This window comes from Hyla sarda, chromosome 7 (assembly GCF_029499605.1).
Source record: "Hyla sarda isolate aHylSar1 chromosome 7, aHylSar1.hap1, whole genome shotgun sequence".
Classification (NCBI taxonomy): Eukaryota; Metazoa; Chordata; class Amphibia; order Anura; family Hylidae; genus Hyla; species Hyla sarda.
In genome coordinates this window covers 163,359,283-163,503,325 of record NC_079195.1, presented here as the reverse complement: position 1 = coordinate 163,503,325, position 144,043 = coordinate 163,359,283, and the positions used below count along the sequence as shown (strand labels likewise).

The 144,043-nt window shown below is 43.0% G+C and overlaps 1 protein-coding gene across 1 annotated transcript; it reads left to right on the top strand.

Moving 5' to 3' along the window:
* Positions 1-28,625: 28,625 nt before the first annotated feature.
* On the top strand, positions 28,626-97,743 carry DTX4 (deltex E3 ubiquitin ligase 4). The gene is made up of 9 exons (XM_056531174.1): positions 28,626-29,404; positions 65,277-67,014; positions 77,504-77,568; positions 77,666-77,818; positions 78,056-78,117; positions 89,577-89,678; positions 90,441-90,602; positions 91,540-91,629; positions 94,427-97,743. Exons 1-9 carry the CDS (start codon positions 29,197-29,199, stop codon positions 94,637-94,639), a joined length of 2,793 nt encoding a protein of 930 aa, XP_056387149.1. The 5' UTR covers positions 28,626-29,196; the 3' UTR covers positions 94,640-97,743.
* The last annotated feature ends 46,300 nt before the right edge of the window (positions 97,744-144,043 follow it).

Here is a 144,043-nt window from a genome sequence, read left to right as displayed (position 1 = left end):
CCTGGGAAAATAGTAGGATGGGTAAAGGGCGGAACAAACAAACAAACAAAAAAAAGGAGCCGCCCCAAACCAGCAAGACATGTGGCATGCTGGGATTTGTAGTTTTTAGCATAGAAAGAAACAGGAAATAGAAGCAAAGATAGGAAAACAAAGTGGGGGATAAAAAGACAACAAAGAACGGAAATAGAGTAGCTTAAACAACAAGAATAGAAATGAAACAAAACAAATAGGGTAAGTCAAAAACGGAAAAACACGTTGACCACCGGAGTACCCCTTTAACTTTCATTATACTAGTGCAGTTTAAAAAATGAAAGCTGAGCTCTGATTGGTTGCTATGGGCAAAAACAAATTTTTCCTATAAACCCTTTTAATACATTCTCCCCATTGGGCCTCATTTACTAAGAGTGTCGGGTTTTTAACAGTCGGAAATGTTGTTTCAGACTTGCAGGATTCCACCTTATTTACTATGGGGATCACAGATTTACAAGTAGGGAACATTTTCTGGCCAGCTTTTTCTTTGCAACAGACCATGCCCCTTTTTTGCCTTTTCACAGTGCAATGTCGGGTTTGTCGGATTTTCCTGGCGCACACTGTGGCAGACACTGGCCCGCATTTACTTTTGCAAACCCAACATGTTTTCATGGGCACTCTGTGCCAGAATTTGCACCAAAATTTGCGCCAGAATTGAAAAAGAACTCGACTAACTCTCCATTTTACTGAGAAAACCTGAAAAAGGGGCGTGGCTGTTGGGAGAAGAGGTGTGGTCACTGAAAATTGGTGTGCTTTCGACATTTTCACAAAAACTCAACATATTTACTAAGGTTTCCAAAGAAAATGTGGTGGATTTCAGCTGAGGAAAACCCCACAGATCAGAACATGTGTAAATAAAAAAGCAAAATGTAGGGAAACCTTAGTAAATACCTTGGGAAAAATTGTAGGGAATTAAAACCCACAAAGAAACCTACACAACACTCTTAGTAAATTAGGGCCACTGTCTTTTATATTATCAGTGTATTGTGCCAATGTAAAATACATTTTCTCTGGTTTACTAATAGCAATCAATTACAGCTGAGCTTTAATTTCTCAAATTGCTCTGGTAAAACAAAAGCTGAGCTATGATTGGTTGCTGTTAGGAAACCAGACAGTTTTTGTTTCAGACAGGTTAATAAACATGGGCCATTGCATATAGTGTTAATAAATGGTTAACGATGCAGAATATTTATATTAAAATTGTAGACATGATAAACAACTAATGATTTCACAATGACCATAAAGATACCAAGGAATCTTACATCTTTCTTGTCTGTTTGTACTTAAAGGGGTACTCCGGTGAAAAACTTTTTTTTTAAATCAACTGGTGCCAGAAAGTTAAACAGATTTGTAAATTGCTTCTATTAAAGAATCTCAATCCTTCCTGTACTTATTAGCTGCTGAATACTACAGTGGAAATTATTTTCCGTTTGAAACACAAAGCTGTCTGCTGACATCACGAGCACAGTGCTCTCTGCAGACATCTCTGTCCATTTTAGGAACTGTCCAGAGTAAAAGGAAATCCCCATAGCAAACATATGCTTTTCTGGACAGTTCCTAAAATGGACAGAGATGTCAGCAGAGAGCATGTGCTCATGATGTCAGCAGACAGCTCTGTGTTTCAAATAGAAAAGAATTTCCGCTGTAGTATTCAGCAGCTAATAAGTACAGGAAGGATTAAGATTTTTTAATAGAAGTAATTTACAAATGTGTTTAACTTTCTGGCACCAGTTGATTTAAAAAAAAAAAGTTTTTCACAGGAGTACCCCTTTAAGAATGAATAGGGTGTGTACCCTTGACCAAGGATCCATACAGAAGAGGCTGTTAATCCATGCGTAGGATAAGAAATAGTATTTAATAGAAATCATTCTAAATAAAATTGTGATTGTTCTCTTAGGGTTATGTAGTGACCAGAAAATGTAATATGGGTATAATAGGCTTTTGGTTGCCAAAGGAAACATAGTCAATAATACTTGAATTGCTTGCATTCTTGGACTTTGCCCTAAATCTCAGTAATCGTCTCACATTCAATATTTGTTGCTGTAGTTTAATGAATATACGAATATGTACAGTATATTACTCATGCAAACCTTTGCCTCACACAATATTATTACCTTTTTTCCCCAGTCTGTGTCTAAGTAGAAAGAAAACTGTAAACAGTATCAGTAAGAACATGAGCTAATTTCTTTATAGAGTACTTGTCACCAAACTAAACTTTAAATATATTGTTCCTTGTGTAATTAAAAGACACTTTGCTGTATACTTGCTGTTAAAATTCTCAACCTTTATATGTTTTTAATGTGATTGAAAAAACTGCCACTAGGTGGCTCTGTTTCCTGCCACAAGTCAAACAGTTAGTTTGGCCTCCACCCGAACTTGCAGAAGTCGAAACTCAGGAAGTGCGTGCGGGGCATGGCAAGGCACAGCTCTCGCAGGCTTCAGTGACGCCGCACCTGCTGGGGAACATCTACTTTCTCCTGCCGGGAGCTCAGACAACGTGAGCAAGGTGAAAGTCACGATACAGAGCTTTTTAAAGCTCGGAAAAATTTTTTAAGGGCAGGGGAAGTGTTGGGAGTAGTTAGGGAATATAACCTTAGTTGGTTTAGAAAATATGGTTTGATGACGGGTACTCTTTAAGGGTAGGGTCACACGTGCCATATATTGCTGCATACTTACTGCTGTGTATTTTTATACCCATCAATGAGTAGCAAAATATACAGCTAATTTTGCTACCCATTGATTTCAATGGGTAGGAAAATACGCAGCAGCAAATAGGCAGCAAAATATGGCACGTGTGACCCTACCCTAAAGGGGTATTCCCATTCTATCATGTTAACATCATCTAACTTGTAGAACTGATTTATAGAACAGAGGTAAATTGCACCGCAGAATAAAGGGAGCATGCTGCGTGTGTATGGCCAGCTCTCAATTTATTTTCTGGGTGCCTTTTTAACATTGCAGAGCAATGAGATATGTCTTATATTGCAGTTCAGCTCCATTACATATAACATGAGCTGCATCTTAGATCATTGGAATTGCCTATGGCAAAAAAAAAAAAAAAAATATGGACAACCCCTATAAACTGATCCTCTACCTTGGATTCACAGTATTATAAAATTTAAATATAATTTTTTTCATTGCCTTGGCTTTTTTCGTGGTTTCAGTTGTGAGTCGGTTTTACTACTCAGAAACCATTAACAAGCTGCTGTTAAGTGATATATTTTTATGTATTTTTATTTAGTACTTTGAGTAAAAACTATTTCAAATGGACTGTGGGTCTAAATGGGTCATTAAAAGTACAAAGCCTTGTAGCGCAATGTATTTTAAATTCCTGTGTTATCTACCGTAATTAATTAATCAACTGTGTTGTTGCTTTTGTGATAATAAACATCATAAATAAATGTGTTATTGTACTGAACTGTCCTGGTTAATCAAGTAGACAATAAAATAAATAAGATCTGTCAACAGTTAGTTCTGAATGTTGACTGTTAGCTATATACGTTTACTACACACTAAGTAAACATTTTTAAAAATATTAATGGGGTTATATAACAAATGTTGGATTTTATATGTTTGTTGTTAGAAATAGGGATTTGCCCAATTTTAATTATATGTCAAGTTAAAAAGCTTTATCAAAAATTAAACTTTGAAAAAAATCAGAGGCGTAACCTTTAAAAAACAAATTCCAATCAGATTGGGCATGAATGATTTTTTCATTTTTCCTTTGGATTTTTGATCAAACAATATTTATTTTTGCATTGTTTTCCTGTCCTGTCCAGGAATGGAGATGACTAAGCCCTGTTCTCTGTGCTGATAAACTGCTGTCTTCCACTATCTGTAAAACTGCCACATGTTCTCTGTAGTTGAGAGAACTACTATGCTTCTTTATTAAAGTGTATCACACCAAATTTGCACGTGCTAAAATCACATCCATGTACACATATTAAACATTTTTGTCTTTGGTGATAGATCTTCTTTAAAGTTTAGTACAGCAGACCATCAATGCAATGGAAGAAGTCATTGAGGAAGTTGATGACTAATTCCAGATTTTTATTTTTGTAAAACTATTCATGATCAAAACTATATCAGGTATCTTCTGTTGTGGACATTTTTTTTTATTATTCCTGAACTGTGTATTTGTTCAATTTTATGTTATAAAGTTGCAACATATTGCTAGGATATGCCTTAACATTCTGATTGGGGCAGTACACATCTTGGGCCTCTACGGATCGGAGAAAATTAAAGGACAGATGTCCCTTTGACATTTATTTTGCTCAGTGGCATTTATAGCTGCCTGCTGTGTAAGAAACTGAAACACAACTCCAGTCAAGAGAATGAGGCTTGGCCTGGAACATTGCTGTACAAGAAAACACTGGTGTGATGATTGGAGGGGGTCATCCCTAGTGATATGCCATTTCTCACTATGGTGAGAAAACCACTACTGTAGGTCAGGGTCATGTTGTTACAAGAAAACAAATACATTTGAACTTGATATTTCCATCATGCTTATCAGAACAAACTTAAATGTAGTACAGTAAATGAATTACCCATACCTCCATAATTGTCAGCAAGACAAAGTGTTTATGAGTAGAAATGTATTGTTATTTACAGTTAAATATTATTTATGCTGATATCACTTGTGTATAATACATTACCTGATCATGTGTTGTGATGGTGTTTAAATAAAGATGACTGTAAGTATTTGTTTTAACAAGTCTTGTATTTTTTAGTTAACACCTTCCTTCTTTGCACCATAATAATATACAATGTAGTTTGTATTGAGGAGACCGGGGGGGCTGGTGGAATTGTTATTGAGGAGACCGAGGATGGAGAGTGGGGGGTGGGCTGGGTCTGGATGGGTGAGGGGCTCACTTAAGGTGATAAGGAGACCAAGCACTGGGAAGGGGGGATGTGTATATTTGTGTATGATAGATGTGTATATGACTGGTGTATGTATGATTGATGTGGGTATGTATGATTATTGTGTGTAAGTATGATAGATGTATGTATAATTGATGTGAATATGTATCATTAATGTATGTATAATAGATGTGTGTATGTATGATTGATATGTATGCATGTATGATAAATGTGTAAATGTACAATGGATGTGTGTATGTATGACAGATGTGTAAATGTACGATAGATGTGTTTATGTATGATTAATGTTTATACAAGTCATGGCTGTCAATGTTGACACCCCTGAAATTTTTCTAGAAAATGAAGTATTTCTCACAGAAAAGGATTGCAGTAACACATGTTTTGCTATACACATGTTTATTTCCTTTGTGTGTATTGGAACTAAACCAAAAAAGAGAGGAAAAAAGCAAATTGGACATAATGTCACGCCAAACTCCAAAAATGGGCTGGACAAAATTATTGGCACCCTTAACTTAACCTATTGGGGATGCAGGGCATATACATACGCCCTGCATCCCTGATCCTTAAGGACTCAGGGCGTACCTGTACACCCTGAGCCTTTCCGGACCCGCCGCTCACCGGGTGGGGACCAGACCGGGATGCCTGCTGATATCTATCAGCAGGCACCCCGTACAAACCCCTGGGGGGGTCCTGAAACCCCCTCCATGTCAATTCAGACCGGCCATTTGCGGCTATTCCGGGTCAATCGGGTCTCTGGTGACCCGGTGACCCGGACAAAAAAGGGTGAATAGGGCTGTCCGAAACAGCCCCATTCACCCTTACCCAGCAGGAGTGAGGTGGCACAGGTGCCACCTCACGATCACGTGATTGATCGGTCGGAACGACCGACCAATCACGACCCTGCTGGGCGGCGATCGGGAGAGTGAAAATGATGGCGATCAGGGCCAGCGGGGGTCTCTTACCTTGCCCTGGTCCAGTGGGGGTCCCCTCAGAATCAGTGATGGTGACAGGAGCAGCTGTTGCATAACTACAACTCCCAACATACACAGACTACCAAAGGGCATGCTGGGAGTTGTAGCAGTGTGCATCCAGCTGTTGCAAAACTAGAACTATCAGCATGCCCTTTGACTGTCAATGCATGCTGATTGTTACAGTTTTGCTACAGCTGGAGACACATTGGTTGTGAAACTGAGTTTGTTACTTAACTAAGTGTTTTGCAACCAGTGTGCCTCCAGCTGTTGCAAAAATACAACTCCCAGCATGCACTGAGAGACTGTACATACTGGGAGTTCTAGTTTTGCAACAGCTGGAGGCACACTGGTTTCGAAAAACACTGAGTTAAGTACAGGGTACATTCACACGGGTACGTTTACAGCAAGTTTTCTGCTGCAAGTTTGAGATGCAGCAAATTTTCCGCCGCAGCTCAACCTCCCAGCGAGAAACTCATTGTAAACCCGCCCATGTGAATGTACCCTAAAAACACTACACTACACCTACACTAAATAAAAAGTAAAACACTACATATACACATACCCCTACACAGTCCCCCCACCCCCAATAAAAATAAAAACAATGTCTTGTACAGCACTGTTTCCAAAACGGAGCCTCCAGCTGTTGAAAAACAACAACTCCCAGTATTGCCGGACAGCCACTGACTGTCGTGGCATGCTGGGAGTTTTGCAACAGCTGGGGACACCCTGTTTGGGAAACACTGCCGTAGGGTATTTTTGTGGTGGATTAAAATCCCCAATTTAGACCTCAAATGGGCATGGCGCTCTCTCACTTCAGAGCCCTGTCGTATTTCAAGGAAACAGTTTAGGGCCATATATGGGGTATCTCCGTACTCGGGAGAAATTGTGTTACAAAGTTTGGGGGTCTTTTTCTCCTTTTACTCCTTATGAAAAGGTAAAGTTGGGGTCTACACCAGCATTAGAGATGAGCGAACTTTTCAAAAATTTGATTCGGCCAATTCGCCGAATTTTCCCCCAAAATTTGTTTCGAACCAAATTTATTTGCGGCGAAACTATATGAAAAATGGCTATTTCTGGCATACAGAGAGCCTCAATAGGGGTATAGAACACTTTGCTGTTTTCTAACATGCATATGGAGTCTGCTGGGGTAGTGAAATAATACTGTTATTCAGAATAACATGCAGATTACCGGCATCGCTTTTAGAATCACTGCCGCAGAGCGGCACAATGACAGAGCCTGGAGGTGGCATCAGTATGAGGAGACCATATAGTGGCAGAATGACACAGCATGTAGATTTTGGCAGCATGAGGAGACCATATAGTGGCTGAATGACACAGCGTGGAGGTTTTGGTAGCATGAGGAGACCATATAGTGGCTGAATGACACACAGCGTGGAGGTGTTGGCAGCTTGAGGAGACCATATAGTGGCTGAATGACAGCTTGGATGAGGCTGAAGCATGAAGAGACCATATAGTGGCTGAATGACACAGCGTGGAGGTGTTGGCAGCATGAGGAGACCATATAGTGGCTGAATGACACAGCTAGGATGAGGCTGAAGCATGAGGAGACCATATAGTGGCTGAATGACACAGCGTGGAGGTGTTGGCAGCATGAGGAGACCATATAGTGGCTGAATGACACGGCTTGGATGAGGCTGAAGCATGAGGAGACCATGTAGTGGCTGAATGACACAGCGTGGAGGAGGTGGTTGCAGCATGAGGAGACCATGTAGTGGCGGAATGACACAGCATGGAGGTGTTGGCAGCATGAGAAGACCATATAGTGGCTGAATGGCACAGGCAGGAGTTCGCACCAACAAGAGTAGACACTAGGGCTTCACAATCCCTAAGATTAAAAGATGAATTCAGAAATTTAAACCGAAGATCTTGGGATAGCTAGTGCTACCTACCATAACAAAATTTTTATTCCCAGACCTAGGCCCAGCAGCGGTATCAGTAAACCATATATTGCCTGAATGACACAGCCTGGAGTTGACTGAAGCATGAGGAGACCCCAGGGCTTCACAATCCCCCCCCCCCCCCCAAAAAAAAAAAAACACAAGAATTTTTGAAATTTAAAATGAAGAATTTGGATAGCTAGTGCTATCTAACATAACAACATTTTTATTCCCAGACCCAGGCCCAGCAGCGGTGACAGTAAACCAAATATTGCCTGAATGACACAGCCTGGAGTTGAATAAAGCATGATGAGACCCCAGGGCTTCACAATCCCCCCAAAAAACACAAGAATTTTTGATAGCTAGTGCTACCTACCATAACAAAATTTTTATTCCCAGGCCCAGCAGTGGTATCAGTTGTCACGTACCTGGATGTGGATGTCATGGAGCAGTTAGTGGATCCTCTACCTGTGTGACTGATGACTCGGACCATATCAGGGAGCGGAGTCTAAGGTGCCGCTGGTCTTCACCAGAGCCTGCCGCAAGGCAAGATGGATTTGCTGCGGCAGGCTACACTCAGGTCGCTACCCCCAATACGGCTCGACCACACAGGTACTGGGCTAGGCGAAGTACAGGAGGATAAGACAGAGGCGAAGTCAACGTAGCAGAAGGTCAAGGCAGGCGGCAAAGGTTCGTAGTCAGAAAACGTAGCAAGTAAGTCTGGTAACACGGGTAGGCAAAACAGGCAATGGGAATGTTTTCTCTTAGGCAAAGCGCACTGAAGATCCGGCAGGGAAGTGTGGGAGGTGCAGGGACTTTATTAGCTAGTGTCAGGTGCATACAGTAATTAAGCGCGTACTGGCCCTTTAAATCTCAGAGCTCCGCCGCGCGCGTGCCCTAGGAGATGGGGGCGCGAGCGACGGGGCCGAGACACAGGAGCGGAAGCAGCAGCAGAACTGGGTGAGTGACGGGCCGGGATTCGCATGCGGGCGCGTCCCGCGATGCGCATCCCGGCCCCGCCGGGAGTAGGAACAATGTGCTCACGGCCATCATGTGCGGCCGGAGCGCAGGCAGTAACATCAGTAAACTGTATATTGCCTGAATGACACAGCCTGGAGTTGACTGAAGCATGAGGAGACCCCAAGGCTTCACAATCCCCCCCCCCCCCCCCCCCAAAAAAAAAACCACAAGAATTTTTGAATTTTAAACTGAAGAATTTGGATAGGTAGTGCTACCTACCATAACAAAGTTTTTATTCCCAGACTCAGGCCCAGCAGCGGTATCAGAAAACCATATATTGCCTGAATGACACAGCCTGGAGTTGACTGAAGCATGAGGAGACCCCAGGGCTTCACAATCCCCCCCAAAAAACACAAGAATTTTTGAATTTTAAAATGAAGAATTTGGATAGGTAGTGCTACCTACCATAACAACATTTTTATTCCCAGACCCAGGCCCAGCAGCGGTATCAGTAAACCATATATTGCCTGAATGACACAGCTTGGAGTTGACTGAAGCATGAGGAGGGCTTCACAATCCCCCTGAAAAAACACAAGAATTTTTGAATTTTAAAATGAAGAATTTGGATAGCTAGCGCTACCTACCATAACAAAATTTTTATACCCAGGCCCAGTAGCGGTATCAGTAAACCATATATTGCCTGAATGAGACAGCCTGGAGTTGACTGAAGCATGAGGAGACCCCAGGGCTTCACAATCCCCCCAAAAAAACACAAGAATTTTTGACATTTAAAATGAAGAATTTGGACAGCTAGTGCTACCTACCATAACAACATTTTTATTCCCAGACCCAGGCCCAGCAGCGGTATCAGTAAACCATATATTGCTTAAATGACACAGCCTGAAGCATGAGGAGACCATTGAAATGTATGATTTTTTTAATTTAAATTTAAGAATTTGAAATTTAATGATTCTGAAATTTAACTTTTAACTCCAGAGTTTTAGTGTCCCGGAACCCGGTGTGTGGGTACAAAGGGCCAAATCTAACAAGCCCCCACAGGGCTCATGTGGCCGTGAGATGTAGGCACAATGTCTCCATTGCCCTGACCAGCCATTGTTTCCAACACTTTTCGCCATGGCAAACCATGTGAAGAACAGCGTGACACCGCCATGCCCTGTACACATGGTATGCTGAAGGGCCACTGAGAGTCTGAGACTTGTCCGGGCAGTGGAGGCTGAGGACATGGTGGAGGATGAGGAGGTGGAGTCAAACACTGTCACAGGACCAACGGGCTGACAGAGTGGAGCAGGAAGCAGCATGCGTACACAAAAGGGGTTCACAACCAATAAAAGTAAAAGGTGAATGTTGAAATCTCTATTGAAGATGCATGTTAGGTAGTGCTACCATCCAAAAATGTAAGGCCCAAGCCCAGAAGCATCAGTAAGCCAAGTGTTACGCCTAGCGCTCCGGGTCCCCGCTCCTCCCCGGAGCGCTCACGGCGTCTTTCTCCCTGCAGCGCCCCGGTCAGTCCCGCTGACCGGGAGCGCTGCACTGTCATGGCCGTCGGGGATGCGATTCGCACAGCGGGACGCGCCCGCTCGCGAATCGCATCCCAGGTCACTTACCCGTCCCGGTCCCCTGCTGTCATGTGCTGGCGCGCGCGGCTCCGCTCTCTAGGGCGCGCGCGCGCCAGCTCTCTGAGACTTAAAGGGCCAGTGCACCAATGATTGGTGCCTGGCCCAATTAGCTTAATTGGCTTCCACCTGCTCCCTGGCTATATCTGATCTCCTCCCTTGCACTCCCTTGCCGGATCTTGTTGCCTTGTGCCAGTGAAAGCGTTTAGTGTGTCCAAAGCCTGTGTTACCTGAACTTCTGCTATCCATCCTGACTACGAACCTTGCCGCCTGCCCCCGACCTTCTGCTACGTCTGACCTTACCTCTGCCTAGTCCTTCTGTCCCACGCCTTCTCAGCAGTCAGCGAGGTAGAGTCGTTGCTAGTGGATACGACCTGGTTGCTACTGCCGCAGCAAGACCATCCCGCTTTGCGGCGGGCTCTGGTGAAAACCAGTAGCCTCTTAGAACCGGTCCACTAGCACGGTCCACGTCAATCCCTCGCTGACACAGCGGATCCACAACCCGTAGCCGAATCGTGACACCAAGTAGTTACTGAAGGACACAGTCAGGAAAAGGCATTAGCAGAACACAAGAGGATTTCATAACCCCTAAGCTTGAAAGATCAATGTTGAAATCTCAATTAAGCATGTATGTAAGCTAATGCAAAACATCCATAAATTTAAGGCCCAAGTCCTGAAGCATCAGTAAGCCAAGTAGTTCCTGAAAGACAGGAGCAGTCAGGAGGAGGCATCAGAAGTACCTAAGAGGGTTTCATAACCTATTACATTGAAATATCAACGTTGAAATTTCTATCAAGCATGTATTTAGCTCGTGCTAAACATCCAAAAATTTAAGGCTAGAGATGAGCGAATCGAAGCTGACGAACCCGAATATCGCCGCGATTCGATCGCGTGAATCACTTCATTAAACTTAATTTTACAGCGTTCCATGCTATTGGAGACCTAAAATGGCGGACCCACGTGTGAGTATATGGGGCAGGGGATTGTGGGAGGGCAGGAAACAGAGGCGGAAATGAAGATAGGCGGGATGACCCTGAATCACATGTGAAATGCAGCCTATCAGTATTCATTGACCCCTGTGATGTCACAGCCCTATATAATCGGCAGCCATCTTGTCTCTGCGTTACACTGCAACTGCTAGTCACATCAGCATTGGGGAAAGACAGGAGTGCAGAGTGCTTTGCTGTTGTCACTGAGAAGGATCATTAATAGCTAAACCTCCTATTCACGTTATTGAGCATTGCAGCAGAGAGGGGCAGATAGCTGTTAGCTGCCTCATACAGATCAACAAGCTGCATGAACTTTATCAACCATCTTATCACCTAATTTTTCAGCGCAATTCAGTGGTTTTTTTTTGCTCCACAAATCATCTGCTGCTCAGAATTGTGTGACAGGGTGCAATTTAGGGTTTAATCCCTGTATTTTTTTATTTGTGGTGCTGCACTGTTGGGTCCTGCTGCTGTTCACAAATACATTATTTTTCAGCGGACTGTAGTGCATTTGTCTGCCCTCATACGTGCATAACACATGACTACATCAAAGCAGTCTACTATTCTGTATCTGTAACAAGTTTGACTCCTGGCAAAAGTAATCACCTGCTGGTGTTTTTAAAAAATACTTATATTTTCTGCGTATAGTTGCGCATATTATTGCCCTCATCAGTGCATACCGCATAGGTACATCCAAGTATTGTACAAAAAAGAAAGTTGCAACAGCACTCTAGGTAAAAAAATGGAGGCTCTCAGCGCACTTTTTGATCAAAATGTGTCCCCCCCATCCACCACGCGGAGGTACATGTTATTGCCCTCATCAGTGCATACCGCATAGGTACATCCAAGTATTGTACCATTTTGTACCTGTTAATCTTTCAAGGGGCTACATACTGTCAAAGTCCAAACAATAGTATTCACCGGCTGGTGTTTTTCAAAAATACAGAGTTTTTTCTGCATATAGTTGCGCATATTACTGCCCTCATCAGTGCATACCGCATATGTACATCCAAGTATTGTACCATTTTGTACCTGTTAATCTGTCAAGGGGCTACATACTTTCAAAGTCCAAACAATAACATTCACCGGCTGTTGTTTTACAAAAATACAGAGTTTTTTCTGCGTATTGTTGCGCATATTTCTGCCCTCATCAGTGCATACCGCATACGTACATTCAAGTAGTGTACCATTTTGTACCTGTTAATCTATCAAGGTCCTACATACTGTGAAAGGACAGCCATAAGTAATCACCTGCTGCTGTTCTAAACAAATACTGTTTAAAGAGTAGTGTAGCGTATTGTAATACCCTCATATACGCGAGTGTGTCAGGCAGAGAAGTGCCAGGACGGGTACAGAGGACTGGCAGAGGCCTAAATACTTCAGGCAGAGTTGGCAGCAGACTAGGGGCGAGTGGCAGCAGGAGTCGCACCGTTATCAGCCAGCGGTGGTGTCTCAACCAGCAAACCATCTGCCGTCGTCGATTGGTTAACACGTTCATCCACATCATCACAAGTGACATCTGACACCCCCAGTCAACAGTCGGTGGGTACCTCAGACACAACCCTCAGTTGGCATGGCCCGGGAGCAGTCCCTGTCCCATTGCCTTTGTCCTATGCTGTTCCCTCTCCTAGAGAAGTATCTTACGCTGTGGGTTCAGCTACACTATTCACTGAGGACGATCTAATAGGGGACAGTCAGCAGCTACTGCCCAGCCAAGAAGGGGAGAAGACATGTGCCGCTAGCTCTGCTAGGCGGCCAAGTTGTGATGTGGAGAGTGACATGGGAGGCGGTGTTGCAAGGGTTCAGGGTCCAGAAGCAGACACTGTTGGGGAACCTGAGGAGGACATCAGTGATGTGCACACACCTGTTGATGATGATGAAGCCGACCGCAATTGGGAGCCGGGTGCAGAAGGGGCTGCATCATCATCAGGAGAAGAGAGTTGCAGGTTGCCCTTGAGGCAGCAAGGCGGTAGAACGGTCGGCAGTCAGTGTGGTGGCAGAAGTGGAAATTCTGGAGCCAAACGTGCCACCTCCTTCGCGGCAGCCTACCTTTCCGGGAGGTGGTGGAACAGGGGTTCCTGGAGACGGCGCCAGTAGCAGTCAATTTGTGCGGACTGTAGGTGGGAAAATCAGCTACTCGGCAGTGTGGCAGTTTTTCATCAAGCATTCAGAGGAGGTTCACGTAGCCACATGCAAGAACTGTCGGCAGAAGATGTAGCGTGGCCAGGGTCCCAATGTGGGGCACCACTGCCCTGCGTCAACACATGCTTGGCCACCATAAAGTGGCCTGGGAGAACCGTGGCTCCAATGTAGTGGTCCAGCCTGCTGCATCACCCAGTGGCCATCCGCTCCCTCCTTCATCCAGCCAAGGCTCCCCTACCTCAGCCGAAGGGAGCTGTGTGTCAAACCCTCCTTCTGTCGCTCCAGATGCTCCTGCTTCTCCCGCTTTTAGTCAGCCATTCCTCCAACAATCCATCGGCGAAGCCATGTCCAAGAGACAACAGTATAACGGGAAGAACATCGTGTCCGCGCTGCGGCAAGGAAGTGTGAAACATGCGCCCTGCATGGCACACGTATTGAATATGGTTGTCAAGCACTTCCTCAAGTCTTCACCCCATTTGCAAAACATCCTGAAAATGGCAAGGAAACTGTGCATGCACTTCAGCCACACGTACACCGCCAAGTACACCTTCCTTGAGCTGCAGCGTCAGAACGGTATCCCACAACATAGTCTTATTTGTGACGTTGCCACACATTGGAATTCCACCCTCCATATGTTGGACAGACTATACGAACAAAGAAAAGCCATCACCGATTTCTTGATGATCCAAGCAGATAGGACTACTCCCCTGTGTAACTTCAATATGAACCAGTGGCAGCTCATACGTGACACCTGCCGTTTGCTGAGGCCCTTTGCGGAAACCACATTAGTTGTATGTCGCCTGGATTACATCATGAATGACGTAATTCCACTCCTACATTTCCTACAACAAATGATTGAAAGATGGCTGGTCACGGCAATGGAGAAGTTGCGCCTACATCTCAAGGCTTCATGAGCCCTGTGGGGGTTGAACTGGAGGAGGAGGATGAGGGGCAGAGTGGAGCACAGTTTAGGTTGGATGAGATGGCCGGTGTTTCTAGTCATCGGACAGGAGAGGAGGAGCAGGAGCAGCCAGAGGAGCTGGAGGGTTATGAGGAACGCGAGACAGAGGACCCAGACACACCGTGGCAGTATGCAGCAGAGATGGAGGTACATCCAAGTATTGTACAAAAAAGAAAGTTGCAACAGCACTCTAGGTAAAAAAATGGAGGCTCTCAGCACACTTTTTGATCAAAATGTGTCCCCCCCATCCACCACGCGGAGGTACATGTTATTGCCCTCATCAGTGCATACCGCATAGGTACATCCAAGTATTGTACCATTTTGTACCTGTTAATCTTTCAAGGGGCTACATACTGTCAAAGTCCAAACAATAGTATTTACCGGCTGGTGTTTTTCAAAAATACAGATTTTTTTCTGCATATAGTTGCGCATATTACTGCCCTCATCAGTGCATACCGCATATGTACATCCAAGTATTGTACCATTTTGTACCTGTTAATCTGTCAAGGGGCTACATACTTTCAAAGTCCAAACAATAACATTCACCGGCTGTTGTTTTACAAAAATACAGAGTTTTTTCTGCGTATTGTTGCGCATATTTCTGCCCTCATCAGTGCATACCGCATACGTACATTCAAGTAGTGTACCATTTTGTACCTGTTAATCTATCAAGGTCCTACATACTGTGAAAGGACAGCCATAAGTAATCACCTGCTGCTGTTCTAAACAAATACTGTTTAAAGAGTAGTGTAGCGTATTGTAATACCCTCATATACGCGAGTGTGTCAGGCAGAGAAGTGCCAGGACGGGTACAGAGGACTGGCAGAGGCCTAAATACTTCAGGCAGAGTTGGCAGCAGACTAGGGGCGAGTGGCAGCAGGAGTCGCACCGTTATCAGCCAGCGGTGGTGTCTCAACCAGCAAACCATCTGCCGTCGTCGATTGGTTAACACGTTCATCCACATCATCACAAGTGACATCTGACACCCCCAGTCAACAGTCGGTGGGTACCTCAGACACAACCCTCAGTTGGCATGGCCCGGGAGCAGTCCCTGTCCCATTGCCTTTGTCCTATGCTGTTCCCTCTCCTAGAGAAGTATCTTACGCTGTGGGTTCAGCTACACTATTCACTGAGGACGATCTAATAGGGGACAGTCAGCAGCTACTGCCCAGCCAAGAAGCGGAGAAGACATGTGCCGCTAGCTCTGCTAGGCGGCCAAGTTGTGATGTGGAGAGTGACGTGGGAGGCGGTGTTGCAAGGGTTCAGGGTCCAGAAGCAGACACTGTTGGGGAACCTGAGGAGGACATCAGTGATGTGCACACACCTGTTGATGATGATGAAGCCGACCGCAATTGGGAGCCGGGTGCAGAAGGGGCTGCATCATCATCAGGAGAAGAGAGTTGCAGGTTGCCCTTGAGGCAGCAAGGCGGTAGAACGGTCGGCAGTCAGTGTGGTGGCAGAAGTGGAAATTCTGGAGCCAAACGTGCCACCTCCTTCGCGGCAGCCTACCTTTCCGGGAGGTGGTGGAATAGGGGTTCCTGGAGACGGCGCCAGTAGCAGTCAATTTGTGCGGACTGTAGGTGGGAAAATCAGCTACTCGGCAGTGTGGCAGTTTTTCATCAAGCATTCAGAGGAGGTTCACGTAGCCACATGCAAGAACTGTCGGCAGAAGATGTAGCGTGGCCAGGGTCCCAATGTGGGGCACCACTGCCCTGCGTCAACACATGCTTGGCCACCATAAAGTGGCCTGGGAGAACCGTGGCTCCAATGTAGTGGTCCAGCCTGCTGCATCACCCAGTGGCCATCCGCTCCCTCCTTCATCCAGCCAAGGCTTCCCTACCTCAGCCGAAGGGAGCTGTGTGTCAAACCCTCCTTCTGTCGCTCCAGATGCTCCTGCTTCTCCCGCTTTTAGTCAGCCATTTCTCCAACAATCCATCGGCGAAGCCATGTCCAAGAGACAACAGTATAACGGGAAGAACATCGTGTCCGCGCTGCGGCAAGGAAGTGTGAAACATGCGCCCTGCATGGCACACGTATTGAATATGGTTGTCAAGCACTTCCTCAAGTCTTCACCCCATTTGCAAAACATCCTGAAAATGGCAAGGAAACTGTGCATGCACTTCAGCCACACGTACACCGCCAAGTACACCTTCCTTGAGCTGCAGCGTCAGAACGGTATCCCACAACATAGTCTTATTTGTGACGTTGCCACACATTGGAATTCCACCCTCCATATGTTGGACAGACTATACGAACAAAGAAAAGCCATCACCGATTTCTTGATGATCCAAGCAGATAGGACTACTCCCCTGTGTAACTTCAATATGAACCAGTGGCAGCTCATACGTGACACCTGCCGTTTGCTGAGGCCCTTTGCGGAAACCACATTAGTTGTATGTCGCCTGGATTACATCATGAATGACGTAATTCCACTCCTACATTTCCTACAACAAATGATTGAAAGATGGCTGGTCACGGCAATGGAGAAGTTGCGCCTACATCTCAAGGCTTCATGAGCCCTGTGGGGGTTGAACTGGAGGAGGAGGATGAGGGGCAGAGTGGAGCACAGTTTAGGTTGGATGAGATGGCCGGTGTTTCTAGTCAGGAGGAGGAGCAGGAGCAGCCAGAGGAGCTGGAGGGTTATGAGGAACGCGAGACAGAGGACCCAGACACACCGTGGCAGTATGCAGCAGAGATGGAGGCAGGTAGTTCCTCCGAGTCACTGGCACAAATGGCACAATGCATGCTCAGTTGCTTGCGTAGTGACCCCCGAATTGTAAAAATTTGTCAGCGGGATGACTTCTGGATCACCACCTTTTTGGACCCTCGCTACCGTCCCAGAATGGGGGCCTTTTTTACACCCACTCAGAGGAAGGACAAACTGACCTACTACAGAGAGATCCTACGTAGTCAGTTGGCCGATGCCTATTGGCGACATGGCCAATCCACTCGCAGGTCTGACTCTGGGGGGCCCTCTGCGCTCACCTTCCACTGCCATGGCTGCTGGGGAGGGGAGGGGTGGCAGAAGCAGTACCAGCTCAATCAGCAGCAGCCTGAGTCTACAGTCGCTGATGAGTAGCTTTCTTCACCCGCATAGTGAAGCAACTCATCAGCAGCAGGTAGACATGGAGCAGGACCTGAACCAGCAGGTGGTGGCATACCTTAACATGGCCATGCCAACAAATATTGAAGATCCGCTGGACTTCTGGGCAGCCAAACTTGAATTATGGCCACAACTAGCAGAATTTGCCCTGGAAAAGCTTTCCTGCCTAGTGTTGCTCGCGAATATTCGCAATTCGAATTTTATTCGCGAATATCACATATTCGCGAATTCGCGAATATTCGCGAATATAGCGCTATATATTCGTAATTACAAATATTAGTTTATTTTTTTTTTTTTTTTTTCTTCACAGTAAAAATCACAGTGATCATCCCTCTCTGCTTCCAGCTTATGTGGTGTAAAGAAGACTCTAATACTACTGTGTGAGACTGGTGTGCGAATTTTCGCATATGCGAAAATTTGCATATGCTAATTTCACATATGCAAATTTCGCTTATGCTAATTTTTGTATATGGAAATTTTCGCATATGTTAATTTTCACACACGCGAAGATTTGCATATGCGAAAATAAAACGAGAATATTACGAATATGCGAATATTCGCGAATATGACGAATATTCGTCCATATATTCGCGAATATTCGCAAATTCGAATATGGCCTATGCCGCTCAACACTAGTCCTGCCCGGCCAAAAGTGTGCCATCAGAGCGGGTGTTTAGTGTGGCCGGGGCCATAGTCACCCCAAGGCGAACTCGTCTGTCCACTAAAAATGTGGAGAGACTGACGTTTGTCAAGATGAATCAGCCAGGATTTCCAGCCACCAATGCCAGATTCCTCAGAGTAGATTGACCATGCTGCTACACCAACACTTCCCAATTATGGTTATGAAACCGTCTTGGGTTATCAATTAGGGTTATGAAATCCTCTTTGGTACTGCGAATGCCTGCTCCTGGCTCACCCTGTGTCTTTCAGGAACTACTTGCCTCACAGATGCTTCGAGCCTTGGCCCTTTAATTTTTGGATGTTTAGCCGTAGCTTAATACATGCTTAAAGGGGTACTCTGGTGAAAAACTTTTAGTTTTTTTAAATCAACTGGTGCCAGAAAGTTAAACAGATTTGTAAATTACTTCTATTAAAAAATCTTAATCCTTCCTGTACTTATTAGCTGCTGAATACTACAGTGGAAATTCTTTTCTTTTTGGAACACAGAATTGTCTGCTGACATCACGAGCACAGTGCTCTCTGCTGACATCTATGTCCATTTTATGAACTGTCCAGAACAGCATATGTTTGCTATGGGGATTTCCTTTTACCCTGGACAGTTCCTAAAATGGACAGAGATGTTAGCAGAGAGCACTGTGCTCGTGATGTCAGCAGACAGCTCTGTGTTTCAAACGGAAAATAATTTCCAATGTTGTATTCAGCAGCCAATAAGTACAGGAAGAATTAAGATTTTTTAACAGAAGTAATTTACAAATCTGTTTAACTTTCTGGCACCAGTTGATTTAAAAAAAAAGAAAAAAACATTTTTTCACCGGAGTACCCCTTTAATGCAAATTTCAACATTGATCTTTAAATGTAAGGGGTTATGAAACTCTCTTCGGTATTGCGAATGCCTGCTCCTGGCTCATCCTGTGTCTTTCCGGAACTACTTGCCTCATAGATACTTCGGGCCTTGGCCCTTTCATTTTTGGATGTTTAGCAGTAGCTAAATACATGCTTAATGCAAATTTCAACATTGATCTTTATATGTAAGGGGTTAGGAAACCCTCTTGGGTACTGCGAATGCCTGCTCCTGACTCATCCTGTGTCTTTCAGGAACTACTTGCCTCACTGATTCTTCTGGCCTTGGGCCTTTAATTTTTGGAAGTTTAGCAGTAGCTAATAAATGCTTAATGCTAAATTCAATAATGATCTTTAAATTCTCGGTGCTCTGCCAGGCTCGTCGCCTACCCCGCCGGGGCCAATCCGAGCACTTCACTAAAACATCCAATCGGTAGTGGAGACAAGGACTTAATGAACCCGAGCATATGACCCGCACTTAGTTGGAATTCTTCTTTCATGGCAAATAATTGCAATCCCCGATCCCTATCATGAACGGGGTTGAGCGGGTTACCCGCACTTGTCGGTGAAGGATAGACACGCGCTGGTCCGTTCAGTGTAGCGCGCGTGCAGTCCCGGAAATCTGAGGGCATCACACACCTGTTATTGCTCGATCTCGCAATTGATCGTGCAGTGTAAGGGGTTATGAAAGCCTCTTGGATAAGGCTAATGCCTACTCCTGACTGCTCCTGTATCTTTCAGGAACTACTTGCCTTCATGATGCTTCTGGGCTTGGGCCTTTAATTTTACGATCGGTGAAATAGAAACATACATGCTTAATTAAAATTTCAACATTTATGGTGCAATGTATGGGGTTATTAAACCCTCTTGGGTACAGTTTTTTTCAAAGTTTATGATAATTTTTTCAGTAATAAACTTGAATGATAACCATTACACCATTGAACGCTTGTTGTGTGTGATTTTTTTAATTAAAATTGTCAAAAATAATACGGAGATGGATGAACTCTGCTTGTTTATTTCAGAAAACATTACTTTAGAGAAGAATGTCTTTTTGTGGTCCACCGTCCTGCATTATAGAGTCTTCTGGACTCTTGGTTATGCCGCAAAACAGTGAAGTAGAAAAAGACGGCAGCTCACCATGGAATTCAATGCAAGCTTCTTTATTGACCAGCGTGTGCAGGTTACAAAACTTGAAGTGCAGGTGCTCTACCCCAAAACCGCACAAACAACGTCCGTTTCGCACTGACTGTGCTTCCTCCGGAGGAAGCACAGTCAGTGCTAAACGGACGTTGTTCGTGCGGTTTTGGGGTAGAGCACCTGCACTTCAAGTTTTGTAACCTGCACACGCTGGTCAATAAAGAAGCTTGCATTGAATTCCATGGTGAGCTGCCGTCTTTTTCTACTTCACTGTTTTGCGACATATGGACACTTGAACTCTGCACAGTCTGTGCACCACCAGTTTCTCAAGCGGCAGCAGGTGACTGTGCCTTTACGACTACGTTGGGCAGAGGAAGATTAAGGTGAGGGGTGTATCCGGGAAGGAAGCAGTGCCAGCTGACATTTCTACATTGTATACATTGGACTCTTGGATATGCGCTTGTTCTTAACCTGTTCAGGACCCAAGACATATGCATACGCCTCGGGACCCTGGTACTTAAGGACCCAGGACGTATGCATACGTCCTGAGTCATTCTGGTCTCCGCCGCTCGCCGGGCGGAGATCGGAAGCGGATGCCTGCTGAAATCGTTCAGCAGGCATCCAGGGCAAACGCCGATGGAAATCGCCCCTGCGATCTGCGGCGATACCGGGCTGATCGGGTCTCTGGGACCCGACCGCCCGGTAATTTTGCATGATCCCGGTTGTCACAGACAGCCAGAACCATAATGAAGTATAGGAGCGAGGTGGCAAGCACCTCCTCCTATCCCCTGCGATTCCTCGGTTAGCTAACCGACCAATCGCAGGGGGGGGAGGTGGTTACTTCCTCCCGCCCTGCCCGGCCCCTGAAAGTCCGGAGAGAATGGGAGAAAGACCGGAGGACGCGGCGGGGGAGTGCTGGGGCCCGACCCCGGTACTTACCTCGTCCCTGAAGACCCGGATCCCGGCGGCGGAGATGGCGGTGGTGGCGACAGGTGAGTGGATCTTCGGCGGCATCGCAGGACCTTTGCAGCAGTCCAGACCGCCGTAAAGCGATCTGGACTGCTCCATCTGGTCCCCTTACACTACAACTCCCAGCATGCCCAGACAGCCCTTGGCGCCCGGGCATGCTGGGAGTTGCAGTTTTGCAACATCTGGAGGTCCACAGTTTGGAGACCACTGTGCCCTTCCAGATGTTGCAAAACTACACATCCTCAGCATGCCCTTACTGTCCAGGCATGCTGGGAGTTTTAGTTCTGTAACATCTGGCCCTTCAGATGTTGCAGAACTACAACTCCCAGCATGCCTGGACAGTTTTGGCATACTGGGAGTTGTAGTTTTGCAACATCTAAAAGGGCACAGATTGGGAACCACTGTATTAGTGGTCTGCAAACTGTAGTCCTCCAGATGTTGCAAAACTACAAATCCAAGCATGCTGGGAGTTGTAGTTCGGCAACATCTGGCTCTAAAGATGTTGCCGAACTACTACTTCCAGCATGCCTGAGAATGTTTGGGAGTAGTGGTTTTGCAACGACTGGAGGCACACTGGTTGGGAAACATTGTCTGTTTCCTTACTCAGTGTTTCCCAACCCGTGTGCCGCTGCTGGGTCTGGGAATTTCACATTTTCTCTTAGATAGCAACCACTATGCGACATCTTTTTCATAAATTTCAAAAATTGTCGTGTTTTTTTTTTTGGGGGGGGGGGGGATTGTGAAGCCCTGCTCTGTACTCATGCATCAGCCAACTCCAGGCTGTGTCATTCAGGCAATATAGGGTTTATTGATGCCGCTGCTGGGCCTGGGTCTGGGAATTTCAAATTTTCTCATAGGTAGCACCCGCTATCCTAAATCTTTTTCAAACATTTCTAAAATGTTTGTGTTTTTTGGGAGGGATTGTTAAGCCCTGCTGTGTACTCGTGCATCAGCCAACTCCAGGCTGTGTCATTCAGGCAATATATGGTTTACTGATGCCACTGCTGGGTCTGGGAATTTCAAATTTTCTCTTAGATAGCAACCGCTATGCAAAATCTTCTTCATAAATTTCAAAAATTGTTGTGTTTTTTGGGGGGGATTGTGAAGTCCTGGTGTGTACTCATGCATCAGCCAACTCCAGGCTGTGTCATTCAGGAAATATATGGTTTACTGATGCTGCTGCTGGGCCTGGGTCTGATAATTTCAAATTTTCTCATAGGTAGCACCCGCTATCCAAAATCTTTTTCAAAAATTTCTAAAATGTTTGAGTTTTTTGGGGGGGATTGTGAAGCCCTGCTGTGTACTCGTGCATCAGCCAACTCCAGGCTGTGTCATTCAGGCAATATATGGTTTACTGATGCCACTGTGGGGGCTTGTGAGATTCGGTCCTTCATACCCACACACTGGGGTCCGGGACACTCAAAGTTTGATTTAAATTTCAAATAAAAAATTCTGACATTTCAATGGTCTCCTCATGCATCAGCCAACTCCAGGCTGTGTCATTCAGGCAATATATGGTTTACTGATGGCGCTGCTGGGCCTGGGAATTTCAAATTTTCTCATAGGTAGCACCCGCTATCCAAAATCTTTTAAAAAAAAATCTAAAATTGTTGTGTTTTTTTGGGGGAGGGATTGTGAAGCCCTGGTGTATACTCATGCATCAGCCAATTCCAGGCTGTGTCATTCAGGCAATACAGTAACCCCCCGACCTACGATGGCCCCGACATATGATAAAATCGACATACGATGGCCTCTCAGAGGCCATCGCATGTCGATGTCAGCATCGACATACGATGCTTTTATATATCGGGGCCATCGCATAAACTGCTATCCGACAGCGCAAAATGCTTAAGCTGCTGTCGGATAGCAGTTTAAGCATCCCTGGCAGGTTCGCTTACCTATTCCCGCTGCTCCGGGTCCACTTCGCGATCCTCCGGTGTCTTGCGCATCTTCTCCAGGGTCCGGGCCTCGCTTTCCGGCGTCATTATTACGTCACTACGCAAGCCGCGCAGGCGCAGCAGCGTAATAACGTCACCAGAAAGCGAGGCCCGGACCCTGCAGAAGATGCGCAAGACACCGGAGGATCGCGAAGAAGACACCGGAGCAGCGGGACAGCATCGGGAGCCCCTGGGACAGCATCGGAAGCGGTGAGGACCTGGTCCGGAGCGACGGGGACAGGTGAGTACAGCTTCCTATACTTTACATTGCACGGATCCCTCAACATACGATGGATTCGACAAACGATGGGTCGTTTGGAACGAATTACCATCGTATGTTGAGGGACCACTGTATATGGTTTACTGATGCCGCTGCTGGGCCTGGGTCTGGGAAAATCAAATTTTATCATAGGTAGCACCCGCTATCCAAAATCTTCGGTTTAAATTTCTGAATTCATCTTTTAATCTTAGGGATTGTGAAGGCCTAGTGCCTACTCATGCTGCTGGCAACTCCGGGCTGTGCCATTCATCCACTACGTGGTCTCCTCATGCTGCCAACACCTCCACGCTGTGTCATTCAGCCACTATATAGTGTCCTCATGCTTCAGCCTCATCCAAGCTGTGTCATTCAGCCACTATATGGTGTCCTCATTCTGCCAACACCTCCACACTGTGCCATTCAGCCACTATATGGTATCCTCATGCTGCCAACACCTCCACGCTGTGTCATTCAGTCACTATATGGTCTCCTGACACTAATGCCACCACCAGGCTCTGTCATTGTGCTGCTGTGCGGCAGTGATTCTAAAAGCGATGCCGGTAATCTGCATGTTATTCTGAATAACAGTATTATTTCACTCCATATGAGCACACTCCATATGAGTTTTAGAACACAGCAAAGTGTTCTATACCCCTATTGAGGCTGTATGTAGGCTAGAAATAGCCTTTTTAAATATAGATTCGCCGCAAAAAATTTGGATCGAAATGAACTTTTTCGGAAAATTTGGCGAATCGGCCGAATCGAATTTTTTAAAAGTTCGCTCATCTCTACTTTCAATGTAAGGGGTTATGAAACCCTCTTGGGTACTGCTGATGCCTGCTCCTGACTGCTCCTGTATCTTTCAGGGATTACTTGGCTTATTGATGCTTCTGGGCTTGGGCTTAACATTTTTGGATGTTAAGCATGAGCTAAATACATGCTTGATAGAAATTTCAACATTGATCTTTCAATGTAAGGGGTTATGAAACCCTCTTTGGTACTGCTGATGCCTGCTCCTGACTGCTCCTGTGTCTTTCAGGAATCACTTGGCTTACTGATGCTTCTGGGCTTGGGCCTTAAATTTTTGGATGTTTAGCCTGAGCTAAATACATGCTTAAAGGGTACCTTTCATGAAAAAAACGTTTAATATATTATAGATTAATGTATGCAGAATAACTTTCCAATAGCATGTTATTAAAAAATATGCTTCCTTCTATTTAATTTTTCCACTTTGAAAAAATGACCTCTAGGGGTCTCCCTACCAGTCCTTTTTCATAGATTTCAGACTCATGCTGGAGTCCTAAATCTCAGACTGCAGCCAGAACACAGACAAACTCAGCACTGCTCACTGCCAGGGAGCAGTGTTGAGCTTGTCTGTGTCCCGGCTGCAGTCTGGGATTTAGGACTCCAGCATGAGCCTGAAATCTATAAAAAAGGACTGGTAGGGAGACCCCTAGTGGTCATTTTTTCAAAGTGGAAAATTAAATAGAAAGAAGCATATTTTTTAATAACATGCTATTGGAAAGTTATTCTGCATACATTAATCTATAATATATTAAAAAGTTTTTTTCATGATAGGTACCTTTAATAGAAATTTCAACATTGATCTTTCAAAGTGAGAGGTTATGATGCCTGCTCCTGACTGCTCCTGTGGCTTTCAGGAATTTCTTGGCTTACTGATGCTTCTGGGCTTGGGCCTTAAATTTTTGGATGTTTAGCATGAGCTAAATACATGCTTAATAGAAATTTCAACATTGATCTTTCAATGTAAGGGGTTATGAAACCCTTTTGGGTACTGCTGATGCCTGCTCCTGACTGCGTGTTTCAGGAACTACTTGGCTTATTGATGCTTTTGGGCTTGGGCCTTATATTTTTGGATGTTTTGCACTAGCTTACATACATGCTTAATTGAGATTTTAACATTGATCTTTCAATCTTAGGGGCTATGGAATCCTGTTGTTTACTGCTGATGCATTATCCTGACTGTGTCTTTCAGGAACTACTTGGCTTACTAATGCTTCTGGGCATGGGCCTTAAATTAACATGCATCTTCAATTGAGATATCAATATTAACCTTTTAATTTTAGGAGTTGTGAACCCCTCTTGTGTACTCATGCTGCTTCCTACTCCACTCTGTCCGCCCATTGGTCATGTGACAGTGTGCGACTCCGCCTCCTCATCCTCCATTGTGTCCTCAGCCTACACTGCCCGGACAAGTCTCAGTGGCCCTTCAGCATACCATGTGTGCAGGGCACGGCGGTGTCACGCTGTTCGTCACATAATTTGCCTTGGCAAAAAGTGTTGGAAACAATAGCTGGTCAGGGCAATGGAGAAGTTGCACCTACATCTCACGGCCACATGAGCCCTGCGGGGGCTTGTTAGATTTGGTGCTCTGTACCCACACGCCGGGGTCCGGGACACTAAAACTTGGTTAAAAGTTAAAAAGTTCAATTTCAAAATCATTGATTTAAATTTCAAAATCTTAAATTTAAATAAGAAAATCATATATTTCAATGGTCGCCTCATGCTTCAGCCAACTCCAGGCTGTGTCATTCAGGCAATATATGGTTTACTGATACTGCTGCTGGGCCTGGGTCTGGGATGGAAAATTTTGTTATGGTAGGTAGCACCAGCTATCCAAAATCTCCATTTTAAATTCTTGTGTTTTTTCTTGGGGATTGTGAAGCCCTGGTGTGCACTCCTGCTTCAGCCAACTCCAGTTTGTGTCATTCAGGCAATATATGGTTTACTGAAACCGCTGCTGGGCCTGAGTATGGGAATAAAAATTGTGTTATGGTAGGTAGCACCAGCTATCCAAAATCTTCGGTTAAAATTTCTGAATTAATCTTTTAATCTTAGGGATTGTGACGGCCTTGTGTCTACTCATGCTGCTACCAACTCCTGACTGTGTCATTCAGCCACTATATGGTCTCCTCATGCTGCCAACACCTCCATGCTGTGTCATTCAGCCACTATATGGTCTCCTCATGCTTCAGCCTCATCCAAGCTGTGTCATTCAGCCACTATATGGTCTCCTCATGCTGCCAACACCTCCACACTGTGTCATTCAGCCACTATATGGTCTCCTCATGCTGCCAACACCTCCACCCTGTGTCATTCAGTCACTATATGGTCTCCTCATGCTGCCAAAACCTCCACGCTGTGTAATTTAGCCACTATATGGTCTCCTCATGCTGCCAACACCTCCACGCTGTGTCATTCAGCCACTTTATGGTCTCCTCATGCTGCCAACACCTCCACGCTGTGTCATTCAGCCACTATATGGTCTCCTCATGTTGCCAACACCTTCACGCTGTCATTCAGCCACTATATGGTCTCCTCATGCTTCAGCCTCATCCAGGCTGTGTCATTCAGCCACTATATGGTCTCCTCATGCTGTCAACACCTCCATGCTGTGTCATTCAGCCACTATATGGTCTCCTCATGCTGCCAACACCTCCACGCTGTGTCATTCAGCCACTATATTGTCTCCTCATGTAGCCAACACCTTCACGCTGTCATTAAGCCACTATATGGTCTCCTCATGCTTCAGCCTCATCCAGGCTGTGTCATTCAGCGACTATATGGTCTCCTCATGCTGCCAACACCTCCATGCTGTGTCATTCAGCCACTATATGGTCTCCTCATGCTGCCAACACCTCCATGCTGTGTCATTTAGCCACTAAATGGTCTCCTCATGCTTCAGCTTCATCCAAGCTGTGTCATTCAGCCACTTTATGGTCCCCTCATGCAGCCAACACCTCCACGCTGTGTCATTCAGCCACTATATGGTCTCCTCATGCTGCCAACACCTCCATGCTGTGTCATTCAGCCAACTATATGGTCTCCTCATGCTGCCAAAACCTCCACACTGTGCCATTCAGCCACTATATGGCCTTCTCATACTGATGCAACCTCCAGGCTCTGTCATTGTGCTGCTCTGTGGCAGTGATTCTAAAAGCGATGCCGGTAATCTGCATGTTATTCTGAATAACAGTATTATTTCACTAACCCAGCAAACTCCATATTCATGTTAGAACACAGCAAAGTGTTCTATGCCCCCTATTGAGGCTCTCTGTAGCCCAGAAATATCCGTTTTTAATATAGACTTGAATCAAATTTTTTAAAAGTTCGCTCATCTCTAGTATTAATCTGTCTGATTTTTCCCCTAGCAACCAGCTAGGCTAGGCTCTGCTTTTATCTTACAAGAGCTTGTTAAGATTTGAACTTTGAGCAGTGATTGGTTGTTATGGATGTTTGAGGGGGTCTGGCAGCTCCTATACACATTAGGTCATGCATGGATACTGAACAATATAAAAGGATTAACCAACCAATAATTATTTTAGTAGGCGGCTCATACCTTGAGATTATATAATTTCACACATACATACATCAATGATGTGCATGGCCAGCTTTTGCTAAATACTTCTGAATAGACTTCTCATAGCAAATAAATATTACAATATTATTACAATAAGTGTGTGTGTGTGTATATATATATATATATATATATATATATATATATATATATATATATATATGATTATTACATACATTTTTTGCAATGTTTCTATTTTCCTGTTCTGCAGTGTTTGCTAAAAACAAAACACCAGACCATGAGAACATTTGAATAAATCTTCTTATATACCGGTAAATCACCGCAACCAGTTATGATCGGATTAATGTAGTATCATACAGGCACTGTCTCAAACAATTCCCTTTCCCTATTTATTAAAACTTGCATCATCCATTGTAGTTCCAGAAGAAAGGCATCCTAGTGGATCTTTGCTTCTTTCCCAAGGTTTTTGTAATGAGGGATGTATTTGTCAGGGCAGACAGACTGAGAATAATCACAATAACAAAATGAGGGAGGTAAGAGACATAAGGGGGCTACTTGGGCTATTGTAGCATGGGCCTGGGATCCCAGCTCCAAATAGCAGGTCAGACAGCCCACTAGCTCATTAAGGATTTGCAGCTTTCTTTCCAATGCCTCTAAAAACTGAATGGAGAGGGGGAGGGAGAGACCGAAAGAAAGGAGAGAGCATGGGGAACAGGAGACAAAGTACAAGAGAGACAGAAAAAAAGCTTGGGAGTGTGTGAAAGGCTGAATGTTTATGGGTGTGTATACAGATTGCATGTAAGAAACAGTGAACCTAAAAAAGAAAACATTTAAGAAAAAAACTGGAAGCTTGGTTGTGAAGACACATATAAGTTAGGTGAATGGGGCAAACACTGGGAGGGTTGATTGATCATTAATAGCACACAAAGGAACCCATAGGCTTGAAAGATTTGTCCTCAGGGGAGGAGGAGGGGTACTGAGATAAGTGTTTTGCAAGAAGACTGAACAACCCCTCTATTCTCATCCCCCCTCCTCCTTCTTTCCTTGGAGATTCCGCCCAACACCCAGCTGCAAGGGATACACAGCTCAGGGGACTATTACTAGGAATTGGCCCAGGACTGTGAGAAGGAGGGTGCTACGCAGAGAAAGGGTGAACTGAAGGTGAGCTAAAGTTTTTTGAAACAGACAGAAAGAGGCTTGATTAGAATGTAAAAGGACAGAAAGAGAGAAGGATAAGAAAGTGTTGTTAGAAAGAAGGATATTTGGAACTGCAACTAAAAGATAGGTGTCTAAAAGATGGAAGTTCGTGCTGTGGAAGATGTATCCCTCACCTGTGTTCTTAATGGTCAGAATATGACTAAGAAGAAGCAACTGTGAATTTCAATAAAGGACCCTCAAATTGGAACTCACTGGGAAATTTGTAAAGCAAAGTTTCACTAAAAATAGCCCCACTACAACAAGGATAATGCTGGACAGAGGAGCAGTGCTGGTCTGGGAATGGCAGGACAAGGATTCTCTCTGGAAGCCCTACAGCCCACAGGTGGCTCATTACATTGAACAAGTGATTAGGAACAACCCAAAGGCGTCTTCAGTGAGTCTAGGGGAAGCAGATGCCAGCCTGACCCCTTACATCCTGGATCTCATCTCAATGAACCAGTTCCGCCTAGATACTGGTGAGTGATCAACAACTGTAATATGATTGCATGCTTTATATGCTTAAACAGGTGCTAACCTGACAGGTGCATTAAGGAAAGTGGTGTTCTGTAGATCATTTAGACTGTTTTGTCATGTAGCTGAATCACAATTAATTTCTTGCCTGCATCAGTTACTACTAAAGAAAACTCCTGTTTTTTTTGCCTAAAATATATAAACAAGCTTCCAACATTAAAAAATGAGGGTGCTGTTACACTTATCACTAGCGTTTACAGCTAGTGCATGTGATTTTAATTATTCCAGACGAGATCTAAATTGCAGCTTCAATACTGGCAATATACTTCAGTTATTGGTGCAAGTATTAGCCATGGTCACGAATGCTTGCGATTCACTAATAATTGTGGGTTGCACCTAGACTTTTCACTGTTTAAAGAAGCAAGTCCAGGTCCCACCTGCAGTTATCAGAATTACCAATGAGAAGGTTTGGGTTTCCTGTTTATGACCAATATAATGATATGTATAAGATTTCTGATTTTGGTGATTTTTTTTATTCATCTTGACCTTTCTATGATTATTTTAAAGTCATATTCATATTGGATATGTATAATGAACAACAAGCAAATTAATGTAGGCCTATATTTTCATAAGCCTGTACTGTCATTATGCTTCACAATCAATATTAACATTTAAAGTATGTGTTATAGTTTCTCTGATATGCCAAGTTCTGCATATAAATTTACTAATCAGAGCTTAAAGAGAAATCCAAATCCCTTAAAGGGGTACTCCACTGGAAAACATTTTTTTTAATCAACTGGTGCCAGAAAGTTAAACAGATTTGTAAATTACTTCTATGCCAAAGGGTACTCCGTTGCTCAGCACTTCCAGTACTTATCAGCTGTTGTATGCTCCACAGGAAGTTCTTTTCTTTTTGAATTTATTTTCTGTCATACTACAGTGCTCTCTGCTGACACCTCTGTCCATGTCAGGAACTGTCCAGAGCAGGTAGGTTTTCTATGGGAATTTACACCACAGTTCCTAAAACGGACAGTGGTGTCAGTAGAGAGCACTTTGGCAACCAAGCACTGCACCCAGTGTTAAGACTCTATTGTTTTGGACATTGATGAGCTTTCACATATTAATATCCCACATATAATAAGCCAAAAAGAAATATGAAAAACAACAATTATGTATAAAATTTGTTTTTATTGAAACATAAAGCTACATCCAACAGTTACCCATAAAAACCATGGAGAATTAAAAAATATTTTTGGATGGGGGGGCACAGTGCATGAAAAGTTATTTTTAACAAAAATTCATGAAAAGTTCTTTTTGACAAAAAATAATGAAATAGGAAAATTGGGAAAATTCATAACAAAACTAAAGTTAATGTAAGACCTCTTACAGGATTAATGTCAAAATATCTAGCAGCATATATAATGTAAACATATATACTATTGTACCATAAATAATGTACATCTAAGGGCTGTGCAAATAAAAGCTGTAAACATAAAATGTATTGCACTAATGAAAACATACACTATATTGCACTGTAAATCTCTGTTCATCTATTTCAAGCTAAAATAATTTATCTAGATTAGCTAGCTGGTGTATAGCACTATATCCTTCATTTATGTTATTTGAAAGGTCCTGGACCTCATTAATACTATTTCAGAAATATGTTGGTGACAAAAACAAACAAAAAAAAGAAAGAAAACCAAACACAAAAGTGCAAAAAAACTAATCAAGTAAATTAAAATGTTGCTGTGCTGTTAGGGTCCTGGTTGTTTGGTGACAGAGATGACACTTTATCAAGAAGATATTATCGTTAACTGCTAATAGGTGTGAAACTAGCAACAACACAAAGACTTGAATAAACACAAATCTCCCCTGAAATGTGGGACATTTCTCAGCTGCATGTTAAAGATTTGCATTTTGCCCCTCCTTAAACCACCAGCAGATGGGCCAACTATTAAGGAATACTGGAGAAATTGCTGTACTTCCTGCTATATTCACATTGTCTACTGATGAATTTTGTACTGTTCTGAATTAGACATGCTGACGTGGACCACAAGCAATGATAGTGAGGAAATTGTTCTGGATAACCTATTTTTGGACAGATGGAACATTAAGTGATTTTGGTGGAAACAATGTGACAGTGTCCTGCTGATGTTTACAGTAAGGCATTAGAGGGGAACTAAACAAGAGACTATTAACTACTTTCCCTCTATTAAAAGTGTGTGTCATTTCAAGCATTAGTGTAATTATTTCCTTACATAGAACAAGTATGGCCAAATATGATCACTTACACCATAGACTGCACAAGCCATGCACCACAGAATTTGCACTTGTGTCTTTTGGAAGTACTTGAGTCTCAACATTGATAACTAACTGTGCGCATTTAGTACACAAAGCACCCTTCAGATAATACAGCAATGCCTATACTGTACAGTCCAGTAGAAACAAGGATGAGATGACCCTAAAGTCAGGAGTTTGTCCGGCGCAGGAAGGAACCGTCAGGATGCAGGATAAAATCAAGGGATTTATTGAATGCAATGCGTTTCACTGCGCATGCGCAGCGAAACGCGTTGCATTCAATAAATCCCTTGATTTTATCCTGCATCCTGACGGTTCCTTCCTGCGCCGGACAAACTCCTGACTTTATGGTCATCTCATCCTTGTTTCTACTCTACTAAGGAGGGCTGCAGTGAACCGATTTATACACTTCACGCTAGACCTTGTTGTGTGTGGGCGCACAACCAACTTTAGTAAGTGGCTTGGGATTACCTCCCTTCCTCCCACTCACAAGATCTGCTGATCCCGCACATGAGGCGCCTTCTTCCCTCTCTCTAGATATACAGTCCAGTGACCAGCTATATACATTGCAAAGAAAGAAGAATGAATGCAGCACTCACCAAACAATGTCTCATTTGCAGTTGTAGCTTATTAAAACACCATAACAGATAGAAACCGGCACAGGGCAGCAGCTGTTTCGTAGGCACATGCTTTCTTTCCCTGGCTTCCAGGAAAGGGCTAAGTCCCAGGGTAATTTAAAGGGGTATTCCAGGCAAAACCTTTTTTTATATATATATATCAACTGGCTCCGGAAAGTTAAACAGATTTGTAAATTACTTCTATTAAAAAATCTTAATCCTTCCAATAGTTATTAGCTTCTGAAGTTTTCTGTCTAACTGCTCAATGATGATGACACGTCCCGGGAGCTGTGCATGATGGGAGAATATGAATATGCACAGCTTCCGGGACGTGAGTCATCAGAGAGCAGTTAGACAGAAAACAACAACTCAACTTCAGAAGCTAATAACTATTGGAAGGATTAAGATTTTTTAATAGAAGTAATTTACAAATCTGTTTAACTTTCCGGAGCCAGTTGATATATAAAAAAAAGTTTTGGGCTGGAATACCCCTTTAAATGTATTCAACTGCATTAGCTAACATGTAAAAGACCTAAAATTTAAAAAAAAATTATAAAGAAAAAAACATTCAGATTGGCGATACCAATAAACTGCAGTCTTCAGCTAAATTTGCCCTGACTATAAACTACTGTAATGTTGCCAAGATCTTTAGTTAGTGTAGCTTGTAAAGAATGGGCAGCAACATAAATGTTATAATTCTGAATCTTTCCAGTTAGTACATTCAAATAGAATAGCTTTTGAAATGGTGCATTAGTGATAGTGCATTTATATTGATAAGCACATATCTCCAAAGTATACCAGAATTGTAATATCATGATGCCTCTAAAGTTTGACCTAGCAGTCAAGCAACCTGTTATTATTGGAAATTACATATGTATTATTTTGGCCTGCTTAGGAACAAATTATAAACTCTTCTTTATTACTCTTCCAAGGCTTGTATCAAGGCACTCCTTGTCAAGTTTATTATAGGGATTCATAACTGTCTGTGCGCCCAAGATATTCACCAGATTTTATGACTTATCAACATGCCATCATCTTTAGAAAATCTATAATACATTTTATTGTCCAATTATATGCCTGCAGTTTATAGCATGCAGATAGGTTGACAGATAGATACTCCACCCCTAGACATGTTATAACATGTCTGATCGTGAGGAGTCTTGCCCCTGGGATCCCCAAGCTGGCACTGTGGCGTTCATGAACACAAACGCCTGGGGCGTCCGTGTTTGTGATGTTACACCAGGCCCCCTCCATTCATGTCTATGAGAAGGGGCATGACGGCTGTGTACTACCCATCACGCTCCCTTCCATAGACATGAATGGAGGGGGCATGGCGTGACGTGATGAATGGAGGGTCCGGCCGCTGGATAGGATAGGGGATAACATGTCTAGGGGCAGAGAACCCCTTTAAGGGTGCTGGGAGTAAATGTATTCCCTTCATTCGCTTCCGGTCTTGAGTTTGCTTCATAGCCGGGAAGTTGTAAAATGACTTTTTTGTTATGTTGCCCCACAAATAATTTTTTTTTGGTAAAATGAGTAATGTCATTACAAAGTACAATTGGTGGCACAGCAAACAAGTCCTCATATGGATGTATAGGTAGAAAATGTATAGTCTTATGGGCATTAAAAAGCAAGAAAAGAAAAAGAAAAGTGCAAAAATAAAAAAAATAAAAAATATATATGTTCGTAAGCAACAAAAGTTAATGTGCCATTAATGACTCATTTTATGTTAAACACATTTTTTTTTTTATAATAAAAAAAATATATATTTGGTCTTTTTTTTTTTCCATCATTTGTTTTCCATTTTTCTCCATGTATTATAAAATGATTCTGCAATCTTGCAGTTTTCTTTCTGGTCACTAAGCTAAATAATAAGCTGACACTTCCTGTTCTGCAGAGAAAACTTTTGAACAGTCTCCTGCTTATCATAGATAAGATGAGATCAGGTCATTCCCAAAAGATAATGCTCAGAACTCACCCCCCTTCAGTACCTGCACAATGACCCCTGCACAAGTCACAGAAAACTGACCCATAGATTCCAGTAAAGTAGAGTCCCTTCCAGTCTATTGTTCCTATGACCATGGGGGTTGCTGTTAAACCTATTTCAAAATGCTTCAGAAAACAGAAGCAGGTCCATAGGTCATGTGATATCTTGAAGACATATATACTTCCAACATATTCCATGACGTTGACGTTAAAATGTCATAAAATGTATAGATAAAAAGGTATTGGTAGAACTAATTACAGTTGTTTTGTTTTCTTGCAGATTGTACTTGCAGGATAGTTGCATATGAGTGTAGAAAGAGTATTCACATGCAGTGTTTTTTATGCATAATAGTTTTTTTCTCAGTGCAGGTAATTTGCAGTTTTTATTACTAAATCTGATCAAAATTAGTTGGACTAGCGCAAACAAAATTGTACCATGCAGCTTGCTTCTGAATATATGAGCATACATGTGTGTGTATATTATTTCTATACCTCCAGCATAACAAGTCTTATTGTAGATTATGGTATCCAGCTCACCTACCCCCTCCTCTAGGAATCATCTGTTTAACGCATTAGAGAGATTAATCTCCTTCCCTGTAGAGAATCTCAGATTTCACCCAGATAGTGAAACTTTCACACAACATGACACCCATTCTGGTTTTAGAATCCAGAGGCCCATTACTGTGGAAAGATGCTTTGCAGGTTTCTGTCTATTGGGGGAAATTGGGTGAAATGTTCAGATGTATGGATATAGTGTTGTTCATTTTAATTGTGGTAGAATTTGGGGAAATGAAAGGAGGAGCAGCCAAAGATCTCAGCAGGATGTCCTTGTGTTTCTGGCATTATCTGTCTCTTTCTATGTATGGGGTCAGGTCGGGGGTCTCAGACAGAACAGCTGTGCCTTTGTTAAGCAATAGTCCTCAAATTCTAAGCTCCCAGAGCAACATGCTGTGTATTATTGATCACGCTACAACACAGCCATAAATATAACCTGAAAACTACCTTTTTCTTTTGTCTCTATAGAACACAATTAAAGTTCATGTTTCCTAACGTAACTAGATACATTTGACTACATAACATTTACTCTGTTCTTAAAAATTGCTAACACAATAAGCATCGTGTTACAATTTATTCACAGGGAAAGTTTGCCTACGTATTGTTGAGAAAAAGAAATGCCAAAGGCAAAAAAATATTGAGTATGGTTGAATTTACAGTTGGTTAGTATAAAAACCAAAAGTGAAAGAAATAAAAGCAGCTTATTAGCTGTCCCCTAAACTTGTCCAAGAACTGCCTATTTTCTTGACCCTGTATATTAAAAACGAGCAGTTCTATTGACTGGGAGCACTTAATACCACATAACAATTCTAACATATTTAAGAGTCTCCTGGAATTTAATAGGGTAGAGCCATAACTAGATTTTCCTTCACTTTGGGCAAAACATCTGTTTTCCCCATGTCTTAGTTTTCTTATCAAGACTTGTTGGCACCACCGTCCCCAGCTGTTCCACTGAATTGAAAGAAAAGTGCAAAATATGTAGAGACAGATTTTCTTGGACTATTTTGATGGTGCTGGTAAGATATCTGACTGTATATGACATTTGATATTTCTTGACAGATCACATCAATTTCAGCGGATTCTACCGGTATAATATCTATATATTTTAACCTCTTATCATATGTACTGCCCCCTGAAATTAACGGCAATCTAACATAAACAAATAAATAAATAAAAATAATAATTATGTAATGGCCAAACTTGCCATGCTACATTTTCTGGCATAATTTCATTGTCTCCCCAGATAAACTATACTAGAGGTTTCTGCCCTCCTGCCTCAGTAAAATTAGCATACACCATTGGCTAGGCCAAAACTACATGTTAGTTGATGATTAAGATATCTAAAGCTGGCCATACATATTTGACTTTTGGCTGCTTAATCCACTAATTTCTGCAGAGCCTGTTTTTTCCCCAATGAATGATATTAGTAACATAGTAATATAGTAACGTAGTTCATAAGGTTAAAAAAAAGACCAGAGTCCATCAAGTTCAAACTATAATCCTAATGAGTCCCTATAGAGTTGATCCAGAGGAAGGCAAAAAAAAGCCTCATACTAGAGGTAAAAATTCCTTCCCGACTCCAAGTATGGCATCAGAATAAATCCCTGGATCAACCTTCTGTCCCTATAAATCTAGGATATATAACCAGCAATCTTAGTATTCTGCAAAAATGCATCCAGACCCCTTTTGAACTCTTTTACAGAGTTCACCATGACCACCTCCTCAAGCAGAGAATTCCACAGTCTCACTGCTCTTACAGTAAAGAACCCCCGTCTGTGCTGGTGTAGAAACCTTCTTTCCTCTAAACGTAGAGGATGCCCCCTTATTATAGATACAGTCCTGGGTATAAATAGATCATCGGAGAGATCTCTGTATGGTCCCCTGATATATTTACACATAGTTATTAGGTTGCCCTTTAGCCTTCTTTTTCTAAACTAAATAACCCTAATTCTGATAATATTTCTGTGTACTGTGTTTTTGAACCCTCTCCAGTTGCACTATATCTTTCTTGTACACTTGTGCCCAGTACTGTACACAGTATTCTATGTGTGGTCTTACTAGTGATTTGTACAGAGGTAGAATTATTTTCTTGTCATGGGCATCTATGCCCCTATTGATGAACCCCATGATTTTATTTGCCATGGCAGCAGCTGCCCGACACTGGTCACTACAGCTAAATTTACTATTAACTTAGACCCCTAAGTCCTTTTCTACATCAGTTGTCCTAAGTGTGCTCCTATTTAATACATAATCCCAGCCCGTATTTCTCCGCCCCGTGTGCATAACCTTACATTTATCAGTGTTGAACCTCATCTGCCACTTCCCAGCCCAAACCTCCAACCTATCCAGATCCATTTGTGCACTGTCCTCTATAGTGTTTACCGCTTTACATAGTTTAGTATCATCTGCAAAGATTGCTACTTTATTATTCAACCACTTTACAAGTTCATTAATGAATATGTTAAATAGAACAGGACCCAAGGCTGACCCCTGTGATACCCCACTAGTAACAGTCACCCAATCAGAATAAGTACCATTAATAACCACCCTCTGTTTCCTATCACAGAGCCAGTTACTTACCCACTTACACACATTCTCCCCCAGCCCAATTCTTCTCATTTTATGCCCCAATCTTTTATGTGGCACCGTATTAAATGTTTTTGAAAAATCCAGATATACGACATCCAGCAATTCACCCTGGTCCAGTCTGGAGCTCACCTCCTCATAAAAGCTGATCAGGTTAGTTTGACAGAACCGATCCCTCATAAATCCATGCTGATATGGAGTCATACATTTATTTTTATTAAGAAACACCAAAATAGCATCCCTTAGAGAACCCTCAAACAATTTACATACAATAGAGATTAAACTAACAGATCTATAATTCCCGGGGTCACCTTTTGTCCCCTTTTTGAATATTGACACCACATGACCTGTACTGGGGAGTTTACCTTATCTCACTGTATTTCACCTGGCATTTCATTTTTCTCGGTGAAAACAGTGGAGAAGAATTTGTTTAATATATTAGCTTTTTCCTAACTCCCATTTTATAATTTCTTCCTCATAATGTTTTAAAGGGCCAACACTTTTATTTTTGACCTTTTTGCTATTTATATAGTTAAAGAACATTTTGGGGTTAGTTTTTCTCGCTTTGGCAATGAGTCTTTCTGTCTATTTTTGCGGCTTTTATCTGTTGTTTACATATTTAACTTTTTTTCTCTATAGCTTTTTAATGCTTCTTCACTGTCATCCTCTTTTAGTAGTTTAAATGCTTTATTTTTGCCATTTATTGCCCCATTAACGTTTTTATCCATTTATATTGATTTTCTTTTATTTCTGACCCTTTTATTCCCATAAGGTATATACATGTTACAGTGAGAATTTAAGATATTTTTAAAAGTCTCCCATTTAGTGTCAGTATTCTTGTTTTGAGGACATTATCCCATTTTATATTGTTTAGGCTAAGTTTCCACTTGTTTTTTTTCTGCTGCATGGCGTTTTTTGGTCAAAAAACGCTGCGGCCAGATGTTAGCTGTAAGTCAATGGGAAATCGCAAATTTCGAATTCCACTTTGCGTTTTTTCACTTTGGCGTTTTTTAATCCTTTTGGCGTTTTTCACTTTTTCTGAGTTTTTTTCCGCTCTTTGGCGTTTTGAAAAAAACGCTGTTGTTCCCTCAAACCGGCGTTTTTTGTCAAAATCGTGGCGTTTTGCTCCAATAGAAATCTATGGGAGTGAGAAAATGCCAAGAAAAACGCTATGTGGATTTTAACTTTGGTGTTTTTGCAGGCGGTTTTTAATCTTTTTTGGACTTTAGCGATCCAAAAAAAGTGATGTAGATAGCTGTTTTTAATAAAATTTCATAGGGTACCATTAACATTTTTTTTTTCAAAAAATATACAGTAGTGAATGAAAAAATAGTATCTAACGAAATGTATATTATTGAAAAAAAAATTATTAATTTTTAAACAGGGATGAATTTATGTGTGCGGGGAAATAAAAATGTAGCCGACAATTATAAAAATGTATTGTGTGTGTGTTTGTTACGCCGATGTCATGATTCGGCTGGCTGGAGGTGGATCCTCTGTGCCAGAGAGGGATTGGCGTGGACCGTGTCGGTGGACCGGTTCTAAGTTGCTACTGGTATTCACCAGAGCCCGCCGCAAAGCGGGATGGTCTTGCAGCGGTGGTAGCAACTAGGTTGTATCCACCGGCAACGACTCAACCTCTCTGACTGCTGAGATAAGCGCGGTAAAAGGGAGTAGACAAGAGCAAGGTCGGACGTAGCAGAAGGTCGGGGCAGGCGGCAAGGTTCGTAGCCAATGTGGATAGCAGAAGATCTGGAAACACAGGCTTTGGACAACACTAACGCTTTCACTGGCACAAGGCAACAAGATCCGGCAAGGAAGTGCAGGGGAAGTGAGGTAATATAGCCAGGGAGCAGGTGGAAGCTAATTAGGCTAATTGGGCTAGGCACCAATCATTGGTGCACTGGCCCTTTACATCTTAGAGAGCTGGCGCGCGCGCCCTGAGGAGCAGAGCCCCGCGCGCCAGGACATGACAGCCGGGGGCCGGGACAGGTAAGTGACTTGGGATGCGATTCGCGATCGGGCGCGTCCCGCTATGCGAATCGCATCGCCGCCGGCAATGTCAGTGCAGCGCTCCCGGTCAGCGGGTCTGACCGGGGCGCTGCAGAGAGAGGAACGCCGTGAGCGCTCCGGGGAGGAGCAGGGACCCGGAGCGCTCGGCGTAACAGTACCCCCCCCCTTAGGTCTCCCCCTTTTTTTGTCCGGCAATTGCTTCACATGGGACGAGGACACTGGGAGCAATTGTAGGGTTTCCTCAAAGGCAGGCAGTACAGCAGGAGTGGGAATGGGGAGGGAGGGCAGAGGGTGAAGCTTGGCACGGGGCAGGGTGTTACCAGGACGGGGGCTATGAGGAGGCACGGCACAGTCTTGATAGGCCTTGGGGAGAACAGGCACAGGAGGAGACACTGAGGCCCGACAGACGGGACTGGGAGCAGAGGTGAGGCATTTCTTACGGCAAGCAGAACCCCAATTCTTGATCTCCCCGGTGGTCCAGTCAAGGGTGGGAGAATGATGCTGGAGCCATGGCAGACCGAGGAGGACTTCAGAGGTACAGTTGGGAAGGACAAACAATTCGATCTTTTCGTGATGGGGTCCAATGCACATTAAGAGGGGTTCTGTGCGGTAACGCACAGTACAGTCCAACTTCACTCCGTTGACCAAAGAAATGTAGAGCAGCTTGACGAGACGGGTCACCGGGATGCAGAACTTATTCACCAAAAAGTCCAAAATAAAATTTCCAGAAGCACCAGAGTCCAAGCAGGCCACGGCTGAGAGGGAGGAGTTGGCAGAAAGAGAAATCCGCACGGGCACAGTGAGACGAGGAGAAGCAGACTTCGTAACAAGGGACGCCACACCCACGTGAGCTGGGTGCGTGCGTGCGTTTCCTAGACGTGGAGGACGAATAGGGCAGTCCACCAAGAAATGTTCAGTACTAGCGCAGTACAGACATAGATTTTTTTCCCTACGGTGAGTCCTCTCTTCATGGGTCAGGCGAGACCGATCCACTTGCATAGCCTCCTCGGCGGGAGGCACAGGCGTAGATTGCAAAGGATACTGTGGGAGAGGTGCCCAGAGATCAAGGTCTTTTTCCTGGCGGAGCTCCTGGTGTCTCTCAGAAAAACGCATGTCAATGCGGGTGGCCAAATGGATAAGTTCTTGCAGGTTGGCAGGAATCTCTTGTGCGGCCAGCACATCCTTGATGTTACTAGAGAGCCTCGTTATTCCAAGATAATTCGGAAGCGAGAGTAGGAAATTGGATGGCGTACTCTCCTACTGAAGAATTACCCTGGACCAGGTTCAGCAGGGCAGTCTCGGCAGAAGAAGCTCGGGCTGGTTCCTCGAAGACACTACGGACTTCAGCGAAGAAGGACTGGACTGTGGCTGTGGCAGGATCATTGCGGTCCCAGAGCGGTGTGGCCCAAGACAAGGCCTTTCCAGAAAGAAGGCTCACTACGAACGCCACCTTAGACCGTTCTGTAGGAAATTGGTCCGACAACATCTCCATATGTAGGGAACATTGAGACAAAAATCCACGGCAGAGTCTAGAGTCCCCATCAAATTTGTCTGGCAGGGACAAGCGGAGGCTAGGAGCGGCCAGTCGCTGCGAAGGAGGTGCAGGAGCTGGCGGAGGAGATGGTTGCTGCTGTAGGAGTGGCAGAAGTTGCTGTAACGTGGCGGTCAACTGCGACAGCTGCTGTCCTTGTTGGGCAATTTGCTGCGATTGCTGAGCGACCACCGTGGGTAGGTCAGCAAGACTTGGCAGTGGCACCTCAGCGGGATCCATGGCCGGATCTACTGTCACGATTCGGCTGGCTGGAGGTGGATCCTCTGTGTCAGAGAGGGATTGGCGTGGACCGTGTCGGTGGACCGGTTCTAAGTTGCTACTGGTATTCACCAGAGCCCGCCGCAAAGCGGGATGGTCTTGCAGCGGCGGTAGCAACCAGGTCGTATCCACCGGCAACGGCTCAACCTCTCTGACTGCTGAGATAAGCACGGTACAAGGGAGTAGACAAGAGCAAGGTCGGACATAGCAGAAGGTCGGGGCAGGCGGCAAGGTTCGGAGTCAATGTGGATAGCAGAAGATCTGGAAACACAGGCTTTGGACAACACTAACGCTTTCACTGGCACAAGGCAACAAGATCCGGCAAGGAAGTGCAGGGAAAGTGAGGTAATATAGCCAGGGAGCAGGTGGAAGCTAATTAGGTTAATTGGGCCAGGCACCAATCATTGGTGCACTGGCCCTTTAAATCTTAGAGAGCTGGCGCGCACGCCCTAAGGAGCGGAGCCGCGCGCGACAGGACATGACAGCCGGGGGCCGGGACAGGTAAGTGACTTGGGATGCGATTCGCGAGCGGGCGCGTCCCGCTATGCGAATCGCATCCCCGCCGGCGATGTCAGTGCAGCGCTCCCGGTCAGCGGGTCTGACCGGGGCGCTGCAGAGAGAGGAATGCCGCGAGCGCTCCGGGGAGTCGCAGGGACCCGGAGCGCTCGGCGTAACCGAGCGCTCCGGGTCCCTGCTCCTCCCCAGAGCGCTCGCGGCGTTCGTCTGTGTACAGCGCCCCGGTCAGACTCGCTGACCGGGAGCGCTGCTCTATTACCGGCGGGGATGCGATTCGCGTGGCGGGACGCGCCAGCCCGCGGATCGCATCCCAATCTACTCACCAGCCCCGTCCTCCTGCTGTCCGGTCTCGGCGCGCGAGGCCCCGCTCTCTTGGGCGCGAACGCGCCGACTCTTTGAAATTTAAAGGGCCAGTGCACCATTAATTGGTGCATGGCCCAATCAGTTCTATCACTTCCCACAATATATAAAACCCCCTTCCCCTTCCTGTCCTTGCCGGATCTTGTTGCCTTGTGCCCTGTGAAAGCATTATAGTGTGTTCCCTAGCCTGTGTTTCCAGACCTTCTGCTGTTGCCCCTGACTATGAACCTTGCCGCCTGCCCTGACCTTCTGCTACGTCTGACCTCGCCTCTGTCTAGTCCTTGTGTACTACGCCTATCTCAGCTGTAAGTGTGGTTGAGTCGCTATCGGGGGATACGACCTGGGAGTTACCGCCGCAGCAAGTCCATCCCGCTTTGCGGCGGGCTCTGGTGAAAACCAGTAACTTCTTAGAACCGGTCCCCTGGTACGGCCCAGGTCATCACCTCACTAACACAAAGGATCCACTACCTGCATACTAGTCCAGTTCCTTACAGTGTTTTTCACTTTTTTGCTTTATTTTTTTTTATTTTTTTTAGTTAGTACTACTACTCCCAGCATGGAACACACTGTTCCATGATGGGAGTAGTACTACCTCTACTAATAGACAGATCGCCTGCTGCGATCTTTCTGTATAATATATAGATGCGGTGGCCGCTCTTCTATGGTCCCCTGCCCTGACATATATTTACACTTATTTCCCACAGAGCTGTGATTGGCAGCTCTCTGTGAGAAATAGGAACATGTGTATATATACGGCTGTATAGAGGACCATAGGAAAGCGGCAGCTGCATCTATACATTATACAGGAGGATCACAGCGGCTGTCAGAAGTGATACCCGCTGTGATCTTTCCATAACTGCAGCTACTACTACTCCCAACATGGAGCACACTCTGCCTCATGCTGGGAGCTGTAGTACCTGCATTAATAGACAGATCGCAGCGGGTGTCAGAAGGTACACTTGCTGCAATCTGTCTATTAATACAGGTACTACAGCTCCCAGCATGGAGCAGAGTGTGCTCCATGTTGGGAGTAGTAGTGCCTGCTTAAGGACACATCACAGTAGATGTCACTACTGACACCCTCTGTGATCGTCCTGTCTATAGCAGAGATGGAGCGACTGTATACATCACTCACATCCCTGCTCTGCACTATACTCCGGGCCGGCCACTCATTCAAACATCTTTTCCTCAGAGCTGTGATTGGCTGCAACCATCCGGCCAATCACAGCTCTGGGTGGGAAATATGTTTCTGTTGACATCAGTGGCCGGAGTATAGTGCAGAGAGGCGAGCTATGTATAGACCCGCTCGATTCTCTGCTATATTATGGACGATCGCATTGGGTGTCAGGACTGACACCCGGGGCGATATGTCTATAGTACAGGTACTATCACTCCCAGCATGGAACAGTCTGTTCCATGCTGGGAGTAGTAGTACTACATAAAAACTTTTAAAAATTTATAAAAAAAAAAGTGAAACACACACTTTATTAAAAAATAATAAAAATTGGGTTATAAAATATATACATTGTGTTTAATAAAAAAATGTTCCATCACTGCTGCATCCTTTTTTTTTTTTTTTTTTGGTACCCAAGAAATTTTGGGTACCAAAAAAAAAAAACGCCAAGGTGCAATTTTCACACAAATAAAAAAAAACACCGGAAAAAACGCAAGAAAAAACGCATGATGACGTCACTTGCACTGGCGATTTTTCAGGCGTTTTTTTAATCCCTAAAAACGCAGTGGAGGGCTAAGGGCTTCTCTGAGTTGATCAAATTTTGCCTTCCTAACGTTCATTGTTTTTGTGGCCCCTCCCTTAGGGAGATTCCCTTATTGAAGAACAAGCTATAATGTATTATATTATGATCACTATTTAGTAGGTGTCTTCCTACTTGCACATAGTTACTCTGTCAGGTCTGTTGGTTAATATTAAGTCTAGTAGGGCACCCCCTCTGGTCGGGCCCTGCACCATTTGGGACAGATAATTGTCTTTAGCTATAGTCAGAAACCTTTATGAGATTCACAGGTCTCAGTCTCCCAGTTTATATCAGGATAGTTAAAGTCCCCCATTATTATCACATCATTTTGATTTGCTGCCTTGTTTATTTGTCTCAGTAATTGATCTTCTGGCTCTTCCATTATGTTTGGTGGCTTATAGCAAAACCCTATCAGAATTTTTTTTTAATCTCCATATATTTATACCCATAATGATTCCACATTATTGTTTCCCTCCCATATATCCTCCTGCAGTGCGGCCTTCAGACTGGACTTTACATAAAGACAAACTCCTCCCCCTTTCCATTTTTTCCGATCCTTCCTGAATAGACTATAACCCTGTATGTTGACCGCTCAGTCACAGCTACACTATCTTTCCCCTCTATGTTGTAGGTTCCCTCCCCCAGTCCCTAGTTTAAACACTCCTCCACCCTTCTAGCCATCTTTTCCCCAAGCACAGCTGCACCCTCCCCATTAAGGTGCAGCCCGTCCTTATGGTAGAGCCTGAAACCAAAGTCGAAGTCAGCCCAGTTCTCCATGAACCCAAACCCCTCCTTCCTACACCAGCTTCTGAGACACTTGTTTACCTCCCTAATCTCCGACTGCCTCTCTGGTGTGGCTCGTGGTACAGTTAATATTTCAGAAAATATTACCTTGGAGGTCCTTGCCTTAAGCTTGCAGATTAAGTCTCTGAAATAATTTTTAAGGACAATCCACCTACCTCTTACTTTGTCATTGGTGCCAACATGTACCATGACCGCTGGGTCTTCTCCAGCCCCACCCAGCAACATGTCAACCTGATCCGCGATGTGCCAAACTCGAGCACCAGGAAGACAACACACTGTTCGGTGATCCCGGTCTTTGTGACAGATCGCCCTGTCTGTCCCCCTAATAATTGAGTCCCCCACTACCAGTACCTGTCTGGCCTGCCCTACACTCCTCCCTCCTTACTGGAGCAGACACCCCCCCCCCCCCCTGGCGGTCAGAGGCAGTATCTTGCTGCAGTACTGCTAGCTCTGAAATGGCATCCCCCTCATCTGCCAACTGGGCAAACTTGTTGGGGTGTGCCAGTTCAGGACTAGCCTCCCTGACACTTTTCCCTCTACCCCGTTTTCTATCTGTAACCCAGCTAACTGCCTGACTGTCCTGCACCTCCGTCCCACTATCCTCCCCCACCTCTACCCCAGAGAGTACTTGCTCAGTGAGCAGGAGACTCCTCTCCAAGTTGTCAATGGGTCTCAGTGTTGCCAGTTGCTCCTCTAGATCCAGGATCTGGGCTTCCAAATGAACAACTCGCACACATCTCGCACAACAATATGCACTCTCAAACTGTTGTTCAAGGATTGCATACATTGAACAGGATGTACACCGGACTGCATTTTCCAACATGGAGGCCATACTAGTTAGGAGAGAGTGGAATCAGGAATTCAACTGCCTGATCCTTTTGTTCTCCCAAATATAAGACTCCAGTTGAGATGAGTGTGGCAGTAGCATAACCCCTTCCTCTATTCACAACCAATGAAAAGCTATGTGAACAGAAAATGACCTTATATTTAAGTCAAGTTTTTAGGTTAAATACATGTTCCATTTTACTAACTATATAGAAAAAAATCCCATTTGGAGGAGATTTTCTGGCTTGGCATATCATCCCTAATCATGTTAAGGTTCTTTTAAGGATGCATAGTTATTGTAAGGGAAGCTACCTCCAGTAGTGTGAGAAAGTTATTTTCTTTCTGGAAAAGAGCTACTATGTATATTAAAAATAATCCTAAAATTTAGCATTTTTCAGTCTTGCTCCTGAGGCTTAATAATAAGATGACACTTCTTATCTGTAGGGATATGTAGATAAAATGGCATCAGGCCATTTCCAATAGTTGACAGAGCTCAGCCTCCCCCTCAGAGCTCAGCCTCAGCCTAGAAAACTCTCACATAAAAGTCAATTGGGTCCCATCAAATCTTGTTTTCCTATGTCCATGGGCCTTACTAAAAAGCGTCTTACTGAATGCTGTTAGAAGCAGCTCAGGCAACATGGCAGCCCCTATAATAATGTACGTAACATGAGAAAACTTTACAAACAGAAGATAGAAAGAGATTAAAAATAAACAAAATGTTTTGGTGTCTGGCTCTAATCAGTAAAATAAATCTAGGTGATACATTCCCTTGAAGAGTATGGCCAGCCTTCATTGTAAGCCGAAGGCTAGGCCCACACTACAGAATTTCCGAATGGAAATCCGCTTTAAAATTCCAGTCAAAAATTCCCTTGCAGCAGAATCCCGTTGCTGGCTATGAGATTCAGCGGCACAGAGCACACAACAAAATTCAGCAGCAGACGTTCCGCTTGAATACATTGCTGTATATGGGGCTGATTTAGTCAGCACTGGCCCCACTCAGAAATTCTGTAGTGTGAACCTAGACAAAGTGTGTTGACTAATAGTTACTTAAGTGTATATGCCGGGCTTTAGGTAACAGTTTTACAGACAAGCTTAACAATGTCATTCTGATTATGATAACAATGTGCAAATGAAAATAGAAAGCAAAAAAATATAAAAGCCTAGCTCTCAAAAAAGTTTTCTTAAACAGCTTGAGGATAGTAGATAATGACAAAAAGAATGACAAATCTGGATGACATATTTCTATGCAGTAAAAGTTCATTGTAGTTGAGACAGAAATGCTTCTGCTGTTCCTCTAAGCAATAAAACCATTTGCAGATGTAAGCTACACAAATATCTGTCACCCTAGTGTTCGCCTCTATATGTCAGCCTGTATCCAGATCTCTTGCTCATTAGACATTAATTAGGAGGTGGGGAATTTTGACCTTCAGGCTCTGGTCGCTAGGGGAATAAAAAGGAATCTTGGTAGGGGGGGTGGACCAGCTGGGCTTTCAAAAGGAGAAAGACAGATGCCCTGAGAGCAAAAAGATAGTCAAGGAGGGGGTTGATGGGGGTTGTGAGTGCACAGGAGAGCGAAAGATTTATTCACGGACAATAAGAGAGAGAATTAATAATGTCCTGGGAAAAAGGACTTTTCTCACAGTCCTGAAGTGCCCCTAACTGTTGCTCCCTTGTCACAGTGACACTCCTCCCCTGGTACAGACCAGACAGGAGTCTCCTTTCAGCTAATACCCTGTCAGATGACCATCATATTACCTCATTGTTAAACATTACCTTCACAATTGTTGCATTATACTAAGCACGGTGGTTGAACACCTGTTGTATAAAGGTAGTGACATCAGCATTGTATACTTTACAGGTCCCATCTTGATGTTAATCTTTTTTAATTCTCTTTATTTTACTTCCTAAACCAAAAAGTTTAGCAGGAAATGCTTAGTGGTTGCAAAAACACACTTATGGTGTGGAAGGCCATGATTGTTAGAGGCCTTGTATTACACATGTTGGTCAATTATCATAAAATCAATAGCACATCTATAAAATGTAAGCACTATGAAATGAGCAGCTATGGGTTACTGATGCATATGTACTGTTAAAATTCTTTCTCCAGTTTAACATCTATAATATTAAAGATGTCTGTTCATTTGTATGAGATCATAAAACAAAATTAAATAAGTAAGAAGCAGGCAAAATAAATGGTTAATGGCAGAATGCTATGGGCAAATGCCCACCATAGTCACATGACATTATAATAGACAGCAAATCATCAAGCCACAATCAAAACATTACCGTGTTAAAGGGGCTGTTTGGAAATGTTTTTTTTTTTTAAACTGTATATATGGCTAGGGGTAGGTTAACAAGTAGGCTGTTGCTGCCGAAGAGGTTTGCTATGGGGATTTGCTTCTAAACTGGGCGGTTCCCGAGACACATGTCATCAGAGAGCATTTAGACAGAAAAGAACAACATTAACTTCAGAAGCTCATAAGTACTGAAAGGATTAAGATTTTTTAATATAAGTAATTTACAAATCTGTTTAACTTTCTGGAGCCAGTTGATATATATAAAAAAAAAGGTTTTTCCCTGGATAACCCCTTTAAGGACTTCTTTGAGCTAAAATAAAAATATCAAGTTTCCTCCATCAACCTGCACTCAGTACCATATATTGAGAATGTAAAAACCAAATTTAAAATAGTTTTGCTATTTTATTACAAATGAGAAACTAACATTATTCAGACCCTTGACATTTGAGATTTAGCTCTGGGGTCTCCCATTTCTAGTGATCATTTTTGAAATGTTTCCACACCTTGATTGAAATCTACCTATGGTAAATTAAGCTGATATGAAATTATTTGGAAAGACACCTCCCTGTCTATATAAGGTCTCACAGCTGACAATAAATATCAGAGCAAAACCAAACCATGAGTTGGAAAGAACTGGCAGCATAGCTCATGGACAGAATGATGTGAAGGCATGGATCTGGAGAAGGGTACAAAGATATTCTGCTACGCAGATTGTCACCAGCAACACAAGAACCTTCATAACTCTTAAAAGGTATAAGTTTGGAACAACCAGGACTTTTCCTAGAGCTGGCCGCCCCACCAAACTAAGTAATTAGAGGAGAAGGACCTTGTAAGAGACATGACCAAGAAACCAATGGTGACTCTGGCTGAGCTCAAAGAACCTGTGGGCAGATGGGAGAAACTTCCAGAAGGTCAACTATTACTGCAGCTCTCCACAATCTGTATTTTATTGCAGAATGGCCAGAAAGAAGCCTCTCCTCAGCCAAAGACACATGAAAGCCAGCCTGTTAATGAAAAAGCACCTAAATGACTGTAAGACTTTGAGAAACAAGATTCTCTGATCTGATTAAACCAAGATTTTTACTTTTGGGCTCAATTCTAAGTATGACATCTGAAGGAATCATGCTCATCATCTGCCCATACCATCCCTGTGGTATAACATGGCAGTGGCAGCAGAATGCTGTAGGCTTTTTTTATTTTTTTTTATTTTTAGGATTGAGGGAAGGCTTAATAAAAATCTGATCTAGAGAGCCCTGGACCGAAGGTTTACCTTCCAAAAAAGACAATGACCATGAAACCATTATATATATATATATATATATATATATATATATATATATATATATATATATATATATAAAACTCAACGTGTGTGTGTGTATGTATGTATGTGTGTATGTTCCACAAAAACTTCCAAACGGCTAAAGATATTAACATGAAACTTGGCACACATGTTACTTATATGTCAACAACAAACGTAGGATAGGTGATTTAACCCTTACTCACCCCCATTTGCCAGGGGCGGGGTTTATGTTTAAAGTTCCATACAAGTCAATGGAAATAACTTCCAAACAGCTGGAGATATTTTGATAAAACTTGGTCACATGGTACTTACATGTCCACTTAAAATATAGGATAGTTAATTTAACCCTTAACTACCCCCATTGTGAGGGTCAGGGTTTTTGTTTAAAGTCCCATGCAAATCAATGGGAAATGTATGTTCCCACATAACTTCCGTATGGCTGGAGATATTTCAATACCTGGTACACATGTTATGGGTCGGGATATGAGGACGGGATGGGAGGTCGGGATAGGAGGATGAGATATGAGGACGAGATATGAGGTCGGGATAGCAGGTCGGGATTGGAGGATGGGATAGGAGGATGGGATAGGAGGACGGGATAGGAGGTCTGGATAGGAGGTCGGGATAGGAGGTCAAGATAGGTCAAGAAAGGAGGTCGGGAAAGGAGGTCGGGATAGGAGGACGGGATAGGAGGACGGGATAGGAGGTCGGGATAGGAGGTCGAGATAGGAGGTCAAGATATGAGGACGGGAAAGAAGGACAGAAAAGGAGGTCAGGATAGGAGGTCGGGATACGAGGACGGGATAGGAGGTCGAGATAGGAGCTCTAGATTGGAGGACGGGATAGAAGGTCGAGATAGGAGGACGGGATAGGAGGACGGGATAGGAGGTCGAGATAGGAGGACAGGATAGGAGGTCGGGATAGGAGGTCGGGATAGGAGGTCGGGATAGAAGGTCGGGATAGGAGGACGGGATAGGAGGATGGGATAGGAGGATGGGATAGGAGGATGGGATAGGAGGTCGAGATAGGAGGACAGGATAGGAGGTCGGGATAGGAGGTCAAGATATGAGGACGGGATAGGAGGTCAGGATAGGAGGTTGGGATATGGGGTTAGGATATGACAAGAATATATGAGGACTGAATATGAACTCAAAAGCTTCCTCCTTTGTTTATTTTCCTCCCCAACAAGGATTAGAAAGGAAAAACCGGGCAACACTGGGTACTCAGCTAGTATTATTAAATTTGTGGGCGGAAATTTATAAGAAAACTGCAATTTAGCAAATTTTGTGGGATTTGGTTTTATACAGTGCACATCATGGTAAAAATTATACATTATATTTATTCTGTAGGTCAATGTGATTAAAACGATACCAAATTTATATAGTTTTTCTGTTATTGTACTACTTTAACAATATGCAAACTTTTTTAAACAAAAATGGTATGCATAAAATTGTCCTTTCTCACCCCTATAACTTTTTTTTCCATGGTAGCCATGAGGGCTCATTTTTTGCGTCATGAGCTATATTTTTTATCAGTACCATTTTAGTTTTGATGGGACTTTTTGATAACCTTTTATTCATTTATTCATTTTTTCTGATATATGATGTGAATAAAATAATTAAAAGTATTTTTGCTGTGTTTTTTTTTATATATATTTAAACCGTTTACCAGGCAGGATCATAAATATTATATTTTAATAGTTTGGACATTGATCACCAAGTCTGCCCGTCTTTAGCAATGGGTGTCTGGCTACTGATAACAGTGAGCCAACACTCACTGCTCTGAAGCGAGTGCAGCTCCTGCATTCACTTTAAAGTTACTTAGCACTTCAGGGTGTACCAAGTGACAAGGGCGTACCTGTACTCAATTATCATCTCTGCTAAGAAAAACAAAACTTCTAACAGTTTTTATCTCTGGCTAGGGCTGTTAAGTCTTTATATTAGGTAAGTTTATCAGCCAATTGTCCTCAACTATGAAGCTGCTATTACATATGGCAGTTTTTTTCTGTAAAACTACCACTGCAGTTTTCCTACCAAAGTCAGAGGTGGATCCAGCAAGGAGAAGTAGAAGTCCTACCCCATCCCTTTTGCATTCACTAAGTTTTGGCTCAAAAACTGCATTCTTTTGAGTGACAGCAGTACTTTGATAGCTTGATCAGATCATCACAAGTCCCTTCTGTGAATGATCTCAAAATGTTTAAAGAATAACTTAGACAAACACAGTGGTCATCTTTTCCTACCAGATTTTTTAAAAGAAAACAGAAGCTAGCTGAGTGGGAAAACATGACACGTGGCTATATGGACTTCCACAAAGCCATTGCATATGCTTATGGATACAATTCCATAGGCTCTCTTTTCAGCATCTACTCATTAACTATTAGTTCCAGCATTAACAGAATACATTGGCCCCAATCAATTGTGTCTTGCCTCTTTGACACACTACTTTGCAATAATCAACATTATTTAGAAAATATAGCTGTCACGATTCGGCTGGCTGGAGGTGGATACTCTGTGCCAGAGAGGGATTGACGTGGACCGTGTTGGTGGACCGGTTCTATGTTGCTACTGGTATTCACCAGAGCCCGCCGCAAAGCGGGATGGTCTTGCAGCGGCGGTAGCAACCAGGTCGTATCCACCAGCAACGGCTCAACCTCTCTGACTGCTGAAGATAAGCGCAGTACAAGGGAGTAGACAAGAGCAAGGTCAGACGTAGCAGAAGGTCAGGGCAGGCAGCAAGGATCGTAGTCACGGGCAACGGCAGGAGGTCTGGAACACAGGCTAGGAACACACAAGGGAACGCTTTCACTGGCACAATGGCAACAAGATCCGGCGAGGGAGTGCAGGGGAAGTGAGGTATAAGTAGGGAGTGCACAGGTGAAAACACTGATTAGGCCTGCTGCGCCAATCAGTGGCACAGTGGCCCTTTAAATAGCAGAGACCCGGCGCGCGCGCGCCCTAAGGAGCGGGGCCGCGCGCGCCGGGACAAGACAGACGGGGAACGGGTCAGGTACGGGAGCCGGGATGCGCATCGCGAGCGGGCGCCTCCTGCGTCGCGAATCGCATCCCGGCTGGGAGTGATATTGCAGCGCACCCGGTCAGCAGGTCTGACCGGGGCGCTGTGAATGAGAGGATGCTGCGAGCGCTCCGGGGAGGAGCGGGGACCCGGAGTGCTCGGCGTAACAGTACCCCCCCCTTGGGTCTCCCCCTCTTCTTGGAGCCTGGGAACCTGAGGATAAGACTTTTGTCTAGGATGTTGTCCTCAGGTTCCCAAGATCTCTCCTCTAGGCCACAGTTCTCCCAATCCACCAAAAAAAATCTTTTACCTCTGACAATCTTGGAGGCCAGAATCTCCTTCACAGAGAAGACGTCAGATGAACCGGAAACAGGAGTGGGAGAAACAACTTTGGGAGAGAAGCGGTTAAGGATGAGTGGTTTAAGGAGAGAGACATGGAAGGCATTGGGAATACGGAGAGAAGGAGGAAGAAGGAGTTTGTAAGAGACAGGGTTAATCTGGCACAAGATTTTGAAAGGACCAAGATAGCGTGGTCCCAGTTTGTAACTGGGGACACGAAAGCGGACATACTTAGCGGAGAGCCATACCTTGTCTCCGGGAGCAAAAATGGGGGGAGTTCTTCTTTTTTTATCAGCAAATTTTTTCATCCGGGATGAAGCCTGTAAAAGAGAATTTTGGGTTTCTTTCCATATGGTGGAAAGATCACGAGTCACTTCATCCACAGCGGGCAAACCAGAGGGCAAGGGAGTAGGGAGGGGAGGAAGAGGGTGACTGCCGTACACCACGAAAAATGGGGATTTAGCAGAAGATTCGGAGACTCTGAAGTTGTATGAGAATTCGGCCCATGGTAGAAGATCTGCCCAGTCATCCTGGCGGGAGGAAACAAAATGCCGTAAATAGTCACCCAGGACCTGATTAATTCTTTCTACTTGCCCATTGGATTGGGGATGATAAGAAGAAGAGAAGTTTAATTTGATCTTGAGCTGTTTACAGAGGGCCCTCCAGAATTTAGACACGAATTGGACGCCTCTATCCGAGACGATATGCGTGGGCAAACCGTGAAGGCGAAAAATGTGTATAAAAAATTGCTTTGCCAACTGAGGCGCTGAAGGAAGACCAGGAAGAGGAATACAATGTGCCATCTTGGAAAATCGATCAACGACCACCCAAACAACTGTGTTGCCACGGGATGAGGGCAAGTCCGTAATAAAGTCCATAGCAATCTGTGACCAAGGCTGTTCAGGAACAGGCAGAGGATGAAGGAGACCAGCAGGCTTCTGGCAAGGAGTCTTATCCCGGGCACAGACAGTACAGGCCCGCACGAAATCAACAACATCAGTCTCCAGAGTCGGCCACCAATAAAATCGAGAGATGAGTTGAAAGGATTTTTTGATGCCCGCATGGCCTGCGAGGTGGGAGGAGTGTCCCCATTTGAGAATCCCGAGACGCTGGCGTGGAGAAACGAAGGTCTTACCTGGAGGAGTTTGCCTGATTGAAGCTGGAGAAGTGGAGATCAGACAGTCCGGAGAAATGATGTGTTGCGGAGAGGCCTCTACTTCAGAGGCATCAGAAGAAGAGAGAGGGCATCGGCCCTAATGTTCTGGTCAGCAGGGCGAAAATGGATTTCAAAGTTAAAACGGGCAAAGAACAACGACCACCTAGCCTGGCGAGGGTTCAGTCGTTGGGCAGACTGAAGATAGGAGAGATTCTTGTGATCAGTGTATATAATAACTGGATATTTTGATCCCTCCAGCAGGTGCCTCCATTCCTCAAGCGCGAATTTAATGGCCAGTAGTTCTCGATCACCAATGAAGTAGTTTTTCTCTGCCGGAGAGAAGGTCCTAGAGAAAAACCCACAAGTAACAGCATGCCCGGAAGAATTTTTTTGTAGAAGAACTGCTCCAGCTCCCACTGAGGAGGCATGTACCTCCAATAGAAAGGGTTTAGATGGGTCAGGTCTGGAGAGCACGGGAGCAGAAGAAAAGGCAGACTTGAGATGTTTAAATGCGTCTTCCGCTTGGGGAGACCAGGACTTAGGATTGGCATTTTTCTTGGTTAAAGCCACGATAGGGGCCACAATAGTGGAGAAGTGTGGAATGAATTGTCTGTAATAATTGTCGAACCCCAAAAAACGTTGGATAGCACGGAGTCCGGAGGGGCGTGCCAATCTAACACGGCAGATAGTTTATCTGGGTCCATTTGTAGTCCCTGGCCAGAGACCAAGTATCCTAGGAAAGGAAGAGATTGACATTCAAAGAGACATTTTTCCATTTTGGCATAAAGTTGATTGTCCCGAAGTCTCTGAAGAACCATGCGGACATGCTGGCGGTGTTCTTCTAAGTTGGCAGAAAAAATCTGAATATCGTCCAGGTAAACCACAACACAGGTATATAGGAGATCACGAAAAATTTCATTAACAAAGTCTTGGAAGACGGCAGGGGCGTTGCACAGGCCAAAGGGCATGACCAGATACTCAAAGTGTCCATCTCTGGTGTTAAATGCAGTCTTCCATTCGTCCCCCTCCCTGATGCGGATGAGATTATAAGCACCTCTTAAGTCCAGTTTGGTAAAGATGTGGGCGCCTTGTAGGCGATCAAAGAGTTCCGAGATTAGAGGTAAGGGGTAGCGGTTTTTTACCGTGATTTTATTAAGTCCACGGTAATCAATGCAAGGGCGTAGGGAGCCATCTTTTTTGGACACAAAAAAAAAATCCAGCTCCGGCAGGAGAGGAGGACTTGCGGATAAACCCCTTTTTTAAATTCTCCTGGATGTACTCCGACATGGCTTGTGTTTATGGAGCAGACAGAGGATAGATTCTGCCCCGGGGTGGAGTAGTACCCGGGAGGAGGCAATAGGACAGTCATAAGGCCTGTGAGGAGGCAAAGTCTCTGCTTGCTTTTTGCAAAAAACATCAGCATAGTCCAGATAGGCCTTAGGAAGACCAGATACCGGGGGAACCACAGGGTCACGACTGTGAGTACTGGGAATCGGTTTAAGACAGTCCTTGTAACAAGAAGTACCCCAGTTCTTGATTTCTCCTATGGACCAATCAAGGGTTGGGGAATGGCGTTGAAGCCACGGTAATCCAAGAAGAATTTCTGAAGTGCAGTTAGAGAGGACCAAAAATTCAATTTTTTCGTGATGGGGTCCGATGCACATTAGGAGAGGTTCCGTGCGGTAACACACGGTACAGTCCAATCTTTCATTGTTAACAGAATTGATGTAGAGAGGTCTGGCGAGACTGGTCACCGGGATGTTGAACTGGTTGATGAGAGAGGCCAAAATAAAATTTCCTGCAGATCCGGAATCCAAGAAGGCCATAGCAGAGAAGGAGAAGTTAGAAGAAGATATCCGCACAGGCACAGTAAGGCGTGGAGAAGCAGAGTTCACATCAAGAGCTGTCTCACCTTTGTGCAGAGTCAGCGTACGTCTTTCCAGGCGGGGAGGACGGATAGGACAATCCTTCAAGAAATGTTCGGTACCGGCACAGTACAGGCAAAGATTCTCCATGCGGCGTCGTGTCCTCTCTTGAGGTGTCAAGCGAGACCGGTCAACTTGCATAGCCTCCACGGCGGGAGGCACAGGAACGGATTGCAGAGGACCAGAGGAGAGAGGAGTCGGGGAGAGAAACCGCCTTGTGCGAACAAAGTCCATATCCTGGCGGAGCTCCTGACGCTTTTCGGAAACACATGTCAATGCGGGTGGCAAGATGAATAAGTTCATGCAGGTTAGCAGGAATTTCTCGTGCGGCCAGCACATCTTTAATGTTACTGGATAGGCCTTTTTTAAAGGTCACGCAGAGGGCCTCATTATTCCAGGATAATTCGGAGGCAAGAGTACGGAATTAGATGGCCAACAGAAGAATTACCCTGGACCAGGTTCAGCAGGGCAGTCTCAGCAGAAGAGGCTTGGGCAGGTTCCTCAAAGACACTTCGAATCTCCGTGAAGAAGGAGTGTACAGAGGCAGTGACAGGGTCATTGCGGTCCCAGAGCGGTGTGGCCCATGACAGAGCTTTCCCAGACAGAAGGCTGACTACGAAAGCCACCTTAGACCTTTCAGTTGAAAACTGGTCCGACATCATCTCCAAGTGCAGGGAACATTGCGAAAGAAAGCCACGGCAAAACTTAGAGTCCCCATCAAATTTATCCGGCAAGGATAATCGAAGGCTGGAAGTGGCCACTCGCTGCGGAGGAGGTGCAGGAGCTGGCGGAGGAGAAGATTGCTGGAGCTGTGGTAATAGCTGCTGTAGCATCACGGTCAGTTGAGACAGCTGGTGGCCTTGTTGCGCTATCTGTTGTGACTGCTGGGCGACCACCGTGGTGAGGTCGGCGACAACTGGCAGCGGGACTTCAGCGGGATCCATGGCCGGATCTACTGTCACGATTCGGCTGGCTGGAGGTGAATCCTCTGTGCCAGAGAGGGATTGGCGTGGACCGTGTTGGTGGACCGCTTCTAAGTTGCTACTGGTATTCACCAGAGCCCGCCGCAAAGCGGGATGGTCTTGCAGCGGCGGTAGCAACCAGGTCGTATCCACCAGCAACGGCTCAACCTCTCTGACTGCTGAAGATAAGCGCGGTACAAGGGAGTAGACAAGAGCAAGGTCGGACGTAGCAGAAGGTCAGGGCAGGCAGCAAGGATCGTAGTCACGGGCAACGGCAGGAGGTCTGGAACACAGGCTAGGAACACACAAGGGAACGCTTTCACTGGCACAATGGCAACAAGATCCGGCGAGGGAGTGCAGGGGAAGTGAGGTATAAGTAGGGAGTGCACAGGTGAAAACACTGATTAGGCCTGCTGCGCCAATCAGTGGCGCAGTGGCCCTTAAAATTGCAGAGACCCGGCGCGCGCGCGCCCTAAGGAGCGGGGCCGCGCGCGCCGGGACAAGACAGACGGGGAACGGGTCAGGTACGGGAGCCGGGATGCGCATCGCGAGCGGGCGCCTCCTGCGTCGCGAATTGCATCCCGGCTGGGAGTGATATTGCAGCGCACCCGGTCAGCAGGTCTGACCGGGGCGCTGCGAATGAGAGGATGCTGCGAGCGCTCTGGGGAGGAGCGGGGACCCGGAGCGCTCGGCGTAACAATATTTTTTGTGACACGCAGTAAAATAAATTGCCAAGAAAAAAATATTGTCTAAAAGTTTAAAGTAACGTTTTCCAAAAAGTTATGAAATAGCAGAGCAGTATATATATATATATATATATATATATATATATATATATATATAAACACACATCTTATATAATATAGTTAGGGCTAAAAACTTATTTGAAGACATTATGGTGATGAGAAACGAAGAAGGTATAAAGCTAAGAAAAGTAAACAGTGAAAAAAGCATTGCATGCATGTTTCACTGAACAAAAAAGTAATTGATAAACTCTGCACATAAATATGCTTTAAATGTCACCACAAGTCAGGTAATTGTAACCCAGGTCTTTGAATAACAATTGAGGTTTAACTTTGCCGTGGAAGAATGTGTTTTCTTTCTCTCTTATGTCCCTTATGAAAGAAAACCCCACAACTCACAGAGCAAAAGATGTGAGTCTTTCTTGTAGTGCTGTAAGCTTCTCAAACAAAGAGGGGATAGATCTTTTTAAAAGGAGGGTTGTCATTCACAATTCTCAAGCGTTTTCAGTGTATTGCCATTTGGAAGCTAACAAAAGTGAATTAAGCTAGGCTACATCACAGAGAACAATTTGTCATGGTATTCTGAAAAATCAACTTTTATGTTTATTACTACTTTGTACAATAAATAAAGAAAAGAGAGACTGATTATAGACTAAGTATGAAACCCATAGTCTTCATCACATGCATCACAAATGTCAGAAATATGATTTATTTCTGAGTTTAGCATTAAAAGCCAGACAAATCATTCTTTTTTCTACTGTGCTCAAATATGTTCTTGACACTTTGGGGGAGAAGGAGGACTTATAAAGTTTCTGTGCAATATTTATGTAATAAAAAGTCACCACATGCTACTTTTGCTTTGCAGGTGTCATGTCTGGGCAGGGAAGGAGGGCACACTATTCTCGCCCACTCCTCCTATCCCTGCCTACTTACGTACGCGCCCTAGGTAGCAGGTCCGTAACCACCGTGATGGTCCCTACTTACAAGAAGTGAGGGCAGTCCAGTCAAAATAATAAACTATAATGCAGAGAGAGGTCGGGACACAGAATGGAATCACCTAGACTAACAGAAAAATAACTAAACATTCACACAATAAGTTGCTTCCACAGTCAGAGTCGATACCAAGAGGTTACAGATAAGCCAATTCGCAATGCCAGGAGAAGAGTCAGAGAGCAGAGCCAAAGGGTCAAAATGCCAGATATAACAGATACAATATAAATGCTAGCTATGAGTACAGAGTTCTTTAGCAGGCAAGGATTGGGTTTGGACTGCCAGCTTAAATAGGCCCAGACCAGGTGCTCACATCAAGGTCAGCTGACCAGCCCAAAGCAAAACAAAACAGAGAGAGAGCTTTCAGAACCGTTTAACCCCACAGGACAGCAGGAGGAGGCCTTCCCTATATCCCCCGATAAAGTACATACACTAGATGTAGAAGTGCAAATGCCCCCATTTTATTTTTAGTACAGTAACAGAATAAAAACTGAAGTGGGTGCATCCTCAGGTCTGCTCTGCAGGCTTTATCTGTAATTTTCAGACATCCGAAAGCTGGTGTGCCTACCATCTCTGGTGTTTGCAATATCCTGCACACATGTACAGGAGGGGATCCTGACATCTATGTCTCTATTCACAGCATAAAATTTTGCTGCAGCATGGCAGGCATTATGTAGCAGTAATTAGCAGTCTAAACGTTTTTTTTATCTTTTGCTGTCTCTCTGCACTTCTGTCTCTCTGCACTTCTGTGGGGAAACTATGATGCCAACCTAATGTGAGGGAACTATGCTGCCAACCTAATGTGGGGGAACTATGCTTCCTACCTAATGTGAGGGAACTATGCTGCCTACATAATGTGGGGGAACTATGCTTCCTACATAATGTGGGGGAACTATGCTGCCAACCTAATGTGGGGGAACTATGCTGCCAACCTAATGTGGTGGAACTATGCTGCCTACTTAATGTGGGGGAACTATGCTGTCAACCTAATGTGGGGGAACTGTGCTGCCTACCTAATGTGGGTGAACTATGCTGCCTACCTAATGTGGGGGACTTATGCTGTGTACTTAAATGAGTACTCTAGCATAAGAAAACTTATCCCCTATTCTAAGGATGGGCATAAATTTCAGGTCGCGTGGGGTCCGGCCATTGGGACCCTCCCCCCTGTGATATCCCATACAGGGCCCTGGAAATCCACAGGAAGGGGGTGTCTCGACCACGCCCCCTCAATACAACTCTATGGGAGAGCCGGAGCGCTGCATTCGGCAATCTCCAGCTCTACTATAGCGCTGCAGTGAAGGAGTGTGACAGCCAATTATATTTTTCCCTCATAGGTTACTTTAGCCATTCTCTCTTTTCAGTTTTCTGTGTGAATCACTGCAGCTTAATATGCAAGGTGTCACATTTTTTGTGTCACATTGCTATACAAGGTGTTTTACACATACTATGCCTCGGGCAGCAAAGTAAATGCAACATAGTTTAGGAATCTGGTATTCATCATGTAGGCTGTCAGTCTAAAACTGTAAATTGCAAATCAAGATATTGTCCACTGATATCTGGGATTTATCATCTTCAAAGGTTTCACCAGTGTGTAGTCACGCAAACAATTAAAAATGCTGAGTGATTATCTATAGATAATACTGAATGGCCTGGAATGTCACACATCTCATCTCATGGGACAAAAACTTGATTGATCCCTATTTGTACACCAAACTTTTTAGGTAGGCAAAGATAAGACAACACTTTCAAGAACACACACACACACACACACACATATATATATATTTATATATATATATATATATATATAGGTATTGCAGCACTACTATATGGGGTGCCAGCGCCCAGACTTGATCAGAGTCCTCGTAGTATAATGGTCCTATAGTAGAAGTAGAAAAGCGCAGCACTCCTCCAGTAAGTGAAAATGGTCCTATAGTAGGACAGAAATGTTGTTGCTTTACATGTGAGCAAATAAATCCACTTTTTTTCACTTACTGGAGGAGTGCTGCGCTTTTCTACTTCTATATATATATATATAAAACTCAATGTGTGTGTGTGTGTGTATATGTGTGTATGTTCCAGCATCACGTCCAAACGGCTAAAGATATTAACATGAAACGTGGCACACATGTTACTTATATGTCAACAACAAACATAGGATAGGTGATTTAACCCTTACCCACCCCGATTTGCCAGGGGCAGAGTTTATGTTTAAAGTCCCATACAAGTCTATGGGAAATAAATGTTACTGCATAACTTCCAAACGGCTGGAGATATTTCAATAATACTTGGTCACATGTTACTGATATGTTCACTTAAAATATAGGATAGTTAATTTAACCCTTAACTACCCCCATTTGTGAGGGTCAGGGTTTTTGTTTCAAGTCCCATGCAAATCAATGGGAAATGTATGTTTTCACATAACTTCTGTACGGCTGGAGAAATTTCAATACCTGGTACACATATTACGGGTTGGGATGGGAGGACGGGATGGGAGGTCGGGATAGGAGGTCGAGATAGGAGGTCGAGATAGGAGGACGGGATAGGAGGTCGGGATAGGAGGTCGGGATAGGAGGATGGAATAGGAGGTCAAGATAGGAGGACGGGATAGAAGGACGGGATAGGAGGTCAAGATAGGAGGTCAGGATAGGAGGTCAGGATAGGAGGTCGAGATAGGAGGACGGGATAGAAGGATGGCATAGGAGGTCAAGATAGGAGGTCGGAATAGGAGGTCGGGATAGGAGGTCGGGATAGGAGGTCGAGATAGGAGGTCGAGATAGGAGGATGGGATAGGAGGATGGGATAGGAGGATGGGAGGACGGGATAGGAGGTCGGGATAGGAGGTTGGGATAGGAGGATGGGATAGGAGGTTGAGATAGGAGGACGGGATAGGAGGACGGGATAGGAGGACGGGATAGGAGGACGTGATATGGGGTTGGGATATGACAACAATATATGGGGATGGGATTTAAAGTCAAAAGCTTCCTCCTTTGTTGATTTTTCTCCCCAACAAGGATGAGGAAGGAAAAACTGGGCAACGCTGGGTACTCAGCTAGTATATATATATATATATATATATATATATATATATATATATATATATAAATCGATATGTCAAATGAACATCAATTTCAGACCTCAGCAATATTAACCTCTGTACTATGGAATATTTTTACTGCATACAGTACTGACAGAACTTTAAATTGTAATGGGATTTTTTTTAAAGTAAAAGAAATTGTTTAGAACAATAATAGTCAATGTAACACTTACAAATGTATCTCTGGACTATACTGTAGGGATCATAACCTTTACCATATTTGCACACTGTATTTCCTGTATCTTATATATAGGGTGAAAAAAAGTAGGTTTAAAACCAGCTGAGGAATACATAAATGTTTTACTCTTCTCACTACTGGCAGGAAAGTATAGATGGAGAATGTGGACATTTTAATATTCCTGGAGGTGAAGTGCATGGAGAAGCCTGACCAGTAAAATGGATGAACTGGACTTTATTTGCTGGACACATGGCTTATTATAGCTAGGACTGGGCAGTTATCTTACAGGGTTACAGTTTATTTAGAAAGGATTGTAAAAATTAGAAATGGAGTTTTTTTTTAACCTTCATGTAAAGGCCAAACTGTGGGAACATATATGTTAAGAACGTGAACATGTGGGGTCTCTATGGGTAGACATATATGGAAAGAAGGGATTCACTTTTAGCCACCAAATATAATTCCATAGTTTTAGTTTATAAGGTTGAAAAAAGACAAAAGTCCATCAAGTTCAACCTAAAACCCTACTGTGTTGATCCAGAGTAAGGCAAAAATCCCCTATGAGGCTGATGCCAATTGCCTCATAACTGAGAATAAAAATCCTTCGCTACTCCAATATGGCAATCAGAATAAATGCCTGGATCAAAGTTCTATCCACATAAATCTAGTATCCATAGCTTGTAATATTATATTTTCTAGAAAAACATCCAGGCCCCCCTTGAAATTGTTTCTTGAGTCAGATATCATAACATCATGTGGCAGAGAGTTCCATAGTCTCACTGCTCTTACAGTAAAGAATTCCCGTCCATCATGATGGTGACGTAGAGGATGCCACCTTGTCATTGCTACTGGCCTAGGTATAAAATGAACCATAGAAAGATCTCTGTACTAATAGTTCATATCTGTACATTGTGGTCAAATGGCCCCTAACAAATGCTGCAAAAATCGATAACTTAAAAATCGAGTACTCCAGAATAGGAAAATTGTACTCCATACTGCCAGCAGTAAAAAAATAAAGTATGTTCGAAGAAAGAACCAAGCACTCACCAGATGCGTTGCGTTTAAAATCTTCAGGCTTTATTTCAAAGATCTTCCGAAGATAGCTCAGGTTGGACACGGGCAGTGCGGGAGAGCTGGAGGGTGGAGTGGTGTGGGGGGATGGGCAACGGACCGTATCGCGCTGTGACGCGCTTCGTCAGGCCACCTCGGACACTGGGATACTGTATCAGACACTAATTTCTATCCAGCGGGCTAATTGACAGGTGATAGAAGGCGGTGCCTAGGACTCTACATTTCTTCTTGATACATTATTAGTAAAAAAATAAAGATGTACATAACTTCCTTCGCGCCCCCGGTGCCTCCGGTAACACACTCCGGTCTCCGCCGCGATCCTCTTCCTGGTTGCCAGTGGTTGGCGAGTCATACCGCACTCAGCCAATCACCGGCCGCAGCAAAGTCCCGACTCGGCCAGCGATAGGCTGAGCGGCAGTGTGACGTTTTCCTTCCCGGCATCTGCTGCCGGGGCCGAAAACGTCACACTGCCACTCAGGTAAAATATGTACCAAAGACAGATAAAGGCAGCGAGACAGAGAGACTCCTTTCCAAAGAGAGCAAAACTAACCCTAACTATTTTTGTTATAAAAATATTTCAGTATAAATGTTAAAACTGAAAGTATTGTCCCTTAAAATATAATGAAGGAGGGATCACAGAGGGAATGAGGAAAAAGCAAATGTATTTAACTTATTGTTTTCACTGTAATCACAAAGGAAAGTGAAATGCTGAGCAAAATGCAGTGGGATAGGGTAAACTCTACTTTAAATAACACCTGTCTAACCCAGAAAGAAGTGCTGGGTTAAATAAATAAGAATTTATTTGAAAATTATGGCGGAAAATAAGTATTAGGTCACCTACAAACAAGCAAGATTTCTGTTTCTCACAGACCTGTAACTTCTTCTTTAAGAGTCTCCTCTGTTCTCCGTTACCTGTATTAATGGCACCTGTTTGAACTTCTTATCAGTATAAAAGACACCTGTCCACAACCTCAAACAGGCACCCTCCAAACTCCACTATGGCCAAGACCAAATAGCTGTCGAAGGACAAAATTGTAGACCTGCACCAGGCTGGGAAGACTGAATCTTCAATAGGCAAGCAGCTTGGTGTAAAGCAATCAACTGTGGGAGCAATTATTAGAAAATGGAAAACATACAAGACCACTGGTAATCTCCATCGATCTGGGACTCCACGCAAGATCTCACCCTGTGGTGTCAAAATGATCACAAAAACGGTAAGCAAAAATCCAAGAACCACACAAGGGGACCTAGTGAATGACCGACAGAGAGTTGGGACCAAAGAAACAAAGGCTACCATCAGTAACACACTACGCCGCTAGGGACTCAAATCATGCAGTGCCAGACATGTCCCCCTGCTTAAGCCAGTACATGTCTAGGTCCGTCTGAAGTTTGCCAGAGAGCATTTGGATGATCCAGAAGAGTATTGGCGAGAATGTCATATGGTCAGATGAAATCAAAGTAGAACTTTTTGGTAAAAACTCAACCTGTTGTGTTTGGTGGAGAAAGAATTCTGGGTTGCATCCAAAGAACACCATACCTACTGTGAAGCATGGGGGTGGAAACATCATGCTTTGAGGCTGTTTTTCTGCTAAGTTACCAGGACGACTCATCCGTGTAAAGTAAGGAATGAATGGGGCCATGTATCGTGAGATTTTGAGTGAAAACCTCCTTCCATCAGCAAGGGCATTGAAGAAGAAACGTGGCTGGGTCTTTCAGCATGACAATGATCCCAAAGACACCACTCGGGCAACGAAGGAGTGACTTCATAAGAAGCATTTCAAGGTCCTTGAGTGGCCTAGCCTGTCTTTAGATCTCAACCTCATAGAAAACCTTTGGAGGGAGTTGAAAGTCTGTGTTGCCCAGCGACAGCCCCAGAACATCACTGCTCTAGAGGAGATCTGCATGGAGGAATGGGCCAAAATACCAGCAACAGTGTGTGAAAACCTTGTGAAGACTTACAGAAAACGTTTGACCTCTGTCATTGCCAACATAGGGTATATAACAAAGTATTGAGATGAACTTTTTATATTGACCAAATACTTATTTTCCACCATAATTTGCAAATAAATTCTTAAAAAATCAGACAATGTGATTTTATGGATTTTTTTTCCTCATTTTGTCTCTCATAGTTGAGGTATACCTATGATGAAAATTACATGCCTCTCTCATCTTTTTAAGTGGGAGAACTTGCACAATTGGTGGCTGACTAAATACTTTTTTGCCTCACTGTATGCAGAGATCCGGAATGTGAAAGGCTCAGAAGTTTATTATGCACCACATCTGTATCTTTATCTGTACTCTGTACATTATGTGGTGCACAATGAACTTCTGAGCCTTTCCCATTCCGGAGCTCTGGTATTCTGTGCTGTGACCATGTGACCATACGCTACATTTGGGACTATATACATATATATATATATATTTCTTTTATCCAGTTCAGTACATTACATGATGTATTACACGCACTGGCCCTGAGTACATCAGTTCCTCCCTGTATAAGATGAGGAAAACTGGCTTCTAATAGGCTGAACTGGATTGACATATATCTTTTTTTAGTCTTACAAACTATGTTATTATGTTATAAAATAGCATTCAGCTTTTAACTTTACAGAATTGGTGAATGTTTACACATTATTAATATTGTGCCCAATGTTCATACTGACTTTTACTTTTTTCCACACAGGAACTCTCCATCCAGCAAGAAGAAAGAGTTTCCCGCCTTCCACTGCACCTGGGCAGGGAATAGTGTGGGAATGGGAGAAGTTTCCAGGACAATGGGTCCCTTTTGAAACCCAGTTATCAATCCTGATCCAAGAAGCTTTTGAGAGACATCAGCCAGGTGTTCGGCTTGGACAGCCCTGCAATGGGTCCCATATATGCTTCCAAACCATGACTCAAGTAAAATTTCCTTCACAGAAGAGAATAAGAGTCCGTGCTCGTGCTCAGATTCCCTACCCTACAGCTGGAATCAAATGTCCTTCAGCCTCAGCTAATTTTCACCCTGTGGTACCCCAACTTCTGAATGGAAATTCAAAATATGGGTCATATTCTATTCACAAAATCCATATGAATCCTAGTCAGGAGCTGCTAGATTTCAACAAATTCCCAATGACCTCTAACCAGGGTCTAGTGAACTCTGACAGAGCTATACCTACATCCAACAAAGAACGAATGAACAACGACCATGCACTTGTTAACACAAGTAATGTATTAATTAACAGAAACCAAGTAAACATGAACTTACGGCAACAGACAGGAATCCCCAGACATGACCCTATAAACTACCACTATGCTTTGACTGATTTTGGACACACAATAGGTAATTCGAATCATGAAAATATGAACTCCAACCAAATATTAATGAACTTCAATTCTAGGGTGGTAAATTTTAGAACTGGACCAATACAATCCAACAATGGACTTGTAAATTCTCATGATCTATTAGTAAACTGTAACCAAGATGTACAAAATAACAGCAATGAATTAATTAATTTTGAAGCTAGCGTAATAAACCCAAATGATGGACCTTTTTTTTGCACAACCACTCCACCTCCTTCCAGTCATTGGTCCGAGAAAACAAATGCATTGCTGCTAGAGTCTAATGAAACCATCCAACCACAATGGATATTCAATTCTGACTGTAGATATGATAATTGTAGCCCGGCATTAGTGAGATCTGATTCTCAAAGAGCAGCTTCTAGACCGGCACTAGTACAATCAGATCTAAAGACTAAAGAACTAAGAACAGATCAAATAAGGCCAGAGTTGGTGCCTTCAAATTCTAAAGCTGTGTTAAATAGGTCAAATTCTAGGCATGAAGAATATAGGGCTGAATTGTGCAAACCAATTTCTGAGCCAGAAGAAAGTAAACCAGAATTTGTCCGATCATATTATAGAACTTGTGATAAACCTGAATTCTCTAGGTCTACATCACGACCCTCTGACTCTAGACCTGTATTGGCCAGGTCTAACTCTAAACCTGTATATGAAAGATCTGACTCAAGACAAGCAGAATTCAGACCTGTACTATCTAGAGCAGAATCCTGGAACGATGATACTCAATCTGCTATAGAGAATTTGGACTGTAGAAATGTAGACTCAAGACCTGAATTTGTGAGATCCAATTCTAGACCTTCAGATGCTAGGCCTGAGTTTGTTAGGTCTCAGTCAAGATGTGCTGACTCAAAGCCTGGTCTAGCAAACACCCATCCTGTCATCAGCCATTCAAAATCTACTTTAGCTGGTAGAGGTTTATATCGATCAACTTCACTGAGAAGAAGTATGAGTCCCCCACCCTGTACTTGTCCACAGTGTCACCTGGTACAAAGTGTAAAGTCAGCCAGTTGGCCTGGAGGTCAGGTTGAAACTAGTGCATCATGGAATGGTGGTCGTCAAAGTCCAAAAGCCAACAGCATTACAAGGTAAGATTAAATTATTGCTTCTTACTTGTTAGTAGCTGTGTGTTCAGAACATTCAAAATATGCCAAAAAATCTTCCCTAAAACTTATTTTATTTAACTTATTAAATGTAACTTATTAAATATATTTATACCAATCAGCCATAATATTAACATTAAAACTACTTACATTGTAGTAGTAGTAGTACTACAAGTAGTAAGTGAACAGCTAGTTCTTGTAGTTGTATTAGAAGTAGGAAAGACTAGCATAAGAAGCAACTTTAAAAGGCCTAATTGTGGTAGATAGATGACTGGTTTAGAGCATTTCCAAAACAGCAGGTGTTGTGGGATTTTTCTGGTATGTGGTGGTAGTGGCATTTCTGGTATGTAGTGGTAGTGGCAGAGAAAGTTGTCTGTCTTAATTGCAACTGGGCCCATGTGCCCCATCTAAATATGTTAACCCTGTCCTGCAAGTGGAATGCTGGTTCAGGGTACCAACGAGGAGGAATCCAGTATTCACTGGATTTAATTTCATCAGCATCAGTAGGTCCCAGATACTGTTGAATAATGAATTGATGGTAGGAGCAAAGGAGCACATTCTGTGTGATGTAGGTGAGGTGTTAAGTGTTACCTGCATCCTTACACAGCATCTAGAATGGACCAAAAGAGGCTGGATCAGTAGAGCAGCATGACAGGTGAGCGTACTCAGGGGGCTCAATTGCATAAATAAAGGGCACAGTGGCATAATTAAATAAATTTGAAGGCACAGAGGCACAATTTATAACTTAAGGGGGGACAGTGATACACATAAGGAGCACCATGGCACAACTAAGGTACACAGTGGCACAATTCATTATTTAAATGGCTACTCCAGTGAAAAACACTTTTTTTCTAATCAACTGGTGGCAGAAAGTTAAACAGCTTTATCAGCTGCTTTATGCTGCAGAGGAAGTTGTATTGTTCTTTTTTCCTCCCAAATATTTTTATTGAGTTTTTAATAAAGACAACCCAAACACAGACAAATTGTGCTGAACTGTCCAGAGCAGGAGAGGTTTGCTATGGGGATTTGCTCCTACTCTGGACAGTTCCTGACACAGACAGAGATGTCTGCAGAGAGCACTATGGTCAGACAGAAAGGAACTATACAACTTCCTCTGTAGCATACAGCAGCTGATAAGTACTGGATGGATTAAGATTTCTAAAGGAGTACTCCGCTGCTCAGCGTTTGGAACAAACGGCTGTCACGCCACCTCCCATAGACTTGCATTGAGGGGGCGGGACGTCATGAGGGGGCGGGGTAATGACGTCACGAGCTCCCGGCTATGTCTCCTGCATTCAGAACAGTTTGCTCCAAATTCTGAGTAGTGGAGTACCCCTTTAAAAAGAAGTAATTTACAAATCTGTTTAACTTTTTGGCACCAGTTGATTTAAAAAAAAGATGTTTTCCACTGTAGTAACCCTTAAAGAGGCACTGTGCACACATAAGGGGCACATTGGCAAAATGACCATATGTCACAACATAGATAAACATGTGTCACCTAATGACAATACTAAGTTAGAAGATCACATAGTTTTAAAGCGGAAATCAAACAAAAACATAAAACACTATAAAACAATATTAAATACTGGTAAGATCCACCCTGAAACACAGGCATGGTGGCTACAATCGGAAATGTTCAAGGTAAAATACTAATCTGAGTCAGGTGAGATGGAACCTGCAACTAAAACAGGACTTGAGACTTGCTTGTTGCAGGCATGATAAAAGAAAAGATAGGTATGAAGTGAGCTGACCCTTGGAAAAACACTCTAGAATAAGGTTGGGTTGACACTACAGAATTTCCGACCAGAATTCTGTTTTGAAATTCCACTTGGAAATTTTGATGCAGCATACCATCAGCAAAATGCAACAGAAACCTGGATTCATCTAAACAGGCAATGTATTTCTAATGCTCAGTGATTTAACGTCTTTCCAATGCTCAGTGGTCCAAGTTTTGCACTTTTTTTCTGCCCACTGGAGTCTTCTGTTTCCCTCAGACAGCAATGGCAATTGAACTGGTCTTCTGCTGTTATAGCTAGCCAATTTTATGAAAAGACAAATTAGTGGAACATTTATAAGTAGAAATGAGCAAGAATTCTGGTGTAATGTATGCCAAAAACTGTCTTACATGACTTCTACCACATGTATTAGATGTTTTTGCCACCTTTCAGCCCATTATTTGCCTATTTAGCCACATGAAAGGGTTGTGTCTTCAGTGAAAACAATATATGGCCTAAACTCTCCAAATACTACTTGGTCTAAACTCACACTAGACTGTCTACATGAAAACAGCAAGACAAAGTCATGGGATGTATCAAAAAAGGTATAAAGGCTCCCGACCTTTAACATAGTTTTGCCTCTGTATAAATCACTAGTCAGACTACGCATGGAGAACTGTGTCCAATTTTGGGCACCAGTATATACCGTATTTATCGGCGTAGAACACGCACTTTTTAGGCTAAAATTTTTAGCCTAAAGTCTGTGTGCGTGTTATACGCCGATACACCCCCAGGAAAGGCAGGGTGAGAGAGGCCGTCGCTGCCCGCTTCTCTCCCCCTGCCTTTCCTGGGGTCTAGAGCGCTGCTGTCGGCCCTTTTCACCCCCTGGTTATCGGCGCCGCTGCCCGTTCTGTCCCCCTGACTATCGGTGCCAGCGCCGATAGCCAGGGGGAGAGAAGCGGCGCCGACAGCCAGGGGGAGAGAAGGGGCAGCGGCACCCATTGCCAGTGCCGCTGCCCCGTTGCCTACCCCCATCCCCGGTGGCATAATTACCTGAGTCGGGTCCGCGCTGCTCCAGGCCTCCGTCGTGCATCCCCGGCGTCATTGCTATGCGCTGAACGGCGCCGCGCATGATGTCAGAGCGCCGCGCCGTGCATAGCAACGACGCTGGGGACGCACGACGGAGGCCTGGAGCAGCGCGGACCCGACTCAGGTAATTATGCCACCGGGGATGGGGGGAGGCAACGGGGCAGCGGCGCCGGCAATGGGTGCCGCTGCCCCTTCTCTCCCCCTGGCTGTCGGCGCCGCTTCTCTCCCCCTGGCTATCGGCGCCGGCACAGATAGTCAGGGGGACAGAACGGGCAGCGGCGCCGATAACCAGGGGGTGAAAAGGGCCGACAGCAGCGCTCTAGACCCCAGGAAAGGCAGGGGGAGAGAAGCGGGCAGCGACGGCCTCTCTCCCCCTGCCTTTCCTGGGGGTATATCGGGGTATACACGCGCACACACGCACCCTCATTTTATCATGGATATTTGGGTAAAAAACTTTTTTTACCCAAATATCCTTGGTAAAATGAGGGTGCGTGTTATAGGCCGGTGCGTGGTATACCCCGATAAATACGGTAACAAGGGCATGGCAGAACTGAAAAGGGTGCAGAGGAGGGCGACAAAAGTAATTAAAGGTATAGGTAGATTACTGTACCAAGAGAGTTTATCAAACTTGGGGTTATTTATTTTGGAGAAGAGGCGTCTTAGGGGGTGATTTGATCATAATGTACAAATGCATGAATAGACAGTACAGAGATCTTTTCATACATAGGACAGTAGCCATAACAAGGGGGCATCCTCTATGTTTAGAGGAAAGAAGGATTCACCATCATCAGGGGTGAGGATTCTTTACTGTAAAAGCAGTGAGACTATGAAACTCAATAAACAAGTTCAAGGGGGGCCTGGATGTTTTTCTGGAAAAATATAATATTACAGGTTATGGATACTAGATTTATTTGGATAGAACGTTGGTCCAGGGATTTCCTCTGTCATGGAGCAATTCCCCTATGCCTTATTTTATTTATTTTTTTGCCCTACTTTGGATTAACACTGTAGGGTTTTAATGTGAACTTGATGGACTTTTTTTTTAACCTTGCAAACTATGTATCTATGGGGGTGATTTATCAAAACCTGTGCAGAGGAAAAGTTGACCAGTTGCCCATAGCAATCAATTAGATTACTTATTTAATTCTTAAAATAAAAGTGATCTGATTCATTGCTATTGGAAACTATACCACTTTTGCTTTGCACAGGTTTTAATAAATCCTGACCTATGAGCAGCTACTAGTTGGCTTAAAATGCACCAAAATCTTGTGCCAGGAATCTCCCTTTTTGGACACTGATGAAGATTTTTTTTAATCACATAATACATGGGGTGCAGGTTTATTTTTTTTAATCCTGGCACATTTTTAACAGTAAGTCTGCCATTATATGGAGCTCACTATTGTATATGGCTGCATTTATGCAAGCTTTGTTTGTGAAGATGATTTGTGACATTCACTTTTGACTCTTTCATATTGACGAGTGATTTACGCAGAGAAGACCCCCTTTTGCTATATGTTTTATCTTGATCACACCATTCTCACCGTTGCATAAGAAAAGCCCACAAGGTTGTCAGCTTTTGAAATACTGACTGACCATGCCTCATTCAAAGTTGCTCAGGTCACCTAATTTTCCAATTCATAACATAGTATTTTGGTCAATATTTTTAGCCAAAACAAGAAGTATAAAAGACAGAGATTAAAACTATAATGAAAGAATTTAACTTTTTCTGTATTTTTATTTTTATCTCTTGGTTTTTGACAAAAAAAATACTGACTAAAATATACCAACCTGAAACTGACCCATAGTAAACTTGCTCTCTTGATTTCATGTGGGTCTTTATTGAAGTTGCTATAATATCTATATATATATATATATATATATATATATATATATATATATATATATATATGGTAACATAGTAACATAGTTCATAAGGTTGAAACAAGACCAGAGTCCATCACGTTCAACCTATAACCCTAATGAGTCCCTACTGAGTTAATCCAGAGGAAGGCAAAAAAAAAAAAAATCAACAACTCATACTAGAGGTAAAAATTCCTTCCCGACTCCAAATATAGCATCAGAATAAATCCCTGGATCAACGTTCTGTCCCTATAATTCTAATTTACATAGCCAGCCATGTTCTTACTCTCCAAAAATGCATCTAGACCCCTTTTAAATTCTTTTACAGAGTTCCCCATGACCACCTCCTCCGGGAGAGAATTCCACAGTCTCACTGCTCTTACAGTAAAGAACCCCTGTCTGTGCTGGTGTAGAAACCTTCTTTCCTCTAGACGTAGAGGATGCCCCCTTGTTATAGATACAGTCCTGGGTATAAATAGATCATGGGAGAGATCTCTGTACTGCCCCCTGATATATTTACACATAGTTATTAGGTCTCCCCTAAGCCTTCTTTTTTCTAAACTAAATAACCCTAATTCTGATAATCTTTCTGGGTACTGTAGTCCTCCCATTCCCCGTATTACCCTGGTTGCCCTGGTTATACACACACACACACACACACACACACACTGGAGATCAAAATTAGAGAACAATTTACGAACACTTGGTTTTTTCAGAAATACTGTAATCTACATTGATCATCATTTGAAGGCTTTTTTGTAAGGGGTACACCATGCCATTAGAACAGTGTTTTACAAAATAACCAAAGTATATCAACATAAAAACTTTTTTTTTCAAAAAACGTGATGATGATAATTAGAGAATAGCAATGATTGTAGAACAGAGAAAGATTGTAAGTACATTTTCTGAACAGTCACCAATCAGTAGGAAGTGTACAAGCCTTTGCTTTGAATGACTTCAGCACATCTGCACCCCCCACAGGACATGCTAAACACTCACACTGCTCTGGTGTGATTTTGGTCCACTCTTCTTCCAGTCTCTTCCCCAGTTCTGTGACTGTTGTGGGTTTCTTGGCCATAACTTTGTCACCAAGGATTTTCCAGAGGTTTTGTATTGGGTTTAGATGAGGACTCTGGGCTGGCCATTTCATTGCTTCAGTGTTTTCAGTTTCAATATATTGCTTTACCTGTTTTGCTGTGTGACAGGCGGCATTGTCATGCATGAAAATTGCTGCTGATGAACCTAAGGAAGGAACCATGTGTTGTTGAAGAAGGTTCAGATACACACTTGCATTCACTCTGCCATGTAGCTGTATGAGAGGTCCAACTCCTGCTGCAGAAAACATTACCCAAACCGTGACACTTCCTCCTCCACCTTCTTTACACACTTTGGGTTCAGTCTTTCCCCAGTTTGTCGACGAACATAATGTTTCCCATCAGATCCAAATAAATTAAACTTGCTTTCATCACTAAAATGAACTCTGGACCACTTCTCTGTCCACACAACCTGCTCCCCAGCAAAAGTGAGTCTAGCCATCTGATTCTTTCTGCTAATGAGAGGTTTGATCACTGCGGAGTGGGCTTTCAGTCCAAATGCTCTTAACCCCTTAACGACAATGGACATAAATGTACGTTATGGTGCTGTGGTACTTAGCGCACCATGACGTACATTTACGTTCTGTAATGACCGTGAGCACCGGACCGGCAGGCAGGTCCCGCCGCTATTCGCGCTGATGTCCACCATTAACCCCTCAGGTGCCGTGATCAATACAGATCACTGCATCTGCAGCAGTGCAACACTTAAAATGGATGATCGGATCGCCTGCAGCGCTGCCGCGGGGATCCAATTGTCCAGCATGGTGGCCAGAGGTCCCCTCACCTGCCTCCAGCCGTCTACTGAGGTCTTCTGCTCTGGTCTTAGATCGAGCAGACCAGAGCAGAAGATCATCGATAACACTATCAGTGCTGTGCATAGCACTGAACAGTATTAGCAATCAACTGTTTGCCATAAATAGTCCCCTATGGGGACATAAAAAGTGTAAAAAAAAAAAGTTAAAAAATTTGAAAAATCCCTTCCCCCAATAAAAATGTAAATCGTCCCTTTTTCCAATTTTACCCCCAAAAAACGTGTTTTTTTTTTATATTAACATATTTGGTATTGCGTGTGTGAAAATGTCTGAACTATCAAAATGTAATATTAAATTATAACGTATGGGGAACGGCGTTAACCTAAAAAAAAAATGTCAAAAATTGCTGCTTTTTTTGTCACATTTTAGTAAAAAATATTTTTTATAAAAAAGTGATTAAAAAGTAAAATATAAGCAAAAGTGGTACCAATAAAAACTACAGATCACAGCGCAAAAAATGAGCCCTCATTACACCCTGTTTACGAAAAAATTTGAAAGTTATAGGTGGTCAAACTTGGGCAATTTTGACCCCTTAAGGACCACGGGTTTTTTCATTTTTGCGCTTTCCTTTTTTTCCTCCTCACCTTTTAAAAATCATAACCCTTTCAATTTTGCACCTAAAAATCCATATGATGGCTTATTTTTTGCACCACCAATTCTACTTTGCAGTGACATCAGTAATTTTACCCAAAAATATACGGCAAAATAGAAACAAAATAATTGTGCGACAAAATTGAAGAAAAAACGCCATTTTGTAACTTTTGGGGGCTTCCGTTTCTACGCAGTACATTTTTGGTAAAAATGACACCTTATCTTTATTCTGTAGGTCAATACAATTAAAATGATACCCTACTTATATAGGTTTGATTTTGTCGTACTTCTGGAAAAAAATCATAACTACTTGCAGGAAAACGTTTAAAATTGTCATCTTCTGACCCCTATAACTTTTATATTTTTCTGGGTATGGGACAGTATGAGGGCTAATTTTTTGTGCGGTGGTCTCAAGTTTTTAGCGGTACCATTTTTGTATTGATCTGACTTTTTGATCGCTTTTTATAAATTTTTTCATGATATAAAAAATGACCAAAAATATGCTATTTTGGATATTTTGCTCGTACGCCATTTACCCTGTGGTTTAAGTAATGATATTTTTTTATGGTTAGGATATTTACGCACGCAGCGATACCACATATGTATATATATATATATATTTTTTATTTACATGTTTTTGTTTTTAATGGGAAAAGGGGGGTGATTTGGACTTTTATTAGGGAAAGGGTTAAATTACATTTATTAACTTTTTTTTACACTTTTTTTTTTGCCATGTTATAGCCCCCATAGGGGGCTATAACATTGCATATACTGATTGCCAGCACTGTTCACTGCAAAGCCATAGCTTTGCATTGATCAGTGTTATTGGCGGTCGATTGCTCAAGCCTGGATCTCAGGCTTGAAACAATCAATCACCGATTAGACGCACCGGAGGAAGGTAAGTGACCCTCCGCTCATGTCCTAGCTGATCGGGACACTGCATTTTCACTGCGGTGGTCCCGATCAGCCCCACTGAGCAGCCAGGAAGCTTTTACTTTCATTTTAGATGCAGTGTTCAACTTTGAACGCAGCGTTTAAAGGGTTAATAGTGCACGGCACCGCGATCGCTGCGGCGCACTATTAGCCCCGGATCCAGGCTTTAGTTACATGCCAGGGCCGACCCGATATGACAGGCAGATGTAAATATACGTCCGTGGTCGTTAAAGGGGTACTCCGGTGAAAACCTTTTTCCTTTTAAATCAACTGGTGGCAGAAAGTTAAACATATTTGTAAATTACTTCTATTAAAAAATCTTAATCCTTCCTGTACTTATTAGTTGCTGAATACTACAGAGGAAATTCTTTTCTTTTTGGAATGCTCTCTGATGACATCACGAGCACAGTTCTCTCTGCTGACCTTATTATAATAATAATAACGCTTTATTTATTGTTGTCCTTAGTGGGATTTGAACCCAAGTCTCCAGCACTGCAAGGCAGCAGTGCTAACCACTGAGCCACCATGCTGCCCTTAGCATACATCTGCTATGCATGGTTGCTAAAATGGACAGAGATGTCAGCAGAGAGCACTGTGCTCGTGATGTCATCAGTGTTCCAAAAAGAAAGGAATTTCCTCTGTAGCATTCAGCAGCAAATAAGTACTGGAAGGGTTAAGATTTTTTAATAGAAGTAATTTGTTTAACTTTCTGCCACCAGTTGATTTAAAAGAAAAAAGGTTTTCACCGGAGTACCCCTTTAAACATACTTATTTTGAGATCTTTTTTAAAGTGGTACAAGAATAGAAAAGCATATAACATGGGTATCATTTTAATCGTATTGACCCACAGAATAAAGTAAAAAAAAATCATAAATTGAGGTTTTCTTTTCAATTTCCCCACACAATGTTTTTGTGGCGCCGTACATTATATGGTAAAATTAGTGATGTCATTACAAAGTAAAATTGATTACACATGTGGTGTCTGGGGTGTTGCAAGGGTGTAGCAGGGTCTGATGTTGTAAACCCTGTGGGGTAAGGTGTTATTAACCCCTGATTATTCGTGACGCCAGGATGTGGTTGTTTTCTGTATAAGGCCCTGCCAACAACCAACCCAGAAATGGCAGACAATAAAGGAATGTCCACAGCAGGAATCTTGCAAATAACTGGAACTTTTACTTAAACTTCTTATGGAACAGTCTTTACAGTTCTGCAGTTTCTCTAGAGGCAACTGGGATACATGATATCTCACAGGCTTTCTGGGACTTATTAGTATTTAGATGATTTATGCAGGCCACTGTGCTACTAATATTATTGTTGAGTAGTAGTCACTAGAATTGTAGCCTTATGGACTGCAGGGACTCTTCCTGAGGAGACTTAGTAAGGGTACAGGACCATGTCCTGTACCGGGACACCACACACAAAAAACAAGCCCTCATTTGGGCCTGTGAATGGAATGATAAAAGAGTTATGATTTTTAGAAGGTAAGGAGGAAAAAACTAAAATGCAAAAATAAAATTGGCCTGGTCCTTAAGGGGTTAAACATTCAGACACTGTATGACAAGACAGATCCTTAGCCTGTTCAGTGCCGAACTGGTGAGCAATTCCAGCGTCAGTGTTGAAACGATTACTGATGTAGATTTTCTGCATTACCCTGTCCTCCTTTGCATTTTTCATTCGAGGGCGACCAGCCTTCTTGGGGGACTTGAATGAGTTTGTAATGTTATAAAGATGCAATATTATAGAAATCCCAGACTTGGAACAACCAACTTCTCTTGCTATGGCTGATAGGGTCACCCCTTTGGCCTTCATCTGGACAACCTGCTACCAGAGGGTTTCAGTCACTTTGGAACACCATTTTTGCAAAGTCAGTGAAAATTGGAAGGCTAGGCTGCCAGTTAAATAGGGTTTGTCAGATCATTAAGAAAATTAGCACCAGTTGCCAGATTAACACCAATAACTTGCAGGTATCTGAAAGTGTTCTCTAATTTTGATCAGTGTTCTTTTTCAGTTATCTCATTTACATTTTTATTCTGTGCTTTAGAATGAATAAAATTTATGAAATAAGCTTAAAATACTGCTATTTTATTCATGTTATGATATATTCACATAGGACTACACTATGACCTTGACATTTAGGAAATTTTGTGTTGTTCTCTAATTTTGATCTATAGTGTGTATATATTATATATATATATATATATATATATATATATATATATATATATATATATACTGGAGATCAAAATTAGAGAACAACACATCATTTCCTAAATGTCAAGGTCATAGTGTGTATATACTGTATATTACATTTTTTCAATACTAATTTATGTAGAATGTTTGGACAGTTTTTTAAAGGATGTATATGTTTTATAATTTGCAGGGTCCCACCACCACTGCCCCTTTGTAATATAGAAGGCTCAGGAATGGTACCACCAGCTCTGGCAGGTAACAATATGATGAAAATAAAACATACAGAAACAAAATGCAATAAACATAGCTAAAAAAAAGCATTCCTAATAATTCTACATTACTTTTATATTAGGCATTAGTGGTCTTCTGATGAGTGCTGCAGGACTTCCGGTCTGTCTCTCAGTTCCTGCTTATCCTATTTTCCATCCTCCCCCTGTTAAGAAAAGAGATCTACGTCCAGTTCCTGGAATTCAAGGGACCAGTCGAAAAATAACTATTAAAAAAGGTTAGGCACCTCTTCAAAATGTTTTGTTTATTTATTTTTTTCTCAAAATGTTTTTCATTTTTAGTGCTCTCCAAATTTAAATATAATGACCAGGAAAATTTGACCAGTTAACCATAGCAGCCAATCAGGTTGCACGAGTCTTGATAAATCTCCCTCATAATCTTTACATGTTGGGGAGATTAACGGAAGATGATTTCTTCTCTACTCATTGGCATTTTTTTCCATTATTTTTAATAGCAAAAAAGCCTGAAGAAATGATAAAGCAGTTCTTGCAAAGAGTGAGGAACTCTCCATCAGAGGTATGATATATATACTTGCAAACTGAACGCATTTATGTAGCATTTGGCATTCAAGATGGTTGCCCTGCATTTTGTATGTGAGACAGAGACATATTATCATGAGGGGTATGAGTATAAAAAATTTGAGGCGGTTTTACTACCCCTGTTGAAATTCCTGGAATGCCACATCGAAAAGGAATACTTAGAATCTTTAATAGACGAAGCTATACAGTAAGGACTGCAGCTGGGTAGCCCTGTCTGTCTGCTCATGGCAGAATGTACAACATATTAGCCACTGAACAATGGATTTCCTGCAGTGGGAAATATGCAGTGGATACGCTATGTTTGACCCTAACCAAAATTGGAAGTTAAGTATGACTTTTTTGTTGTTGTTTCAGGCTGGCTTCACAGTACGTTTAAACCCCTTAAGGACTAAGCCCTTTTTCACGTTAGGGACACTTTTTCTGCAAATCTGACCACTGTCACTTTAAACATTAGTTATCATTCTGATTCCGAGATTGTTTTTTCGTGACATATTCTACTTTAACATAGTGATAACATTTTGTGATAACTTGCATTCTTTCTTGGTGAAAAATCCCAAAATTTGATGAAAAATTTTCTAACTTTGAAGCTCTCTGCTTGTAAGGAAAATGGATATTCCAAATAATTTTTATTTATTCACATATTCAATATGTCCACTTTATGTTTGCATCATAAAATTGACGAGTTTTTACTTTTGGAAGACACCAGAGGGCTTCAAAGTTCAGCAGCAATTTTCCAATTTTTCACAAAATTTTTAAACTCGCTTTTTTTCAGGGACCAGTTCAGGTTTGAAGTGGATTTGAAGGGTCTTCATATTAGAAATACCCCATAAATGACCCCATTATAAAAACTGCACCCTCCAAAGTATTCAAAATGACATTCAGTAAGCGTTTTAACCCTTTAGGGGTTTCACAGGAATAGAAGCAAAGTGATTTTTTACACTCGCATGTTCTTGTAGACCTTATTTTTGAATTTTTGCAAGGGTTAAAAAGAGAAAATTTTTACTTGTATTTGAAACCCAATTTTTCTCGAGTAAGCTCATACCCCATATGTCTATGTTAATTGTTTGGCGGGCGCAGTAGAGGGCTCAGAAGGGAAGGAGCGACAAATGGTTTTTGGGGGGCATGTCACCTTTAGGAAGCCCCTATGGTGCCAGAACGGCAAAAAATAAACACATGGCATACCATTTTGGAAACTAGACCCCTCGGGGAACATAACAAGGGGTAAAGTAAACCTTAATACCCTACAGGTGTTTCACGACTTTTGCATATGTAAAAAAATATTAAAATTTTTACCTAAAATGCTTGGTTTCCCAAAAAATTTTCATTTTTACAAAGGGTTAAAGCAGAAAATACCCCCCAAAATTTGAAGCCCAATTTCTCCCGATTCAGAAAACACCCCATATGGGGGTGAAAAGTGCTCTGCTGGCACACTACAGGTCTCAGAAGAGAAGGAGTCACATTTGGCTTTTTGAAAGCAAATTTTGCTCTGGTGGCATGCCGCATTTAGGAAGCCCCTATGGTGCCAGAACAGCAAAAAAAAAAACCACATGGCATACTATTTTGGAAACTAGACCCCTCGGGGAATGTAACAAGGGGTTAAGTGAACCTTAATGCCACACAGGCGTTTCACGACTTTTGCATATGTAAAAAAAAAAATTTTTTTTTTACCTAAAATGCTTCTTTTCCCAAAAGTTTTACATTTTTAAAAAGGGTAAAAGCAGAAAATACCCCCCAAAATTTGTAACACAATTTCTCCCGAGTACGGTGATACCCCATATGTGACCCTAAACTGTTGCCTTGAAATACGACAGGGCTCCAAAGTGAGAGCGCCATGCGCATTTGAGGCCTAAATTAGGGATTGCATGGGGTGGACATAGGGGAATTCTATGCCAGTGATTCCCAAACAGGGTGCCTCCAGCTGTTGTAAAACTCCCAGCATGCCTGGACAGTCAGTGGCTGTCTGGTAATACTGGGAGTAGTTGTTTTGCAACAGCTGGAGGCTCCGTTTTGGAAACCGTGGCGTACCAGACGTTTTTCATTTTTATTGGGGAGGGGAGGGGGGCTGTGTAGGGGTATGTGTATATGTAGTGTTTTTTACTTTTTATTTTATTTTGTGTTAGTGTAGTGTTTTTAGGGTACAGCCGCATGAGCGGGTGTTCACAGTAGTTTCTCGCTGGCAGTTTGAGCTGCGGCAGAAAATTTGCCGCAGCTCAAACTTGCAGCCCGATGCTTACTGTAAACCTCCGCCCATGTGAGTGTACCCTGTACATTCACATGGGGGGGGGGGGGGGAAACATCCAGCTGTTGCAAAACTACAACTCCCAGCATGCGCTGACAGACTGTACATGCTGAGAGTTTTAGTTTTGCAACAGCTGTAGGCACACTGGTTATGTATCACTGAGTTTGTGACCTTACTCAGTGTTTCAAAACCAGTGTGCCTCCAGCTGTTGCAAAACTACAACTCCCAGCATGTACGGTGCATGGTGTAAGGTGACTGCTGGGAGTTGTAGTTTGCAACAGCTGGAGGCACACCGGTCGTGACACACTGAGTTAGGTAAAAAAAACTGAGTTTCACAACCAGTGTGCCTTCAGCTGTTACAAAACTACAACTCTCAGCAGTCACTGACAGCCAATGGGCATGCTGGGAGTTGTAGTTATGCAACCAACAGATGCACCACTACAACTCCCAGCATGCACTTTAGCTGTTTGTGCAAGCTGGGAGTTGTAGTTATACAACAGCTGAAGGTACACTTTTCCATAGAAAAAATGTGCCTCCAGCTGTTGCATAACTACAGCTCCCAGCATGCCCTTTTTGCATGCTGGGAGCTGTTGCTAAGCAACAGCAGGAGGCTGTCACTCACCTCCTGCTGCTGCTCCATCGCAGGACAGTCCCTCGCCGCGGCCGTCGCTCCTGGGGCCCCAATCCCAACATTGACGCCGGGGATCGGGGTCCCCAGCACCCGGGGTCTTCTTCCCGCACCCGCTCACGTCCTCCGGAAGAGGGGCGGAGCGGGTGCGGGAGTGACACCGGCAGCAGGCGCCCTGATTGGTCGGCCGGTAATCCGGCCGACGAATCAGGGCGATCGTGAGGTGGCACCAGTGCCACCTCACCCCTGCAGGCTTCGACTGTTCAGGGCGTCCGGGAAAGGGCCCCGATCAGCCAGTAATTCCGGGTCACCGGGTCACTGGAGACCCGATTGACCCGGAAAATATCGCAGATCGCTCGACTTAATTGTCCAGCGATCTGCGGCCATCGCCGACATGGGGGGGCATAATGACCCCCCTGGGCGATATGCCGGAATGCCTGCTGAACGATTTCAGCAGGCATCCGGCTCCGGTCCCCAACCGGCTAGCGGCCCGTATGTAGTGCATTTCAATAAGCCGACCAGAGTCAAACGCTGACTCAGGTCGGCTCATTTTTGCCCTGTAAACGGTTCGCTGACTGTTCGCTGAGTGTTTGACTACGGTCGGCTCATTGAAATGCATTACATATGGATACAGCTGCGATTTGGGAGCGCACGGTTTTCACTCCCCCCCCCCCCCAGCCATATACCATCCCGTACTGCTTAAAACATAGTGGGAACCCAGCCTTAAACAACAACAAAAAAGTCACACTTAACTTCCAATTTAGGGTAGGCTCAAACTTAGCGCATCCGCTGCATATTTCCCACTGCAGGAAATCCATTGTACAGTGGATAATATGTTGTACATTCTGCCATGAGCAGACAGACAGGGTTACCCAGCTGCAGTCCTTACTGTACACACAGCGCTGTAGTCAGATAGCCCTGTGTGCCTGCTTATAGCAGAATCCGCAGTGTATTTCCCTCTGTGCAGTGGATTTCCTGCAGCTTGCAAAACTGTGCAGATGCAATGTGTGACCCTACTCAAAAACAGATTTTGCATTGACAGAACAGTGCTGTTTTACAACACTGCTCAAAAAAATAAAGGGAAAACTAAGAAAACACATCCTAGATCTGAATGAATGAACTAATCGTATGAAATACTTTCGTCTTTACAAAGTTAAATGTGCTGACAACAAAATCATACAAAAATTATCAATGGAAATCAAATTTATCAACCCATGGAGGTCTGGATAGGGAGTCACACTCAAAATCAAAGTGGAAAACCACACAACAGGCTGATTCAACTTTGATGTAATGTCCAACAAGTCAAAATGAGGCTCAGTAGTGTGTGTGGCCTCCACATGCCCGTATGACCTGTAGAAACAAGAGGAAGATGATCCAGCAAAGTAATGAAAATTCCAGCTTTACTAAGCATAAAAGCAGTACATCACATGACGAATGGTGAAGGAAATTCTGGACATGTTTAAAACGGCAATCCGTTCTTTGTCACAGAACCGGATGCCCTCCCTAAAACGCCTGGGCATGCTCCTGATGAGGTGGCAGATGGTCTCCTGAAGGATGTTCTCCCAGACCTGGACTAAAGCATCCGCTAACTAAAACAGGATTAGATACATTCCTGGAACAAAATAAGATTAATGCTTATGAAGAAATATAAAATCTCATCCCTTCCCCAATATCACGCCACACCCCTACCCCTTAATTCCCTGGTTGAACTTGATGGACATATGTCTTTTTTCGACCGTACTAACTATGTAACTATGTAACTATGTAACTCCTGGACAGTCTGTGGTGCAACAATGCATTGGTGGATGGAGCAAAACATGATGTCCCAGATGTGCTCAATCGGATTCAGGTCTGACCAGTCCATAGCATCAATGCTTTCCTCTTGCAGGAACTGCTGACACGCTCCAGCCACATGAGGTCTAGCATTGTCTTGCATTAGGAGGAACCCAGGGCCAACCGCACCAGCATATGATCTCACAAGGGATCTGAGAATCTCATCTTGGTACCTAATGGCAGTAAGGCTTCCTCTGGCAAGCACATGGAGACCTGTGCGGCCCCCCCAAAGAAATGCCACCCCACACCATTACTGACCCACTGCCAAACCGGTCATGCTGGAGGATGTTGCAGGCAGCAGAACGTTCTCCATGGCATCTCCAGACTCTATCACGTCTGTCACATGTGCTCAGTGTGAACCTGCTTTCATCTGTGAGGAGCATAGGGCGCCAGTGGCGAATTTGCCAATCTTTGCAAATGCCAAAGGTCCTGCATGGTGTCGGCCTGCTCCACGTCTTCTGATGTCTTGGCCTGTCTCCTGGTAGCGCCTCCTTCCTCTGGACACTATGCTGACAGACACATCAAACCTTCTTGCCACAGCTCGCATTGATGTGCCATCCTGGATGAGCTGCACTACCTGAGCCACTTGTGTGGGTTGTAGACTCCGTCTCAAGCTACCACTAGAGTGAAAGCACTGCCAGCATTCAAAAGTGACCAAAACATCAGCCAGGAAGCATAGAAACTGAGAAGTGGTCTGTAGTCACCACCTGCAGAACCACTCCTTTATTGGGGGTGTCTTGCTAATTGTCTATAATTTCCATCTGTTGTCTGTTCCATTTTCACAACAGCATGTGAAATTGATTGTCAATTCGTGTTGCTTCCTGAGTGGACAGTGTGATTTCACAGAAGTGTGATTGACTTGGAGTTACATTGTGTTGTTTAAGTGTTCCCTTTATTTTTTTGACCTGCGTACAATTAACCCCTTCAGGACATCAGGTTTTTAAATTTTTGCACTTTCTATTTTTTCAACTTACCTTCTAAAAATCATAATGCTTATGTCAGGGTCCGGAGTGGTATGCAGGGATGACACAGGTAGTGGATCCTCTATGTCAGTGAGGTGATGGCGTGGGCTGTACCAGGGGAACGGAATCTAAGGGGTTACTGATTTTCACCAGAGCCCGCCGCAAGGCGGGATGGACTTGCTGCGGCAGGTAACCCCCAGGTCGTTCCACCCAGTAACAACTCAACCTCACTGACTACTGAGTCAGGCGCGGTACACAAGGACTAGACAAAAGGCAAGGTCAGACGTAGCAGAAGGTCAGGGCAGGCGGCAACGGTTCGTAGTCAAGGGCAACGGCAAGGGTCTGGATACACAGGCAACGGACACATGGGAACGCTTTCACTGGCACAAGGCAACAAGATCTGGCAAGGACAGGAAGGGGAAGTAGGTTTTTATAATGTGGGAAGTGATTGGTACTGATTGGGCCAGGCACCAATTAATGGTGCATTGGCCCTTTAAATTTCAGAGAGCCGGCGTGCGCGCGCCCTAGAGAGCTGGGCCGCGCGCGCCGGGACAGGACAGCAGGAGGACGGGGCAGGTGAGGAGATTGGGATGCGACCCGCGGGCGGGCGCGTCCCGCTACACGGATCGCATCCCTGACGGTGATAACAGAGCAGCGCTCCCGGTCAGCGGGTCTGCACGCTGAAGAACGCTGCGAGTGCTCCGGGGAGGAGCAGGGACCCGGAGCGCTCGGCGTAACAGTACCCCCCCCCCCTTTTGTCTCCCCCTCTTTTTGGAGCCCAGGAATCTGCGGACAAGCTCTTTGTCCAGAATGTTGGCCTCAGGTTCCCAGGACCTCTCTTCTGGACCACAATTCTCCCAATCAATTAAAAAAAATCTTTTACCTCGGACGATCTTGGAGGCGAGGATCTCTTTGACAGAGAAGACATCAGAGGAGCCAGAAACAGGAGCAGGAACAGTGACCTTGGGAGAATAACGGTTAAGTATAAGTGGCCCGAGGTAACGAGGACCCAACTTGTAGCTAGGGACACGAAACCGTATGTATTTGGCAGAGAGCCACACTTTGTCACCAGGGACAAAGACAGGAGGAGTTCTTCTCTTTTTATCCGCATGTCTCTTCATACGAGAAAAGGCCAGTAAGAGCGACTTTTGAGTCTCCTTCCAGATAGAGGAGAAGTCCCGGGTTAATTCATCCACGGCAGGAACTCCAGAAGAAGTGAGAATGGGGAGGGGGGCAGCTGTTGACGGCCGTACACCACAAAAAATTGAGATTTGGCTGAAGATTCAGAATTTTTGAAATTGTACGAGAATTCAGCCCAGGGCAGAAGGTCGACCCAATCATCTTGGCGGGAGGAGACAAAATGTCGCAAGTAGTCACCAAGAATCTGGTTCACTCTTTCCACTTGTCCATTGGATTTGGGGTGATAGGAGGAAGAGAAATGTAATTTTCTCTTTAATTAATTACAGAGAGCTCTCCAAAATTTTGACACAAATTTAACGCCTCTATCCGAGACGATATGCGTGGAAAGCCTGTGAAGACGAAAAATCTGCAGAAAAAATAGCTTCGCCAACCGTGGCGTAGAAGGAATGCCAGGAAGCGGAATAAAATGAGCCATTTTGGAAAAACGATCAACGACCACCCAGATGACAGTGTTGCCATGGGATAAAGGAAGGTCAGTGATGAAGTCCATGGCTATGTGGGACCAAGGTTGTTCAGGCACCGGCAGAGGAAGGAGAAGACCTGCAGGCTTCTGGCTTGGGGTCTTGTCACGTGCACACACTGTACAGGCTCGTACGAAATCGGTCACATCCTTTTCCAGAGAGGACCACCAATAGTGTCTGGCAATCAACTGTATAGATTTTTTGATTTCAGCGTGACCAGCCAGAAGGGAAGAATGGCCCCATTTGAGGATCCGGAGGCGAAGACGTGGAGGAACATACGTTTTTCCTGGAGGAATAGGCACCAGAGAAGCAGGAGCAGAAGAGATCAGCCACTCAGGAGGGATGATGTGCTGAGGAAGGGTCTCAGCCTCTGAGGCATCGGTGGTACGTGATAGAGCATCAGCCCTGACATTCTTGTCTGCGGGACGAAAATGGATTAGAAAGTTGAAACGGGCAAAAAACAACGACCATCTACCCTGGCGAGGATTTAGCCAAATTTTTGTGATCTGTATAGATGGTGATGGGATGAAGGGATCCTTCCAGAAGATGTCTCCACTCCTCAAGTGCCAACTTAATAGCCAATAATTCACGGTCTCCTATGGAATAGTTTTTTTCAGGAGGAGAAAAGGTTTTGGAGAAAAATCCGCAAGTGCTATTTTTTCCCTTAGCGGATTTTTGTAGGAGAACAGCTCCGGCTCCAACTAAGGAGGCGTCAACCTCGAGGAAGAAAGGCTTCAGAGGATCTGGTCTTTACAAGACTGGAGCAGAGGAGAAGGCGGCTTTGAGGTGATTAAAGGCTTCCTCCGTCTGTGGTGGCCAGGATTTCGGATTAGCATTTTTCTTAGTCAGTGCTAGGATAGGAGCAACGATGGTGGAGAAGTGGGGAATAAATTGACGATAATAATTTGCAAATTCGAGAAATCTTTGGATAGCTCGTAGGCCAGTGGGACGAGGCCAATCTACTACCACAGATAGCTTATCAGGGTCCATTTGAAGACCTTGACCGGACACAATGTATCCCAGGAAGGGAAGACTGCTGCTTTCAAATAAACATTTCTCAATTTTGGTGTAAAGATGATTTTGGCGTAGTCGCTGAAGCACCTCTAGGTTGGAGGAAAAAATGAGGATGTCATCAAGATAGACTACCACACAGGAATACAGCATGTCCTGAAAAATCTCATTAACCATCTCTGGTATTGAAGGCGGTTTTCCATTCATCCCCTGCTCGAATACGGATGAGCTTATTTGCACCCCTTAGATCAAGTTTGGTGAAAATCCTAGCTCCACGCAGTCGGTCAAAGAGTTCGGAGATGAGAGGCAGAGGATAGCGATTTTTTACTATCATTTTATTAAGACCGCGGTAGTCAATACAGGGGCGTAGAGATCCATCTTTTTTTGCAACGAAGAAAAATCCAGCTCCCACTGGAGAAGATTTCCGGATAAAACCTCTTTTGAGGTTTTCCTGAATGTACTCTGTCATGGCTTGTGTTTCCGGGGCAGAAAGTGGGTAAATCCTACCACGGGGCGGTGTGGTACCAGGGAGCAAGTCGATAGAGCAGTCATAGGGTCTATGAGGAGGTAAGACCTCTGCTTGCTTTTTACAAAAGATGTCAGAATAGTGCTGATAGGCATTAGGAAGACCTGGCAATGGAGTAGCAATGGAGACTTGGCAGGAAGTAACTGGGTGGAGACATCGCTTGTGGCAAGAAGATCCCCAACTCTTAATGTCCCCGGTGGCCCAGTTGAGGCTAGGCGGGTGACGTTGGAGCCAGGGCAAGCCCAGAAGAATTTCTGAAGTACAGTTGGGCAGCACAAAAAATTAAATATGTTCATGATGGTGAACTCCAACACTCATGAGCAGTGGTTGAGTGCGGTAACGCACTGTGCAGACCAGCCTCTCTCCTTTGACGGACTAAATGAAGAGAGGTTTGACAAGACGAGTAACTGGAATATTGAATCTGTTGATTAGGGAGGCTTCAATGAAACTTCCTGCTGAACCAGAGTCCAAGAAGGCCACAGCGGAGAAGGAAGTATTAGTATTAGTGGGTATAGCAATCCACAGAGGTATAGTCAGTCGTGGAGAGGAAGAATTCACACCTAGCAACGCCTCTCCTATGTTAACTAGGTGCGAGCGTTTCCCTGATGCGGAGGACGAATAGGACAGTCCTTTAGGAAATGTTCGGTACTAGCACAGTACAGGCACAGGTTTTCGTTCCTACGGCGAGTCCTCTCTTGTTTGGTCAGGCGAGACCGATCCACTTGCATAGCCTCCTCGGCGGAAGGCACAGGAACAGATTGCAAAGGACGCTGGAAGAGAGGTGCCAGGGGAGGAAACCGCCTGGTGCGCACAAGATCCTTTTCCTGACGAAGCTCCTGGCGTCTTTCAGTGAAACGCATTTCGATGCGGGTGGCCAAATGGATGAGTTCAGACAGGGTAGCAGGAATTTCTTGTGCGGCCAGAACATCTTTGATGTGACTGGATAAGCCTTTCTTGAAGGTCGCGCAGAGGGCCTCATTATTCCAGGAAAGCTCAGAGGCGAGGGTGCGGAACTGAATGGCGTATTCGCCCACTGAATAACTCCCTTGGACAAGATTCAATAGGGCTGTCTCAGCTGAGGAAGCCCGGGCTGGCTCCTCAAAGACACTGCGTACTTCTGAGAAGAAGGACTGAATAGAAGCAGTGGTAGGATCGTTGCGGTCCCAAAGTGGTGTGGCCCAGGACAAGGCCTTTCCAGACAGCAGGCTGACCACGAACGCCACCTTAGACCATTCTGTAGGAAATTGGTCTGACATCATCTCCAGGTGTAGGGAACACTGGGACAGGAACCCACGGCACAGTTTAGAGTCCCCATCAAACTTGTCAGGTAGGGACAGGCGGAGTCTGGGAGCGGCCACTCGCTGCGGAGGTGATGCAGGAGCTGGCGGAGGAGATGGTTGTTGTTGTTGAGGCAGAAGCTGTTGTAGCATAGCAGTCAACTGAGTCAGCTGTTGTCCTTGTAGCGCGATATGCTGAGATTGCTGGGCGACCACGGAGGTTAGGTCAGCGACACTGGGCATCGGGACCTCAGCGGGATCCATGACCGGATCTACTGTCAGGGTCTGGAGTGGTATGCAGGGATGACACAGGTAGTGGATCCTCTATGTCAGTGAGGTGATGGCGTGGGCCGTACCAGGGAAACGGAATCTAAGGGGTTACTGGTTTTCACCAGAGCCCGCCGCAAGGCGGGATGGACTTGCTGCGGCAGGTAACCCCCAGGTTGTTCCACCCATTAGCGACTCAACCTCACTGACTGCTGAGTACACAAGGACTAGGCAAAAGGCAAGGTAAGACGTAGCAGAAGGCCAGGGCATGCGGCAACGGTTCGTAGTGCCACCTGGCACATTCCCTGAGTTTTTCCAGCAAGATGGTGCACCACCACATTATGGGTGTCAGGTCCGAGCATTCCTAGATGAACAGTTTCCTGGAAAGTGGATTGGTCGTCGTGGGCCAGTTGAATGGCCCTCAAGGTCTCCCGATCTGACCCCCTTAGACTTTTATCTTTGGGGTCATCTGAAGGCAATTGTCTATGCTGTGAAAATAGTAGATGTGCAGCACCTGAAACTATGGATACTGGAAGCCTGTGCTAGCATTTCTCCTGCGGTGTTGCTATCAGTGTGTGAAGAGTGGGAGAAGAGGGTTGCATTGACAATCCAACACAATGGGCATCACATTGAACACATTTTATAAGTGGTAGGAAACTTGTAAATAACTCATGAAAGAATAAAGTTACGTTAAAACCAAGCACATCATTGTTTTTCTTGTGAAATTCCCAATACGTTTGATGTGTCACATGACCCTCTTCCTATTGAAAAAACATAAGTTGGCCACCATGGTCACCCCCCATCTTGAAAAGTTTCCCCCCTCACATATACTAATGTGCCACAAACAGGAAGTTAATATCACCAACCAGTCCCATTTTATTAAGGTGCATCCATATAAATGGCCCACCCTGTAGATATGGTGAGATGTTGAGTTTGCAGTATCACATATAGGTACATTAACTGTCTACATTATTATATACCTTCATATAACTTTGTTAGTTGATAACACTATTGTGGTCTTTTTACATTTAGGATTGTACTCGCTGTAAAAGAACTCTGACAGAAGGAGAAGTTGGCAGATTATACCGCTGTGGTCATGCCTATCATGTCCGTTGCCTTGCACCTCTGTACAAGGTATGAAGCTGTTGGAACATAGAACTTAAAATATAGAATTGATAAAGTGCGGTAAATGTGGCCAGATACATGGTAGGTATAAGGGAAGATAATAGAAGCAGACTTTATATAGTACTGATCCACACAAGATGGATAGAAAAATGGAGCACTCACCCAGTCTCTTAACTTCAGTAGCGTCTTCACTTTATTTGACATTACAGGAACAAACATGTGGGAGAGTGGACAGTAGTGGTGGGGTGGGGGAGTGGTTAGGCGACTGTTCCGTTTCGTGCACTAAGCACTTTGTCAGGCCACTTTTTATAGTACTATATGTAACTATTGAATAAAAATTTAATGCTGCAAAAAGCAATGGCATCCAAGATCTTTGCCACTTCACTCGACTATCAGCCACATAACTTCAGGTAAAAGTGGATTACCTGTATATATGAAGATATATCTGTCAATGATCAGTGTGTCAAAATATTTGAAACATATCATGCTATTGTTACATGATATAGACTCCTTATAGACAATGTATGAATACATAGAGCTTTATATACTGTACATATATGTAGTTCAGCCTGGACACTCAACATGTAAACAGGCAGCTTTTTGTCAGCAGCCAGGAAATGCTCTCCAGATAGTATTGGTAACAGTATACAAAGAATAAGCACATATGGTGCCTGAGAAATATAGTACTTGATTAACTTTATTCATAAGTAAAAGTGATCCTTTATGTATCAAACTTATGTGTGTTTTTATTTTTGTTTTGTTTTCTAACAGAATGGTACCTTACGCTGCCCGACTTGTCAAACATTATATGGTGTGAAGATCGGGTCTCAGCCTCCAGGGAAGATGACTTTTCATGTTATTCCTCATTCCTTGCCCGGGTATCCTGACTGTGAAACTATACGCATTATTTATTATATTGCTCCTGGAGTTCAGGTACAATGAAAAATATACATTTTAATTAGAAACCATGTTTGCATATTACTATATATATAAATGTATATTATTACATTTTCCTACAGTTTTTTTTGTTACAGCGCATTGTGTGCTTTGTTTCTAATAGGTAGTCCAGATAGTTAAACATGTAGTTAAATGTTAAATATATCACACACACAGTAAATCAAGGTACTGTGCTAGGATAGAAATACATACCAGTGTTATGCCCTGCACTCCGGCCGCCTGCACCGGCCGTGAGTGCATTGTGTGTCCCCGACTGCATTGTGTGTCCCCGCCCGCAAGCGAATCCCGGCCCATCACTCACCCTGTGCTGCTGCCGCTTCCGTTCCTGTGTCTCGGCTCCGTCGCTCGCACCCCAGTCTCCTAGGGCGCGCACTCGACGGAGCTCTGAGATTTAAAGGGCCAGTATGTCCATATTTTCTGTTTGCATCTGACACTACCTTATAAAGTCCCTGCACCTCCCACACTTCCCTGCCGGATCTTCAGTTCCCCAAGCCTTAGATTAAGCAATCCCTATAGCCTGTTTGCCTTGTCCGTGTACCCAGACCTACCACTATGTTATTTGACTCCGCACCTTTGCCGCCTTCCTTGACCTTCTACTATGTTGACTACGCTACTGCCTTATCCTCCTGCACCTCGTCTTGCCCAGCTACCTGTGTGGTCGAGCCGTGTCGGGGGTAGAGACCTGGGTGTCGCCTGCCGCAGCAAGCCCATCCTTCCTTGCACCATGCTCTGGTGAAGACCAGCGGCACCTTAGACTCCGCTCCCCGATACGGTCCAAGTAATCAGCCACACAGCTTAGAGGATCCACATCCATCTTCGTTACAACCAGTGACACAAAAATTACAAAGCCATGCATCTAACTATCTTTACTTGAAGAGCTACCTTTAAAATATTTTTTCTTTTGTCACCTTAGGGTCCAGGCCAACCTCATCCAGGAATGAAATTTACAGCTCCTGACTTCCCACTTCACTGTTTCCTCCCAAACACGAAAAAGGGGAGAAAGGTAAGTGTGTATTTATACCTAGCGAGTCACCTACCTTTTGAGCATTCTTTTGAACAGCAGTTGTAAAGTAAGTTAAAACAAGACATATTAGTACCTGAGTTATTATATAGTAAGTACAGTGGTCCCTAAACATACGATGGTAATTCGTTCCAAACGAGCCATCGTTTGTCGAATCCATCGTATGTTGAGGGATTCGTGCAATGTAAAGTATAGGAAGCTGTACTCACCTGTCCCCGCCGCTCGAGATGGTGTCCCCGAGCCTCCGCTGGGCTCTCCGCTGTCTTCTCCGGTCCTCTGCTGTCTTCTCCAGTCCTCTGCTTTCTTCCGCAAGGCCTTACTGGGCCTGTGTAGCGACGTCATTACGGCGCTGCGTACGCCATTCCTATTGGATGACGTGTGCAGCAGCCTATTGACGTCATCGGAGAGAGCCGAGAAGACACCGGAAGACCAGCGCTGGACCCGGAGCATCGTGGAGGGGTAAGTAATACTTACCGCACCACACGGGGAACATTAAGCTGCTATCCGGCAGCCGCTTAAGCCTTTGGCGCTGCCGGATAGCACTTAATGCGATGGCCCCGACATAAAAAAGCATCGTATGTTGATGCTGACATCGACATGCGATGGCCTCTGAGAGGCCATCGTATGTCGATTTGATCATATGTCGGGGCCATCGTAGGTCGGGGGGTCACTGTATTGTGATACTGTGTTCAGCCATTTCATAGATGTGTTGATAAAGCAGATGTTTGATTTGAAATGATAATAACTTTGGACAATAAAATCCATATAATAACTAACTAAGGTAACTAACTCACGAATTCATAGATTAGGCCTCAAGGTGCATTATACTTTAACTGCTGTTGTCAAGTTATTGGAAACATTTTAATTAAAAAAATCTCAACCTCAGTCCTTGGTATTAACGCCTTGAGGACTTTCATTTTTCCAGAACGCTTTCAATTTACTACCTAAAGACCCACATAAGGGCTTGTTTATTGCTCCACTAATTGTAATTTCTAATAACATAAATCAATTCAACACAAAATCTACTGCAAAACAATAAAAAAAATATTTGTGGGACGGAATAAAAAAAAAAAAAAAAAAAAAACAACAAGGCTAGCAAAGTCATGTAATGTATCAAGAGAGGCATAGAGGCATGTGATAAGGACATAGTTTTGCCTCTGTATAAATCACTAGTCAGACCACATATGGAGTTTTGTGTCCAATTCTTGGCACCTGTATATAAGAAGGACATGGCTGAACTGGAGAGGGTGCAGAGGAGGGTGACAAAGATAATTGATGGTATGGGAGAATTACAGGACCAAGACATGTTATTAAGTTTGGGGTTATTTAGTTTAGAGAAAAGACGTCTTAGGGGTGATCTGATCACAGTGTACAATTATATGAAGGGATAGTACAGAGATCTTTCTAGTGATCTTTTTACACCTAGGCCGATAACCATGACAAGCGGGCATCCTCTAAGTCTAGAGGAAAGAAGGTTTCACCACAATTTCACCACCATCTTTACTGGAAGAGCAGTGAGACTATGGAAATCTCAGCCACATGATGTTGTGATGTCTGACTCAATATACATGGATGTTTTTTGGGAAAAATATAATATTACAGGCTATGGATACTAGATTTTTGGAGATAGAACGTTGATCCACAGAGTTATTCTGATCGCCATATTGGGGTCAGGAGGGAATTTTTCCTCTGTCATGGGACAATTGGCATCAGCCTCATGGGGGGGGGGGGTATCCTTCCTGTGGAACAACACAGTAGGGTTCTAGGTTGAACTCGATGGACTTTTTTCTTTTTTTAACCTTACAAACAATGTTACTATGTAACTTTTTTATTTTTCCACTGACAAAGTTGTTTTAGGGCTTTTTTTGTGGGAAAAGTTGAACGTTTAATTGGCTTACCTTACTTTATCGCAGAAAAAAAATGTATATGTAAGACAAATATATGTAAGAAAAATATGTGGAATTGCACAATTTTGTGGGACAATTATTTTTTCAAAGTTTATAAAACAGTAACTCTGACATGCTAATATTCTTTATCAGTACGATTCCAATGATACCAAACTTGGAAAATTTTTGTTTAGTTTTATAATAAATAAATAAAAAGTTTGCTCAATGCCATGTTCTGACCCCTATGATCTTTTAATTTTTTCACCTACGCAGCGTTTACTGTGCAGGATCAGGAACATTGTAATTTACGCACAATTATGCAATTACGCATGCGGCAATACCAAATATGTTAATATGTTTTTTTGTTTTTGAAAAATGGGAAAAGGGGGGTGATTTGAATTTTTATTATATGGGGGGAATTTTTTTATATTTTAAAAAACATTTTTAAATTAATTTTTTACACATTTTTTGACATCTCCCCCCCCTGGGGCCTATAAAAAGCCATCAGGAGTTGGCTTATGATAGTTAGCTCTGATGTCAGTCATTACCGGCAGATATCTGCTGCGGATAGCAGTGGGAATCTGTCTGTTATTACACAGACCTGACGCGGGGGCCAGCAACATATTCCTCTTAACCGATCTATGACATGCCGGTACGTCATGGATCGGGAAGCTATTGGACACTGTAGGCTGGTGTGGTTTTGCCCTTATGCAATGATTGTTATAATGTAAGTGGAGTGATGGGTTCCATAACCCCTTTTATACAGTATTTAAAATGGAGCATACCTGGATTACATCAATTTGTTATTTCATTCACTTGATTGAAAGCTCAGCAGGCAAGGGTGCTTGGTTTCAATATTAACTCCTGTCTCTGGTCTTTCTGTCTTTTTGAAGGTCCTTCTCCTCTTGATAAAATCCTGGGAAAGTCGCCTTCTCTTTCCTGTCCTTCCTTCACGTGTTCCTGGTGTTCTGGACACTGTGTCCATTACCCGAATTCCACTCAAGACAGAGTTTGGATCCAATGTAACTGGAAAAGGATTTCCAGACTCCCGTTATCTGGACAGTGTCTTGCGTCAGCTTCAGGATTGGGGGGTGTCAGTGGACTAATCTGGTACTTTAAATGCCAGTGACATACCAGCAGTTCGTTTAAAGTCATTGCAGTGGTTACATTAACCAGTCATTCCTGAAATGTACAGTTGTCTGCTTTTAGTGCAGAACAGAGTATTTACATTTGTATATATATATTTCTATGTTTTTTACAAGTCACAAGAGTGTAGATTTTTTGCAGGTTATTTTGATCGTTGCCTTCATATGCTCTTTAATTGAGTCAATTTAAAGTGACAGCTGTTAGCTGTTGCCTACAAATAAAAGTTATCAAATATCTTCAGCATAGGGGATAATTATCTGATCATGGAGGGTTCGACTGCAGGGAACCCCAGTGATCTTCAGAAGATGGGAACTGGGAGTCTCCCCTGAGAACAGAACATTGGTCAAGCATGCACACCACCATTCCCCTCATTCTCTGTTGAAACTGCTGAAGATGGGTGAGTTTTTGGCTATTTTCATCAACTCCCATAGAGAATGAATAGTAGTCTCAGGGAAGACGTGCTTCCCCATTCCCAGTGTTCCCTGTTCTAGAGATTACTAAGGGATCCTAGCAATCAGACCGGACACAAAAACATAGTTATTTCTTATCCTGAGGATTTGTGATAACTACTATTCGTGGGTGAGTTCTGTCTTCTTAGAAGCCAGGTAGGTGTAATACATTATACATGACACATATTTCTTTAGAAGTACTACAATTAGTTTTAATCTTCACAAAAAGCTAATAATTCTGCAGACTTCATTTGATAGATAATAGTTGCTATGGATACACTGCCTAATTGCTTACACAAGCAGCATTACTCCAGCAATCCAGAGTCTGTTAGATTTATGGTGGTAATGAAACTATACTTTATTATCTCATAGTAATAATCATTGCCTAGGTTGCCTAGGTTAGATGATACAAAGGTCTCTTAAAGATGAGCTGATCACTGGGAAATCTGTCATCAGTGTCACCCGCACTAACCTGTTGGTACAGGCTGGTAGTGCGGATGACACTGATGATAACGATTCCTACCTATCCCTGATCCATGGTCCTGTTATCTTCCTTGTTCAAGGCTTGGCGCACAGATGATGCTCCAGGAGCACACTGACGTCACTGCTGCTTCTTCACTTAACTGGCTCCATGCAGACTTGGGGTAGCAGCAATGACGTCAGTTTTCTCCTGGAGCTTCGCCCGTGCACCAAGTTCACCGCCCGAATTGAGGAAGATAAAGGGCGAGCGGGACCATGGATCGAGAATAGGTAAGTATTGTTATTATCAGGGTCATCGGCACTACCAGTCTGTACCAACAGGTTCGTAAAGGTGACACTGATTACAGACTCCCTTTTAATTTGATAACTAAAACTGTAAAACCTGCAAAGAATCGATGCCTGTTTGTTCTCTACTAGTTCTCTTTCCATCTCTAGGAGATGCATATCAATGTACTTTTCTTGGTTTGTTTGTTTAGAAAAAAAAAAACAATTATAACCTACTAGAATAATTGTGGAACTGTATTATATGTGGCTAGATTAACTTAAAGGAGTAGATTTTTCTTTCTGATTAAAGTCTAGCCTGATGTAACTGAGCAGTGTGTAGAATACAATCTCATCATTTTCCATACATACTTTAAAGTGTAAACCCATTTCCCCATTTCAAACACTTAGATTTATAATATTTTGGGTTATTTTATGTTGTTTTTTTTTTGCCATTTGTAAACAAGACTACTTTCAAATTTTTGCCTGTTGCCAGTGAAAAAAAAGACAGTAGTTTAAAGGGGTATTCCAGGATTTTTTTTAATTTGACTATGCTACAGGGGCTGTAAAGTTAGTGTAGTTCATAATATAGTGTCTGTACATGTGTGTGACTGTTTTCTCACAATTCTTATGTGATTTTCACCCCATTATTTATTTTTAACCGCATACAAAATTACTGTTGTCTCAAATTTTTCCCAGCTTGCAATGCGGCTGAGACCTGACTCCCTAGTCAGCTGATGACAGGGATCCGGAGCTTCAATGGTTGGAGTGATTGCTTGGTGGGAGAGGGATCAATCTGCAACTAATACAACAGCTGTAGGCACCCTGATTGAAAACCACAGGTCTTTTGAATGGATGCAGCTCAATTATGTTTCAATGGGTGGGGTGGCTGATGTATGGGAGGGAGGAAAATGGAATTGTGGGATTTGTAGTCAAAAAAAGAAAAGTCAAACAGGAAATACAAGTTCACAAAAGCTAGCCACAGTATTATGGTAATCTCACAACATAGCCATTTAGCCCCAAGACAAGCGCAGATCCTTCCTAAGCATGTCCATTACTATCTGCCAGGTACGTACTAAAATCACCTTATGGTGGATAACCTCTTTAACTAGCATTGTAGTTCCTTTCTATAAACCCCTTTATGCATAACACATTAATAGTTCCATCCCACAAGAATGAGAAAATACCAAACTCCCTTTAGTCTTTTAATCCACACTATTAGACATCCACACATCAATAGTTTTTATCCATGAATATCATTTCAGATAGATGTTCCATTTGGTAACAACAGTATATTATTACACTTTTTCCTAGTAACACAGTACTGTTGGGCACCATGATACATAGAAATTTCAAGATATATTTCTGGGCAAAACCTCATTGTTGACTTATTGAATTTGCTGTGATTTGTATACATTCTCTTCAAAAGTAGAGGAGAAATTTTCATGTAAATCCTTTGGTTCAAAGGTTGTCTCAAAAATACATTGTGGATAAATTGCAGAGGTTACCAGCGATGTATTTGTAAAATTTTATTTTTGTTATGTCTATGTACAATTTTATAACATTTTTGTTTTTTGCATGTCACTAAAAAAAATTTTTACGTTGTTTTACATTGCTTTTGAAGTTGAAATCTGAAATAAATACAGATTAGCTTTATGTTGTTCAAAAATATAAATATCAATTTGTGTAGTGTAATTGATCAATGACTGTAATGTAGGAAAATAATTTCTATTATTTGAGTAATTGATCATTGTATGTAGCACTGGTTACAGATGCATTTTGGAAGAGACATTACACTGTGCCTCTAGACAGGTACTTACAGTTACTGTATATCTATAATTAAAGAAAGCATAAAATATTAAATGTGTGATTTCATAATTTTTTTTTTTTAAATGTGACATGTATTGCTTTCACAAATTCATTGTTGTTTTTAGATACATTGTACGTTTTGATAAAAAAAAATGTTGTCAACCCTTTCCAAAAGAAAATTTGATCAATCCAGTATTCCTTTTAACAATCACATGATAACCCCAGGCTATACAATGATTTGCTGGTTTATGTGTCAATCAGCTCCCAGGCCAAAAGGAGACAGCAAAAGGCATAGGGAATTTAACATGGTTTTAAAAGCATGTAGTGTGCTATTGTCTGCATTCTGAAAAGAGGGAGAGAGACAGACAGACAGTGTGTGTGAGCAGGTGGCCAGAGCAGACCTATCCTGCAGAATGTCAGGGATCTGTACTGGGACCAATATTGTTTAATATCTTCATTACTGATATTGCAAAAGGTCTCGATGGTAAGGTGTGTATTTTTGCTGACAACAAAAAGATATGTAACAGAGTTGATGTTCCCAAATGGAAAAGGATTTAGGAAAACCAGAAGAATGGTCAGAACTCTGGCAACTGAAATTTAATGTGGATAAGTGCAAGATAATGCACCTGGGGCGTAAAAACCCAAGGGTAGAAGATTATTATTATATTTGACACAGTCCTGACCTCAGTATCTGAGGAAAGGAATTTAGGAGTAATTATTTCAGAAGAATTAAAGGTAGAAAGACAATGTAATAGAGCAGCAGGAAACTCTAGCAGAATGCTTGGATGTATAGGGAGAGGTATAAGCAGTAGAAAGAGAGAAGTGCTCAATGCGCTGTACAGAACACTGGTGAGACCTCACTTTGAGACATAGTTTAAAATTAGAGGGGAAAGGTTTAAAAGTAATATCAGGAAGTATTACTTTACTGAGAGAGTAGTAGATGCATGGAATAGCCTTCCTGCAGAAGTGGTCGCTGCAAATACAGTGAAGGAGTTTAAACATGCATGGGGTAAGCATAAGGCTATCCTTCATATAAGATAGGGCCAGGGACTATTCATAGTATTCAGATTATTGGGCAGACTAGATGGGCCAAATGGTTCTTATCTTCCGACACTTTCTATGTTTCTATGTTAAGCCTTTTCATATTACAATACCCCCTCCACAACTAGCTGAGCACAAACCCAAGTCTACACTATTCCACAGCAAAATGAGCACAGCCTTGTGGGCTCATTTTAGGGACTTCCTGTCTATTCCGGCAGAAGCCTCATTGTGCACTACAAATCCCAGCCAGCATTGTTCCAGGCAAATACAAATATCTGTTAAACTGCAATATCTATTTAAATCGCATAGCCATCTAAAGCACATTTCTTACATTTACAGGGTTTAACCTCAAGGACTCAGCCCATTTTGACCTGAAAGGGGTACTCCACTGGGAAAAAAATTTTTAAATCAATTGATGCCAGAAAGTTAAAAGGGGTACTCCGGTGAAAAACTTTTTTTTTTTGTAAATTACTTCTATTAAAAAATATTAATCCTTCCAGTACTTTTTAGCGGCTGTATACTACAGAGGAAATTCTTTTCTTTTTGGATTTCTTTTCTGTCACGACTGCAGTGCTCTCTGCTGACACCTCTGTCCATGTCAGGAACCGTGCAGAGCAGGAGAAAATCCCCATAGCAAACATATGAGGTGTCAGCAGAGAGCACTGTGATTGTGACAGAAAAGAAATCGCAAAAGAAAAGAATTTCCTCTGTAGTATACAGCCGCTAATAAGCACTGGAAGGATTACAACATTTTAATAGAAGTAATTTACAAATCTTTTTAACTTTCTTGGACCAGTTGATTAAAAAAAAAAAAAAAAAAGTTTTCCACCAGAGTACCCCTTTAACCCCTTAAGGACCCAGCCATTTTACACCTTAGGACCCTGCCATTTTTTGCACATCTGACCACTGTCACTTTAAACATTAATAACTCTGGAATGCTTTTAGTTATCATTCTGATTCCGAGATTGTTTTTTCGTGACATATTCTACTTTAACTTAGTGGTAAATTTTTCTTGGTGAAAAATCCCCAAATTTTATGAAAAATTTGAAAATTTTAAATTTTTCTAACTTTGAAGCTCTCTGCTTGTAAGGAAAATGGATATTCAAAATAAATTTTTTAATTCACATATACAATATGTCTACTTTATGTTTGCATCATAAAATTGACGAGTTTTTACTTTTGGAAGAAACCAGAGTGCTTCAAAGTTCAGCAGCAATTTTCCAATTTTTCACAAAATTTCAAAACTCACTATTTTTCAGGGACCAGTTCAGGTTTGAAGTAAATTTGAAGGGTCTTCATCTTAGACATATGCCACAAATGACCCCATTATAAAAACTGCAACCCCCAAAGTATTCAAAATCACATTCAGTCAGCGTTTTAACCCTTTAGGTGTTTCACAGGAATAGCAGCAATGTGAAGGAGAAAATTCACAATCTTCATTTTTTACACTCGCATGTTCTTGTAGACCCAATTTTTGAATTTTTACAAGGGGTAAAAGGAGAAAATGTATACTTATATTTGTAGCCCAATTTCTCTCGAGTAAGCACATACCTCATATGTCTATGTAAAGTGTTCGGCGGGCGCAGTAGAGGGCTCAGAAGCGGAGGAGCGACAAGGGGATTTTGGAGAGTACGTTTTTCTGAAATGGTTTTTGGGGGGCATATTGCATTTAGGAAGCCCCTATGGTGCCAGAACAACAAAATAACCCCACATGGTATACCATTTTGGAAACTAGACCCCTTGAGGAACATAACAAGGAATTAAGTCAGACCGTTTCACAAATTTTCCATATGTAAAATTTGTTTTTGTTTTTTTCACTAAAATGTGTGTTTCCCCCCAAATTTCACATTTTTGCAAGGGTTAATAGCAGAAAATACCCCCCAAAATGTGTAACCCCATCTCTTCTGAGTATGGAGGTACCCCATAAGTTCCCCTGAAGTGCACTACGGGCGAACTACAATGCTCAGAAGAGAAGGAGTAATATTTGGCTTTTTGAGAGCAAATTTTGCTAGGGGGGCATGTCGCATTTAGGAAGCCTCTATGGTGCCAGAACAGCAAAATAACCCCACATGGCATACCATTTTGGAAACTAGACCCCTAGAGGAACGTAACAAGGAATTAAGTGAGCCTTAATACCCCACATGGGTTTCACGACTTTTCCATATGTACATTTTTTTTATTTATTTTTTCACTAAAATGTGTGTTTCCCCGCAAATTTCACATTTTTGCAAGGGTTGATATCAGAAAATACCCCCCAAAATTTGTAACCCCATCTCTTCTGAGTATGGAGGTACCCCATAAGTGGACGTCAAGTGCACTGCAGGCGCTCACAATGCTCAGAAGAGAAGGAGTCACATTTGCAAACTTTGCTGAAATGGGGGGGACATGTCGCATTTGGGAAGCCCCTATGGTGCCAGGACAGCAAAAAAAAAAAAACACATGGCAACACATTTTGGAAACTAGACCCCTTGAGGAACGTAACAAGGGGTAAAGTAAGCCTTAATACCCCACAGGGGTTTCACGACTTTTGCATATGTAAAATAAAAAAATAAAAATTTCACTAAAATGTGGGTTTTCCCCCCAAATTTTACATTTTTACAAGGGTTAATAGCAGAAAAGACACCCCAAAATTTGTAAATACATTTCTTTGGAATAAGGACATACCTTAATTTTTTATGATTTTCGCTCCGCGGGTGCACACCAGGTCTTGGAGTGGGAAGTCAGTCAGGGGCCTTGAGCTTATTATAGCCAGGATGTGGGACCCCCCCTCAAGGAGCATTAATGGGGGAAGCACTGAGCCCTAAAATAGGGGAACACTATGGGGGACAACGGGCCGTAACTGGGGTAGACAGGTGGGGTACAGAGGCCCGTAATATGGGGTACAGTGGGCCAGAAAACTATAAATCATAAAATAATAAAACAGGATATGTTCCCAGAATGATGACCCAGAGAATAGCCAAAATTAAAAAAAATATGCCCGCCCCAAACCCTATGCTCTGAGTCATCATTCTGGGAACGTGATGTGTGTGGCCGTCCCTAACCTGTTGCCTCAAATGCGCACCCGCTCAGGTGGAGAGAGAGCGCTGCACATTTGAGGCACCATAAAAAAAAGTCCCCGATGATAGTGACTCAGTGACCTATGACCCATTTCAGAAAAAAACACCCCTAGAGGTCTTATCAGGTTTTTTTTTTTTTTTCAGTTTTTTTGGGCAATTTAGTGGTTAATGGGGGTTAAAATTTGGAATGTACTCTGGACTTTGTACATTGGTCAAATTATGGAAAATTAAAATGTAAAGGGAAAATTTAGTGCTCCATGGAAGTGTGATACTCCCTGAAGCAGCCTATGCAGAGGCCCGGATTATCTGGGCAAGTGTCACACTGATACGTGGTGTCCTTCCGTCTCCCCTTCTTGTGACACACTCTGCATCTTTTCTGGGATCGTCCCGACTTTCCACTGTGGGGGATCACACCTGGAAAATGCTGGCCTGGGACGATCCTGGCGCCTACAACTCCAGACCCTTGGGAAGCCCGGCCTGATCTTTCCCGGTCAGCAAAGATCAGGAACCTTAGGACTTCTTCTTGGTACTGGAGGAATGTCCCTGTGTTGCCAGTGTACTGGGATAGTACAAAAGCGTTGTACATGGCAACCTGTACCATGTAGACCGCAACTTTTTTGTACCATGCCCGTGTTTTCCGCATGGCGTTGTATGGCTTGAGGACTTGATCTGAGAGATCAACTCCCCCCATATACCGATTGTAGTCCAGAATACAATCGGGCTTGAGGACCGGTCCCACGGTACCTCGCACAGGGACAGGGGTGCTGCCATTCCCATGAATAGTGGTGAGCATAAGGATATCCCTCTTATCCTTATACTTCACCAACAACAGGTTATCATGGGTAAGGGCACGGGACTCACCCTTGGGGATAGGCGTCTTAACAAAATTTAGAGGGAGGCCTCTCTGGTTCCTCCGCACGGTCCCACAAGCGGACGTGGATCTGGCGGCAAGGGATGTGAAGAGAGGGATACTGGTATAAAAGTTATCCACGTACACGTGGTAACGCTTATCCAGCAATAGGTGCATAAGGTCCCAAACGATTTTCCCGCTAACACCCAGAGTGGGGGAACAATCTGGGGGTTCAATACGGGAATCTCGTCCCTCATACACTCTAAACTTGAGAGTGTACCCTGAGGTACTCTCGCAGAGTTTATAGAGCTTCACGCCATACCGCGCCCACTTCGAGGGAATATACTGGCGGAAGATGAGTCTCCCCTTAAAACTGATGAGAGACTCATCTACCGAGAGGTCCCTGAGCGGTACATAGGCCTCCAAAAATTTGGCCCCAAAGTGATCGATGACCGGCCTCACTTTGTAAAGCCGGTCATGGGCGGGATCACCTCGGGGCGGACATGCCTCATTATCTGCATAATGCAGGCATTTCCGAATCACCTCGTACCGCTTCCGTGACATCGCCATACTGTAAAGCGGGGTCTGATAGAGGACGTCCCCGCTCCAGTAATGACGGACACTTGGTTTTTTGTCCAGGCCCATATGCAGCGTGAGGCCCCAAAATGTCCTCATTTCCGCTGCATCAATGGCGCGCCATTCATTGGACCTGGCCAAAAACGAATCTGGGTGGTGGGCAATGAACTGCTGGGCGTACAAGTTCGTTTGCTCCACCATTAGATTGACCAGGCTGTCACTGAAAAAAAACTTTAAAAAGTCCAGATCAGTGAAGCCAGCCGTGTCAATCCGGATTCCTGAGTCGCCAACAAACTCAGGAATCCGTGGCTGATAACCCTCTGGGGGGCTCCAGACAGGTTCATCGGAAGGGGGCTCCGGTGCACTTGTCTGGGGGGCCGGACTCCTATTACGAGCAGCATTGCCACTCGTACTAGTGTCGGCCACTGGGTCACTATCATGGGGGGTGCGTGGCCTCGCCTGGCGGCGTCTCCGCCGCCATACAGGGGACTCATCATCACTGCTAGATGATGAGGAGGATGATGAAGAACACAAAAATGTAGGATCTTCATCGTCCTCACTGGCAGATTCGGAGTCGGAGGCTAAAAAAGCGTAAGCCTCCACTGCCTAAAATGCCCGGCGAGCCATCGCCTTTTTTCTACGGTGGCGGGGGGAGGGGCGGTGGCGGGGGGGGGGAGGGGGTGTGTGCGGGGGGGGGGGGGGCGGGGAAGTATGTAGTGTGGTGCTTGGTGTAATACTTTATATAACGGTGTGTGATTATCACTCACACACCGTTATAATGGAAAAAAAATAAAAAAAACACGCTGCGGCCAAAAAAAAGGGGTGGCGCATGCAGCGCCCTGAACCCCTAATAGGTCCCGGGTGACACTAATCACAGGACCCTAGGGGCCTATTAGGGGGTCAGGTGGGGGGGGGATTTTTTTTATTTATTTTTTTACTTTTATGTTACTTTTACTTTCAGTTTACCTACCTTTCCCTAAGGGACACACTTTTCCTGCACTAGGGGGGCAATCGTCTTCTGTGAGGGGGCTCTGGAGCATAGAGGGGGGGTCCCGGTCCTCTTTACACAGCTTTGCCCGCTGACTGAACTCGAGCGAGTGCGCAAAGCTGCGTGAGAGGTCCGTTAACCCCTTCTCTGCCGCGCTGCTATTGGCTGGAATACCCGGAATCGGAGCAGATCGCTTGCGTGATTTCGCAAGCGATCTGTGACGATCGCCGATATGTGGGGGTCCTGGGACCCCCCTCGGCGTCTGCCCTGGATCCCTGCTGAAGGATTACAGCAGAGATCCGCTTCCGATCTCCGCCGGGTGAGCGCGGAGACCAGGAAAAGACCGAGACGTATGCATACGTCATGGGTCCTTAAGACCCAGGGTGTGATGACGTATGCATACGTCATGGGTCCTGAAGAGGTTAAAGGGTACCTCTCATCAAATAAACTTTTGATATATTTTAGATTAATGAATGTTGAATAACTTTCCGATAGCATGTTAATGAAAAATATGCTTCTTTCTATTGTATTTTTCCCGATCAGTCCTGTCAGCAAGCATTTCTGACTCATGCTGGAGTCCTAAACACTCAGAGCTGCCAGCCTGCTTTGTTCACAGCCAAACAGGCTGTGAACAAAGCAGGCTGGCAGCTCTGAGTGTTCTCCTTTGTGAAAAAAGCAGACTGGCAGCTCGTAGTGTTTAGGACTCCAGCATGAGTCTGAAATGCTTGCTGCCAGGACTGGTAGGGAGACCCCTAGTGGTCATTTCTTCAAAGTGGAAAATTAAATAGAAAGAAGCATATTTTTTAGTAACATGCAATTGTAAAGTTATTCTGCATACTTTAATCTATAATATATCAAAAGTTTTTTTGATGAGAAGGACCCTTTAAACAGATTTGTAAATTACTTCTAATAAAAAATCTTTCTGACTCTCTGCTGACACCTCCATGTCAGAAATTGTCCAGAGCAGGATAGGTGTGCTATGGGGATTTACTCCTACTCTGGACAGTTCCTAAAATAGACAGAGGTGTCAGCAGAGAGAACTGTGGGCAGACAGAAAGGAAATTCAAAAAGAAAAGATATTCCTGTGGAGCATGTAGCCGCTGATAAGTATTGAAAGGATTAAGAGTTTTAAATAGAAGTCATTTACAAATCTTTTTAACTTTTTGGCACCAGTTGATTTTAATGGGTACTCCAGCCTTAATACATCTTATCCCCTATCCAAAGGATAGGGGATAAGATGTATGATTGTGGGGGTCAGTCGTCACGCTACACACTCAACACAACTTTGGGATTTTGGAGAGAGAATTTTGCTGTGATGGTTTTAGAAAGCCTCCATGGTGCCAGAACAGCAAAAAGTCCTCCACATGGCACACTATTTGGGAAACTACACCCCTCAAAGAATGTAACAAGAGGAATAGTGAGCCTTAACACTTCATAGATGTTTTACGACTTTTCGTTAAAATTGGACGTGAAAATAAAAAAAATTATTTTTAACACTAAAATGTTGGTGTTACCCCTAATTTTCACAAGGAGTAATAGGAGAAAAAGCCTGCCGCATTTGTAGCCTAACAAGGGGTACAGTGAGTACTTACACCTCACAGTTTTGTTTGAACAGTGTCGCATAAAAATGAAAAATTAGATTTTTGAGTGAGTGAGACAACACGGAGAACATTTGAGGCCTAAAGTGGTGATTTGCACTGCAATGGCAGAGGTTCTGACATCAAATCTAAAAAAAAAACAGCAAGTGACCTAAATTTTGAAACTAAACCGCTGAAGGAACATAACAAGGGGTACAGTGTGTATTTACACCTCATAGGTTTTTTGAACAGTGGGCCGTAAAAATGAAAAATAAATGTTTTTACAATAAAATGCAGGTGTTACACCAATTTTATCATTTTCACAAGGGTTAACCCCTTAACGATCACAAAGACCGGGATCGACGTACAGTGTGTTGTCTTCCTGGCACTCGAGTTCGGCACTGGCTGAGTCTCTCTGAAGCTTTGGTTTGTATTCTAAAGTGTTGTATTCTTAAGTGTGAACCTCTGAGAAGTTTTATACGCAGAAGTTTAAAAAGCAGGAGTTGTAAGCAGGACCCACTGTAACTGTAAGTATTACACTCCCTTGATAAAAGTAGTTTTTCTTAATAGTTAATAACAGCTTTTTGTCGCCAAGGATATGGACAGCAGGATAGGAGGTTTTCTTCAGTGCACATTGTGCCACATGTATACATCTCTGGAGCAGCAGCTTCAGGGTGAATACTGCTGTGACAAATGTGAGCATGTTGCCCACCTGGAAGCTCGTATTAGAGATCTAGAGGAGCAAAAAATGCAACATTGAGGGCGATTGACAATCTTACAGAGCAAGCAGTTAGTGGGGTAGAAATGGAGGTTGGAGAAACTAGCCAGGAGGCCCAAGTAGGGAGCTGTGTTAATGTAGTTAGAGGGACTGGAAAGGGGGCAAGGAAAAGGAAGGCCACTTCTGCTTCTGATCTCCCAAGTAAAATTGCCAAGTTGGGCGATGATGCGAGGGCCTCAGTATCAGAGATGGCAACCCTGGTGGATACTGGTCTCCCTAACAGCCGGGGGAACAGCTCAACTAGTAGTGTGGGGAATGGTAACGCAGGTAGGCCAAGACAGTTAGTTGTGGTAGGGGATTCTATAATCAGGAAGACGGATAGAATAATTTGTCGCCAAGACCACCTCAACCGAATGGTTTGCTGTCTCCCTGGCAGGGTTCGGCATGTGGTGGAAAGGGTGGACAAACTACTAGGGGGGGCTAGGGAGGACCCAGCTGTCGTGGTCCATGTGGGAACCAACAACAGAATACATGGTAGGTGGAGGTCCTTGAAGAATAATTACAAGGAACTAGGTGCCAAGCTGAAGGGAAGGACCTCTAAGGTTGTGTTCTCTGGAATACTTCCTGTGCCATGCGCATCGCAGGAAAGACAGCAAGAGCTTAGGGAGTTAAATGCATGGCTTAAGTCGTGGTGTAAGGGGGAAGGGTTTTTAGAGCACTGGGCTGACTTTTCATTGGGGTACAAACTCTATTCTACGGATAATTTGCACCTGAAGGGAAGGGGGTCCGCTGTGCTGGGGGAGAGAATCCTGGAAGGGGTGGCAGAGTATTTAAACTAGGTGAGTGGGGGGAGGATAATAAAGCAAAGAAAGCAGACAGTTGGATGGATAGGTTAGAGAGGGGTCAGGACATAATGGTGGGTGGAGAGGAGTCCTGTGGGGGGAGGTTAAGAGCAGTGGATAAGGAGATCCATGGGTTACAAACCAGCCGTAAAAATAAATGTAGCCCGAAAAATTGTAATCCCAATAATTCAAATAATAACATTAACCCCAATAACTCAGAAAATCCCTTTAGTGAGACTATATGTGTAAAACTTAATGGAAATGTAAAGTGTATGTTCACAAATGCCAGAAGCCTAGCAAATAAAATTGGGGAGCTTGAGGCCTTGATACTGGAGGAACATATTGATATAGTTGGGGTCACTGAGACATGGCTGGACTCCTCGCATGACTGGGTTGTTAATCTGCAGGGATTTACATTGTTTCGCAAGAATAGAATGAACAGAAAAGGTGGTGGAGTCTGTCTGTATGTTAGAAGTGGTATGAAAGTCAGTGTGAACAATGCCATAGTGTGTGATGATTCTGAGGATGTGGAATCATTGTGGGTAGAATTACAAAAGGAGGGAAATATTGAAAAAATAGTATTTGGTGTAATCTACAGACCCCCTAATATCACTGAAGAGATAGAAGGTCGGCTGCATAAACAAATAGAGAGGGCTGCCCTGGCAGGTACAGTGGTAATAATGGGAGATTTTAACTATCCAAATATAGATTGGGGCTGGGGGCTGGCTAAAACTACAAAGGGGAGAAAATTCCTAAATTTATTGCAGGATAATTTTATGGGCCAGTTTGTGGAGGACCCAACAAGAAGTGATGCCTTGTTGGATCTGATCATTTCCAACAACGCAGAGTTGGTTGGTATTGTAACTGTTCGGGAAAACCTTGGTAATAGCGACCACAATATAGTTACTTTTGACTTAAAATGTAGAAAACAAAGACAGACGGGGAAGGCAAAAACATAAAACTTTAAAAAGGCAAATTTCCCTGGGCTGAGAGCTGCACTACAGGACATAGACTTGAGGGAGGTGTTCTCAAATACTGATACAGAAGGTAAATGGGAAATGTTTTAATCAACTCTAAATAACTATACAGCTAAATATATACCAAAGGGGAACAAATATAAACAAAACTAAATCCTACATGGCTGACAAATTATGTTAAAAGAGCAATAAACAACAAAAAAAATTGCCTTCAAAAAATTCAAATCTGATGGGTCAGCTATAACATTTAAACAGTACAAGGAGCTTAATAAAATCAGTAAAAATGTAATAAAAACAGAAAAAATTCAAAATGAGAGACAGGTGGCCAAAGAAAGGAAAACTAATCCTAAATTTTTTTTTTTAAATATATAAATACAAAAAAAACAAGGACAGAGCATGTAGGACCCCTTAATAATGATAATGGGGAGGTTGTCATGGGGGGCGATCAAGAGAAGGCGGAACTACTGAATGGGTTCTTTAGTTCTGTATATACTATGGAAGAAGGAGCTGACATTGGACAGGTCATTGCTGGTAACATATCATGTAATGTACTGAACTGGCTTAATGTAGAAATGGTACAAGGTAAGTTAAGTAATATAAATGTAAGCAAATCTCCAGGGCCAGATGGATTGCACCCAAGAGTTCTTAGAGAACTAAGTTCAGTGATATCTGTACCCCTTGTTCATGATATTTAGAGATTCTCTGGTGTCTGGTATTGTGCCAAGGGACTGGCGCAAGGCGAATGTGGTGGCAATCTTCAAGAAGGGCTCTAGGTCTTCGCCAGGCAATTATAGACCGGTAAGTTTAACGTGCATTGTGGGTAAATTGTTTGAAGGACTTATATGGGATTACATATAGGAATACATAGTGGATAATAGTATTATAAGTGATAGCCAGCATGGGTTTACTAAGGATAGAAGTTGTCAAACCAATCTAATTTGCTTTTATGAAGAGGTGAGTAGAAGCCTTGACAGAGGAATGGCTGTGGATATAGTGTTTCTGGATTTTGCTAAAGCATTTGATACTGTCCCTCATAGACGTCTGACAGGTAAGTTAAGGTCTTTGGGTTTGGAAACTTTCGTTCGTAACTGGATTGAACACTGGCTCATGGATCGTACCCAGAGAGTGGTGGTCAATGATTCATACTCTGATTGGTCCCCGGTTGTTAGTGGTGTACCCCAAGGTTCTGTACTGGGACCGCTGTTGTTTAATTTATTTATCATGGATATAGAGGATGGTATTAACAGCTCTTTTTCTATCTTTGCAGATGACACCAAGCTTTGTAGCACAGAACAGTCTATAGAGGATGTGCACAAGTTACAAGATGACTTGGATAGACTAAGTGTCTGGGCATCCACTTGGCAAATGAGGTTCAATGTGGATAAATGTAAAGTTATGCATCTGGGTACTAATAACATGCATGCCTCTTATGTCTTAGGGGGGATTAAACTGGCAGAGTCACTGGTAGAGAAGGATCTGGGTGTACTTGTGGATCACAGACTTCAGAATAGCATGCAATGTCAGGCTGCTGCTTCCAAAGCCAGCAGGATAATGTCATGTATAAAAAGAGGCATGGACTCAAGGGACAGGGACATAATACTCCCCCTTTATAAAGCATTGGTACGGCCTCACCTGGAATATGCTGTTCAGTTTTGGTCGCCTGTACATAAAAGGGACACTGCGGAGCTGGAAAGGGTGCAGAGACGTGCTACTAAACTAATATGGGGCATGGAACATCTTAGCTATGAGGAGCGATTAAAGGAGTTACAATTGTTTAGTCTTGAGAAGAGACGTTTTAGGGGGGATATGATAAACGTATATAAGTATATAAATGGCCCATACAAAAAATTTGGAGAAAAACTGTTCAAGGTTAAACCCCCCCCAAAGGACGAGGGGGCACTCCCTCCGTCTGGAGAAGAAAAGGTTTAGTCTAAAGGGGCGACACGCCTTCTTTACCATAAGGACTGTGAATTTATGGAACAGTCTACCACAGGAACTGGTCACAGCAGGAACAATTAACAGCTTTAAAACAGGGTTAGATACATTCCTGGAACAAAATAACATTAATGCTTATGCAGAATTATAAAACAACATTCCTTCCCCTTATCCCCTTACACCCTTCCCTTCAATGCCCTGGTTGGACTTGATGGACGTATGTCTTTTTTCACCCATACAAAGTATGTAACTATGTAACATCGCGGATCGGGTTGACAGGTTGCTGGGTGGGGCTGGAGAAGACCCAGCAGTCATGGTACATATTGGCACCAATGACAAAGTAAGAGGTAGGTGGAGTGTCCTTAAAAATGATTTCAGGGACTTAGGCTGCAAGCTTAAGGCAAGGACCTCCAAGGTAGTATTTTCTGAAATATTACCTGTACCACGAGCCACACCAGAGAGGCAGAAGGAGATTAGGGAGGTAAACAAGTGGCTCAGAAGCTGGTGTATGAAGGAGGGGTTCATGGAGAACTGGGCTGACTTCGCTGTCGGTTACCAGCTCTACTGTAGGGACGGGCTGCACCTCAATGGGGAGGGTGCAGCTGTGCTTGGGGAGAAGATTGCTAAAAGGGTGGAGGAGTGTTTAAACTAGGGACTGGGGGGAGGGGATCTACAACATAGAGGGGGAAGATAGTGTAGATAGAGAGGGGGACTTAATAATGTACCTGGGGTGGAGCGGAGGGAGGGGTTAGAATAGTTTATAGGGATAGGCATCATAGTGGGGAAAAAAACATACTCTATTGAAGTGCATGTTGACTAATGCCAGAAGTCTGTCCATTAAAACTGACTGGAGTCAACTGGAGTTGAAAATTTCTGAGGAGGATTATGACATAGTAGGTATAACAGAGACTTGGTTGGACGATAGCTGTGACTGGGCGGTTAACATACAGGGTTATAGTCTATTCAGGAAGGATCGGACAAAACGGAAAGGGGGAGAAGTCTGTCTTTATGTAAAGTCCAATTTGAAGGCCGCACTGCTGGAGGATATTTGGGAGGGAAACGATAATATGGAGTCATTATGGGTAGAAATATATGGAAATAAAAAAAAAATTCTGATAGGGGTTTGCTATAAGCCACCAAACATAATGAAAGAGCCAGAAGATCAATTGTTGAGGCAAATAAACAAGGCAGCAAATCAAAATGATGTGATAATAATGGGGGACTTTAACTATCCTGATATAAACTGGGAGACTGAGACCTGTGAATCTCATAAAGGAAACAGGTTTCTGACTATAGCTAAAGACAATTATCTGTCCCAAATGGTGCAGGGCCCTACCAGAGGGGGTTCCCTACTAGACTTAATATTAACCAACATACCTGACAGAGTAAATAATGTGCAAGCAGATGAACACCTAGGAAATAGTGATCATAATATAATACATTATAACTTGTTCTTCAATGAGGGAATCTCTTGAGGGGCCACAAAAACAATGAACTTTAGGAAGGCAAAGTTTGATCAACTCAGAGAAGCCCTTAACAATATAAAATGGGATAATGTCCTTAAAAAGAACAATATTGACACTAAATGGAAGACTTTTAAAAATAGCTTAAATTTTCACTGTAAGATGTATATACCTTATGGGAATAAAAGGGTTAGAAATAAAAGAAAACCAATATGGATGAATAAAAATGTTAAGGAGGCAATAAATGACAAATAAAGCATTTAAATTGCTAAAACAGGACAGCAGTGAAGAAGCATTAAAAAGCTATAGAGAAAAATGTAAAATATGTAAAAAACAGATAAAAGCCTCAAAAATAGTGGCAGAAATACTCATTGCCAAAGAGAGTAAAACTAACCCCAAAATGTTCTTTAACTATATAAATAACAAAAAGGTCAAAAATGAAAGTATTGGCCCTTTGAAAAATGATGAGGAAGAAATTATAAACGGGGATCAGGAAAAAGCAAATATATTAAACAAATTCTTCTCCACTGTATTCACTGAGGAAAATGAAATTCCAGGTGATATACAGTGTGATAAGGTAAACTCCCCAGTACAGGTCACCTGTCTAACCCAGGAAGAAGTACAGTGCCGCCTACAAAAAATCAAAACAGATAAATCACCAGGTCCAGATGGCATTCACCCTCGTGTTCTAAAGGAATTAAGTAATGTAATAGACAGACCCCTATTTTTAATATTCAGGGACTCTATAGTGACAGGGACTGTTCCCCAGGACTGGCGCATGGCAAATGTGGTGCCAATATTTAAGAAGGTATCAAAAGGTGACCCCGGGAATTATAGACCTGTTAGTTTAACCTCTGTTGTATGTAAATAGTTTGAGGGTTTCCTAAGAGAAGCTATTTTCTTGATAAAAATAAATGTATGACCCCATATCAGCATGGATTTATGAGGGATCGGTCCTGTCAAACTAACCTGATCAGCTTTTACGAGGAGGTGAGCTCCAGACTGGACCAGGGCCAATCGGTGGATGTCGTATATCTGGATTTTTCCAAAGCATTTGATACGGTTCCACATAAAAGGTTGGTGCATACAATGAGAAGGTTTGGGCTGGGGGAGAATGTGTGTAAGTGGGTAAGTAACTGGCTCAGTGATAGGAAACAGAGGGTGGTTAATAATGGTACTTATTCTGATTGGGTGATTGTTACTAGTGGGGTACCACAGGGGTCCGTCTTGGGTCCTGTCCTATTTAATATATTTATTAATGACCTTGCAGAGGGGTTGAATAGTAAAGTAGGAATCTTTGCAGATGACACTAAACTCTGTAAAGCGGTAAACACATTAGAGGACAGTGAACTGTTACAAATGGATCTGGATAGGTTGGAGGTTTGGGCTGGGAAGTGGCAGATGAGGTTCAACACTGATAAATGTAATGTAATGCACATGGGGAAGAAAAATCCGGGCTGGGATTATGTATTAAATGGGAGAACACTTGGGATGACTGACATGGAAAAGGACTTTGGAGTCTTAGTTAACAGTAAATTTAGCTGTAGTGACCAGGGTCGGGCAGCTGCTGCCAAGGCTAATAAAATCATGGGGTGCATCAATAGGAATAATAGGAAATAATTCTATGGCTGTATAAATCACTAGTCAGACCACACATAGAATACTGTGTACAGTACTGGGCACCAGTGTACAAGAAAGATATAGTGGAGCTGGAGAGGGTTCAAAGACAGGCAACCAGAGTAATACGGGGAATGGGAGGACTACAGTACCCAGAAAGATTATCAAAATTAGGGTTATTTAGTTTAGAAAAAAGAAGGCTTAAGGGCGACCTAATCACTATGTATAAATATATCAGGGAACAGAACAGAGATCTTTCCCATGATCTATTTATACCCAGGACTGTATCTATAACAAGGGGGCATCCTCTACATCTAGAGGAAAGAAGGTTTCTACACCAGCACAGACGGGGGTTCTTTACTGTGAGAGCAGTGAGACTGTGGAATTCTCTCCCGGAGGAGGTGTTCATGGTGAACTCTGTAATAGAGTTCAAAAAGGGTCTGGATGCATTTTTGGAGAGTAATAACGTCGCTGGTTATGTATACTAGATTTATAGGGACAGAACGTTGATCCAGGGATTTATTCTGACTGCCAAATTTGGAGTCAGGAAGGAATTTTTACCTCTAGTATGAGGGTTTTTGCCTTCCTCTGGATCAACTCAACTCAATAGGGACTTATTAGGGTTATAGGTTGAACTTGATGGACTCTGGTCTTTTTTCAACCTTATGAACTATGTTACTATGTAAATATATGTCCTGGTGCGGAGGTACTTCGCGCACCAGGACATACATTTACGTCCTGTACATGACCGCGAGCATAGGATCAGTGCTTGCGTCATGCACTGCAGGTCCCAGCTGCTATCAGCAGCTGGGGACCTGCCGGTAATGGCGGACATCAGCGCTGATGTCTGCCATTAATCCCTCAGATGCCGCGTGATTAAATGGATGATCGGAACGCGCTGCTGTGGGGATCCGATCATCTAAAGTGGCGGCTGGAGGTCCCCTCAATTGCCTCCAGCCGTCTACTGAGGTCTTCTGACCACACCCAAACTAAAGCGGGCTCAGCAAATATAACAGTTCACGAAGTGCTACTGTGTATATCAATGCTCTAACATGGAACCACAAAAGAAAATATGATATACCAAAAGAAGCGCACACCCACTATTCAAATGCAATTAAAGACAGGATTATATTGTTGTAAACAAACATGATGTAAAGCAGACAAATACATTTAAAAAACATTAAAAGGCACAAAGGCCATCACACAACAGGGGGGACTCCCTAAACAAGGGAAGACCACTCCCGGGACACCTGCACAATCAATAGTATTCCGTGCATCCTCCTAGCCCTAATCAGAATAAGAACAATAAGTTGTATAAGTGCACAAACACATATAGGTCCTAACTCAGTACACACATATTAATGATATCTTCACCTGTAAGTACAGCAATGAATGGTATTACATACAATCTGAATTAGAACTGAGAAAGGAGGGCTAGAGACAGCAGATGGAGGATGAACGAGCAGGTGTCCTTCTGAACCCCACACGTTCCGTTGCCCGTCGGCAACTTCCTCAGGGGTGTTGACAACAGGAAAGTGGGGTCTTCCTTTTACCCACTGGCACTTTTGGTGTTGGAAAGCATCATGGCGCATGCCTCCCCTGCCGAAAACAAAGTGCGGGCCATTTCTCTCTTCTAATAAGGGGGCGGGGGGGGGGGGCTGGAGGTAGTGTGTATGTGTAGAAAAACTTATATTAAATTGTGTTTACAGTGTGTATGGTCTGTGTAAATAAAAATGTAAAAGGAAGTTTTCTAAAAAATGTTTTAACTTCTAGTGAAAAAATCCCTGCGCCAAAAAAGAGCTATTACCTAATCACTGATTAGTGCTCTTTGGCGGCAGGGGGCACGGAAGTCAATGAAGGGTCCAACTAGGGATCGATTTCACCGATACTTTCGGCCGATATTCATGACTTTGGAAGTTATCGGTAATTACCTTGCCGATAATGGCGATAATGCGGGCGCTTTAAAGCAATGAACTGCAGCAGTTTTTGCAGGGCCAGAGGCTGGCGCTTCCTGCTTCTCTCCCCCTGCCTGTCCTGGGGTCCTGAGTCCAACCACCGCCACTGCCCCCCCCTGCCTATCCTCTGGCCAGAGACCGCCGCCACCCACTTCTCTCCCCCTGCCAGTCCTGAATCCAACCACTGCTGCTGCCCCCCCCCCCACCTATCCTCTGGCCAGAGACCGCCGCCCACTTCTCTCCCCCTGCCGGTCCTGAGTTCAACCACCACTGCTGCCCCATTTCCTCCCCCCATCCCCGGTGTTATAATTACCTGTTCCCGGGGTTCGCACCACTTCTGGGTCCTGCGGCGTCCTGCGCTGTGGCTGTGTGCTGCGCTGGGCAATGACGAGCGATGTCCTCAACGCGACGTCACCGTCAGTATGCACAGAACAGCTCAGGACCCCATCGGAGCCAGAAGTAGCGCAGACCCCCGGAACAGGTAATTATAAAACAGGCAGGGGGAGCATCAGTGGTGGTAGGATTCAGAACCCCAGGACAGGCAGGCGGAGAGAAGCGGGTGGCGGCAGTCTCTAGCCCTGCAAAAGCCGATGCAGTTCATTGATTTAAAGCGCCCACTTTAAATCATTGATCTGCAGTGGCTTCTGCGGGGCCAGAAACAGTTTATCAGGGTAAACCCGCACACACACATTTTACCACGGACATTTGGGGGGAGAAATAGCTGATAACTTATACCGGAATATCGGTGTAAGTTATCGGCTATCGGCCTGAAAGTTCACAGGTTATCGGTATCGGCCCTAAAAAAATCTATATCGGTCGATCCCTAGGTCCGACCACTCAGCCCAGAACAGTGGCTGGTGGCACGAACACAGATCCCCTTGCAAAAAAAAATTTTTTGAAAAAGTTAAAAAGCCAAAAAAAAGCACCTGAACCCTAAAAAATGCTGATCAGTGATAAATCACTGTCAGCGGTCAGGGCAGGCAACACACAGGGGTACGGTCCATTCACATAGCACTGCACTACTGCTGGTGGTATGGACCGCTAAGCCCCAAAAAGGTGCTAAAGTAAAAAAAAAAAAAGCTTCCCGAAAAAGCGCCTGCACTGCCTGGTACTGCACTGATCAGCGGTGGGGTGGGAGATTTGCTAACAGTGGCCCGCCACTCTTTTATCACTAAGAGGGTCCGCCAAACAGTTAGCTTGCAAAAAATAAAATCTACACCATAAAAAGAGGCTGGGGTCAGACTGCAGCGCCCCTGTAGGGCCCGGGTCACACAACAGAAGGTGCCGCTGCCCTTGGACACCTACAGTGCTGCCAAAAAATGTTTTTTCTTTTTTTTACCACCTATAAACTATCACTATTGGTGGTGTGTCATACACCACCGATCACCCTCCTTTTCCGGGCCATCGGAAACCCGAATAGCCGGGAAATGCTGAATTGACCGCTGAATCACAGCGATCGCCAACATGAAGGGGTCTCAGGACCCCCCTTGTCCATGACACGAGATGCCTGCTGAACAGCAAATGGCACCCTGCGTCCTAAACCCGTTAAGCACACACACACACAGAATATCTACCGGTTGTAAGCTAACAGAACAATAAAAACCATGAACATTTAAAATGCATTAGCCTTTTTAAATGCTTTACGTACATATTCTTGGTTTAATAAAATACACGTTAGATAAGCTAACAGTGCAATAAAAAGCATGTATATATTTGTCCAGTAATAAGCTCTGCAGTTCTTGCCTTTACCACCTTCAATTTGTCAGATATTCTTATATCTGGAGATTCACAAGAATCATATCCAATCCTGAGTATGAATTATGCACCTGTGAGTAAAATGTGTAGTCTCGCTCTGTTGGATGATGTATGCAAATATCAAATAGTTCCATTCTCCATAGTTCGGTCTTCACTTGACCCTATGTATGTTTAGAAGTACCTATAGTATCCACTTCTAGGTCTACTACTACATTAAAATCTACACATACAATTACATTTCCACAACAAACAAAGTACCGTATAACACTATCAAATTTTTAGCCTAAAGTCTACCTGCGTGTTATACGCCGATAAGCCGCTGCAGTTCAATGATTTAAAGCGGGCACTTTAAATCAATGAACTGCAGCGGCTTTTGCAGGTCCAGAGACCTGCCGTCTCTGCCCACTTCTCTGCCCCTGCCTATCCTGGGGTCCAGAGACTGCCGGCACCGCTGCCCCATTACCTCCCCCATCCCCCCGATTTTTCTGACCCCGCAGAAGCCCACAGGAAAGGCAGGGGGAGAGAAGCGGGCAGCGACGGCCTCTCTCCCCCTGCCTTACCTGGGGGCTTCTGCGGGGTCAGAAACAGTGTAATCGATGTATACACATGCACACACATGCCCCCTCATTTTACCAAGGATATTTGGGTAAAAAACTTTTTTTACCCAAATATCCTTGGTAAAATGAGGGTGCTTGTTATAGGCCGGTGCATGGTATACCCCGATAAATACGGTATGTTTTTTTTTGCTAAATGTATAATTTTGCAGATAAATAATAATTGTTTTTATTGGGAGCATATAAGCATACAATTGAATATTATCAATATTATTAGTGGAACAGCACAAAATAATGTATCTACCTTTAGTGTCCAGATTAACATGTTTTACAGTGAATTTTACACCTTTTATGGCTTTATCAATGTACCTCTAGTATAAGTTGTAAAGTTGGCTTGTAAAATATGTGGAAAGTTCAGATGACTCAACCTATTCGCATCTCATAGAAGAAGATGAGTCTCCTGGATACAAAAGACATCACATCCAAGAGCTTTTGCCTCCCTTCAGAGAAGGGACCTCTTATATGGGCTATTAAGCCCGTTCACATTCATGCTTGCAAACCTAATCACCATCTAGATATAAATATATATATTTTTTTTTTATATTCCTTAACAGGAGCTAAGCTGATACCAGGGAACACTACCTGAAAAGGTTGTGTAATGAGCTGCTTTTATATTCCTTAACAGGAGCTAAGCTGATACCAGGGAACACTACCTGAAAAGGTTGTGTAATGAGCTGCTTTGCATATTCCCCTATATATATATATATATATATATATATATATATATATATAAATAAATATATATATATATATATATATATATATATACATATACAAACACAGTGGGGATCAAAAGTTTGGGCACCCCAGGTAAAAATGTATATTAACGTGCATAAAGAAGTCATGGCTGGATGAAAAAATCTCCAAAAGGCATCAAATTACAGATTAGACATTCTTATAATATGTCAACAAAAGTTAGATTTTATTTCCATCATTTACACTTTCAAAACAACTGAAAACAAAAAAATGGCGTCCGCAAAAGTTTGGGCACCCTGCAGAATTTATAGCATGCAATGCCCCCTTTGCAAAGCTGAGACCTGCCAGTGTCATGGATTGTTCTCAATCATCATCTGGGAAGACCAGGTGATGTCAATTTCAAAGGTTTTAAATGTCCAGACTCATCTGACCTTGCCCCAACAATCAGCACCATGGGTTTTTCTAAGCAGTTGTCTAGAAATCTGAAACTGAAAATAGTTGATGCTCACAAAGCTGGAGAAATCTATAGGAAGATAGCAAAACGTTTTCAGATGTCAATATCCTCTGTTCGGAATGTAATTAAGAAATGGCAGTCATCAGGAACAGTGGAAGTTAAAGCAAGATCTGGAAGACCAAGAAAAATATCAGACAGAACAGCTTGCAGGATTGTGAGAAAAACAATTCAAGATCCACGTTTGACTGCACAATCCCTCCAGAAAGATCTTGCAGACACTGGAGTTGTGGTACACTATTCCTCTATAAAGAGATACTTGTACAAATATGGTCTTCATGGAAGAGTTATCAGAAGAAAACCTCACCACGTCCTCACCACAAAAATCAACATTTGAACTTTGCAAATGAACATATAGACAAGCCTGATGCATTTTGGAAACAAGTTATGTGGACTGATGAGGTTAAAATTGAACTTTTTGGCCGAAATGAGCAAAGGTACGTTTGGAGAAGAAGGGGAACAGAATTTAATGAAAAGAACCTCTATCCAACTGTTAAGCATGGGGGTGGATCAATCATGCTTTGGGGTTGTATTGCAGCCAGTGGCACAGGGAACATCTCACGAGTAGAAGGAAAAATGGATTCAATAAAATTTCAGCAAATTTTGGATGCTAACTTGATGCCATCTGTGAAAGAGCTGAAGATAAAGAGAGGCTGGCTTCTACAAATGGATAATGATCCTAAACATACCTCGAAATCCACGGTGGATTACATCAAGAGGCGTAAACTGAAGGTTTTGCCATGGCCTTTACAATCTCTGGACCTCAACATAATTGAAAATCTATGGATAGATCTTAAAAGAGCAGTGCGTGACAGACAGCCCAGAAATCTCAAAGAACTGGAAGACTTTTGTAAGGAAGAATGAGTAAAGATACCTCAAACAAGAATTGAAAGACTCTTGGCTGGCTACAAAAAGCGTTTACAAGCTGTGATACTTGCCAAAGGGGGCAGTACAAGATATTAACTCTGCAGGGTGCCCAAACTTTTGCAGACACCATTTTTTTGTTTTCTGTTATTTTGTGTAAATAATAAAATCTATCTTTTGTTGACATATTATAAGAATGTCTAATCTGTAATTTGATGCCTTCCTTTTGGAGATTTTTCCATCTTTCCTTGGCTTCTTTATGCACATTAATACAAATTTTTACCTGGGGTGCCCAAACTTTTGATCCCCACTGTATCTATAGATAGCTGTATATAGTGTATACAGAACAGGAGGTGCACTTACCTACCTGATTTCTTTCCTCGCCGGGTCCGTGTAGCTTCGCCCCCTAGTGATGACATTATTAGGGCAAATATAGACAAGAAGAAGCGCTTCTAGTGTGATAACGTAAAATATAAAAAAACAAATGAGAAAAGCAATAATGCTCACCGAGTATATTTGTACTACAGCCAAGGACAACTATGGTGTAAACATGGAATAACCCTCAACGGGGGAAGATCGGCAGCCGCTCCTGGCAACACAGGTGAAGCACTCAGCAGGATCCCTCCAAGGAACAGCACAGGATAAAGTAGACGCACAAGACTTCAAAGGTAAAATGATTTATTTACCCGGCATGCTACGCGTTTTGCTGGACAACCAGCTTCATCAGGCATGTTAGGGGTAGGAACACATAAGGTATTTATACATAGTTGTTAACCCATACATTGCTGGTGTAAAAGCAATGTGCAGGAACACATAAAAAACACATAAAAACTGATAAAATTCCATAATTAAATATGCCACAAACATATGCTAAACCAGATAAATATAAAAAAATATAAAAAATTATGGAAAGCAGGTCATGCTACCCAGCGCTCTCAATCATCACATTTAATCCACCAGGAAAAAGGGAACCAAGTGAAAAAATCCAGTATGATTCTCTATTAATTAGATGGTATAGATATGTCGTGAAACACTGTGTAACATGATCTGCTTCCTACATTGGGACGGTGTTTATTCATGAGGGACCGCACCATCTGAACGGTGCGGCCCACATACTGCAAACCGCAAATACAAGATAAAAGATATATCGCATAGCTGCTTTCGCAGCCATGCACTCCTTTGATCCGAAAAGTTTTCTTTGAAGCATTACCGATAAAGTTATCACCTTTTTCTATCATAATGCAACATTTACATCTCATTTTTCCACATGGAACAGTGCCATTATCCTGTACTACAGAATTGGATATAACAGATCGGTTATTCTTCAAACCATCACTAGGGGCCACCAAATTCCACAGATTTTGTGATCTGCAGAATGTGACACCCGGATATTCTGACAAAGTATCTTTAAGAATCGGATCACCTTTTAGTATATACCAATATTTATTAAGTATTGTTTTTATCTAAGGTGCTGCACAATTAAAACTAGTGATAAAATTATAACTATAATTCTTATTCGGTTTTTTATTTTTACATTTAGCTATTGTAAGGTTTGTAGTCTCCTTCTCAATGTCATTAGCAGCAGTTTTTGAAGTTATCAAATCCTCCTGTCGTTGCACCTTAGCCCGATTGAAAGCTTTATTCAAAATAGATCACAAGGCTTCAAAACAGAAAGTGAAGTGCTGGCACTGCTCTCCCTCTGTTTGCACTCCCTTGGATGGTCTATGTCGGCAATCTAGCTAGCAGTGTATCTTCATGTGGTGGTGCTCATGTACTATAGTAGTGTCAAGATGTGTACAAATCCATATGTTAGAGAAGAAAGTACAGGCAACTCACCACGTTGTTGTAACTTCGTGTTTATTGCTGGGACATGCAGGCAAAGCGGCTCCACGCCACACCTGGATGCCGAACACTAGTGCGTTAACCGATGACCGGTCATCGGTTAACGCACTAGTTAACGCACTAGTGTTCGGCATCCCGGTGTGGCGTGGAGCCACTTTGCCTGCATGTCCCAGCAATAAACACGAAGTTACAACAACGTGGTGAGTTGCCTGTACTTTCTTCTCTAACATATGGATTTATTCAAAATAGATTTAGGATAATTTTTCTCTCTAAAGCGGCTCTGTAAAATACGGGATTGCTCTAAAAAATCAATATTAGAGGTACAATTTTTCCTGATACGCAAATATTGCCCGTAGAGCACATTGCAAATCCACTGAGGATAATGGGAGCTGTTCAAATCCAACAGGCTATTTATGTCCACAGATTTAAAAAACGTTTTAGTTTTTATGCTGCCGTCAGAATCCTTTCTGAGTTGGAGATCAAGGAAATCAATAGAGGAGGGAGAACAGTGTAAAGTAAATTTTAAACCCCAGGTGTTCAAATTAAGAGTGTCCACTGTGTAAAATGCCTTTAATCAATATGTCACCTTCTATAGGCGATATATTGATGACCTGTTCATTATCTGGACAGGTTCTTTTCTTCAAGCACAAGAGTTTGTGGACACTCTTAATTTGAACACCTGGGGTTTAAAATTTACTTTACACTGTTCTCCCTCCTCTATTGATTTCCTTGATCTCCAACTCAGAAAGGATTCTGATGGCAGCATAAAAACTAAAACGTTTTTTTAAACCTGTGGACATAAATAGCCTGTTGGATTTCAACAGTTCCCATTATCCTCAGTGGATTCGCAATGTGCCCTACGAACAATATTTGCGTATCAGGAAAAATTGTACCTCTAATATTGATTTTTTAGAGCAATCCCGTATTTTACAGAGCCGCTTTAGAGAGAAAAATTATCCTAAATCTATTTTGAATAAAGCTTTCAATCGGGCTAAGGTGCAACGACAGGAGGATTTGATAACTCCAAAAACTGCTGCTAATGACATTGAGAAGGCGACTACAAACCTTACAATAGATAAATGTAAAAATAAAAAACCGAATAAGAATTATAGTTATAATTTTATCACTAGTTTTAATTGTGCAGCACCTAAGATAAAAACAATACTTAATAAATATTGGTATATACTAAAAGGTGATCCGATTCTTAAAGATACTTTGTCAGAATATCCGGGTGTCACATTCCACAGATCACAAAATCTGTGGAATTTGGTGGCCCCTAGTGATGGTTTGAAGAATAATCGATCTGTTATATCCAATTCTGTAGTACAGGATAATGGCACTATTCCATGTGGAAAAATGAGATGTAAATGTTGCATTATGATAGAAAAAGGTGATAACTTTATCGGTAATGCTTCAAAGAAAACTTTTCGGATCAAAGGAGAGCATGGCTGCGAAAGCAGCTATGCGATATATCTTTTATCTTGTATTTGCGGTTTGCAGTATGTGGGCCGCACCATTCAGATGGTGTGGTCCCGCATGAATAAACACTGGTCCAATGTAGGAAAGCAGTTCATGTTACACAGTGTTTCACGACATATCTGTCAGATCCATACAGGTAATTTTGATTGTATAAAATTAAAAATTATTGAAGTTATACCATCTACTACAAAAAATCATTTTCAAAGGTTATTTAATAGAGAATCATACTGGATTTTTTCACTTGGTTCCCTTTTTCCTGGTGGATTAAATGAGATGATTGAGAGCGCTGGGTAGCATGACCTGCTTTCCATTACTTTTTATATTTTTTTATATTTATCTGGTTTAGCATATGTTTGTGGCATATTTAATTATGGAATTTTATCAGTTTTTATGTGTTTATTATGTGTTCCTGCACATTGCCTTTATACCAGCAATGTATGGGTTAACAACTATGTATAAATACCTTATGTGTTCCTACCCCTAACATGCCTGATGAAGCTGGTTGTCCAGCGAAACGCGTTGCATGCCGGGTAAATAAATAATTTTACCTTTGAAGTCTTGTGCGCCGCCTTTATCCTGTGCTGTTCCTTGGAGGGATCTGTCTGAGGACATTATTAGGGGGCAGAGCTACAGACGGCATCCAGGCTGGTAAGTCTGAAGCTCTGTTAACATTGTCTGTTTTGGATCATGGGAACAGACCCTTCTGCCAGAGTCTACACAGACAGGGAGACTCCAGCTGTTGCTATACTACAACTCTCAGCAGGTAGACATTGCATTATGGGCGCTTTCCCATGCGGAGAGCGCAAAAAATGTCCTAACCCATTTGTTTGTGTTTTTTTTTCTTCTCATTTCAGATCCATGTATGCGGAGGATTACGGCAGATTCAATGGATTGCAACGGATGAACTAGATTTTTTTTATTTTAATAAAATGGTTAACGAGGGCTGTGTTTTATTAAAATAAAATAATGTTTCCAATGTGTTGTGTTTTTTTAAATTGAATATTAGACTTGTGCACAAGAAAAATTTTCGTTTCATTTCATTTCGTTTTTTCTTTTTGGATAAAATTTTCGGTTCGGTAATATTTTCGGTTTAGTTTTTTCGGATACATTCGGTATTCGGGTGTTCGGTTTGATTTTTCGGATACATTCGGTATTCTTGTTTTTATTTTCTTTTGGATACATTTGGTATTCGGGTACATTCGGGTAAATCCATTATCGAGAGTGTGTGCAGGAAAAGAGGGCAGCCGCAGAGATCGGAACATTGGAAGATAGGTAAGTTAATATAATTTTATGTGATTTATTATTAATACATAATGTAATATTGAATGAATGAGTAAATGAATGAATAAATGAATGTTGTATGAATGATTGATGTGTTTGATCGATGTGTTTGATTGTGGGGTGATTTATGTATAACATGTCATGTCACTTACGCTAACACTGTTACTGTTACCAGGGTGCCTCCAACTGTTGCAAAACTACAACACCCACCCAGCATGCCCTGACAGCCAAAGGCTGTCTGGGCATGCTGAGAGTTGCAGTTTTGCAACAGCTGGAGGCTCACTTGGTACGTTGGCACACATGCGCTAAGCTTTTTCTTTCATTTTTAACTTATGCTAGCTTTTTTCAGAAATGGTTTATAGTAGGTCAATGACATGCATAGTAATTGCCGTGGGAATATTTTTCATTCATAAAACCACAGGCTTAATTGGATAATTGCCGGGTAGAACTTTGGGACCCCAAACATTCTAAACCAGCAATTATCCAATTAAGTCTGCGGTTTTATGAATGAAAAATGTTCCCACGGCAATTACTATGCATGTCATTGACCTACTAACACATTTCTGAAAAAAGCAAGCGGAATTTGAAAATGAATTAAAAAGCTTTGCGCATGTTTGCCAAAGTGTGCCTCCAGCTGTTGCAAAACTGCAACTCTCAGCATGCCCAGACAGCCTATTCAGTATCAGCCAGATACCAACAAAGCAGCAACAGCCTGACATTACCAGGGTGGGCGAGGACCATTGTTACTGGTCCTCCCCAGCCTTAATAACGCCAGCCTGTTACCGCCTAGGCCCAGGAGCGCCATTTTTGATGCTGTGGACCCATTGGTACCCTGTGGGGGTGGGTACCGGGGTAATAATTGGGGATTAGCACTAACTGATTTTAGGGCTAATGCTAAGTACCGGCTTAGTAATTGATTCCGTGCATTAGACAGCCTCCATTACTAAGCCTAAAAATTCAATAAAAAAAAATACAACACTTTGGAAAAATTATTTTATTTTAAAAAACACTCCCCCACAGCCCTTGTTAACCATTTTATTAAAATAAAAAAATCCAGTTCCTCCATCGTAACCCGCCGTAATCCTCAGCATACACGGATCTGAAACGAGAAGAAAAAAAATGGGTTAGGACATTTTTTGTGCTCTCCGCAGGGGAGAGCGCCCATAATGCAATGTCTTCCCAAACAGGGAGCCTCCAATTGGTGCAAAACTACAGCCAAAGGCTGTCTGGGCATGCTGGGAGTTGTAGTTTAGCAACAGCTGGAGTCTCCCTGTCTGTGTAGACACTGCAAGAAGGGTCTGTTCACATTATCCAAAATGGACAATGTTAACAGAGCCTTATACCCTTCCCAGCCTGGATCCTGTCTGTAGCTCCGCCCCCTAATGATGTCATCACTAGGGACAGAGCTACACGGACCTGCGGGGACTGGAGGGAGGTAAGGGGACTTCTTTGTCTTCTGTATGCACTATATACAGCTATCTATAGATAGCTGTATATAGTGTATACCGCCCAAAGGGTTAACCTACACTGTCCAGTAGTGTAAGTTAACTCTTTCCTTGCCGGGCTGGCTTAGCGCACAGCTCAGCAAGGGGTTAAGTGAGCCAGCAATGTGTATGCTGTATACACGTAAGTTCTTGTTGGCTCAGCATCAGCTGTTCTCCCGGCTTTGTAGCCTTGAGAACAGCTGATTCCCCACAGTCACTTCAGGACGATCGCAGCGGGTGTCAGGAGAAGTGACATCCACTGTGATCTGTCCCTTACTGCAGGTACTACTGCTCCCAACATGGAGAACACTCTGCTCCATGCTGGGAGCTGTAGTACCTGCATTAATAGACAGATCACAGCGAGTGTAACTCCTGACACCCGCTGTGCTCCTCCTATATAATGTATAGAGGCGGACGCTCTTCTATAGTCCCCTGCACTGACGTATATATAAACCTATTCATATTTCCCACAGAGTTGTGATTGGCTCTAAACATCTGGCCAATCAAAGTTCTCTGCGGGAAATATGAATAGGTGTATATATATGGCAGTGCAGGGGACCATAGAAGAACGGCCGGCCGCATCTATACATTATACAGGAGGATCGCAAGGGACCCCGGCAATCTTTCAATTAGTACAGGTAACTACTACTACCATCATGGAACAGTGTGTTCCATGCTGGGAGTAGTAGTACTGCCTAAAAAAATGTAAAAAACTAAAAAAAACACACACTACATTTTTATTATTGATGGCTACATTTTTAGTGCCCTACCCGTCCACATAAATTTATCCCTGTTTAAAAATTTATTAAAATTTTGTTATAAAAAAGATACATTTCGTTAAATACAATTTTTTCTATCACTACTGTATCTTTTTAATTATTATTTTTTAATGGTAACCTTTGAAATTTTAATTAAAAAGGTATCTCCATCACTTTTTTGGATCGCTAAAGTCCAAAAGAGAATAAAAACCGCCTGAAAAAAACGTCAGTTAAAAACTACATGGCGTTTTTCTTGGCATTTTTTCAATCCCTAGACTTCTATGGGAGAAAAACGCCAAGATTTTCCCAAAAAAATGCCAAAGTCTTGACAGGATGGGCGTTTTTATTGGCATTTTTTGTCAAAAAAAAAGTGAAAACCTAGCCTTACCTTGCTGCTATTCCTGTGAAACACCTACAGGGTTAACATACTTTCTGAATGTCATTTTTAATACTTTGGGGGTGCAGTTTTTATAATGGGGTCATTTATGGAGTATTTCTAATAAGAAGACCCCTCAAATCCACTTCAAAACTGAACTGGTCCCTGAAAAATTCCGATTTAGAAAATTTTGTGGAAAATTGGAAAATTACTGCTGAACTTTTAAGCCCTCTGATGTCTTCCAAAAGTAAAAACATGTCAACTTCATGATGCAAATATAAAGTAGACATATTGTATATGTGAATCAATATATAATTTATTTGGATGATCCATTTTCCTTACAAGCAGAGAGTTACAAAGTTAGAAAAGTGCAACATTTTCAAAATTTTCATGAAATTTGGGGATTTTTCACCAAGAAAGGATACAAGTAACAATGAAAATTTACCACTGTGTTAAAATAGAGTATGTCACGAAAAAATAGTCTCAGAATCAGAATAATCAGAAAAAGCATCCCAGAGATAGTAATGCATAAAGTGACAGTGGTCAGAATTTCAAAAAAGGGCTCAGTCCTTAAGTTGAAAAAGGGCTCAGTCCTTAAGGGGTTAAAAAGAAAAATCTGGAAAATAACAGGGGCTGAGTCAATCCAAGGCTGAGTGAATTCCTGAGGGTTACTGACCGAAGTTTCTGGGAAAGCAGAGGGATTAGTGAATTGCAACACATTATTGGGGTGAAAGGCTTTAAATCCTTTAAAGAGTATCAGGAGGAATTTGCACTAAAGAGGTAACTTTGTTCACAATTAAACACCACACTATATTTGATGAGTTAAGAACACTGGAAGTTTCAGATAAGAAAACTGTGGTTAGATTATACAAAGAATTACGATGTGAAGTCACTAAACATTTAAAAAATAAATTTAAAAAGAAAAGGGATAAGGCACTGGGATGAATCACAGACTCCTCAATGGGGAGGGTGCAGCTTTGCTTGGGGAGAAGATGGCTAGAAGGGTGGAGGAGTGTTTAAACTAGGGACTTGGGGGGAGGGAACCTACAGCAAAGAGGGGGAAGATAGTGTAGATAGAGAGGTGGGAATTATAAATGTACCTGGGGGTGGAGCGGAGGGAGGGGTTAGAATAGTTAATAGGAATAGGCTTCATAGGAAAATAAAACTTACACCCTTGAATCCCATTAACCCCAATAACATAAAGGATGGAAATGTAAAGTGTATGTTCACAAATGCCAGAAGCCTAGCAAATAAAATTGGGGAGCTTGAGGCCTTGATACTGGAGGAACATATTGATATAGTTGGGGTCACTGAGACATGGCTGGACTCCTCGCATGACTGGGCTGTCAATCTGCAGGAGTTTACATTGTTTCGCAAGGATAGAATGAACAGAAAAGGTGGTGGAGTCTGTCTGTATGTTAGAAGTGGTATGAAAGTCAGTGTGAACGATGCCATAGTGTGTGCTGATTCTGAGGAGGTGGAATCACTGTGGGTAGAATTACAAAAGGAGGGAAATACTGAAAAAATAATACTTGGTGTAATCTACAGACCCCCTAATATCACTGAAGAGATAGAAGTTCGGCTTCATAAACAAATAGAGAGGGCTGCCCGGGCAGGTACAGTGGTAATAATGGGAGATTTTAACTATCCAGATATAGATTGGGGTCCGGGGTTGGCTAAAACTACAAAGGGGCGACAATTCCTAAATTTATTGCAGGATAATTTTATGGGCCAGTTTGTGGAGGACCCAACAAGAAGTGATGCCTTGTTGGATCTGATCATTTCTGATAATGTAACTGTGCGGGAAAACCTTGGTAATAGCGACCACAATATAGTTACTTTTGACTTAAAATGTAGAAAATAAAGACAGGCGGGGAAGGCAAAAACATATAACTTTAAAAAGGCAAATTTCCCTGGGCTGAGGGCTGCACTACAGGACATTGACTAGGGGGAGGTGTTCTCAAATACTGATACAGAAGGTAAATGGGACATCTTTAAATCAACTCTAAATAACTATACAGCTAAATATATACCAAAGGGGAACAAATATAAACGATTAAAACTAAATCCTACATGGCTGACAAATGATGTTAAAAGAGCAATAAACAACAAAAAATAGCCTTCAAAAAAATTCAAATCTGATGGGTCAGCTATAACATTTAAACAGTACAAAGAGCTTAATAAAATCTGTAAAAATGTAATAAAAACAGCAAAAATTCAAAACGAGAGACAGGTGGTCAAAGAAAGCAAAACTAATCCTAAATATTTTTTTAGATATATAAATGCAAAAAAACCAAGGACAGAGCATGTAGGACCCCTTAATAATGATAATGGGGAGGTTGTCACGGGCGATCAAGAGAAGGCGGAGCTACTGAATGGGTTCTTTAGTTCTGTATACACTATGGAAAAAGGAGGAGCTTACATTGGCCAGGTCAGTGCTGGTAACACATCATGTAATGTACTGAACTGGCTTAATGTAGAGATGGTACAAGGTAAGTTAAGTAATATAAATGTAAGCAAATATCCAGGGCCAGATTGATTGCACCCAAGAGTTCTTAGAGAGGTAAGTTCAGTAATATCTGTACCCCTGTTCATGATATTTAGAGATTCACTGGTGTATGGTATTGTGCCAATGGACTGGCCCAAGGCTAATGTGGTACCAATCTTCAAGAAGGGCTCTAGGTCTTCGCCAGGCAATTATAGACCGGTAAGTCTAACGTGCATTGTGGGTAAATTGTTTGAAGGACTTATAAGGGATTACATACAGGAATACATAGGGGATAATAGTATTATAAGTGATGGCCAGCATGGGTTTACTAAGGATAGAAGTTGTCAAACCAATCTAATTTGCTTTTATGAAGAGGTGAGTAGAAGCCTTGACAGAGGAATGGCTGTGGATATAGTGTTTCTGGATTTTGTCAAAGAGTTTGATACTGTCCCTCACAGATGTCTGACAGGTAAGTTAAGGTCCTTGGGCTTGGAAACTTTAGTTTGTAACTGGATTGAACACTGGCTCATGGATCGTACCCAGAGAGTGGTGGTCAATGATTCGTACTCTGATTGGTCCCCGGTTATTAGTGGTGTACCCCAAGGTTCAGTACTGGGCCCGCTGCTGTTTAATTTATTTAAGATTAGACTGGCAGAGTCACTGGTAGAGAAGGATCTGGGTGTACTTGTAGATCACAGACTACAGAATTGCATGCAATGTCAGGCTGCTGCTTCCAAAGCCGGCAGGATATTGTCATGTATCAAAAGAGGCATGGACTCAAGGGACAGGGACATAATACTCCCCCTTTATAAAGCATTGGTACGGCCTCACCTGGAATATGCTGCTCAGTTTTGGTCGCCTGTACATAAAAGGGACACTGTGGAGTTGGAAAGGGTGCAGAGACGCTTGACTAAACTAATATGGGGCATGGAACATCTTAGCTATGAGGAGCGATTAAAGGAGTTACAATTGTTTAGTCTTGAGAAGAGACGTTTAAGGGGGGATATGATAAACATATATAAGTACATTAATGGCCCATACAAAAAATATGGAGAAAAACTGTTCCAGCTTAAACCCCCCCAAAGGACGAGGGGGCACTCCCTCCGTCTGGAGAAGAAAAGGTTTAGTCTCAAGGGGCGACACGCCTTCTTTACCATGAGAACTGTGAACTTATGGAACAGTCTACCTCAGGAACTGGTCACAGCAGGAAAAATTAACAGCTTTAAAACAGGATTAGATACATACCTGGAACAAAATAACATTAATGCTTATGAAGAAATATAAAATCCCATCCCTTCCCCAATATCGCGCCACACCCCTACCCCTTAATTCCCTGGTTGAACTTGATGGACATATGTCTTTTTTCGACCGTACTAACTATGTAACTATGTAACTCACAATGGAAAGCACATAGAAACATCGCAACTGTTGCAGTAAATAACACTTATAGGTTATTTCAACTGAAAATTTTGCATGGGGTATATAACACACCAGTAAGTTTAAAGAAAATAGGTCACTGGGGAGATGATAGGTGTCCAAGATGTAGGGTAGAAGAAGCAGACTTTGTGCATATTATCTGGTCATGTCCTGAGATTAACAAATTCTGGCAGGAGGTTTTAGGGGAAATTAAAACCAGACTACAGGTCGAAAGGGAATTCTATACTTTACAAGGGTTACTGGGTATTCAGGAAGGGAGCGGAGAACAAAGGGTTCTTCTGAGAAAACTTTTCTTTTGTGCTAAGTAGCTCATTTGGAGGGTCTGGCTGTCTTTGGAGGTTCCAAGTAGTGGGCATTGAAAGAATTTGGTTGATAAAATTATGAAATATGAAATATTAGCGAGTAAAGGGGAAAAAAAGCAACAGTTAACCCCTTAACGATGTCCGCCATTAACCCCTCAGATGCCTTGATCAATACAGATCACGGCATCTGCAGCATCGCGGTCACTTAACAGGATGATCGGATCGCCCGCAGCCTTCCTGCAGACCAGAGCAGAAGATGACTGATAATGCTGATCAGTGCTGTGTCCTATACATAGCACTGAACAGCATTAGCAATTGAATGGTTGCTATAAATAGTCCCCTATGGGGACTATAAGAGTGTAAAAATAAAAGTAAAAAAAAATAAAAAAAATAAAGTAAAAAAAATGTGAAAAACTCCCTCCCCCAATAAAGTGTAAGTTGTCCCATTTTCCCTATTTTACCCCCAAAAAGTGTAAAAAAAATTTTTAGATACATATTTGGTATCGCCGCGTGCGTAAATATCCAAACTATTAAAATAAAATGTAAATGATCCCGTACGGTGAACGGCGTGAACGTAAAAAGAAAAACAAGTCCAAAATAGCTGCTTTTTTATAACATTTTATTCCAAAAAATGAGCCCTCATACCACCGCTTATACGGAAAAATGAAAAAGTTATAGGCCTTCAAAATAAGGGGATTTTAAACGTACTAATTTGGTTAAAAAGTTTGCTATTTTTTTTAAGCGCAACAGTAATAGAAAAGTGTATAATCATGGGTATCATTTTAATCGTATTGACCCAGAGAATAAAAAACTCATGTCATTTTTAGCATAAATTGTACGGCGTGAAAACAAAAACTTCCAAAATTGCAGCTTTCTTTTTAATTTCCCCACACAAATAGTATTTTTTTGGGTTGCGCCATACATTTTATGGTAAAGTGAGTGATGGCATTACAATGGACAACTGGACAAGTCCTCATACTAGTCTGTGGATGAAAATATAAAAGAGTTATGATTTTTTGAAGGGGAGGAGGAAAAAACGAAAATAAAATTGTCTTAGTCCTTAAGGTCCAAATGGGCTGAATCCTTAAGGGGTTAAGGATAAGGAAGATTTGGTATGGTTGTAAAAGAGACTAGAGAGAGAAATAAATTAATAAAAATGAATTCTGAAATATCCTTTGTAAAATGTTTTTTTTTGTCCTTCCCGGGAGTCTGTCGTACAGGGTGGGTGGTTGTGGTGGGGAGGGTAATGGGTTAAAGATATTGGATTATTCTATGTGTCCTTATGTATATGGATGGAATATGTTGTTGAAAATAAAGATTAAAAAAAAATAAAATAAACAAGTACACTAACTGTGTCTTGAATGGGGTTTTTGCATAATGCTCCTACACTACTAGCGCGGTTTTTCTTCTGTGGGAGCCAACCTCCAGGCTTGTTTTAACAAGCTCTATACAATTAATTTAAAACTTTTCTTGTGACCGTTAAACATTATTTCATGGCTTTGCTCAGATCTCAATAATCTTTTGTGACTCTATAGCTTTAATGGAATTATTTGTTGTCTTTTCAGGAAGAAGTCTGATTGGCTTAAAAATGTTAAAGTGTGCGCTAGCCGGGACTTGAACCCAGGTCGCAATAATGGGAATCTAGCACTGCGGTATTTCTTTAGTATCAACCTGCCAGACTTGTTTTGACTAAATTATTCAGTTGACTTAGAAGTAGCCACAATTCCTGTGCCTTTTAACTTATGTTTTTCCATGGATTTCTATTATCGTTTGCAACAATTCAGCGTTTTTAGTAACATATTTTCAATTTTGAGTCAGAGATTAGAAACACTTTAAAAGGCTGTAGGTTGCGTACGCTGGGATTTTTTAAGCACACATTTCTGTTGGACATGCTTTTTAATTCTAGCAAAACATTTGAATCCACTGCTTTGGTTAGTGTATGAATATCTTCTATAACCATATTGTATCATTGGAAGAATTTGTTCTCTTTGCACGGATAGGATTGATTGCCTTCAAAATGCTGAATAAGACTGCTAGCCTAAACTCAAACAAGGGAATATTGCATGAAATCCTCACACTTCTAGGGCATCCATACCGCTTCAGGTTAAAGGGGTTATCCAGGAAAAAAAATTATTTTATATATCAACTGGCTCCAGAAAGTTAAAGAGATTTGTAAATTAAAATGAAGATAAAGGGGATTCAGCTCACCTGTTCCACACGTGCACGGCCAGCCTCAAAGTTCAAAGGAGAAAGCATAGGAGCAGGTGGAGCCAGCACTGTGTAAAATCATTACTTTATAAAAAATCCAGGTTAAAAGTCCATAGACAAGCAGAAGAAATAATGAGCACTAGGACAACAGTGCATGTGTGCAAGGTTGGAGCACCTGTTGACGCCAACGCGTTTAAGGCCGTTTGGCCCTTAGTCATGGCATACATGTTGTCTCTCCAACACACTCTTTTATACTGAGGAGGCCTAATGTTCACCTCCCAAAAGGGGAGGGGAAACAAGGAACAACCCATCTGACCAACTTTATTGTCCTGAGTGCAATAAAAACAAACATGATAAAATGTGCTTGCAAAAAAACAAAAAGGAGCAAAAATATATAGAAAAATTATAAATTACAAAGGAATTTACAAACAAATACTAAATACTGGAGGATTAGGTCTGTTCTGTTATTCAAACCAAAAGGATTTGTAAATTACTTCTATTAAAAAATCTTAATCCTTTCAGTACTTATGAGCTGCTGAGGTTAAGATTGTTCTTTTCTGTCTAAGTGCTCTCTGATGACACGTGTCTCGGGAACCGCCCAGTTTAGAAGAGGTTTGCTATGGGGATTTGCTTCTAAACTGGGCGGTTCCCGAGACACGTGTCATCAGAGAGCACGTGTCATCAGAGAGAAAAGAACAACCTTGAAAGAGGAGTTTCAAAAACAGTGAATATCTGTTGTGCTGAGTGAATCTGTGGAGTGGGTGTGTCTGCCTATAGTCCATAATCATATTTTGGGTAAGTCTTTTTCTCTTGCACATAGTTGAATAACTGTTAGAGTATGAACACCCTTTTTCTGCTTTTTTTTCTCTTTTCTCTGTTCCACCTCTAGGGGGAGGAGTAGAGTGGGCTCAGGTGTATAAATCTTAGCTTGGGACTCTTTATTCAGCTTGCTCTTTCTGAGTGTTGCTGTGTAAGAGGGGGCTTGAAAGTGGTGTTTCAAAAACAGTGAATATCTGTTGTGCTGAGTGAATCTGGGGAGTGGGTGTGACTGCCTATAGTCCTCATTCATATTTTGGGTAAGTCTTTTTCTCTTGCACATAGTGGGATAACTGTTACAGTTTAAACACCCTTTTTCTGCTTTTTTTCCCTCTTTTCTCTGTTCCACCTCTAGGGGGAGGAGTAGAGTGGACACAGGTGTATAAATCTTAGCTTGGGACTCTTTATTGAGCTTGCTTTTTCTGAGTGTTGCTGTGTAATAGGGGGCTTGAAAGAGGAGTTTCAAAAACCGCGAATATCTGTTGTGCGGAGTGAATCTGTGGAGTGGGGGTGTCTGCCTATAGGTCTCATTCATATTTTGGGTAAGTCTTTTTCTCTTGCACATAGTGGGATAACTGTTACAGTTTAACCCCTTAAGGACAATGGACGTACTCCTACGCTCCCGTTTCCGAGGACGTAGGAGTAGGTCCTGTCCATTCCCGGCCCCCCGCCGATAGCCGGAAGGGAGCCTGTGCCCGATGCCTGCTGAAATCGATCAGCAGGCATCGCGACATATCGCCCAGGGGGGTCATTATGCCCCCCCATGTCGGCGATGGCCGCAGATCGCTGGACATTTCAGTCCAGCGATCTGTGGCGATTCCGGGTCAATCGGGTCTCCAGTGACCCGGAATTACTGGCTGATCGGGGCCGTCAGAGATGGCCCCGAACAGTCATAGCCAGCAGGGGTGAGGTGGCACTGGTGCCACCTCACGATCGCCCTGATTCGTCGGCCGGTTTAAAGGCCGACCAATCAGGGCGCCTGCTGCGGGTGTCACTCCCGAAACCCGCTCCGCCCCTCTTCCGGAGGACGTGAACGGGTGCGGGAAGAAGACCCCGGGAGCTGGGGACCCCGATCCCCGGCGTCAATGTTGGGATCGGGGCCCCAGGAGCAGCAGCGGCAGCGGTGAGGGATTGACCTGTGCGGCGGCGTGGAGCAGCAGCAGGAGGTGAGTGACAGCCTCCTGCTGTTGCTTAGCAACAGCTCCCAGCATGCAAAAAGGACATGCTGGGAGCTGTAGTTATGCAACAGCAGGAGGCAGACTACCACAACTCCCAGCATTCCCTTATGGGCATGCTGGGACTTATAGTTTTGCAACAGCTGGAGGCACATTTTTTCTATAGAAAAGTGTACCTTCAGCTGTTGTATAACTACAACTCCCAGCTTGCACAATCAGCTAAAGTGCATGCTGGGAGTTGTAGTGGTTCATATGCTGGTTGCATAACTACAACTCCCAGCATGCCCGTTGGCTGTCGGTGACTGCTGAGAGTTGTAGTTTTGCAACAGCTGAAGGCACACTGAGTTAAGTAGCAAACCAGTGTGTCTCCAGCTGTTGCATAACTACAATCCCCAGCATCCCCAGCCAAAGTACTATGCCTCCAGCTGTTGCATAACTACAAGACCCAGCATGCCCTTCCGCTGTCCGTACATGCTGGGGGTCGTAGCATTTGCAACAGCTGAAGGCACACTGGTTGCAAAACACTGTTTGTTACCAAACTCGGTGTTTCACAACCAGTGTGCCTCCAGCTGTTGCAAAACTACAACTCCCAGCATGCACTGATAGACCGTACATGCTGGGAGTTGTAGTTTTGCAACAGCTGGATGTTCTCCCCCCAATGTGAACGTACAGGGTACACTCACATGGGCGGAGGTTTACAGTAAGTATCCGGCTGCAAGTTTGAGCTGCGGCAAATTTTCTGCCGCAGCTCAAACTGCCAGCGAGAAACTACTGTGAACCCCCACCCGTGCGACTGTACCCTAAAAACACTACACTACACTAACAAAAAATAAAATAAAAAGTAAAAAACACTACATATACACAGCCCCCCTCCCCAATAAAAATGAAAAACGTCTGGTGCGCCACTGTTTCCAAAACGGAGCCTCCAGCTGTTGCAAAACAACTACTCCCAGTATTGCCAGATAGCCACTGACTGTATAGGCATACTGGGAGTTTTACAACAGCTGGAGGCACCCTGTTTGGGAATCACTGGCGTAGAATACCCCTATGTCCACCCCTATGTAAGTCCCTAATTTAGGCCTCAAATGCGCATGGCGCTCTCACTTTGGAGCCCTGTCGTCTTTCAAGGCAACAGTTAAGGGTCACATATGGGGTATTGCCGTACTCGGGAGAAATTGTGTTACAAATTTTGGGGGGTATTTTCTGCTATTACCCTTTTTAAAAATGTCAACATTTTGGGAAAACAAGCATTTTAGGTAAAAAAAATTATTTTTTTTTTACATATGCAAAAGTCGTGAAACACCTGTGGGGTATAAAGGTTCACATTACCCCTTGTTACGTTCCCCGAGGGGTCTTGTTTCCAAAATGGTATGTCATGTGTTTTTTTTTTTGTTGCTATTCTGGCACCATAGGGGCTTCCTAAATGCGGCATGCCCCCAGAGTAAAATTTGCTTTCAAAAAGCCAAATGTGACTCCTTCTCTTCTGAGACCTGTAGTGTGCCAGCAGAGCACTTTTCACCCCCATATGGGGTGTTTTCTGAATCGGGAGAAATTGGGCTTCAAATTTTGGGGGGTATTTTCTGCTATTACCCTTTTTAAAAATGTAAAAAGTTTGGGAAACCAAGCATTTTAGGAAAAAATTTTTTTTTTTTTTTACATATGCAAAAGTCGTGAAACACCTGTAGGGTATTAAGGTTCACATTACCCCTTGTTACGTTCCCCGAAGGGTCTAGTTTCCAAAATGGTATGCCATGTGTTTTTTTTTTTTTTTTTTTTTTGCTGTTCTGGCACCATAGGGGCTTCCCAAATGCGACATGCCCCCAGAGCAAAATTTGCTTTCAAAAAGCCAAATGTGACTCCTTCTCTTCTGAGACCTGTAGTGCCCCAGCAGAGCAATTTTTACCCCATATGGGGTGTTTTCTGAATTGGGAGAAATTGGGCTTCAAATTTTGTGGGGTATTTTCTGCTATTATCCTTTTTAAAAATGTAAAATTTTTGGGAATCCAAGCATTTTAGGGAAAACATTTTTTTTTTTTACATATGCAAAAGTCGTGAATCACCTGTGGGGTATTAAGGTTCACTTTACCCCTCTTTACGTTTCCTGAGGGGTCTAGTTTCCAAAATGGTATACCATGTGTTTTTTTTTTTTTTTTTGCTGTCCTGGCACCATAGGGGCTTCCTAAAGGTGACATGCCCCCCAAAAACCTTTTGTCGCTCCTTCCCTTCTGAGCCCTCTACTGCGCCCGCTGAACAATTAACATAGACATATGAGGTAAGGGCTTACTCGAGAGAAATTGCGTTTCAAATACAAGTAAAAATTTTCTCCTTTTTACCCCTTGCAAAAATTCAAAAATTGGGTCTACAAGAACATGCGAGTGTAAAAAATGAAGATTTTGAATTTTCTCCTTCACTTTGCTGCTATTCCTGTGAAACACCTAAAGGGTTAATACACTTACTGAATGTCATTTTGAATACTTTGAGGGGGGGGTAGTTTTTATAATGGGGTCTTTTATGGGGTATTTCTAATATGAAGACCCTTCAAATCCACTTCAAAACTGAACTGGTCCCTGAAAAATAGTGAGTTTGAAAATTTTGTGAAAAATTTCAAAATTGCTGCTGAACTTTGAAGCCCTCTGGTGTCTTCCAAAAGTAAAAACTCATACATTTTATGATGCAAACATAAAGTAGACATATTGTATATGTGAACCAAAAAAAATTTATTTTGAATATCCATTTTCCTTACAAGCAGAGATCTTCAAAGTTAGAAAAATGCTAAATTTTAATTTTTTTCATCAAATTTGGGGATTTTGCACCAAGAAAGGATGCAAGTTACCATTAAATTTTACCACTAAGTTAAAGTAGAATATGTCACTAAAAAACTATCTCGGAATCAGAATTATAACTAAAAGCATTCCAGAGTTATTAATGTTTAAAGTGACAGTGGTCAGATTTGCAAAAAACGCTCTGGTCCTTAAGGTGTAAAATGGCCTGGTCCTTAAGGGGTTAAACACCCTTTTTCTGCTTTTTTTTTCTCTTTTCTCTGTTCCACCTCTAGGGGGAGGAGTAGAGTGGGCACAGGTGTATAAATCTTAGCTTGGGACTCTTTATTGCGCTTGCTCTTTCTGAGTGTTGCTGTGTAAGAGGGGGCTTGAAAGAGGAGTTTCAAAAACAGGAGTTTGAAAGCAGGAGGTTGAGATCGCTGTGAGTGTTAAATTCTGAACCCACAAGGTCTACAAAAAATTTGAAGTGTAATTTTGACTGTCTGTTTTTGCCTATACATTTGTGAAATCCCCATAACTAGATTGCCTCTATGTTGGAAAATGCTGTCCGGTGTACATCCTATGCGATGTATGCAATCCTTGAGCAGAAGTTCGAGGGTGCATACTGCTGTGTGAGATGTGAGCGAGTTGCTCATTTGGAAGCCCAGAGCCTGGATCTAGAGGAACAGCTTGCAACATTGAGATGCATTGACAACCCGTAGAGGAGTCTCCTGCTCACTGAGCAGGTACTCTCTGGGGTAGAGGTGGGGGAGGATAGTGGGAAGGAGGTGCAGGACAGTCAGACAGTTAGCTGGGTTACAGTTTGAAAGCGGGGTAGGGGAAAAAGTGTCAGGGAGGCTAGTCCTGAACTGGCACACCCCAACAAGTTTGCCCGCTTGGCAGATGAGGGGGATGCCATTGCAGAGCTAGCAGAACTGCAGCAGGATACTGCCTCTGACCACCAGGGGGGTGTCTGCTCCAGTAAGGAGGGAGGGAGGAGTGCAGGGCAGGCCAGACAGGTACTAGTGGTGGGGGACTCAATTATTAGGGGGACAGACAGGGCGATCTGTCACGAAGACAGGGATCGCCGAACAGTGTGTTGTATGCCTGGCGCTCGAGTTCGGCACATCGCGGAACGGGTTGACAGGTTGCTGGGCGGGGATGGAGAGGACCCAGCAGTCATGGTACATATTGGCACCAATGATAAAGTAAGAGGTAGGTGTAGTGTCCTTAAAAATTATTTCAGGGACTTTGACCTGCAAGCTTAAGGCAAGGACCTCCAAGGTAGTATTTTCTGAAATACTGCCAGTGCCACGAGCCACACCAGAGAGGGAGCGGGAGATTAGGGAGGTAAACAAGTGGCTCAGAAGCTGGTGTAGGTTTGGGTTCATGGAGAACTGGGCCGACTTCACTGTCCGCTACCAGCTCTACCGTAGGGACGGGCTGCACCTCAATGGGGAGGGTGCAGCTGTGCTTGGAGCGAAGATGGCTAGAAGGGTGGAGGAGTGTTTAAACTCGGGACTTGGGGGGGAGGGAACCTACAGCAAAGAGGGGGAAGATAGTGTAGATAGAGAGGGGGGACTTAATAATGTACCTGGGGGTGGAGCGGAGGGAGGGGTTAGAATAGGTAATAGGAATATGCTTCAGAGGAAAATAAAACTTACACCCTTGAATCTCATTAACCTCAATAACATAAAGGATGGAAATGTAAAGTTTATGTTCACAAATGCCAGAAGCCTAGCAAATAAAATTGTGGAGCTTGAGGCCTTGATACTGGAGGAACATATTGATATAGTTGGGGTCACTGAGACATGGCTGGACTCCTCGCATGACTGGGCTGTCAATCTGCAGGGGTTTACATTGTTTCGCAAGGATAGAATGAACAGAAAAGGTGGTGAAGTCTGTCTGTATGTAATAAGTGGTATGAAAGTCAGTGTGAATGATGCCATAGTGTGTGATGATTCTGAGGATGTGGAATCACTGTGGGTAGAATTACAAAAGGAGGGAAATACTGAAAAAATTTATATTTGGTGTAATCTACAGACCCCCTAATATCACTGAAGAGATAGAAGTTCGGCTGCATAAACAAATAGAGAGGGCCGCCCGGGCAGGTACAGTGGTAATAATGGGAGATTTTAACTATCCAGATATTGATTGGGGTCCGGGGTTGGCTAAAACTACAAAGGGGCGACAATTCCTAAATTTATTGCAGGATAATTTTATGGGCCAGTTTGTGGAGGACCCAACAAGAAGTGATGCCTTGTTGGATCTGATCATTTCCAACAACGCAGAGCTGGTTGGTAATGTAACTGTGCGGGAAAACCTTGGTAATAGCGACCACAATATAGTTACTTTTGACTTAAAATGTAGAAAACAAAGACAGCCAGGGAAGGCAAAAACATGTAACTTTAAAAAGGCAAACTTCCATGGGCTGAGAGCTGCACTACAGGACATAGACTGGGGGGAGGTGTTGTCAAACACTGATACAGAAGATAAATGGGACATCTTTAAATCAACTCTAAATAACTATACAGCTAAATATATACCAAAGGGGAACAAATATAAACGATTAAAACTAAATCCTACATGGCTGACAAATGATGTTAAAAGAGCAATAAACAACAAAAACATAGCTTTCAAAAAATATAAATCTGATGGGTCAGCTATAACATTTAAACAGTAGAAGGAGCTTAATAAAATCTGTAAAAATTTTATAAAAACAGCAAAAATTCAAAATGAGAGACAGGTGGCCAAAGAAAGCAAAACTAATCCTAAATATTTTTTTAGATATATAAATGCAAAAAAAACAAGGACAGAGCATGTAGGACCCCTTAATAATGATAATGGGGAGGTTTTCACAGGCGATATAGAGAAAGCAGAGCTACTGAATGGGTTCTTTAGTTCTGTATATACTAAGGAAGAAGGAGCTGACGTTGGACAGGTCAGTGCTGGTAACACATCATGTAATGTACTGAAGTGGCTTAATGTAGAAATGGTATAAGGTAAGTTAAGTAATATAAATGTAAGCAAATCTCCAGGGCCAGATGGATTGCACCCAAGAGTTCTTAGAGAACTAAGTTCAGTAATATCTGTACCCCTGTTCATGATACTTAGAGATTCACTGGTGTCTGGTATTGTGCCAATGGACTGGCGCAAGGCGAATGTGGTGCCAATCTTCAAAAAGGGCTCTAGGTCTTCCCCTCTTCCCCAGGAAACTATAGACCGGTAAGTCTAACTTGCATTGTGGGTAAATTGTTTGAAGGACTTATAAGGGATTACATACAGGAATACATAGGGGATAATTGTATTATAAGTGATAGCCAGCATGGGTTTACAAAGGATAGAAGTTGTCAAACCAATCTAATTTGCTTTTATGAAGAAGTGAGTAGAAGCCTTGACAGAGGAATGGCTGTGGATTTAGTTTTTCTGGATTTTGCTAAAGCGTTTGATACTGTCCCTCATAGACGTCTGACAGGTAAGTTAAGATCTTTGGGTTTTTGGAAACTTTAGTTTGTAACTGGATTGAACACTGGCTCATGGATCGTACCCAGAGAGTGGTGGTCAATAATTTGTACTCTGATTGGTCCCCGGTTATTAGTGGTGTACCCCAAGGTTCAGTACTGGGCCCGCTGTTGTTTAATTTATTTATCAATGATATAGAGGATGGTATTAACAGCTCTGTTTCTATCTTTGCAGATGGCACCAAGCTTTGTAGCACGGTACAGTCTATAGATGATGTGTATTGGTTACAAGATGACTTGGATAGACTAAGTGTCTGGGCATCCACTTGGCAAATGAGGTTCAATGTGGATAAATGTAAAGTTATGCATCTGGGTACTCATAACATGAATGTGTCGTATGTCTTAGGGGGGATTAAACTGGCAGAGTCATTGGTAGAGAAGGATCTGGGTGTACTTGTAGATCACAGACTACAGAATAGCATGCAAAGTCAGGCTACTGCTTCCAAGGCCGTCAGGATATTGTCATGTATAAAAAGAGCCATGCACTCGAGGGAAAAGTACATAATAATCCCCCTTTATAAAGCATTGATACGGCCTCAACTGGAATATGCTGTTCAGTTTTGGGCACCAGTCCATAAAAGGTACACTGTGGAGCTGGAAAGGGTGCAGAGACGCGCGAATAAACTAATATGGGGCATGGAACATCTTAGTTATGAGGAGCGATTAAAGGAGTTACAATTGTTTAGTCTTGAGAAGAGACGCTTAAGGGGGGATATGATAAATGTATATAAGTATATTAATGGCCCATACAAAAAATATGGAGAAAAACTGTTTCAGGTTAGTGATGTCGCGAACATAAAATTTTTGGTTCGCGGACCGTGAACGCGAACCTCCGTGAAACGGGTGAACCGCCATTGACTTCAATGGGCAGGCGAATTTTAAAACCCACAGGGACTCTTTCAGGCCACAATAGTGATGTAAAAATTGTTTCAAGGGGACTAACACCTAGACTGTATAAGTCACGCAAGTCATCCGGCATTCAGAGTTCAAATACAGCAGCGTGTGGACCATTTTTAGCCCAAGGCCGCTCATCTGATCAGGCCTTGTTCAGTCAAATGTATCGCCCAGTGTCAGTCCCTTCAGGATCCATCCCTCATTCATCTTAAGAAAGGTGAGGTAATCCAGACTTTTTTGACCAAGGCAACTCCTCTTCTCAGTGACAATACCTCCTGCTGCACTGAATGTCCTTTCTGACAGGACACTTGAAGCGGGACAGGCCAGAAGTTTGAGCGCAAATTGGGATAGCTCAGGCCACAGGTCAAGCCGGCACACCCAGTAGTCAAGGGGTTCATCGCTCCTCAGAGTGTCGATATCTGCGGTTAAGGCCAGGTAGTCTGCTACCTGTCAGTCAAGTCGTTCTCTGATGGTGGACCCCGAAGGGCTGTGGCGATGCGTAGGACTTAAAAAGCTCCGCATGTTCTCCATCAACAGAATGTCTGTACAGCATCCTGTCCTTGCCGGCGTGTTCGTGTGAGGAGGATTACTTTCACCTCTTCCCCTGTTAGATCCCTGTTGTGCTGTGACATGACCCTTATACGCTGTGTACAGCATACTTCTTAATTTATTTTGGACCTGCTGAATCCTTTCCGCCTTGCTGTAATGCGGTAACATGTCAGGCACTTTATGTTTATACCGGGGTTCTAGTAGCGTGGACACCCAGTACAGGTCGTTCTCCTTCATCCTTTTTATATGAGGGTCCCTCAACAGGCACGACAGCATGAAAGACCCCATTTGCACAAGGACGGATGCCGAGCTACTCATGTCCCATTCCTCGTCCTCAGTGATGTCAGGGAAGGTATAATCTTCTTCCCCCCCAGCCACGTACAAGACCATGGGAACCAGATAGGTGACAAGGAGCACCCTGGGATGCCTGCTGTGGTTGGTCTTCCTCCACCTCTTCAAAGCCCCATTTCTCCTCTGACTCCTCTTCCTCACAATCCTCTTCCAGCATTGCCACAGGTCCAGCAAGTGATGCTGATAAAGCTGTTTCTGGTGGTGATGGTGTCCACAACTCTTCCTCTTAACGCTCATCTACTGCCTGATCCAACACTCTTCGCAGGGCACGCTCCAGGAAGAAAACAAACGGTATGATGTCGCTGATGGTGCCTTCGGTGCGACTGACCAGGTTTTCACTTCCTCAAAAGGACGCATGAGCCTACAGGCATTGTGCATGAGCCTCCAGTAACGTGGCAAAAAAATTCCCAGCTCCGCAGATGATATCCTAGCACCCCGGTCATACAAATATTCGTTGACGGCTTTTTCTTGTTAGAGCAGGCGGTCGAACATTAGGAGTGTTGAATTCCAACGCGTCGGGCTGTCGCAAATCAAGCGCCTCACTGGCATGTTGTTTCACCGCTGGATATCTGACAAGTGCGCCATGGCTGTGTAGGAATGCCTGAAATGG

Bases quoted from the DNA above. Each gene is read 5' to 3' on its own strand.
- DTX4 (XM_056531174.1), top strand. From the start codon at position 29,197: ATGCTGGACAGAGGAGCAGTGCTGGTCTGGGAATGGCAGGACAAGGAT. The intron at 29,405-65,276 runs GTGAGTGATCAA...TTTTCCACACAG, and splicing joins CCAGTTCCGCCTAGATACTG to GAACTCTCCATCCAGCAAGA. The intron at 91,630-94,426 runs GTAAGTGTGTAT...GTCTTTTTGAAG, and splicing joins ACACGAAAAAGGGGAGAAAG to GTCCTTCTCCTCTTGATAAA.